The sequence below is a fragment of the Triturus cristatus genome, chromosome 1_2 (assembly GCF_964204655.1).
Source record: "Triturus cristatus chromosome 1_2, aTriCri1.1, whole genome shotgun sequence".
NCBI classification, from domain to species: Eukaryota; Metazoa; Chordata; class Amphibia; order Caudata; family Salamandridae; genus Triturus; species Triturus cristatus.
The window spans coordinates 367,705,255-367,849,433 of NC_140580.1; positions in this window are offsets into that span (position 1 = coordinate 367,705,255).

Consider the following 144,179-nt stretch of genomic DNA (forward strand, 5'->3'; position numbering starts at 1 on the left):
TCGCATCGCTGTTTTCTCGCAGTGATACGTCTCTTTTCATAAATGAGGCCCATAGGTGGCAAAGGGCAGTTGAGAGTCAGAGAGAACGGAAGACCGGTTAGAGAGGGTGACAGTATGAGAGAAGTGATATAGATACAGAGAAGAAAGCGATAGCTGAGAGAGACAAAACAATTAGGGAGAGACAGGTGTGAGAAACTTAATAAAGGGGCAGTCTATGATAGGGAACTAAGAGGCAGGGGAAGGTAGGTGAGAATGGTAATATGGCTACAACTCAGATATGGACAGGTAAAACAAGTAAGAAAGAGGCAGCTGAGAGAGATTGGAGAGTAAGGTGTGAGAGGCGAGAAACTACTAAGATAGAGTCTGTTCAGAGGAAAGAGACTACTGAAAAAACAATAAGGTGATTGAAGGAATGCTTGAATTAATTTCAACCTCTGGTGATTGCTCCGGGCTGCATTCCAGACCATTGTGTTTTTGCCCACTGTGCCATTGAATGTAGGAACCTGCCTTATGCAAATCAGTGTTGGTCCTTCTCCAAAAGGAACGGTCCTTCCCAATCTGCCAAACCAGGTCACCTCCAGATGGGAACACAAGAAACCCCCCAGACTGTTTTCAACCTACTTAGGTAACATCAGTGAGTTATAGCCTGAATCCCGTGGCACAGTGAGCACAGGACACACATCTGGTCTAACCCATAGGACTTAAAGCATCTACTGCAAAATCAACAATGTGGTAGAAAGACAACCTGAATTAATCTCAACCACTGGTGATTGCTCTGGCTACATTCTAGGCCATCATCCACTGTGCTATTCTAGACAGAGACCGCCTTATGCAATTCTGTCTTGGGCTTGCTCCAATAAGAACAACCCCAGTTGAATTGCCATTCCAGATGGGAACGCATGCAACCCTAGACCGATTTCAACCTACTTAATAGTGAGCTTTTGTAGTTTGACACCCTAAGTGCGACGGGTATGCCCAGATATGGATCTCGGGGCAAAACTGGTTTTGGGTTGCTTGTGTTACGGTTCGAAGAAGACCTGGATTCGCAGTTCCGGATCAACTGTTCCTACTGGAGCAGGATGAAGGCTGATTTGCATATGGCTGGTTCTAATCGGAGGTTGTAGGGAGGGCAAAAATATGATGAACTGGGATGTGGCACTGATTCATTAACAGTGGTTGGGATTAATTCAAGCATCCAATCTCTCTCTTTTTATTTACTTCCATAGAGAAGGAGAGGCAGAGGGTGGGGAGGCTGTTGAAAGAGTTAATGGAGGCAATGATGAGAGAGACAGCTAATAGAGAAGGGAAGGATGGTGTGAGAGATGGGAGTGCTTTTGAGACACTTTTTAAAGACAGATAATAGAATTGGGGAGGGGGACAGATGAGATGGTGGCAGCTGAAAGAAGGGAGAACATTGAGAGAGTGCTGATAAAGTAACAGAGGTTAGTGGGAAATAGAGTGGTTATATAGTTTGGAGAGCAACACAGAGGCAGGTCAGAAAAACAGGTGATGGAGAGGTGTGGAGCAGGAAAGGTGAGAAATATGGAGGTGATATTGAGACAGAGACAGGTGAGAAAGAGACTGATAAGAAAGTAAGACAGGTGGGAGACAGGTGAAAGAAGAATGAAAAAGGAACAGGTGAGATAGTCAGATATGAGGTATTATAAGGAGATCAGTGGGGAAGACACAGTTCACATAGCTCCAGGATACATAGATACAGGAATCATAAGGAAGAGACAGCAGGTGAGAAAGCCAGGTAAATGAGAAGTAATAAAAAAGACACACAATGAGAAGCAGACAGCTGAGGGGAGGATGACTGCGGGTCAAAGGTCATATGGCATCACTTTCTGTGATATCATTTGGGGCAAAGGGTATGTGCTTCAGCTTCTATTACCCCTGCCATTTTGATGAATTGACGTCCATGGAGAGGAGTGTTAGTGAGCGAGAGAAGGAATGGATGGAAAGAGAGATATTGCACAAGAAGAGGAAAGGAGTTGGGCTGCTTTCAGCATTTTATCCAGGGCTGCTTTAGCTTCCTCAGTCCAGCCCTGTTCATATGCATACACTTTCACTTTGAAGGGAAACTCCAGGTATAAAAGTGTCATTTTAAAAGTAATATGCAACTGGTGAACTGTCATTGCAGGTTTTGTCTACTGGCCAAAACGGAGACAAAGCTTTTTGTTTACTTTCTCACCCTTGCCTAGCTGACATATTTAGAGAGTCTAAAATATATAATTTATAGAAACTATACCCTCTGTTTTCTAGTAAGCCACTCTTAGGAGAACTCAGTATTAAATGAATGTATGTGATTCTGTGACAGAATGACATACCGAGAAGTTTGTTTCTATGGGTACTTTGGTACCAGGGGCCTGATTATCCTGGTGGTACAGACAACGTGGTCACCCTATAAAGCGCCCAGTGGGGCTGACTAAACCTGAAGGCGTTCTTATGGAGGAAATGGATTTCCCCCAAGACTAGTAAGTATACATGGATTTCTTATCGATTCTGAGGTCCCTCGACATCTGATTGCTTGTGATATGAGATAACAGAAAGTGAATAGTGATTAGTAAGCATCACAAGGTTAATGAGTGTATGACTGGCTCTTAACTTTGTTGTGTTCTTGGAAGGGACTGTCTGTTTACTGGACTGTGCTTCTAAATGTGTCAGTGGAGAGTGTGTGTTACATTTGACATGGAATGTTATAGCCAGTCCTGTTGTGGCCAGAGCTTTAAAGTGGTCAGTACTGTAAGGTACTGAGTACCTGCACTTGTTTATTTTGAGCGGGAGAGTGTCTGCACTTATCAGCAGAGGCACAATACTTTTAAATGGAGAGTACGGGCACTTCTCTGAAGCAAGTAGGTACTCTGGAATATGATTTCTGCACTTTTATTTTTTCATTTCAAGCACTGGTTGTGGCTGAAGCAGTGCTAAATTTGAGCCAGTGGTTGCAGATCGGGCCCAGTGGTTCTCATTTTTGGGAACTTACTTTTCATCACATGTCTTTCACCCAGAGCAAGAGAGAGGAAAAAACACAAACGGGGGAAGGAAAGAGAAAGAGTGAAAAACAGTGTCAAAGAAAGAAAGCAAGAACTGAAAAGAACCTGGAAGTGTGAGATAAAGGGGCATGGAGTGTATGCTGGTGGATGAGAAAGGCATGAGGTGGAATCTGAACTGCACTGGCTAGATATTTTACACCCCTGACATTCGATAGCTCCAGCCTCTAGGTTCTGAACAAAAGTTTGTGCACTAGCACTTATTTTTTTATTAGACACTGGCTTAAGTTTTAAAAGAGGTGGGGTTTGAAGCAGAACAGAAGATATGTTCATCCTGAGACAGATTAGAAAAGAACAGCTCTGTGAAACAGTCCTTTGGACTGCAGAGGCAAGAGGGACCTAAGAAGTAAATGTCCTGGCAGGCTTTTCAGTGTCCACATTCCAGAAGACCTTAAACCTGGAAAGGTATATCCCCCAAGGAGCTTCTGGCAAGTTGGGCTGGTGCAGTGTTGGAGAAGCACAAGGGCTGTTTTTTGTACTAGAGACTGGTAGCTGAAGTACGGAGCTTTCAATCTTGAGAGTGCATAACATTGGCCGTGGAAACAGCCTCTCAAATTTCCCTTGATAAATATCCACCAAGGGACAGATTGTGTGGCATTAAGAAATTCTCATCATGCAAACCTTCCCCTCAAAAGGGCTTCTAAAGAAGGTTTTCCGTCTTGGAGATTAAACATGTTTTTAAATGTCCATATAAATGTAATCACCACATGGAATAAAGATGGCTAATTAGCATTTCGAACAGGTTGTGGTGTTCACCAAATCAGAACAGTAAAACACACAACAGCTGACCAAGGTCAAGCACCTCAATTCCAAAAATTGCATATATCAAAGGTCGAGTGCAACAACTCCCCGCATCCGCTGTTGAGAGATGCCAATCAATAAATCAGTCCAAGAAAGAATGGAGGGTGCACTCTAATGAGAGTCGAACTGGAAACACATTTGAAGTTCAAATCAATTCTTCTTTTATTCAAAGTTGTGTTGTTAAAAAGGGGCACACGGCCAACGCGTTTCATTCCCCAGTGCCACGGGAACTTCGACAGGGCTGTAACAATTATAAAAACATTTTTTTCACATAAATATACATATATATACATTGAAAAATACAATAGGCAAAACCATTCGACAATACAATACATTAGAAAAATAATAATACAGAAATCATGAACACATATATAAAACCACAAAAAGAAACTAAAGAATGGACAACCCAGAACCAAAATGAGACTTATGTTGACAGTAACAAAATATTGTACTTATTAACCAAAACTATAAAGTTCGAACTCGCAGAAAAACAACATGTTATCATATTTATTAGTCAAAAACTAGTGCGCAAGGAATAATGCAGATGAGAATTAGAAAAAAGAAGAAAGGAAAAATGAAGATATGAAGGGAAATTACATGCCACATACATCATAATGCCGTTCAGATATGAACCGACACAAGTGCCAAGATAAAAATACACAACCAAAAAATGAACTGTAAAAAATATATAAGGACAGAAAAAGAAAAGGAAAAAGAAATTTTAGGTAAAGGAAAGCAACCAGAGAAATCAAAAACCCAAAAACTAACCAGAAAGAATAATAAAGCCAATCTCAAGACAGAGAAAAAGGTCTAAAAGCATTTGAAAAGATATTGGAATGAAACCTGAATATTAGACAGAGTCAGAAAATTCTGAAAAGATAGGAAAGGTGATCTCACGGATAATTCAATTCAATCAATCCGTATGTTTCTAAAAAGTTTTATAACAAAAAAATCATGTCATCAATAGAAATCAATATGAAAAAACTAAAACACCAAGAACACGAAAGAGGATCTATAGATAACATATGGTCCTGATGAGAAACATCAATGACCCCTATATGAAGTGCCTCTCCTGCAGCGTAAACCAATGATAAGGAAAATTTGACACGTATCTCGTAACAATTACTAATAATAAAGGAAGGCAGATGTATATCAGGCCTAAGGAGATCCCTAAGCATTTTTAAATTGCATGATTATAAAAAAATATTTTACAAAAAGGTTTTTGATATGCAATGTAGACAGAACACTAGTTTCAGACAGAGAATAAACAAAGATCGAAGAGCAAGAGAAAAGAAAAAATAATAATGAAAATAAAACAACAAAACCTCACCTTAATAAAGGGAGAATTAGATAGAAATAAATCACCAAGGTAGGAGCAGTAATTTCACGCATGTAGTATTAAACGAGAATCATTAGATCCCGTTATCAGTATTCTGAAAATAAAATAAAACCAATTATTAAACCCTAATTATTCTTATTAAATCACTCATCAAGGGCAAAGGCATAAAGTCAGGCACACTGTCAAGAGTTCCTAGTTGCACATTATGACAGCGACAGTGGAAATATCACCAAATAATCCTGTTTTATGACCACTGTTTCACTAAATAAAGGTGCACATCTTTAAACACGAACGACAATTATATTACTAGCAGGTGCAATATACGCGATCAGTATCTGCTATGAGAACGAGTAGTTATGAAGGAAGAGAAATTTAAACTGTGACCATCATAGTGCAAAGTGAAGAAAATGGTCAATTACACAAAATTAGGGTATAAAATTGTGGGCGGGGAAAACGCCCGTTTCCAAATTTAACACGCAAAGATACAGGATGAAATGGCATATAAAATGCGGATTTGTAAAGAGCAATGGTAAAATTAGATAGAAAGTTTTAAAGGGGCAAAGAGACAGGAAGTCAAAAAAGGCGCGTATAGCTAACCTTAAACGGGGTGAGGGACAACCGAATGATAAGTTGCTTACCTCGTGAGCAGTAAAGGGAATCAACAGCCTGGTAACTGTAGACGGCGCAAGTAGGTATAGAAACGCTGCAACTTTTCTTCCTGTTTTTAAAAGACGCGGTATCACGATTCATGACGTAAATGCGCTGTGCATAAAGTCGACATAAGCGAAGGACCAAAATTGATAAAAGGAAATGTCCATGGCATGGCAGCCATATTGTAATGCCTAAATCTTGTATTATCACTAACGCCAACAATTTGAAAGACTACAAATCTAGATGGCCAGTGTACCACTAAAGGAACATCGTTCTGGTTTGTAAGTAATTAAGAAGAGGTGTACTAGTAGATATTCGATAATTATACCCATGTTGTAAAAATCAATATGTAGCGAGAGGACATGATACGACGACAATCAGCGGGAAGATGAAAATTCGTATCCAAAGGCGGCCATCTTAGAGTGTATAAATGTTATGTTAAGGTGAATATAAAGAAATTTATACTAAACTATAACATGAAGTAGAAACCTAGCGCATTTCGGATAAGTATGCACAAATTGAATAGATGGACAACAGCCATCCTCCATCTCATTATTGAAATAATAATGTACACTGTATAGATGTTTCAAAAGTATGTGATTAAAAATGTAAAAGGATGTCAGTTGTGGAATAAAACATCAGTAACAATATCAAAAAAATAAATAAATAAATAAATAAATAAAATAAAATGGCTGTAATGTTGAACTTAGTAGGTCTGTTTCACCATATCGATAAGAAGAAGTATAATTACTCAATATATCATCCCGCAGTAGAAGAATAGGAATACGATAAAGAAAAAAGGCTAAAAACCAGAATAGAAAAAGAAAAGGAAAGGGAAACAGCCAAAATTCAGTACTATTTATGTACTTCAAGAAGTGATACTTGGGCTAGAATATTCAATTCTCTACATTCCTTTCTATATTTCTAACCAAGGAAATAGTGAAATTCCGTATCGGTATTATGACTCATTTGGGTCGCTTTCAAACGGCAAATCCATTTAGCCTCCCTCTGTCTGACTTGTAGCTCTCGGTTACCACCCCTGGCTCCCAGGGGTACATGGTCAATGGCATGGAACCAAAAGGAGTTATCGTTGGGATGAACTCCCATGTAATGTTCGCTTACAGGTTAACGGCTGTCTCCATTGAGTATTGCCCTGCGGTGTTCCTGAATTCGAATCTTTAGTGGACGTACTGTGCTGCCAACATAGATAATATTGCAATTGCATCCCAACACATATATTACATGCGTTGTGTTGCAGTTGATGAAATGCGCAATATTATATGTTTTAGTAGTATTGTAAATAAAATTAGTAATTGTATTCCTCCCAAATGGACATACAATACAGGACCCACAGGTAAAGAAGCCCATAGGCTTTGGAGGTAACCAGGTGTTTTTTTGATTGGTCACATAGCTAGGGCACAGCACATCACGTAAAGATCTACCTTTACGGTAGGTGATGGATGGTCTATTGGACAGGCATTCATTGCAACTAAGAATGTCTTTCAGGAGGCTCCAATTCTTTTTTAATACCTTATAAATGTTACTACTGTTGGTATTGTATTGAGTAATAAACCTAACTGTCTTATCCTTATTAGTAGTGATATTTGTTATAGGTTTGTCACGCAAAATGTCTTCCCTTTTGAGTTGTCGTGCCTTTTCAATTGCCCTATCCAGTACTTTTGGATTGTAGCCTCTTTTAAGAAATCGCCTTTTCGAGTCAAGCATATTCTGATGGTAAGTTCAAATGCTTTTAGACCTTTTTCTCTGTCTTGAGATTGGCTTTATTATTCTTTCTGGTTCGTTTTTGGGTTTTTGATTTCTCTCGTTGCTTTCCTTTACCTAAAATTTATTTTTCCTTTTCTTTTTCTGTCCTAATATATTTTTTACAGTTCATTTTTTGGTTGTGTATTTTTATCTTGGCACTTGGGTCGGTTCATATCTGAACGGCATTATGATGTATGTGGCATGTAATTTCCCTTAATATCTTCATTTTTCCTTTCTTCTTTTTTCTAATTCTCATCTGCATTATTCCTTGCGCACTAGTTTTTGACTAATAAATATGATAACATGTTTTTTTTGCGAGTTCGAACTTTATAGTTTTGGTTAATATGTACAATATTTTGTTACTGTCAACATAAGTCTCATTTTGGTTCTGGGTTGTCCATTCTTTAGTTTCTTTTTGTGGTTTTATATATGTGTTCATGATTTCTGTATTATTATTTTTCTAATGTATTGTATTGTCGAATGGTTTTGTCTATTGTATTTTTCAATGTATATATATGTATATTTATGTGAAAAAAATGTTTTTATGATTGTTACAGCCCTGACGAAGTTCCCGTGGCACTGGGGAACGAAACGAGTTGGCTGTGTGCCCCTTTTTAACAACACAACTTTGAATAAAAGAAGAATTGATTTGAACTTCAAATGTGTTTCCAGTTCGACTCTCATTAGAGTGCACCTTCCATTCTTTCTTGGACTGTTCACCAAATCATCCAAACTTCCTTCCTTTTAGAGGATTTCTGCAAAAAAAAGAGTGGGGTTTTGCAAATTTCTATTGCTACCCTATTTTAAGTTAAGATTATCTCCAGCTGTTTGAATTGTTTAAAGATTTTAAAAACTTTCCTCCTAAGTTAACAAAAATAAAATTGCAGATCTGTACAAAAAAACTTCTTGAAGATTCTGAGGAATGTCCCGCACAGTGTCACACACCCCTATTTATCACCAAAATACAAACTGCAAATGAAGCACTCTATGGCTGTCAAATGGTAGTGGGCTCTATCTCTTGCAAGTGGAACTTTAACACAGATCTAAAAGCATTATTTTTTATTAGAAGTAATTTTTAGGTCCCGCCTAGGCAGCGCTTGCTATTCACTTCTATGGGCTTTGAACACGCCCAGAGCTTTCCATTGGTTCGTTCATCTGCCTTTACAAACTCCTTTGTTTTCATTGGTTAATACTATACATTTGTCCCACCTTTTGGATGTTTTATTCCGACCTGAAGACTAACCCTGCTACATGGATCTTTTAACTATTGGCCATATGTTTTAGTTTCTGTGCACTACCATTAATTTCTACTCTCTCGTCACTGGTTGCTGCTGCACGGCGCTACTCTGAGTTCACTTAATCTCCCCGAGTTGTTCCCACAATGCCACCTCCTGCCCCTCACAGCCTGTATTTTTTGCAGTTTTCTTTCCTTGCAAAACGTTTGGGTGTTTATAATCTTTTTGTGTGCTGTTATTAATTGTTTACTGCTTGTGTCTTAGTGCGTGTTCAGAGTCGCTACTTGCCATGCTAAATGCCGTCCCCCTGCCCCCAGTTGGTGCTTTCATGACAACGTGGCGAGGAGCTGGCAACTTTTGTTTTTCAACTCCATTTCTGTTGTACACATACCTTTCTTTTTTCTGCACACGCCTGCTTGTTACTTTTTGCTTAAGATCAGCACGGTGCCCACCTCACGGGTGCCGCGCTTCATCATTAATCATGGCAGCTGTCTCCAGGGCCGCGTAACTTTCTTTTGTTCTGCCCGGTGCCACACTACCTTCTTCTGGGCTTAGCATGGCTACAGAGGACGCAGCAGTCTAAAAAAAATACCACAAGATATTGAGAGCAGCGGAGGACATTCTGTGGAACGAACAAGAGCAAAGTATCACTGTTAAGCACTCCTTTTATGTTCATTGGTCTATTTTGAGCACATGTTCTGTTTGAATGGCTGCTAGTTAAGCTGCATCAGGTGAGAGGTTCATCATGTGTTGTACACTTTCTGAGAGGTCGGGTCGATGTCTGCTACTTCTGCTGTGTTTTTTAGGCACAGGGAGATGAAGTGATGTGCCCACAATCCCCTCCACCTCGTCCTGTCACATGTTCTCCTCCACTTTCCTTTCCGTTGTTTTTGTCCACTTTCCTCACCTTCCTCTCCACTCTTTCTCTTCGATTTGGCTCCACATTATCTCTCTCCTTACCCTCCACCCCATCCCGCCCCTTAACTTCCACCCTGTCCCTTATTTTGGATGCTGCCTTGTGACTTCCCTTGCCCTCCATCCCTTCTACCTGCTTGTTTTCTATCCGGACCTCCCCTTTCTGCCCACCATGGCCTTCCCTTGGTCTCCACCTCATCCCTCCTACTGGTCTACAAGTGATTCCAACATATGCACCTGTTCTCCACTTCACCCCTCCAGTAGTCTGTCCCCCTTCCGCTGGCCACTGACGCCCTGTGGCCCCTATCAAGGAAGTGTGCATTTGACATTACTAGGCTCCTGTCCTTCCACGTTCAGCGCCTTGCCTAGGGAACGCTTCCTGCCAGCAGATCCCTGGCAAGCACTCTGAACACGAGCGCTTCTGGTTCAGGACCTCCTGCAGGATGTGCACATGCATGGCTCTGGAGGGGAGGGAGGGAGGGAGCAGCCCACTGCCAGAGGAGATGAATTCTCATGGCTGCTTGCCTATAAAACCCAAGGACTTAGACTCGAATCCTCACTTCTATGTGTCCCCAAACTGTGTGACTCTGAGCAAATCGCCTAATGCATCCTAATGGTGTCACCAGTGTCTGTTCATAGGGTATATGCTAAGTCACTTGAGTTAAATCGCCTTACTCCACTCCTCACAGCATATAGGGTATAACAAAAGAAGAAGAAGGGTCGAAAAATGACATGTTTTTAAGGTCTGCCGTGTTTATTTATGTGTGTAAAAAATATGAAACGTAGCATGTTCTTTTTAGAAACTACTGATTTCTTAAGATTCATTTTGCAAGAAGGAAATGTTTACATGCCAAAAAGCCCCTTCCACACCACACATATCCACGTCACACAATTACACAAATAATATTTCAAATCCAACCCACATACTACCACTCAAACCACATACATCCACTCCATAACACAAGGGATAAAAGACATTGCCATTTACAACACCAGTAGCTCTAACTCAAAAAAATGCTAGACTTATTGCATTTCTAATGCTTGTTACAGTTGGCGAATGGCATATTTGGTAGAAAGCGAGTCATGATGAGAGACATGATGCTCCTAATCCCCATCAAAACATGCGCTGAATGAGCTCAAGAAAAGTTTTTTGTGCCTGAGAAAAACAAATATGAATTTAATGAGGAAAGTCAGCAAGTTTCCTGGTCTCCTCCTAAGTCACTTGTTTTGTGTATCTGAAAACAAAAGTATTTTCTTATTAGCTCTTCTGTCATTACGACTTAAAGCCATTCTCCAGAAAACTAGGCTACCTGTAAGAAGCATAAGAGCATGTTTCCTCACATTTCATTGATGGAAATGTCAGCAATTTGCCGGGATCTGAAAATTCCTACCACCCAGCATTCCCGCATTCCTCCTAATAAAAAATGGTACCCTGCTTGTGTGGCTCGACCTAGCACCTGTGACACAAAAGGTCTCAAAACACCAAGTGAAGACATCCACATTTGCCGTAAAAAAAAATGAACTGTTTTTGCCATCGGGGTAGCTGCGGTATTAGGTTGCAGGCTGGGCCGTCACCCAGGGAAACCTACCAAACTCAGACATTTTTTAATGCTAGATACCCAGGGGAGTCTGGGGTGATGTGTATTGCCTCGATTCCACAACATTTTCTCACCAAGAATGTTTTGTGTATCTCAAACTTTGCCTAAATTCAGACATGTTTCTCACATTTCTGTGAGGGAAACTTATGGAATCTGCATTCATCTACACATTTCCTATCACCCAGTATTCAAACGCTTCGTCCAATAAAAATGATACCCCACTTGTGTGAGTGGGCATATGGCATGCAACAGAAACAGATCAAGCCAGGGGCCATGTAAGTCATTTGCAGGAGGAAATACACCCACTTTTTCAAAACTACACACACAAGAATCAAAATGTCTTCTCGCTTGCCTTGGAGATGGGGATGTCCTGAGGTGGACAGGAAGACTGTTGGGGCTTTAGAGGTGCGGGAAAGGACCAAAGATAGGATTGCCCACCCACATCCCATGTATTGTTTCCTAAAATTAGAAAAAATATCCATGGTGTCTTGTGGGATTTTTGCCCCACTGAGGGAAGAATTATGGTAAACACTCTAAGCAGCCCCCAGTGGTTCCAGACGGACTGTTTTGCCTGCTCTGCGGTGTGGGCACTACCCAATGCCTGAGTAGGCCATTCTACTACTTCCTTTTTTAGGGCCATTTCCCCTGACATCTAGTGGGATTTCTGTACCTGCTCGAAGCAAATTGGATGTAAACTCCTTCTATCTGTCAGGGCAGAAAACGTTTTGGGCCAACACTTGGGCAAGCAACCCATACCTTTTTCTTGGCTTTTTTCAATAGTGTCTAGTGGGCTTTCTACCCCCTCTCTGAGATGGATGGCTAAACCACCCATATTTGCTCCCGGGGGACAGAGTGACTGCTATGGCCAGGGGTAGGGGCAGCCCAAGATCATGGCTAGGAAGAGTGCTCCCTCCAACAGTAGATAAAGATACTCCTTGGTGGTCTAGTGGTACTTCTGCCCCCAGGGTGGCAGACTGTGGATAAACATCCACTATTAGAGCACAAACCAATGCCCAAGGGGCCACTCCCGCCATTCAAAACAGTGAATCTAAAATTTTCTTTGATGGTCCGGTGGTCTTTCTGCCCCCTGAGTGGGGAGATTGGAAGTAAACACCCACTATTCACCTCCCAGGAGGGCAGAAAGTCTGTCATGGCCAGGGGCAGGGATAGTATGAGCCATGCCTGGGGAGGGCTCTAGCCCCCCAAACATGGCCATGGTGTGCCATGGTGTGGATTCCTTCTTGGCGATCGTAAGCCGAGTATGATCGCCAAGCAGGAATCCACTAGTGAGAGTCAATGGTGGAAAGGAGACATTGTCCCTTTTCCCAAGTTGTCTCTCCCATGTTGATCGGTCCTCGGTTATACACACGACAACGATCAGAAGTGAAAGCTGACTTCGCTATTAGCATGATCTGTTTTCACTTTAGTTTCGTTGTGACGTATGTGCTGGCCGTCACAGCAAAACATGATAAATCATACCTGGGATTAAATGGTAGTTCTTCCATTGCAATCCAACTTTGATGTCAGAAAAAAAATGTTTCCTGGGCTTTCAATATTTTCAGAATCAGTAGTTAATGTTATAAATGTTGTCTCCACAAAAAGGACATAGACCATCGTCCCACGTTCTTCAAGAGCTTGCAGAAAAACTTTAATGCAGTGCATGCTTATTACATCAATATTGCAGGACATGTACAGTTTCATGTTAGACATTACAGGAGGCATACACTTTGAGAAGGATTGTTGGGTGGAATTTTAATTGACTACTTTAGTCTATGCAAATGTTTGCCTTGGGAATGTACTACACTCCTACAAGTCAAATTGTTGTAGTACACCCTGCAATACTTCTTGAGGGACTCGAGACTCGTCCTTGCCCTTCGTTCCTCCCAGTGAACACCTTAATCGTGAGAAAGCCTCTCAACATTGGTGCTGGAGACCAGCAGAGCTAGGACTCTCAAAACACAAATTGCCAACTCAGGTTACTGTTGTCATTTTCAAGTCAATAAACCATGTACCCGGAGCGGACTATTCTTAGGTACTGACTTTCACAACAGTCATAAAAATGATCAGAAATGAAGTGATAATTTTCAAAATCTGAATAAAGTTCTCCTTTGTGAAAGAGGGTCAAAGAACTTGCACCGACTACAATAAAGATGCTTTATTGACATCAAATGACATTCTCATGTGGATATTGCAATATACCATTGCCATTTATCATGCATTTTTGCATAAAATGTATGGAACATACATTCTATCACTCTTTGGCTCCTAGTGGCAAACACTGGAGCAGTGAGCATGTTGCAGTACCACAGTCGTTGAAAGCATCCCGCTGCCTTGTCTCAAAGAGAAGCTTTACTTCCCCATCAATTATATTATGCACTTGGTGAATGTACTTTTTTCTACTTCCAAATCTTTCATGGTGTCAACTACTGTAGTCATGTTCTCTTGTTAGAAGAAAAGAGTGCAGTAGACTGTACTTTTTAACTTAATTGTGTGTCCTAAGGTGTTCAAATGTTTACCTGTTGCATCAGCACTCAGCAGAAAGCCTATGAGCAGTTGCCACATGGAAGGAATGATATTTACTTCCCCAAGGACAGAAATTCACCTGCTGAAGGACAGTGGTGTGATCACTTTCTCTCTCATGCCATAGAAGTTGCAGAGGGAGACATCTTTTCTTATGCGGTCATGTGCACTTTTAAACAGTCTCCTTCACCAGTTTTGAAGATTTTAAGCAGCTTTTAACAGAAGCGGCTGCTACCAGGGAGTAGTTTGGGGCAGGGAGGGGAGGTGGTAAAAAAAGGGGGGGGGGCAGAAACAAAAATCACTTACCTTCCCTGCAGCCGGCTCTCCTCCGTCCTCTTTGTCCACGACTCATGAATAAGAAGCACCCAGGCTCCCAGACTACCCTAGCCAATCACAATGCTGCCTTACAGCAGTGTTTTGATTGGTCTGAGTGCCGTAGGTCAGCGCTCAGATGGGGACTGCGACCCTGGGCATATTCCCTACCAAGCTGTGTATTACAGCCTGGTGGGGACCATGCAAAGTAAAAAAATAACAATATATCCTTTGGTTGTCAAATACTTACTCATTCACTCACCTAAATTCCACACATTCAATCATGGGGGATACAGTACTAATTGAAAAAGCAGTGTGCCAGTACACAAGAAAAATATTGGAAATGTTATGTATGATTAACTGTTTTTTAATTTGCTACAACTGTTTTATATGCTTTTAATAAATTGATACATAACATTTCCAATATTTTTCTTGTATACTGACTGGCACACTACTTTTTCAATTGGTACTGTATCCCCATGATTGAATGTGTGTGATTTAAGTGAGTGAATGAGTAAGAGTTCTCTCAGTATGTGCCAACTAAAGGATATATTGTTATTTTTCTAGATTGAACCCTGGTCCTTTCGTGCACAAAGGGTCCCTCTCATGTTTTTTTAAAGGAACATACAAAGTATGAATGCCCGTTTGGCCAGCCCAAGACAGCATGCCAAACCATCATGTGCACTTTAAAGAGAGTGCCCACCATTCCGCCCCCTGCTCTGTGGCCAGCACAGCCCGCCTGAACTTTACGGCGTCACCCAATAGTGAAAAATAAATTGATAATAACATTGTTATTATCATTTTGTTTTTTCTGTGGGGCGGCACTCCTCTGCCTCAGCAGAGGAGAGGCCACTGGATTTAAGACATTGCTTAGTTAATGGCATGGATCTCTGATTAGGAAGGCTTTGAGCGAAGTCCTTCCCTGTGATAGATCATCACAAAATATTCTCTTGTAACTGACAGAATCGCTGCAGATGCAACATTATTCCATTTCTTACCAAACATTTTAATCACGTTTCGTAGCAATGCTGTAACTAAAACTGCATTGACGCTTTCCAAAGCATCCAGATCGGCCATTATAGTATGGCGGCCTCACCCATTTTATTATATTGTAATTGCATTTATATAGCGCTTACTACCCCTGATGAGGCAACAAAGGGTTTTTCCGGCGAGAAACACGCTACTCGGGAACCCATAAAGGATTAGTTTTAAATTAATATAGTGAGATATGATAGTAATTTGAGTGGTGGATAGCTAAGTCAGTTATTTGGATTGAGAAGGATAGCGGAGGGATAGATGAGGGGAAAAGGGTTGCATTTATATAGCACTTGCTACCCTTGATGGGGTGTTGAAGCGCTTTTTCGGCGAGTAGCACGCTACTCCGGAACCCATAAAGGATTAGTGGTGAATTAGTATAGTGAAATATGCAAGTAATTTAACTGGTGGATATTAGTCAGTTATTTGGATTCAGAAGGAAAGCGGAGGGATAGAGAAGGGAAAAAGGTTTGCATTTATATATGTTATGCATCACAAAACGTGATAAGTACTGCTACTGCCTGATGTTTCATCCACAGTCCTAGAAATCTTTACATCCCCATGAAATAATGCTATAATATGTTCTATGGTAGTCTGAAATGCTTCAGGGGGGTATTACACAAACACTTGTTTGAATCTTGGGAGGGTCTTGGAAGCTGTTGCAAGTTTCTTAAACAGATCCCCACTGTTGCATCAAGCTGGTGCCAGACTGAACTCAAGCATGAGCAAACCCACGAGCAGCATCCTTTTCCTCCTCATGTTTCTTTTTGAAGCAAGACTGTCCTGGAGGGAAACATCCCAAAAACTTGGAGGTTCTTGGAAAGGATGTGGCTTAATGGCTAGAGTGATGGACCTTGAAGCTGGGGAAGGGGGTTCGAGTCTCAGCTGGGACATTCAACATCCTGTGATTCTGGGAAAATTGCTTTATCTTCCCGTGCCTAACAAAATGAATGTGTCCATCTATAACGCAACTGGTGCTCATGTAAAGCGCTATGACATCTTTGGGTCGAATTCACGTATTATAAAACTAAAAAAAAATCTCAAATCTAGGAGCCTCCTTAATCTTCAAATGGGCTGTGGATGCAAAATGTTATTCAATGTAACTTGCTGTATTTTGACGTACTATGGGGTTGTTCCCTCTGCAAAACTTGCAGATTAGGTCAGTGTTTGTTATTCAGCTCTGGCACCTCTCCACTGTAGCGCCTGTTTTGCACAGCATACGCCTCTGTTTCCCCTCCCTAAAATAACTGACTGACCTCATAATGACTCCGAGGAGGTGGTGTAAATTACAGCGCTCTCTATCTGCATACAGTGGTAGTCTGCCAGGATCTCAAGCTCTACAAGCATAATTATCCTCAAGGGGTGTGCGGGCTTGATAGAGTGCTCCCATATTCCCTACAATACTGACCTGCTGGGGCCCCAACCCTGGCAAGCAGTGATGCTCCTCTCAAGCCCCGCCTATTGCTCTTACAATGACCACAAGCCCGACAGCCTTGGCACCCTCAATGGGGTTGCGGGAGCTTGATACAGTGCTCCTCCGCCCCATACAATACTAGTCTGCTGGGACCCCAATGCCAGCAGGCAGGAGGCAGCTCCAACCCAGCCCCACCATAAGGCTCCTGCTGAGACCACTACCTTGGCAGGTATAATGACCCCCAAGTGTGCGGGAGCTTGATACAGTGCTCCTCCACCCCAACAATACTGACCCGCCTGGACCTCAAACCCAGCAGGCAATGTTGATACCAACCCAGCCCCAGCTAAAACATTCCTGCTAAGACCCCCAGCCAACAGGAATATTTATTCCAGTGCGAGGGTGGGGGAGCTTGATAAAGTGCTCCATTAACCTGTGCGATACTGGCCTGCCGGGACCACAAACACAGCAAACATCTCCCCATGGGTCTCTCCTCTCCTCTGCCATAAGGTGCCGTCTAGGACCACAACCACAGCAGGCTGTGATATCTCTCCCAGCCCCACACAGCCCAGTGTTGCTCCACTCCACTCCACACCTTAGCCCCACTGTAGGGCTCCCGCTAGGACCCCAAGACTGGCAGGCTTAATGACCTCCATGGGAGTGGGGGGCCATAATATAGGGGCCGCCCTCCCCATAGAATACTGGATCCTCAACCACAGGATCAGTGATGCTCCCCTCCAGTTCCAGCATCCTTTTGTGCACCCTCTAGGACCACGAGCCTATCAGACATAATGACCCCATGGTGATAAGGGAACTTGATACAGTGCCCCGACACAATCTACAAAACTGGCTAGGTGGTACCCCAACCCAGGGAGGCAGTGATGCTCCCCGCTGAGCTCTGCCGTAATGTGCCTGACGGGACCACAAGCCTGCAGGTATTATAATCATTGTGTAGACTTAATGTTACATGTCCGGATATATTGGGTTGTTGAATCTATTTATCATACATAGAGAACAATTTAATGAACATGATACCCTAATTATTGCAGGGGGTTTTAACACCACCTTTGAACCCCTTGACAGGAATGACTACCCCCTCACTGAGAGAAAAGATATTGAATGGGGAATTCTCTCCCTTGATGTAGAGCAGGTGAAACTGTGGTCTAGCGCACAGTACCAGCTGTTATCCGTCACCCTAAATTTTGGGCTTAGGGCTTGTAATGGTCATATGCCTTTGGGCCAATAAGCATCACATACATTTAACTGGCTTGGGCGATCTAGTAGGATCAATTATATCATGGTCTCATTATGATTTTGAAGTTTTGTAGAGCATATGAAGTTGACTCCCAGAAGCGATAGTGACCACAACGTGATCCACGGCACATTGGTGTTAGTCAACTGTAAAGTAGGGGCCGCACTTTGACTGTCAATCGACATTCACCCGTCTAAGAATAGACGTAGGATAAGATGGGCTGGAATAGGGGTCCAGTATATACTGAGGGTCAGGATTGAGTGTGGCATTGCAAGATGCAGTATCTGATTTAGATAATATGATGCCTTTGCAAGGTCATCACACCTTGATGACTTTAATTTATAAAAAGATTTAGTACATTAGGCTATTGTTTCCAGCTTAATTATACTGAGGGTAAAATGGTAGTCAAGCCTGCTTGCACATGGTACAACAAGGACTGCAGCCATGCCAAGAATGAGCTGTGCCAGGCTTGGGAGTGCAGATGACCCGACTTTATTAGAGTCAGAGGGAAACAATGTAGGCAGGTCCAGGCTACAGCGCATAATGACTGGGATTCCCAGATATAGGAAAACTTGTACAATACTATAATTTCCAAAGATACTAGGAAATGTTGGTGTGTGGTGGCCAATGGCAGCCAGAATGCCTCAAATTTTCTTTCAGACACCATCTATCCTGAGTCCTGGCACAAACATTTTTTGGAGCTTTACAGCTCTTCTGGGTTGGATGAGCCCCTAGGGTTTTTATCGAAAGTGGGATGCCTATCACCATTCCTGTATTATCAAGAGAGCGGAAGAAAACAGGAAATGCTATTATCTGCATTACAGCTGGTAAAGCCGCAAGACCTGATGGAGTGCCTGGGGCCCTTTTCTTGTCTGATATTGAGAATTGGGCCCTTTGATGAACAAGGTATCAAATGCCCTTCTTAGAGGAGCTGATAATCCATCTAGTTGGAAAGCACCTGAAATAGTTCCAGTGTACAAAAAAGGGTGGAAGGGATTCCCCCTTAACTACAGACAGATTAGTCTCCTAGATGCTGTTCAAAAGATTTTCTGCAGGCAGGTCCTGAATATATTGGAATATTGGATAGAGGAGCAACAGATTCTATCAAATCTGCAGGGCACTTTCAGAGACAGACAAACACAATCGACCACTTGCTCAGGTTTCTGACAATTTATTGGAAAGTGATTGTACTCCAAAAGTCCCATTTCTAATTCATTTTCATAGATCTGTAATCTGGCTTTTAATTGGCCTCCAAGGTCAAACTATGGAAGGCCTTAAAGCAGAACGGTATCCCCTGTGTATTTTAATGCATTTGCATCAGAACACATATGCCCAAGCTCGCTGGGGTAAAAACCCATTGAGATATACAAGGGTGTATGACAGGGTTGTGTCCTTGCCCCACTTTGTTTTCCCTCTACCTCAATGACATTGCTGCCCTACTTGAAGATTCACACTGCAATGCCCCAAAGATTGTTTGCCGGAAGACTCCTCTGCTTCTTTTTGCAGACGACAACTTGGTGTTGAAAACCCCTGCTGGCCTTCAATCATTGGTGGACAGATTTGTGGCATTTTGTGCCGCACAAGGACTGGTGATCAATCAAGCTAAAACAAAACTCATGACAATTAACCACCACAAAACATCCAGAGGTGTTATTAAGCTTGATGGTGTCACATTGGAGAGGGTTTCGGACATTGATTACCTTGGTATTAAATTAACAAGGAGCATGAGTTGGTCCTCGCAAATTGATAAGAGCACTCTGAACTTAACCCATCATGCCTCTGCTATATTAAGGCTTTAAAAGTCCACTAAAGTCAAGACTATTTCGCCAACCCTTAAGGTATATTGTTCAAAAGCAGAGGGAGGTACATTGTGTGGGTTTGAGTTGTGGGTGACACATGTCTGGCCCAATTAGGCACTGCAGAAAACAACTTTCTAAGATCCTTGGTGGGCTTACCCAAAACTACTCTACTATTGCCTCTACGCTGGGACATGGGCATCAAACTTGTAATGCACAAATCCCACTTAAGATCATTACTATATTGACATACACTCAAATATACCCCAGCTTTAGCGGAGTACTACAAAGGTTTCAAAGAAATAGTGGAACTTGATAAATGGCATAAGATCAAGTGAGCAGGGCTGGACTGGGACAGGAAACCAGCCCTGCCAAAGAGCTCTGGTGGACACGTGTGGTGGGGGAGATGGTGCTAGTGGAAAGCTTTGTGCCGCTTTTGTTGCAGGGGGGTGATATTGCAGCTATGCCGCAAAACCAGCCACCAGTAACAAAAACAGTCCCCCAGGAGTCTAAAAACTGCCCTCACCTGCAGTTTTTCGGTTGTCTCCTATGCCGATGACACGCAGGTGGTGGTATCAGTGTCAAATAATATTGAGGAGACAGCAGATCGTTTTAACATCTGCATGCCACAGATTAATATTTGGATGCAGAACAATTGCCTTAAATTAAATGGCGAAAAAACTGAGGTTTTGATACTACGGTCAAACACCGCCTTCTGGTCCCCAAGAAGGTGGCCGGCTGATTTGGGCGAATGCCCAACTCCTGTCACAAAGGTTATGAACCTAGGGGTAATATTTGATGAAAGACTGACATTTGAATGTCAAATCAATAAGCTGGTCTCTACCTTTTGGGGCATTTTAAAAATGATAAGGTAGATCCGTCTTTTCATCCCTTTGGATGCATTAAAGACGGTGGTCACTGCCCTGGCCCTATTACGGCTGGATTATGGCAATGCCTTATATGTGGGACTTCAGTCACAGCTCCAATGCAGAATGCAGCGGCAAGACTGATTCTATGTTGATAAAAAACAGCAAGTCGCGGATGTCTTTTAGAAGACTGCTGAAAACATGGTTATTTAAGAACTGAAAGGTCAGAAGTATATTTGAACCTGCAAAATTTCAGCATTCCTGTCATTCCTAGTGCCAAGACGTCCTTGGGCATACGTGTGCATTATAAGTCTGTAAATCAAATCAAATCAAATCACCCTGGTGGCTCACAGGGGAAACGCCCGGTACCCGCTACGGCCAGTCCATATGATACGTTAAGGAGGCATTGTAGAGCTTGGAGAGTATTGGCCGGATAATGAAAACTTGCAACAGTTGCCTAAGGATAAGGTAAAGTCTACTTTCTGAGCCAATAGGTGACGTCAGAATGTTCGTAACATGAACCATGGTATTTTAACTAACAAATTCTTTGACATTACATTAAAAATCGCGTTTGAACCAGTCCTTGACTATATAACTTCTCCTGCTGCCAGACTTCTATATCTTAAACTGCGGTACAGTTCTCTACCACTTCGATCTCACTGCTCCAAAGTGAAGTCCAATTCTGATCCGACTACTGTGTGTCCAGTCTCTTTATAAGAAGAAGAAGCACTGGTTCATTTTATCATTTTTCTCTGCCTGAATATGAGCGTCAGAGCACAAACAGGATTCTTCCCATATGTAGACAACTTGAATGTAGACATTGTTATCCTGCACTACTATTGTTGCGCACTGAAGCATGAGAGTCAGATGTGTGTTCAGTTTCCAAATACTTGCAATAGAGCTGAATTATTAGAATCAAAGCCCTCGGCTAATCAACTGATGGTACTTAGGGATCCCTTTTAACTTTGATCGATACAACGTTTTAAGAGGGTTTCTGTCTTCAGATTTGCACTTGTCACTTTAAAACACAATGGTGTGGCAATAATTTCTCCTGTTTACATGTCTGGGGCTGTATTACGTAAAGAGCCCTGGGTGCGGCACAGGCGTTTGCACACACTTTGCACATTTTGGTATAACAGAAGGGGCTGCAGATGCTTGTGCGGTCCCTTCTTTAATACCAATAGCGCTGGCGCACATAAAGCACTAGTTTCAAAGGGGCGTTCCCTCATTTCCATGGGGGCATGCTCCCTGCAAATGAGGGAATTCCTTTGCCTCGGCGCCTGCGCCGTTTTACCGACGAGGCAGCAGAGTCAGATAAGCGCTCAGGAGGCACACTGACGGTGCCCCACCTAAAAGATGGCCCACTGTCAGTGCGCCCCCTGATAGCAACCCCCTGGCGGGGGAAATGGGGTCTCATGGACCCCTCCAGGCATCCCCTTCAAAAGTGCCGGTGGGTTGCCACCTGCAATGTGAAAACACGAGCGGCTGTAAAGGTGTGCCCGGCGCAAACAATGAAAATACGCTTTATGTGTAATGTGGCCTCTGGTCTGATAGCACTATTTCATGGTCTCGTTTGTCAGGTAGTGCTTTCTTTTAACATATCATATATGCCTTTGATGGTTTTTATGCTTTTTAATTATCCTACAAATATGTTATTGTGGATGTGTTATTCTATGTGTATTTTTAAGGAATCAGCTGTATTTTTATTTTATCTGTCTGTACTGTTATGTGTACTTTTATGGGCGTATAACCCAAATAAAGTATTACGATGATGATGACGATTATAATCATAACATAGGTAGGAGGCAGGGCAGCTTACCTGCTGTCCTGCCTCTGGTCCTCCAATGCAGGGTCCTCAGTGGGGGCAGCAGCATCAGGGGGAGGTGGCAGCAGAAACCCTGCTTATAAGGGCTGGAAGCAACCCTTGACCCATCTCCTCACTTCCCACCACCTGTTTTACCTTCAGTGCTATACAATAGTGCAGGCAGCACTGGTGGGGGAGAGGAGGGGCCTTCAAGACTTTCCTCTCCCTGGACCAAACCTCCCAGCAGCAGCTGCTGTTTTTCGACTTCAACCATCAAGGGGAGACCTTTTGTTTACCGTGGAAAAAAAAGTGCAACTGACAGTCGGACTGTCTGGATAAATGTTAGTTTCAATGTTTGAAATGATAACAAGGGGCATATTTACAAGGGTATTATCGCCGCTTTAGCGGCACTTTTTGCCGCTAAAGCGGCGATAATTTCATCGCCCTATTAACAAGGCGGCGCTAACATGCATTAGCGCATGTTAGCTGCCGTTTTTGTAACGCCACGCATCTTAGCGATATACATCGCTAATGAGATGCACAGTAGGCGTACCTTACCGTAACACCATGACAAAAGGTCGCGAACAGGACATCACGTTATTTACAACGTGGCCCCGGAACCACGAAGCGATGATGAAAGCCGTGCTAACCGCGGTTTACGCCGGATCCTTACGCCTGGTCAAAACTTGACTTAGGCATGTTTTGAATGGGAGGTGGATTCTTTGGTTACGTCCACACTCCCCTATTATCAAGCTTTTCATTAGTGTGTGAAATCATCGCTTGATTTCACACGCTAATGATGAATATCGCCGTTTATCACAGGTTTGTACATCGCCGGTGAGCAAGGCATTGTAAATATGCCGCTAACACGACGATGTAAACCAGCAATAGGCGGCGATATTCCAAATCGCGCTAAGCGTGATTTGCGATGTGTAACGCGAAGCGTTGTTAATATCCCCCCCAAGTTCTTTATAATCACCTAGTAGTGATGTCAGTAAGAAACTAGACAGGGAGCAAAGCTCGGATTGGTGTGTGCACTCCCCAGAGTCACACCCCACAACCATCAGAGAAGCCCCCGCATGCATCAACTCACTGACAGTCACACCTTCCAAAAATAAGGCAGCATTTCTGAACAGTGGAACATGTCCCTGCCTTGAGGGTGCGTTTGAACTTACTGGTTCATGAGAAAAATTCCCATTGCTGTTATTTATACCGAACTGCATAAAATCCATGCCATCTGTGTCTCTATACATTTCTAGGCAGGTGGCTGCTGCCTTGCGTGGCACTTGGCTCGTCAGTGACTTATATTTGCCTTATATAGTACAGTGAGAGGTTCATTATTGGGTATATTATTCTAATGTAGGCATCCGCTGGCAACAAGGATCCGCAATACAGAGACTGAAACCCCTGCCCACGAGGAGTGCCTCGGGAGTGACTGCTCTGCCTTTTGACTGCTGATGAGACGTGTCACACGTGTTTCGAGGGTTCCCTGGGAGTGCTTGGAGTGTGTGTGAGTGACTGGCTGCCATGATCAAGAACTGATTAATTATATTCACCACTTATCCTTTCCTACTGATTTCTGTAGCAGCAGCGCTGCCCCCCTCTCCTTCCCTCTTCCTGTCGCGCTCAGTCTCTGAATGCAAATTTCTAATTTCTATCCATCCACAAAAAAAATGTCTATTCCATTTGCCTGAAAAACGCAACCTTTGGTGGAATCAACCTTTCTGCATTCCCTCTGGATTCTGAATGTGTTGTGTTCTAATTTTTCACCAGCATCCATTGCCTTGATGATAGTGCCCTGGCGTGATGGAACAGCGCATTCATGCCGTTTCACCAAAATTTGGCATAGGCGGAAATGTCCTTATTCTGATTATGGCTACTGATGACATCTCACAATCCGCCCTCTCCCCCCAGCCTTAGTCGGCCAATCTTTCTTGTTTGCATTGAGATGTTAGTGGAAGGCAGGAAGTGCAGGGTACAGAAAGTAAACAGGTCTATAGTAGTCCTTCTGCCCAAATGGGTAGCAAGGACAGAGACAGTGACCCGCCGGCAGGCCAGGTTTGGATTTAAAAATTGTGTAGGAGCCAGGGGATAGGTTGATAGGTCTTGTCACATATAGGAGAATGTCATCTGCGTATAGCGAGATTCTATCCTCCCAATCGTTTTCCACCCTTTTCCCCAAATCAGTGGGTCATCCCGTATCCAGCATGTCAGTGGCTCCAACAACAGTGCAAATAACATTGGAGACAGCGGGTAACCCTGCCTTGTGCCTCTCTGTAGCCGGAAGGGTTCCAATAGATCACCATTTATTTCAACACTCGCTATTGGTTGACTATAGAGGAGCTTTATCGATCGCCAGAAACAAGGGCCTATACCCACTCTTTCCAACACTCCATGCATGGCATTTAATTGATCAGCCTGTGGCAGCATGAGTCAGCCATGCTTGGATTCAAACGTGTGCCTGTTGAGCACCACTGTGTTGCAATGATGAATGTTTGGCTCATTGAGCCATCACCTCAGGAGTTGTATGATCAAAATGGTGCTGGGATCACAGCAATTGGCACAATGACAAAGCACAAAGTGATGGCCTCCCCTGCAGAATGTGATGAGTCTCCCATATCTCACAGATATTCACTGGCCTTGAGTTGAAGGGGGATCCTTAAAGTATTGGGAGTCTCAGGACGGGTTGAGGGCAGCCCTACACAGAAGGGGCTACACAGGCGTGCATTACACCCCTAAGTCAGCACTCATTTTTGCACTTACATATCGTTCCTATGTTTCAAAAGGGGCCAGAGCCCTATGCGCACCTTTGTCTGCAATCGCTATTGAATGGGTGCAATTGTAAACCCCATGCAATGGCAAGTAGGTTATCTCCACTGAGCATGGGGGAATTGACACCGTCCTTTTCGGGGGGGATACAAGCAAAAAATTACAGAAGCACGTGCATGGACAAAATGACCTTTAGAGGCATGCTTATCGTTCCCTTTAAAGGCGGTGGTCCATGTTTAACCTGTACTCTGTGTGTCTTTTTGAAAGGGACATGGAGACAGCAGAGACAGCACCACCCACCCCTTGAAGACATCATCGGTCCTCTTCCAAATGCAAGCAGTTGTGCCCCTGTGTAAATGCAAAGAGTGGGGCAGGAGCTGTTGAGTCAGTACAGTCATAGGGGCTCCATACACTCATACCATCGAGGGGGCCTTAAAGGTTCCCTTAAGAGAGTAGCTTCAGAGTCCCGCTCAAGAGCTGGTATGTCAACCAGCAAACAAACATGAAGCAGTGGGAAACTATGGCTTCCATATTCCTATGCCATTGTCAGGTTGAAAGGGTTCTTGGAGCCTCGAGATGTTGTTTTCCTTGGTCAGACCTGGCAGATGGAGAAAGCAGTGTGAGCTGGGTGGGGGCGGAGGCAAGACAGGAGCGCTCCATCTCTGTATATTGCAAGATGTCTTTTTTGCAATCGACCTGGAGTAAGAATGAGTACCATATATAAAGGATGCTGCGAGGAGTCATAGACCCATAAGGATGCATCCGTAACCATACAGCGCATTATTACCTAAGCATTATCAATTACAGGCAGGACATTTGTTTGACTCATTGAGAAACAGCCTCTTTTCAATGCACTGACTAAACTTACTTTCATTTTTAAAATCTTGTGACTGAGTTATTTAATTGGTAAACTACCGCACATATCTGGGTAATATACCTGTGATTTACGACAGGTACTACAAATTCTAGATTGACTACATTAGTTGTTTTTATAGCACTAGAGCAATCAATATGCTGCTACTAAAAATATAACATGATTGAAAACCTCTGAGACTAGAGTATGTAAAACTGCACTTATATACCAGGGTACCCCTTTTATCATGTATCATAAGTAAGTGCATTTGAAATGATACGCCATCATTGATAATCACCTGCTGACAGGGCACAAGTCCTAAAAAAAGATGTGTGGGGACTAACCTAGTTAATCAGTATGCAAGTGACATCACAGCGTGTGACATCGTGGCGCGTGAGGCACGTGACATCACAGCGCATGACATCACAGGAAGTGGCATCGCAAGAAGTAACATCAGATCTTAAGCCCTCACATATATGTTTAGAAGGTGTATCATGAGTACATTTCGAGTATACTTGCAACCCTTTCCTGATTTTGGCAGAAGATTCACACTTTTGTATGCCACACATAAAACAATGTTGCCTTTTATCAGCGTAAAGCTTCCTCTAGCAATTGTGCTTTAAAAGAAAAAATAATGATATTTAAATGATTACAATGCCTCCTCAGGGGTAGTAAGCGCTATATAAATGCTATTTATTTTGTGCAACTACTGGGAAAGATAAACACATCTGAAGTTCTAACAGTGCATGCATATCTCCTAAACAGAGCCTGAACAAAGTGAAAAGCTGCCTCTCTTAAGTATGTGTGAAGTGCTAACAAGATGTGAGCCTTTGTTTCCCCTCTGCTGCATTTGCTTCTATGTGTGAGGCTCCTGACTTCTCCCAGCCTGGAGACTAGAACAAAAGGAGGCAAGATGACTCCTCAGATTCGGCTTTTGTTATGGGCCCAGCAGGAGTCAGAAATAAGAGAGCCCCATCTTGTCCCCGCCTGCACATTGTTGAGATCGAAAGCAGACAACGTGCAGGCGCTGCTGAAAAGTTACCCGGTGTTTGGAAATTACACCGAGACGAATTCAGCATCTTTTTCAGTGGAGCCCAACTTCTTGTCAGGGTGGACAGCATCCACCCTGTGAAAAAAGTGGGTGGACGCCGTCCACTCGTGTGTATCCCCGACGCTCTGCATCACGCATAAGATACTGACAGGAAGCGCCCCTGACATTCTAGGCGATCTATGCACTCTGTTCACCCCACCGCGTGCACTGCGTTCGGCGAACCAGTGTCTTGCACGTATCCCTCGCATACGCAGAACTAGATCTGGCGGCCGCTCCTTTAGACGTCTGGCCCCCGCTCTTTGGAATTCTCTCCCCCTACACATTTGCAGTAACCCTGACCATCAGGCCTTCAGACGTCTTGTGAAGACCTGGCTCTTTTCTCAGGTCTAACCCCTTGGTCTTGTCCCCTGCCTAGTCTTGCTCCAGCGCTGGGACGCCTCCTTGCCGGGGCAGCCATGCGCTTTACAAATATTATAATCTAATCTAATCTAATCTCGTAGCAGTGTCATGCTTCCCATAGCAAACTTTGTATTCTCTTATGTTTCACTTCATGTCAGGAATCATTAAATGATTATAGATGCATGCATCATTTTTTAATGTATGCTTAGTAGTGCCTCAAACATTTACTGCTAGGCAATGACAGGCCGATGAACATGAGCATGAAAAACATATATTATACATGTATTTTCATGCCTATTTGATTGCACTGCAGTTTGTACCTCAGCTACAACTGCACATGGTGGTATGATATGGTTCAGACAAACCTTTCAATGAAGAAATGTTATGTTATGTTAATATGATTTTTAAAGCACGCGAATGCCCTAAGGTGTCTTGGCGCTGAACCTGACCATAAACCCTGAGTGAAATGGGGGAGGGGAGAAGAATTCCATTAAAAATAACCACGTTTTCAGTTATTTTATGAAAGAGATGAGAGAGTTGGCATCTCTCATATTTGCCCGGAGTGTATTACATAATTTGGACGCACAGTAGCCTATACTTCGACCTCCCCAGCTCGAGGTTCGAATCCTTGGTACCAACATTAACCTGGCATTAGTAGACCTTAGCTGTCTGCCTGGGTGGTACCAGGAAAAGAGGCTTTTCAGAGATGCAGGTCCTATATCATTCAATGCTTTGTAAGCTAGGCAAAGTGCCTTAAACTTAATACGGTGTGCCACCGGCAACCAGTGAATTTTCTGGATCTCCTCTTTGATTGATTGATACTTAGGGACGTTCAGTAAAAGCCTGGCTGCGGCATTCTGCACCATTTGAAGTTTTTTCAGTTGTTGTTTCTGTAACTCAAGGTAAAGGCCATTACAACAGTCTAATTTTGATAGCACTAAAGTAGTTACCACCGTTCTCCTGAGGTCTGGGGGCATATGAAAATGAAAATATTGTTTGTTAACTAGAGCACTACCTATTTTTCTAGCACTTTTTTCCTGTTTTTAGGATCATGGGTGTGGGGCTTGGTGGCTGGTGAATACGAAATTAATAAACAAGTGACTTATCAATAGTCTTAGAGTCTGAAACATATGCTTATTGACTGGTCATGAATCAGTGCTGAATTTGAGCCGGTGGTTTCCGGTGCTCGGCACCTCCACTTGGTTCACAACACTGTCCCATTTTACAGTTTGCCACATGGTGGCACTGTTTATCTAATTTAGAGATGAGCACAACAACGTTTGTTCATTTTTTTTAAAGAAAAGGCTAATACCTGCCACTCAAGCCATTCTTATAGCTTTGGGGGGCAAGAATAGTCTGAATTGTCACACTCGTCGGAGTGTGATGCTAAGTAGTTGTGTTTGTAGTGTCATTGGCAGTGCTAGCAGGAGCAATGTGTGATGTAATCTGCAGTGGCCTCAGGACGAGGCCCTGGCACTTATGATTTAGACAAATTAAGCACTGTAATGAACCGCGGGGCACATGAGTGTGAGTATCCTGATGGTCACACGCTGCAATTGGCCTGCCCGTATGACTGGGGGCTTGCCCTAGCAATATTTTGGGGAACCTGGCCCCAATGTACTGTCTTCAGAGTTAGCCCATGCACAGGATACAGTGCTTTTAGTTTGTTAATGTTTGTTACACACAGTGGTGTAACATAGACCCCTGCAGTCCCCATGGTGCAGTGAGGGGGGGCAAGCCCCAGGGGCGCCGCTCACCACAGTACCTTGGCCTGAGAGCTCCTGACTCCGGAGGGGAGGCCCTCCATGTCATTCGCAGGGTGGCCCCTCACGTTTTGTTATGCCACTGAGCACAGGGCCTGGCCCGCCCCATGCTCAGACCTTGCGTCAAATTGATATGAAACAGGCACAAACAGTGCTGCATGCACCTGAAAGGGATACAACTACTGCATAATATTTGACGTTGATTAATCCTCACAATCCCTCAAGGAGATGCAACTACTTATGAAAATAGATGTTATCATCTCATTTAAATGGAAACAAGAGCACATACCAATTCCAAAGTGAAGACTTATTTATTTAAGAGTTTTTGAGAGCTTTGCCTCAAATTGCATTGCAAAAAAGGAGGGAGGGGTCAATTGAAGAAGGTTACTTTACAAGCCCGAAGTCTGTTGTGAAAGTTAACGTATATTATGCAGTGAATGGAAGACTGCAATCTCAGTGAACATGCTGAACTGATAGAATGGTAACACACTTACTATACAAAACCAAATGGTTTTGTATATTGGAAGGGCCAAGAGGAACAAGAGGAAGTACACACTCCTGATTTTGAATCAATTACCAATTAAAGTACTTCACCTCATGATTTTGGAGATAAGTCGCGGTGGGTCCTAGGACCATAATAGTCTATGCGACCCTTCTGTCTGTAATTCTAACGTTCCTGTTGTACCCAAGAATAAAGGGAAACTGGGGTCCAACAGCGAATTTTTAATCTTTATCCCCTGGCCTACTATACTACTATATGATTTAAGTGCTCCCTGGAACATTGGTTGAGCCCACCGCGACTTATAGGAGTCGCGGTGTCCCGATGATAAAGCATGACACCACTAGGGTGTGTGAGGGAAAATAAATAAAAACATAGGTTTTTCACGTGTTATTTTCTACTAATAATAGCTTTGCATCTGAATGTTGTAATATCTATCTCCAAAATCATGAGGTGAAGTACTTTAATTGGTAATTGAACTGATAGAATGTCCTGGTTGTAAGACAGTCCATGAATTCACTGGGGCAACTGATGGAGAGAATCTGACTGAGAAAGACCAGTAAGGGGGTCAGAATTATAGATGAACCAAAGATACATTCCTGTATAGATCAGCCAGCGGAGGTGTCATGCTACGTACATGTTCGTATTTACTTATGTAGGGGATGCAAGCGTTGGATGTTAAATCCTATCCACATCTTCATATGATATCCTTCAACTCTGTGTGGATACGGCGTTGCGCTTTGAACATGCATGGATCTTCCTCCACATTTTCTGTACTTTCTTCTTAGAGTAGGTTCAAGGTTGCCAAACACAGGCATATGGGCAGGCATGGAGCTACAAATAGTGGAGAGGAAGCATAGAAGACATCCGGTGGCACTTTATGCGTTAGGTCTTGAATGACAATTTCTGTAACAGGAACCAATGTCAATCCTTTCGCATAGTTGTAATGCGACGTATGCAATTCCATTAGAAAATTAGCTAGTCGAAAAGATTCTGTATTATTTTGTGGTTGGAGAGATCCTCATAGAACAGCTGGTGTAAAAGACATTGCTGTAGTGAGATGTGAAGTGACTACAGTGATCAAAGATTTGTTTCGTGGTGAGGGTGGTGGAGCATTCATCACAGCTGCTGGGGATTACGAAATAATTACTGGAGGGTTGGAGAAGGAAAATTACCTATTGGATAAACATGTTGCTGTGTAACAAGTATTTGGGGTGCCCAAGGTAAAACAGCATTTTGCTGTATTGTTGCCCCGAGAAACAGGGCTATACTTGAGGCCCTAATTGTTATCTGATACCTCCTTCTGGTACTTCCTTAGAGTAGCTGCCTACTACTGCCGTAATTTAGCACTATACTCGTATACACTTCAGGTTGCGGCCTTTCTATGCTACCATTGAAGAGTCCCGTGCAAGAGAATCTGAGAGGCGATAATTGGTCTACATAGCCCATGAGCAGATTCTTAGTCTTCTGGATGTTGATGCAGCGAAGAGTGCTAGACTTCTTTCAGGCAGGTAGCTTCTTGGTGAAATTCCCTTGATCCATCTTCCCCTTTGAGGCAGATCTGCATAGCGTTCTTATTCAAGACCTACCATGCATATAGTCATTGGGTGGGGGCGAAATTCCACAAAGGGCCCTGCCCATGTGCAAACCCACAGCCACAGACGCTTGACCAAAAGCTAAGAGACCAGGTTTGTGGTGAACTTGCACTATTGTAAACTGTGTTAATTTACATTGTATCTGAATGTCAATGTTGTGGTTCCCAGGATGATGGCAAATGGTGGCACTGCAAATAGTGAACAGACTCAGTGTGAGACAGGACTCAATTGTGCATAGTCAAGAGGGTGTGACCAACAAGAGGCCCAGTTTGACTTGTTGAGTCTCGTTTTTTAATACAAAGGCTGACCCGTGCAGGCTGTATATTAATCACAGGTGCCTCATAATTCGTTACGGTCAATTCTATTAAATAATGTGCACAGTCCTTGTAATATACAGAGAAAAGGCCTGGCCGTTATTTCGGGGAAAATTGAGTTCTTTCCTATTTTAATTAGTGCAGTTCCTGTCTCGGTGAGAGAGGCAGAACCCCTGACTGAGGAATCTCTATATGTGGACAGTTGGGTAGTCACTCCAATACTCAGTGTATTTAAAGCGGACTCTCTGAGTAAGAGAGGGAATCAAGATTAGTGTTTCCCTATTTCTTATGTAGTAAAGTAACTCAGTGCATGTTGCATTCAAGAAGGAACTCTGCAGTGGATAAGCAGTGTTAATGGGCCTGGTTGACATGAGTCAATAGCACAGAGGTCTAGATGCAGGAGCACTCCATTGCCAATGTCCAACAAGCACAAAAATTGGCAAAAGGGTTGCCTGTCCAAGGTGGTGCAATATATTTTAGTTTTTATTGCAATAATATAGTATAAAAAAAATAGGAAGGAGAAAAAAAATGTGAGGAAAACGTTTCATTAGCAGAACTGTAACTTGCTTCAGCCATCTTTTTTTTTCTCCTGCTAGCATTGTTCACAGGAGGAGTCTATGACATCAATTTGTATTCGGGTCTTGGACCTGTATGCGAGAAATGAAGACTGCCTTGCTTAGCCAAAAAAAAAAAACATTTTTACTATTTGAAGGTCATTTTGCTTGTTCTCAGACTGGAGACCCGCTTGCATTTTTTTATGTATTGATCACATGACCCTATTAGAAATCTACATGCAATAGTGTATACATTTGTGCTCCATTCGGTCGCACAGGGGAGAAGTCTAGCTTATTGATTCTGTGATTTACAGACTACATTTTGTTTCGTGAATTACCCCTTTCCTACTTCGATTAGCCTGTCAGATTTTCTTTGACACATGCTGCTGCCTAAGCATAGAGGCCATATGCTTGCAATAAAATAATTTAACATCAAAATAAATTAGCCATTGCATATAATTTTAATAGAACGCAACAGGTGCTTCCTACCATGCAGGTGTCCTTAGAACCCTTTTCACTTTTGATTCGCATCACAGGAAAATACCACAAAGAAATTGTTGTTTTGAGTTTGAATCACTGTAATCTGAAAACATAATTGAAACACACACAGAGGTCCTGAAAAAAATAAAGAAAAAGAATAGGAAAAAATCTGATAAGTTAAAGTATTGGCCCTGATAATAAAGTGTACTTCTTTTTAGACGGATGTGCACCAGTGAGCAGGTCAATTGACATCAGTATCCCGGCCCTTTTCTTACCATTGGTTGACTTTATTGTCACTCTCCTTTGCTTGCTTCTTATTTAAAATTCGTTTGCGAAGTCCATCTTCTGTTTGTCCGACCCCCTGGGTCGTACCCTCTTTACTTGGTTCCTTCCACTGCTCACTTTTAGGGATCTACTTTTTTCTTTCTGCTTAAGCACTCCACAAAAAAGTATGTGTTTTCAGTTGCCTCTCTGGTGTGCTTCTCTCCCCCTCATGTACTGGGTTGCTCTCTCTTGCCCATCTGCTTGTCTCCCCTTCCCATCTTTTTGCTTGAACACTTCACAATTGCCTTTTTTCCTGCAGTCTTCCCTGTGTGCTTTTCTCCCTACTGTTGCCCCATGTTGGTTTCTCTCATCCGTGTGCTTGTCTTACCCTGCACTGCTCTCTGTTTTCCATGCACCTTTTTCCCCCAAAACCCCTGCTCCATGTTGCAGTCTCACGCCTGTGTGATTTTACAGTGTCCTCTCCCTCTTCGCTTGTCCCCCGCACCATCAGTCACGGCCCCTGCAGGTAAGAGTGGTTGGGCCAGGTTTGGGGGCGATTTGACAGACAACCCGAGGGGGGGGGGGATTAAATAAATAATTAATTTTCTCTCGTCATCATCTGACGAAATCCCGGGATTTGCTCAAAGGGACTTTCGCGAGACCTCTGTGGTATCTATCTTTCCCTACGAATGTAAAGTGGAACATTCCTATGAAGAGAATGTTGCTGGTGAAGACATTCTATGTTTCAAAGGAGAGACGGTTGGTAATCCTGTTGTTGGGGTACTTTTAATAAACTGGACTGTTTAATCTGCAAAATCGATTCATCTGTTCGTTATACACTGCCCTTCCTTTTTATATGGCTGAGTTTGTAGGAGAACAAATTGTTATCCTTCCGCCTTTTCTTTGTCTGAATTCAGTTTGTAGATGAACCAGCCAACAAAGCGCTTTTGTGCCCTTAGCCTGTCTTTTTTGGTTCATAGACTTTGATCAAGGACATCATGGGAATTTTCATACCATTTTTCTTAAATCTTTTTTTTTTAAGTTTGTGTTAATTTTTTTCTAAGTCTTCACTACCTCGAAAATCACACTTCTCTGCAGTGGTGGTGCAATGGAGATAGATGACCTTTAGCGATACTTGCCAATTACTGTGGTGCCTTTGACTCAAGAGATGAGTAGGCAAAGCCTGACATGTAACTGACACTGCCAGCCAGCATCTCTGCTGCAAGGGTTTTCAAGCCATCAGCAAAATTACTTTATGCTGTTTGCGTGCTCCCCTATCATAGAAGCAAATTCACATTCAAACATTTTGTTGGAATCTGATGAGTTCTAGAGACCTATATGATGCCAAAAGATGTTTGCCAAAAGTAGCCTTAATGCACCGTTGCAACCCACTAGAATGCTAAATAATTACCTTGTGCACCAGGATTCAGTCTCCAACCCTCTCCACAAAGAAAATTCAGGAGAGTGTACTTTTAAAAGAGACTCCAAACATTTCAGTCCAAACATATCTGACAGCTCTTGATGTACTTAGCGTTTCTATTACTTTCAAGAAATTCAGACCAAAGCCACTATGCTGTTAACATCAAAAAAAGAAAACAGAGCCCTCGGAGACTTCATTTTCTTCTCCTGATATTATAGTTTGAAAAAAATATAGATGAAAAGGGACGATTGTGCTGTTGAGATGTTCTGAGCTGATCAGTTCTGAAAAGATATCATTGCTAAATCCGAGAAGCGGCTGGGGAAAGAGGTGGGTGTGAGGAATTGACTTCTAAGAGTCAGATTGGGTTTATTTTTTCTAAATTCACCTGGCTGTCCATTCTGGAGGCAGCAGATTCTGTCAGGAAAAATTGTTTTAGCTTTAGGATAATTGAAGAGTTGTATGTCACAATATCAAGGGCAAGAAGATCGTCCTACACACATCCGTTACACATATACCACCAAGGTAAGAGTACACAACGAAGTGTCAATTTACTATTCTTAACTCCATACCTACTTACCATGGCAATGTGTTGGTCAAATGCAGTTCAGGTTAATATTTAAACTTCTTAAATTTAAATGTTGTGGTAGAATTCAATTGGAGGAGTGTTTACGAGGATCTTAATTCCATTTGGAACTTTTATGGTGCACTTGAAGATGTTGGCAGATCTGTCCATGTAGTCTGTCAATGCAGCTAGCCATGCACCAAATACCAGTTTGGTATTCCACCAAACTCCAAGGTATACAAGGCAAAATGTGTAATTAAGGCTCCCTGTTCTCTGTTTTTACTGATTTTTACAGACAGAAAACCATTTATTTTCTTGTCTGTATATATGTTTAAATGTGGATAAAAACGGAAATTGGGCACTTTTTGAGTGATTCTAAATACACTTTGCCATGAGTGCCAGGCCAAGAACTGTGTGGATTGATAGGTAAGGGGGTAAAAAAGAAAGAGATTTTATAAAGAGGCTTAAGCAGCAGTAGAGATGCACAAGACTGATACTGAAATGTGCATATTTTCCTATAAGTGCATTGATTTATCTTCTACGGGTGTTCGTATCACTGAAACCTGGCAGGCGTTCAAGCATGACTGCATATTTATTGGTTAAATTCATGTGGATGTATATATCACTTTCAGCTTTATTTTTTTCACAAAACCCATAAAACAAATATGAATAAATACAGATAAAGTTGACACAAAATAAATATGGATACTTACAGACGGAATGTCAAAAAAAAAATACTGTAAAACCGGGAGCCCTACTTATAATGGATATTAACTCTGGCAGATTCTTTACTTGACACAAAATGCCACTTTTGACTCCAGGTCGTGCCACACAATGCCAGTGATAAAGAATTGCTCGGAAAGTATTGCTATGAAAAAGGTTCTGGATTCAGTCTGGCGCCTAAAAATGATTCCAGGAAGGCATGCGTGGTAGCCATCATATCTATTAGAAAGAAAACTACAGAAGGTAAGAAGGTTATTCTTCCAAATCCCAATAAACGAGGATTGATGATTACTGATTCAAATACATTTGAAAAGTAGATTTCATGGGGGACTAATAATGGGAAGATTTAAGAACAGTTGAATGCAGTGGGCGTGAATAATATGCCAACTACAATCAGCAGCCCAGATTCCTTTGCAGACTTCACAAACTAAGTATGATAGTCCATGCTACTGTAGGGATTAGGGAATCCTTGGAAGATGGTCAAGTTGATGAAAGATGTTTGAGGTGGATAAGTGTAAAGAGGTTAGATTAAACTCACACACTGGCCTAGGAAAAAGCAAATGGAACTCAAGAAGAGCTCTTAGATAAACCTGAAAATGAGTGTATAAAGCATACTGCAGTTTTCACACCATATATTATGAATATGGCTAGATATGTCAGTTCACCTCTGAAGAAGGTGAGACTTCTTTTTCCATCACTAGACGTTGACTCAGAGTGAGAGGGAGTACAGCAGAAAATGAAGATTGAAGAAAACAGTGAAATATGGAGAAAGCAGGAACGAAGCCAAGCATGTACATCTCTGGCCACTGAATTGCACTTTTTTTTTCTTGTGTTGGGTGGATAACATGGACAACAGGAGGGTGGGAAATGGGAGAGGGGAAAAGCATCTCAGGCAAGGGGTGGTTGCAGGTGGAAAAAGCAACATGAACATTGGAGGTGTGAACACGGGAAGAAGCAACATGGACAACAGGGCGTGGGGGTGGAAGGAAAAGATGTAACATGGACCATGGGGTGGGTGTGGGAGGAGACGAAGCAACACGAACAACACAGAGGTGGTGGGGAAGAAGCACTATAGACAAAAGTGGGTGGGTGGGAGGTGAAAGAACCAATATGGACATGTGGGTGGGAGGGAAAGAAGCAACATGGAAGTGAGAGAAAAAAAGCAACACGGAAAAGGATGAAAGGGGGAAGAATAAAAAATGAGAATAGTACCTCAATCACAGTGCGATCAGTGGAAGGACATCAATCAACCTTCATGCAATCAATACTTGGTCCATGCTCTAGCCAAAAGAAGAGGAAATGAAGCTGGCACTCGTTGGTCAATTAGAAGGCAGTAAATAGGAGGGACAATGAAGCCAATAAATGGTAAGCAAAGGGAGGGCGGCAAGCCCTTTGTTGTTTACAATACCTTTCACGTGTGAGAGCGCATGCAATACATGCGTTGTCATTTTGAGATCTAAGGAACCTTCTACAGTGAGATAAAGCAAGGGGAAGTGTCTGTGGGGGGTAGAAAATTAGGCACAATGTGAAATCAAGAATAGGCAGCCTTGGTATTTGGCAACCCGTTTTTAGCAGCAAAACAGGTGGGTTTCAAAGGAAAAACCTTGGACTACCGCACTTATAGTCTTTGACAACAAAAGTACAAAATATTATTGAATTGGTAACCATCCAAAGAGAGGCCATCAAATAACTGAAAGGAACAAAAGGCCTGTGTTGTGTTGCCCAACTAATTGTGATTGAATAAAGGAAGCTGTGGGTGGATATGTTAGATGGGCCAATCTCAGAATGGACAGGAATGCTCTTCAGTTGCAAAACAGAAGAGTGACTGCAAGGTCACGCAGCACAAATAAAATGAAATAGGAGAGGATTTTTCAAACTGTAAACAGCTCTAAAATGGAATAGGCTTGCTTCAGGTGTGGTGTGTGTAGCCTCCCTGAACGACTCTATGGGGGTAATTTAGAGTTATTTGTGAGTGCGGCATTTGTTAAAAAATGGCAGAAGCCATATCCGCCTAATTTGTAGTTATCTTTTCCCATTTAAAGATACTCTAAACTGCCAGTTTTCCGCCAGAGGAGCATGAGCTGGCACCACCAGTGAAAACCTGTGACCGATAGCCTGTCTGACTCAGTGCCATTGGCCAATGTACATCAGAACATCCACCCTACTTAGAATGGTGACTCCCACATGCAATTTTCCTGTTCCGAACCTAAGAAAAAGCCTCACAGTCCTGATCAGGAAACAAAGGAAATGACCCCACACGCTGGGAGAAAATTCCATCCCATTAGATACTTGTTCAGTAACAGAATCCCACTTTGGGAGTTTGTTAATAAAAAACATAAAATGTTGCCTGTTCGGCAAAGTTTCACTGCCTTCCATTGAGCCATTGATCTGCTGCAAGGAGAAGCCATTCTGCCTCACGGGGATCTATCAATATGGAGGGCAATGTTCCACCGGTGGAGAGGTGGCCATAGTCACCACTGAACTGGCGGGCTGGTAGGCTGTCTGACACACTCTAAAAGATGACCTAAGTCTGGGTTGGATGTGTTTCTGCAGATTCATGGAGTTGCTGGCCACAAATGTGTCACTCAACATATTAGTATGTTTTGGTAAGGCATTTTCCAGCAAACAATATACTCAAGAAGAAATTGATGTGTCCCTCTTTAGGAAGAAATTGCTTAAACTTGCCCTTTTTGTTTGCTTTTCCAATGGGTTACTGTTAGAAATGGGATTTCAGGTTGGCTAGGGCTTGCGCCAAAGCCAGGCAGAAACCACCACTCTAGTCAGGGCTGGGGAGGTACACGCCAAAGATAACCCCTGCTCACCCCCTTGGTAGCTTGGCACGAGCAGTCAGGCTTATCCCGGAGGCAATGTGTAAAGCATTTGCGCGCGCACCCAGCAACAACACCCAAGGCCCACCACAAGGGAAACTCCACACAAGGTTATATATAAAAATAGCCTTTGTATTATACCAAAACACATTAGATAATATTCACACAATTTACACTGTGCCAACTGGCACGGGCAGAATTTTACAAGGGATTATATGTACAGGGGACAGGGCCACATGGACCACTGTCAGGAATTAGCACTTTTAGAATTTAGCACTTAGAACATAGGATATAAAATTACTGTAGCACGAAATAACACATGTAGCACACAACCAGTAACTACTGGTAACAGGTAAGTACCACCTACGCAACCCTAACCACCTTAGGAAAATATTACGCAGGGAATCATGAACACATCAGCATAACCTGTACTAGGCAAAACCCTCTCCTACGTATAGGCACAGCTAGAAATAAACACAGCACAAAGGCATTGCGCAGGCGCAAAAGTACATATGTAAAAAGCACCAGGTACCCTAGGTGAGGGCACAACACAGCAAAACTGTCCCCCAGGCCAACCTGGCCTTTCAGGGACTCTAACACCCTTCGTCCACAAAGTCAGGGCTGGACTGCGCAGGCTGCGCAAGCCAATGCGCGCAGGGGCACAACCTAAACGTGGCAGCTGCCCACTAAGTGCTGGGCAGCTGTAGGGACTGGGGCCTGGGCACCTCTGGGCTCTTAGAACAATTATGGCCTACGTTGGAGCCTCTCTGGGCTCTGAGAAAACAATGCCCCCGTAACGTTGGAGCGTGCAAGCTCTACCAGAATAATGCCCCCTTCGTTGGAGCCTCTCAGGGGCTCGAGAAAATAATGCCGCGACGTTGGAGCCTCTCAGGGGCTCAAGAACACTGCCCCCGACCTTGGAGCTCTCTAGGCTCTGCAATACTAATGCCCCAGACGTTGGAGTCTGTCTGGCTCTGAAGACTAATGCCCCCAAAAGGTTGGAGTCCCACTCGGGGGACTCTTGAATAGCAATGCCCCCATTGGAGCGGTCCGCAATTGCGGCGCCGCTGTGGGGGACAGGGGCAGAGACTACAACCACACGGAGTCCCGCTTACCTAGGACTCCCGCGTGGTCTTACGCTCCGTCCTTTTCTCTGGCGCCGGCTTTCCCTGCAAGGTCGGGCAGCCGCGTCGCGCTGCCTCGCTCTCTTTGCTGGCGGCTTGTGGGGCGTCTGCCAGAGCGGGGTAGGCTCCCGCCTGGCTTCTTTGGGGCTGCGGGACTTTTCCTTTTTTCGCCGGGGATCCGGGAGCCGGGACTTCCTGCTTCCGCTCAGCGTCGGGATGACGTGGCGGTTGGAGTCCCGGTTGCCGGGCAACCCCCTGGCTTCCCTCGGGTCCGGCGTCACTTCTCTTTCCTGCGGCTCGGGCCGCGGCGGTGGTTCCTTCGCGGGGTGGGCACCCGCTAGTAAATACGCAAAGGGGGGGTGCAACCAGAACGGCAAAGTCCCTGGCGGGGTGGGTACCCGCTAGGGATATTATTTCTCCAATAAAGCGGTGTAGGCTCCCGCTCGGGCACCCGCTTTGAATATGGCAAGAGCGGGGGAATCCCTACGTCGGGGTTCCCTCGCAGACCGTCGTAGCGCCGCGCCGCTGGTCACACTGCAGGCGCTTCTCAGAAAATAGGCACAGCGCTCCCCAGGCACCTTGAGCAAGTCCAGCACAACAAAGTCCTGGCAAAGTTTGGGAAGGTAGGCAGGGGGGGCAAGGCTGGGCCCAGAGCCAGCTCACTGGGCCTCCAGGCAGGGAGGTAGTCCAAGTGGCGGTCCTCTGGCCCAGCAACAGCAACAGCCCCCTCAGGCAGGATCCTGGAAGAGAACATTATACATGGGGTCACAGCCCCTTCTTATACACAGGCTCACCTTTGTCTTTGCCCAGGGTGAGGGGAAAAAACCAGTCGCAGGTGGTTGGGGAGCACCCTTGATGTGCTCAGCCCCTCACTCTATTCACTGGCAGGGCTAGGGTCATCAGTCGCACCACAGGGGGCGGAGCCAGCATTGTGTGGGGAAATCCCAGCCTTATTCAGGTCCCAGGTGCACTCCTCCCCAGCCATCAGCATGCTAATCTCACACTTACCACTGGGGCAGACCCACCCAGCCTCCTGGAGCCAGGCTCACCAGCCAGCTCCAGCCAATCACACGCCAGACACATTTTACACTAATATGCCAACTCCTAGAAGTGGCACTTCCGCACATGACATAATCACGCATTATACATCATTGCGAAGCATTCAATCACACGAGTCCGCACATACCAAACTTGAGCCTGCACACCCCACGCATCAGGAACTACCAGGGACACATACATTCCCATGCATTCCTATGGGAGGGCAGGCCTATCTCACCACATGCACTCAGAGTGCGCACGCACTTTACTCTGGGACACAGGGAAAGTGCGCAGAAACCAAAAATCACTACCACCAGGTCACCAGTAAAAGCAAAAAAGTTCAGGGGTGAACCTGCCAGAAGGGCCAAGTCCAACACAACCCCCTTCCAGCCAAAACGCAGGGCAGACCAATCACCACCGTGATGGACTTCCCTGCTTGGGGCGATAGAACACGGACGTGGGCCCGCAACTGCAGGGACACCCTCCTGTTCTACGCCACGGTGAACCAATGGGATTCCTTCTAAAACCACTGTCCGGACCAACTGGGCTACCCCACTGGTACTCCCAAGCTGTCCGCGGCCAAGACCAGGCCCTAGGCCACCCAGGTGCCACCGGTCCTTGCCTAATCACAGAGTGGGGGGTAGTAACCCCTGGCACATAGCGGCCATTCTCCACTCTTCCTGTCTGCAAGACAGGACTAGACTGCCACTGGTTCTCCAGCCTAGGGTCTACAACCTCAGGCGGACCAGGAGTCTCAGGGAAGGCTCTCCTCCCCCTACCTCTTCTCCTAGGGTTCCTCCTCCTCTGGCGAGGGGTACACCTAGAACGCCATTCCAACCCAGGGTTTAACCCCTCAGGTTGCACCGGGGTCAGAGGTGGGCTCTCCCACCCTCTGCACCCCCTTCCAGAGCCCTGCTCCCTACCAGCTGGGGCGGTACCTCTGGAAGAAGAACCGGTCGGGACGCTGGTTCCAGACGTCCGACCCTTCAGGTCAGGCTGATCCTGAACCTGGCCTTCCAACCTCCGGTCTAGAACCTTTGGTGGAATAATCGCCTGGCACTCCAGGACTTTTGGGGATTTACACTCCATCCCCCTGAGGCTAACAAACGACACATATGTCGTGTGACTGTCTGTCTGGCGTGGATCTCCTGTCCCCTGTCCACCTGACAGTGTGCAGAGATCCCCCAGAACAGAAGTGGTGTCACCATGGTCACTACACGGGATCCTGGCCCAACTGGGTAGTCCCTGACACACTGGTTCTTCCACCGGGGAACTCATCCCCCAATCACTCCTCACGCTGGACTCCTGTACCCTCCTTACCGGAGCTGTACTGCCAGACTCTAGAACCACAGGAGCCCTGTTTACAGGTGCTCTAGGTCCTCTACTCACTAAGAGATCTTCAAGTGGAGTAACAGGACAGCCTAGGTCCCCAACTTGGTGTTCCCTCATGAAACCATCCAAGTCCTGAGGCAGGGCTTCGTGCGTCTGGGGACCCTCGGTCACCCTCTCACTCCTGCTCCACTGAACCAGGCCGTGAGCCCCTACACCCTCCTCACTATCCTGGGACCTAGCTGGGCTACACTGAGCCTCTTCCACCACGCTGGGCTGGAAGATACCTGAACCACTACTTTTGGAGTCACTCCCAAATGACTCTAGAGAACCTCTAGCACTTTCCTAGCGCTCTGCTTCCTCTGCAAGTTCCCAAGGACAAAAAGAGCCATACCTCAACAGGTGTTGGCGCAACCCTGGAGAACAACTACTGAGCATCTGCTCTTTGATAACCAGATCATACATGGCGGAATAACTGCGTTCCGGGCTAAGATCCACCCAACCGTCCAGTGCATCATCACATTCATCCGCAAACTCCTTCCAAGTCTGGTAAGACAGCTTCCTACTGCCCCTGAATTTCAACCTTAACTCCTCCTCCTGGGAAACAGGTACCAGACTGGAGGAACTGGGACTGGGATTTCCTACACTGAAATCTATATAGCTGCCACCACTGGACTCTACCCTCCCTGGGGAGCCCAGAAAATTAAAACTGCGCGCATGGGATAGTCTGCCCTCCAGAGCTACTTTGCCTCTGGTGGAGGCCCTCTCAGCCTCCTCTATCCTCTCCTGCACCAAGACCCTCTCAGTCTCTAGCTGTTGCTTCTTGACCTCCAGCTGCGCCATAGCCTGGGCATGCTCTAACCTGAGATTTTCTAACGCCAGCTGGTGCTCCCTTTCTTTCCTCCTATCTTCCCACTCCTCTGGGGACAGGGAAAGGGATGAGGCGCTGCCTCCTACGCTGGACCCAGCAAGGGACTCCTGTCCTATGGGGTCTTCACTCTCTACTGGCGTCCAGGTACTGTCATCTTCTTCCTCCTCTTCTGAATCTTCAGGGCTCCCCACAGACCCACCACCCTCCAGGTGTGAGGCCCGGGCCCTTTCCCTACTGTGCTCAAGATCCCTTTGATCCTTAACCCACTGGATCAGGTGGTCCCTAAGTTCGTACAGAGTGTCTGACCCTCTCACCCCTATGTCTCTCTCTCTACAGAACCTTTCCAACTCCTGCATACTGTACCAAACTAGATCACTGAGATCAAAAGCAGACTCCATTCTGGTGGACGTTCTGGTGAAAGATTACACAGGGAACCTAGGGGTCTGAGCTTAACAGGAGCACACAATTCACCAAAAGGGTTCAGCAAGCTCTCTCTCCCCGAGAACTCACACTCACTTGCCTAGTGCCACACACCATTCATCCACACACAACCCTCCCCTCGGACTGGTAAGGCAGTTTCTACCACCCCTGATTCCTCAACCTGACCACAAGTGACACAGGTACCAACTCTGGGCGCAGGGCGGGGAACAAATGTACTGGACACTATTATGCTGCCACCACTGGATCCCACTTTCTGGTGAATCCAGAAAACACACTGCACTTAGGGGGATGATCTACCCTCCCGAGCTAGGGACACCTAACTCACAGTGCACAAGAAACACATTTCCAAAGAAATGACATTTAGCAAACTTAAAACAATAATCCCCAAAATGTGATTATCTAAAATGTAGAGTTTTGTGGTGCGGCCAGTTGCTGCTGCGGTACAGCGCAAACGCAAGTCCAAATCCCACCGCTAATCACCAATGTTAGAAATTGGATTTCTGGTTGGCTAGGGCTTGCGCCAAAGCCAGGCAGAAACCACCACTCTAGTCAGGGCTGGGGAGGTACACGCCAAAGATAACCCCTGCTCACCCCCTTGGTAGCTTGGCACGTGCAGTTAGGCTTATCCCGGAGGCAATGTGTTAAGCGTTTGCGCGCGCACCCAGCAACAACACCCAAGGCCCACCACAAAGGAAACTCCACACAAGGTTATATATAAAAATAGCTTTTGTATTATACCAAAACATTAGATAATATTCACACAATTTACACTGTGCCAACTGGCACGGTCAGAATTTTACAAGGGATTATATGTACAGGGGACAGGGCCACATGGACCACTGTCAGGAATTAGCACTTTTAGAATTTAGCACTTAGAACATAGGATATAAAATTACTGTAGCACGAAATAACACATGTAGCACACAACCAGTAACTACTGGTAACAGGTAAGTACCACCTACGCAACCCTAACCACCTTAGGAAAATATTACGCAGGGAATCATGAACACATCAGCATAACCTGTACTAGGAAAAACCCTCTCCTACGTATAGGCACAGCTAGAAATAAACACAGCACAAAGGCATTGCGCAGGCGCAAAAGTACATATGTAAAAAGCACCAGGTACCCTAGGTGAGGGCACAACACAGCAAAACTGTCCCCCAGGCCAACCTGGGCTTTCAGGGGCTCTAACGCCCTTCGTCCACAAAGTCAGGGGGACTGCGCAGGCTGCGCAAGCCAATGCGTGCAGGAGCACAACCTAAACGTGGCAGCTGCCCACTAAGTGCTGGGCAGCTGTAGGGACTGGGGCCTGGGCACCTCTGGGCCCTTAGAACAATTATGGCCTACGTTGGAGCCTCGCTAGGCTCTGAGAAAACAATGCCCCCGTAACGTTGGAGCGTGCAAGCTCTACCAGAATAATGCCCACTTCGTTGGAGCCTCTTAGGGGCTCGAGAAAATAATGCCGCGATGTTGGAGCCTCTCAGGGGCTCAAGAACACTGCCCCGACGTTGGAGCTCTCTAGGCTCTGCAATATTAATGCCCCCGACGTTGGAGCCTGTCTGGCTCTGAAGACTAATGCCCCCAAAAGGTTGGAGTCCCACTCGGGGGACTCTTGAATAGCAATGCCCCCGTTGGAGCGGTCCGCAACTGCGGCGCCGCTGTGGGGGACAGGGGCAGAGACTACAACCACACGGAGTCCCGCTTACCTAGGACTCCCGCGTGGTCTTACGCTCCGTCCTTTTCTCTGGCGCCGGCTTTCCCTGCAAGTTCGGGCAGCCGCGTCGCGCTGCCTCGCTCTCTTTGCTGGCGGCTTGTGGGGCGTCTGCCAGAGCGGGGTAGGCTCCCGCCTGGCTTCTTTTTCCTTCATCGCCGGGGATCCGGGAGCCGGGACTTCCTGCTTCCGCTCAGCGTCGGGATGACGTGGCGGTTGGAGTCCCGGTTGCCGGGCAACCCCCTGGCTTCCCTCGGGTCCGGCATCACTTCTCTTTCCTGCGGCTCGGGCCGCGGCGGTGGTTCCTTCGTGGGGTGGGAACCCGCTAGTAAATACGCAAAGGGGGGGTGCAACCAGAACGGCAAAGTCCCTGGCGGGGTGGGCACCCGCTAGGGATATTACTTCTCCAATAAAGCGGTGTAGGCTCCCACTCGGGCACCACAATGCGGGGTGGGCACCCACTTTGAATATGGCAAGAGCGGGGGAATCCCTACGTCGGGGTTCCCTCGCAGACCGTCGTAGCGCCGCACCGCTGGTCACACTGCAGGCGCTTCTCAGAAAATAGGCACAGCGCTCCCCTTGAGCAAGTCCAGCACAACAAAGTCCTGGCAAAGTTTTGGAAGGTAGGCAGGGGGGGGGCAAGGCTGGGCCCAGAGCCAGCTCACTGGGCCTCCAGGCAGGGAGGTAGTCCAAGTGGCGGTCCTCTGGCCCAGCAACAGCAACAGCCCCCTCAGGCAGGATCCTGGAAGAGAACATTTTACATGGGGTCTCAGCCCCTTCTTATACACAGGCTCACCTTTGTCTTTGCCCAGGGTGAGGGGAAAAAAACCAGTTGCAGCTGGTTGGGGAGCACCCTTGATGTGCTCAGCCCCTCACTCTATTCACTGGCAGGGCTAGGGTCATCAGTCGCACCACAGGGGGCGGAGCCAGCATTGTGTGGGGAAATCCCAGCCTTATCCCCCAGGTCCCAGGTGCACTCCCCAGCCATCAGCATGCTAATCTCACACTCACCACTGGGGCAGACCCACCCAGCCTCCTGGAGCCAGGCTCACCAGCCAGCTCCAGCCAATCACACGCCAGACACATTTTACACTAATATGCCAACTCCTAGAAGTGGCACTTCCGCACATGAAATAATCACGCATTATACATCATTGCGAAGCATTCAATCACACGAGTCCGCACATACCAAACTTGAGCCTGCACACCCCACGCATCAGGAACTACCAGGGACACATACATTCCCATGCATTCCTATGGGAGGGCAGGCCTATCTCACCACATGCACTCAGAGTGCGCACGCACTTTACTCTGGGACACAGGGAAAGTGCGCAGAAACCAAAAATCACTACCACCAGGTCACCAGTAAAAGCAAAAAAGTTCAGGGGTGAACCTGCCAGAAGGGCCAAGTCCAACAGTTACCACCTTAATAATTTGTTAATGGCAACCCATTTGAAATCTGTTTACCTCAACGGATTATGTGTCTTCCTAACACCAAGTTACCTTTCTCGTTAGGTACCTATAGCTAAATATTTAGAATGTACCTAAACCAACATTTTTTCTTTGGCACTCACCAATCGAGTAGTCAAAAGTTGCTTCAATTCCCTTTACAGGGAACACAAATATTGTGATTCAAGTTATTGCTTAAAGTATTTTCAAGGACTCTGGGTTGATTGGAAGAATAATGTAAATTTGACAGTGAACCTTTTGAATCTTTCTACACAGACCTACAGAGATCCCCAGAGCTGGATTTCATGACCACAGGTTTTCTGATGTTAGATTTCAAGATACGTCGTAGATTCCACATCTCTCCCAGCTGTTTATCTTGCAAGGGTCTTACACACTTCTGGTATTAGGTTTTAAACTACTCCTTACAACATTTTTTTAAGATTTGTGTCTGTATGGAGTGAATCCCCACAACACACTGGACCCTGGGCTATGAGTGTGACATTTTGTGTGCTAAAATTTCCTGCATGAACAGATTGGAGCCAATGATAAAGGGCAATAATCGTGAGACTCTTTGCAGGACGTTATCTTCCATTTTTCTGCCCTACACATGGTTTTTCTGCCCATCTGTTTGTTTGGGATGCTATGTTGCCATAGTGCCATCCTCGACATGTGCATAGAGATTAATGTATTTTGGCACTTATTAATTCTTCTGCAGCCCTGCCCCTGTGCCACCTAGCGATATCCAGACATTTTATTCCACCAGGCACTTTCCCAGTGGGCCGGAGCCTTTAAAGGCGGGTTTTGAGATCCCAGAGCTACACCGGGTGCCTCTATCCCTTCCCTCAGCTCCTAAGGATAACTGAAGCAGGAATGGGGAGGGAGGGAGGGAGATAGAGAGAGAGAAGAGAGAGAGAAGAGAGAGAGAGGTTGCGATCGAGGTTGAGCCATTGCCTGAGTTTGAGGTACAAGCTAGGAAGGTATGCTGGGAATTGGATATGTCAGTGTCGTAGAGGGTCTCACCTTCTTTTTAACCCAAGATAATATTATTTCTTGCTTCACAGCACCACTCGGCACTCTAGATAGCATATAAACAATGGAACTGAGAAATGGAATGTAGCTCCCTCAGCGTTCCTCCTTTGGTAGCTGAAAGAAGCCAACAGTACCATGTGCACTGGTGGTTCCCTCGTTTGTGACTTTTCTACATCACCAGCAAATAACAATGGATAAGGGGCTGCAGTCTGTGCTCTAGTCCTTGGCATAGGTGCTCTCTCTCTCTCTCTCTCTCTCTCTCTCTCTCTCTCTATCTCTATCTCTATCTCTATCCCTCTCTCTTCTTTGGCACTCTTTCAGCCTTCCTCTCTGCTCTTTGATAGACATCCTGAAGACCCAACCTCTTAGCTTCTTCCACAAAGGCCCCACTTGCCACATAAGTGAAGTTTTGTATTTGAGACATCAACAAATTCACTACTGAAGGAGTAACACCAGAGTGAAAGCTGTTTGGGCTGTCTCAGGAGAGAATTCATCCCTTTGGTCTAAAAAGGTCCCTCTACTACACAAAATATGAAGTTTCTTGTAGAGCTGGGCTCGACCAGCTACTGAATAGTAGAAAGGAATGAGGCTTTCCCATAAATAATATGTTTGCAGCCTATTTGCATACAACGAATTTTAGTGCAAATGATGTGCATGTTTACTGATCATTTTGAAAAGACATCGGAAAATACAACTAGATTTCACGGTGGTTGGACAGGTCCAGCCCTAGTTTCCTGTAAGATATATTACTTTAAAAATGGAACCCATATGAAACACATTCGAGCTAGTTCAATAGCGCTGGCAAAAGGAGTGATGGAAAAATGATGATACTCAGATGTGCTTTTTTACTTTTTTTATTTATACAGCTAATACGTCGCTGTGAGAATGTTGCAAGCACCTCAGATGGCGGGTCTATACAGGAATGCGGTCAAATGACAAAGAGCCAATTAGGCATGGACAGGAAGTTACAGAGGTTTGAAGGCAATAGGAAAACGAGCATTGGCATAGCCAATAGGTCTCGCCTTTGGGACCTTATAAATGTTTAGCCATGCAACAGTTGCATAACTAAATACTTATAAGGTCCCAAAAGCGAGACCTATTGGCTATGCCAAGCGGACCTGCGGCCGCGAAAGTGAAAGTAATCGCGGTAAAGCGCGGCGCGTGCGCCCGCGCACATGCACTGTAGCTTCAGGCTGGTCTGGTAGCACTTTTTGGAGCCCTCTCAATAAATCTCACCAGACCAGCGCATGCGCTTGGTCAGGCGAGACCTAAAAAAACGTTAGGTTTGGAAACTTTCCTGAGCTTCAAGTCATCTGGTTTCAGCCAGAAAGGAAGCAAAAAGGAGTGAAATCGTAGTTGTACATTTCACTCCTTTTCACTTGCTGGTGCCCTGATAAAATAACCCTCACCTTGAGTGTTCGAGATTGGACCAAAGTCCAGTGGCATGTAGGCATTCTGCCACCGGGTCCAAGCATGCTTACCAAGGTAGATAAAAAAAATGCCCTGCAGTCCAAGTGCTAGTTTACATTTACATCTAACACGCAATAATATGTATAATTCCACTGAACGTATGTGTCATTTTGTGGGTGTTAGACCTGGCACCTTGGCGTGAGTCTCCCTTCCACGTTTTGTCGCTGTGCCTCATGTGTTTTGCTGGTGTTAGCTGCTCAGAGCACTGTGCCACTGCCAACCAGTTCCACAGTGAGAGTGCTCCCTATTTAAAATGTATATGTTGGTTGGATTCCATGATTGGCTTATTTGGTTTACTGTCAGACCCCAGTAAAGTGCACCAGGAGTGCCCAGGGTTTGTATATACAAATGCTGCTGGTGGGCTTGCAGCACTGGTTGTGCCACCCACAGAAGCGGCCTAGTAAAATGTGTCTAAGGTCTGCCATTGCAGAACCTGCGTGCAGTCTGGTACAGTCATGCTGACTGGGCAACTGCACCCACTTCCCAGTCCCTAAACCTTCCCTTAACTTCATATTAGTCACCCCTATGGTAGGCCCAAGGGCAGGGTGCATTATAAGCATAAGGTAGGACAATCCCTGATGTGTGTGGCATGTCCTAATAGTGAATTACAGCCATTTTCGTTTTTCACTATTGTAAGGCTACCTGTTCTCCATAGGCCAGAATGGGCTGTTAGAATTGTTACATCCTATGATCCTAACAGACCCAGGGAACATGGTAGAAATTCGAGTTTAGTATGCCTGAACTCAGAATAATAAAAGACATATTTTAGTAAAGTTTATTTTAATATTCTGTGTTTGCAAATACCACTTTTAGAAAGTTGGTATTTGCTTGCCTAACCATTTCAGCCCACCTCTGCTATGATGTGTATCTGCCTGTCTGGTTTGTGTGAGTGACAGGCCTGGGGAAACCCAGAGGGGCAGGGCTAGGTTACCTGATGGTGAATGGAGAGATTGACATCCAGATGGGTGGGAGGAGTGCACCTGGACTCTGAATAGGGCTGTGCTCTGCCCCCACAATGCTGGCTCCACCTCCTGTGGAGCGGCTGATGTCTCTGCCCTGCACCCTGAATAGAAAGGCAGAGTCATGTCAACAAAGTGCTCAAGAACTGGTTTGGACTGGGCAAAGGCCCCTCTACCCCAGAGGAACAAAGGAATTAGGGGTATAAGTATAGGGACCCTGCTCCCAAGAAATTAGATCCTGCTTGACAAGAAGAACCTCTGCCTGAGGAGAAGGAACTGGGAAAGCTGTAAGGAGGAGTACTGTCCCTGACCTGGGGGATTGGCCTGCAGTGGTTGCCTTGCTGCTGGAAGGAGAGGAGAAAGACTACAAAGACTTTATTTCAACTTGTGCTTAAAAGATCTCGAAGGGCTTGTGCTGAGCTTGCCCCCTGAACGAAGTCCCAGGACCAGTGTACTTCACCCCCCAGCTCCCCAGAGTCTTTTGGAAGTGCCTGCTGCTGTTTTTGGGCCTTCTGAGGGACTGCGTGTCGCAAGGAGCTGGAAGCGCGACTCAAGAAGGAGAAGCGCGCTGCCGTCGGAGCTGTTGTCGTCGCATCTCGCAAAGGGTGTCGCCGCTGCAGCATCGCATCGAGCGGAAGCGTCTCGCATCATTCCGGAAGTGTCTCGCAATGCCGAAGAAGTGTGTCGCCATCGAAGCCATCGTAGCTGACGCATTGCACCGCATCAAGAGAAGAGTCTCGCATCGAGGAAGAAGCGTGTCGCCATCGCAGCCATCGTAGTTGTCGCATTGCACCGCATCAAGAAAAGTGCCTCGCATCCACGGAGAAGCGTGCCGCCATTGGAACTGCTGTCGTCGCATCGCGTAAAGGGGTGATGCCGCTGTAGCTGACGCATCGAGTCGAGTCTTCTTGCAACATCGGAAAAGCGTAACGCATCTGGAAGATCTTCACGTCTTTATTTCTTTGCACCAAAAACTTCATTGCATCAGCATCGTTGCAACACTTTTGTTGCCCTGCGTGTTGCATCTAAGGTACATTGACTTAAAGTGTCGCATTTAAGAACTAAAGAGAACTAAGCAAACTTCTACCATCTTAAAGTAACAGTATTGTGTATTTTTGTCGTTTAATGGTCTTGTGGTAACTCTATATAAAGAATCCTTATTTTTAATATAAAAACCTGTGTGGTGTCCATCTGTAGTGTTGTCACTTGGTTACTGTATGTGTTCACAAATGCTTAACCTATAACGCTCTGAGATAAGCCTTGTCTGCTCGCGCCAAGCTACCTAGATGGTGAGCAGGGGTTATTTTAGGAGTGTAACCCCTTACCCTGACTAGAGGAAAGGTTCCCTGCTTGTCACAAGTACCTACCTGTGCCAACCAGAGAACCCGGATTCTAACAGTGGGTATTAAGCATCTGTATTTCAGAACTTAAGAAGTTTTGTGGGACCCTTTCATGGGTGTGAGTTACCCAATATTAGTTCTACCACCACCCCTAAGCTTAAATTCATCTTTTCCCCGTCCTCTCTCAAAGGCACATTTTTGAGTGTCCGGAGACAGTAGTTCGACTCACTCTGTTGCATGTTGTGTATCTGAATTTGGAAAATTAAAAGAAAATCATCTTGTTGGGGATCAAACCTGGCTCTCCCTAACCACATAATACCTTGAGAGGATACAGTTTTGGGAGTTATCCCATATAGGCATTTCATCACTAAAGTGTTTGGCAGATGGCCTCGATGTACACCACTTATTTAACAAGAGTGTCCCCTAATAATGTTTCGCGAGGCCCTCGTGTTCAGTGGTTTCAAGCAGTACAATAACGTGAGGTAATTACTGGAGGCACTTTGGCAGCCAAAGCCAGAATGAGAGGCCTGCAACATTAATGGAGTACCTGCACAAATTAGTGTCAGAGTCAGTGGTTCTCTGAGGTCTGCTCCAACAGCCAGTGCTTAATTTGAGCTGGTGGTTTCTGGTGCTCGGCACCGGCACTTAACTGTCGTCAACAGGACTTAATTTTCAACACCTGTACTTATGACAGCTGCTCCATAGTGGCGCCGTTTGTGTAATTTAGTGATGAGCAGACCAACAATTATTCAGCATGCTTCGGGGAGCTGAAATAGTCTGAATCCTCACACTTATAGCAGTGTGCTGGTCAGTAGTTGTGCAGGTATTGTCATTGGTAACGCTGGCAGGAGCAATGGGTGGTGCAAGCTGCAGCGGCCTCCTGACGAGAACCCCGGCACTTCTTTATTTTTACAAATTAAGCACTGCCAACAGCTCCAGTTTGCAGAACTGTGCACATGTTGGCGGGTTGTACAATGGTCCAGTGCCTTCTTTTAAAGTCTTTCTTTGGTTTCCACAGACTGGCTCACATTTCCAGGGTGGAAATGGTTATGCTACAGCGAAGAGCAGCATCAATTTGAATCGGAAAGCGGACTGCTCGTTCCGAGAGGCTATGTTCCATCATACCCAGTACAGCCTTCTAGAGATCTCTGAAGCTCTAGTGTACATATGTATTACATTTTCCAGTGCCCCAGATTACAATGGGCAAAGTCTAGGAGTTCCTACTGGCATTGGTGGTGGTTCTACAGAGAGCTAGGGATGGTGAATGTTCATCTCCTCGCACACAGTTGGCTTTAAGTTTGCATGCTGCCGTCTGAACCAACCACATGAAAAGATGTGCTTGTTTACCTCTGGGTCTTTGACTGGAACACATCTGTTCTGGGCTGGCAATGCTACCGGGAGAACCATAAGATCACCACTGTGGCTGGCGGCACCTTGTGTCCAACCGTGTGCCTGATGACCTCCCTCACTCATTCATTTGTGGAATCAGCTGTTTGGACTTGGTGGCAAGGTACCATTACTTAAGGATGAAGACAACAAGATTGGAGGGGCAGACACCGGGCTGCTGTTGTAATCTGGAGTCGAGGTACAGTGCTGCCACTCCGAGGATCTACTACTGGGATCACACTGGATTCAGGGAGAAGTTAGGATCTAAACCTTTGAACTTGTGCTTGTAAGTTCAAGCTTATCTGCAAGCTTAATAAACTTAGGTTAGCTTGCATCCCACCTTCTGCAGGCAGCTTCAGGGCCGGCCTTGCTCAGATAGTGCCATGACAGAAACCACACTTGGCCGCTTCTTGGCCCTTTTCGCCATTTATCTACAGGTTGCTACTGCTGATGATCTTAGTGTGGAACCTTTTTGGTTTCATAGGTCAGGTCTCAGAAGATTACGAAAGACCATCACCTGCATGTGAGCATACATTTCCACCCCACCCACTGGTCTTCTCAATCTCCTCTGTCATACCCAAACTCCTTTCCATCATGGCCAAATTGAAGGTGAGGAGAGCGGGTTAAGATGAGAGGGGAAAAGGAAGGGGGTTGTGGAGAAAGGGAAATAGACAGAAGGAAGAAGATTTATGGAGACCGGGGAAAGAATCAACAGTTGGCAGTGGCCTGGAACAAATAAAAGGATTAAAGCAGTTCACTAGGTCTGCTCCATATGTGCCCCTGTGAATCTAGGGTCTAGGTGCCCTGGGCCCATCTCGCTAAAGCCTATGGCCAGCCCTGGACAGTTTCAGCTGCAGCTTAATGAGCACAACCTGTGCTTAATTTGATCTGGTGGCAGGTGAGGACCACCAGCACTCAGTTTTGGGTACCAGGGCTTATTTTTAACCATCAGTCTTTCACCCAAAAGAAAAGTGAGAAAGGCAGTAGAAGGGAAGAGGAAGAATAAGAACATTTTGGAAAAAAATGAAAATGAGGGGCAGCAGAGATTAAACAGAACCCGCAAGGAAGAGATGAGGGAGCCAGGGCTGGACTGGCTGTAGCGGGCACCGGGAGTTTTCCAGGTGGATTGGAACGGTGAGCGTTTTTATGCTGAGGGCCGGTTTTGCAGCTGCACTTCAATATCGGCCCACTGTCACAGGGCAGCAGCAGTGCAGCAGTGTTTCCAGCAAGACCCAGCCCCCCAGACCACCCCCCCTCCCCCCCAAATCCCCCCTTCGGGACGAGATAATTGCTGGGGCTGGTTTGCGTTACCAGTCCGGCCATGGAAGGAGCCGGAAGAGCATAGTTGTGAATAAAGGAGGCATGCAGTGAATCAAGAGAAGAAAGCGTTGTGTATTTGGCAACCCTGACATTCAGCAGTGTCACTTGGGAAAAACTTGCCCACCAGCGCTTATTCTTTCACAAATTAAGCACTGAGCACAACCTCCCCGCAGAGCCCTTCCCCTGATGTCAGGATGGTAAGCTGCGGGCAGACTGATTGAAGTACAGGGCGGCTCTTCGCTCTTGCTAACATCGATCCGGATATTAATTTATGTTCTCTCCGCGAGAAATTCACTGCAAACACGGTAGGAGCTCCCGGGAGCAGAAATATGGCCGGGCAGATCACACGCTGTCAATCACTCTGCGGTGCAAGCCGTAATTTCCTCAGCAGTGTCTCTGCTGCAGTCCATGAGCACTGCCTGGTCAGCATTCGCCTGACCCCGCTGCGTCCTAAGGGCAAAGGTCACATTCACGGTCGTGGCAGCCATCGTCTTCCTGAACACGAATGTGTCCCATTGGACTTCAGTCTTGTCAATCAAGGCTGACAGAAAATCTCAGTAGAATACTCCTGTTTGTATTTATTGAGCAAGTACAGCATTTCAACAACGTTGCACACAGCGACAATATAACGTTACATAAATCAATTTTAAGGATGAGTGGGTGCAACAGTTCAAATATTCCTTGGAATGAATGAGGATGCCCAAGATGAATCTACAATGTATACTCTGTAAACAACCTATCACAGAGCTCGATAGTAGAAACAAATATTAAACATAAGAAATGTGTCATTGGATAAAATTATCTAGGTAAACAGACAGCCTTCATTCCTCCTCTTGAGCACCCCAACAGCAGTCCTCAAATGTTTTGATGCTGGATTTCACACTTTTGCAATGAGAAAACAAAATAGGTTCAACAACCACTTCTATATTTTTGCCTCCACGTGAAGTGCGATTTGTGACCCGTCTGTGGTCTTCTGTGGCCCACAAAGTGCCAGTTACCATGTTCTAAATACATTTTCTATACATTTAAGAAAGAACCAGCTAAAACGAAGGGGCATATTTATAAGCCCCTAACACCATCAGGGCGTCACTTTTCTTGATGCTCCGGTGGTGTTACGCCATTCCCCATATTTACAGGGTATCTCTAAGCCACTTAACATGGCTTAACGCCACCTTGCAGTGGCAGCTAATAGGGAATGGGGCAAGAGGGCGCTGGGACATGGTGGGGGTGCCATTTTTTTTTTTAAAAGAAAGAAAATGTACCTGCAGTCGCGTCACAGCCACTGCCTCTCCTCTGTCTCAGGAAGCACAGGGCTCTCCTAAGCCAATCAATGCTGCAATTGGTTCCCGTAAGCCAATCACAACGCTGCAATGCAGCATTGTGATTGGTCTGAGCTCCGTGGTGCGGCGCTCAGATGGGGACAGGGAGCCTGTGTATGTTCCTCACCAGGCTGTGCATTACAGCCTGGTGGGGAAGATGCAAAGTGTGCATGACTGTTTTGTCGGCACAAGAGGGCCGGACAAACAGTCATGCACACTTTGGGAGTGAAAACCACTCCTCCCCCGGCCCCTGCTCTGGCCAGCCCTGCCCTCCATTCACCTAGGAACGGAAAAATAAAATGATAATAGTGGAGGTGCCGCCACTGCCACCTTGTAAATATAGGATGAGAACGTGGGGAAGCCCAATATACCCTTGGAGGCTTGGGCAGTTAAGTCAACAATGAGTAAGAGGTGCCTACAAGGGATTTTGTTTAGAAATTATTACTTTTAGTGTACTATACACATAATTACTTGGTGGTTCAGCCCAATTAGGTCCTGAGCCTTTGAACAATCAGAACATACGTCAAATTTAAGAAAATGTGAACACTCAATGAATAGAAAAATAATATTAAAAATCAAGGGAATATCTTATTTCAAAAAGTACAAAATTGTATATAAATAAAATTCGATAGGGTACAGTCAAGGAAATTAATTCAGCAAAACATCATGAAAGAGGATGGACACATGCAGTCGGAGCCAAAGTCCTTATACTTGTATGTCAGAGCAGCTGATGCACTGATGGACCTGTTTGGGTGGAGCTAAAGTCCTAATAGACATGTGGGTGGAACAAAAATACCTATAAATGTGCAGAAGTCGTTGGAGTCCCATTATGTACATGTTGGATCTTCGTAAGCATCAATAAGCCTATGTCTATAGAGCTGAGACCCAAACAAAATATGAGCCCTTGGTACATTGTTGTTTCACACCTGATAATGTATATATAATAGCGCTAATAAATGGGGTGCCCTAATTCCCTGTCAAAAAGCAGCATTAGGGCAAGTAAGTTGAAGGGTTGCTTGTTTGCATTTACCTAGGAATTGTTAGACAGCAAATCACTGCTCGTCACTTGACATATCCTAAATCTTAATACAGACTGGGGGATTGTCATGTAAAAATCAGAGAGGAGAAATGGCACAATTGATTGGAGTAATCTGTGAGATAGGCTGGGTCTTGGCTGCAATGCTATACAGAGTGGGAAGTTGAACCAGGAAAAACTAACTATGGTCAGAAGCTGAGCATTCAGTAACTGACCCCTGGCGCAACCAAACCTGCTAAGGCTGAATGTGGGCGGGGATTGGCTTGTAGTGACATATTGCGAGTGTTCATGTCAGCAACAACAGCTAGCTCCTGAGTGCTCCCAGGAAACTGAAGGCATTCCGTTTAAAGGGATGCATCTGCAAGCGCTACAGAGGTACTGCTGAAGATTTACCTTGTTTGTAAGCTGAGATGAGCTAGAGGATTGTTAGCCCTTCAACTCCTTGGAAGCAGGAGTTAAAGTCAAAAGAAGCCCAACTTGACACGGCCACACCTTTGTCTCCTGGTGTGGAACCGCATCAGGGTAACAAAACTGCACCCAGCCATGTCACTGCACAAATTAGTCAAGAGAGAAACTAGGAAATGAAAGCGGATTCGATACGATAACGATAAATACAATGTTTATTTAGACCTTGGTCTTTAAACAGTAATAACCAGTTAAAAGTGACAGTTCAACAGCACAATTTTATACCTTCTCAACGTTAAAAAATTAATAAAATTTCGGTGTTGGGTGCAATAATAACTTTTCTTATGCAAATCAACTGGACCATTTATAAAAATTATACATAGTTTAAAACTCAATTTAGAATAATATGCAATTCATCTATTTTTAAAAAGGTTTATATTAACCATTTTTAGGATTTAAAACAGTTTAAAAATTTCTGGAGTTTACGGCTAAATCTCTTTTAGATAACTTTTAATTACCTTCATATAGTTCCCTAATGCAATCGCGATCTCGAGGTTAGGCATTTCTGTGATTAGCTCCACCGCCTATGTCCGTAGCTTTATACCATATTTTAAAAGCATTGTGGGCGGAGACATAATTTACGCTGCTCTAGTAATGTTGCACAATCTAACAGAATATGTAATATGTCACCTTTTGTTCCCAAAGTACATTTACAGTAACCTTCATGATCTAACATTTTTATTTTTAATTCTTCATTTATCAACCAGGGATTTATACCGATTCTCAGTTTTAGGATTTCCTGTCTATACCAATGATTTGGCAAAATGTCCAGGTAAGGGAACCAATTTTTATTTAACCATGAATCTCTCATAAATTGCACAGATTTTTTCTTTGCCAGATATTCCATATCTGCACATCGAGAGACTTCTTGTCCAGACTTACTAAGATCACTTTTAATAAATTCTACATACAGGGATTCTTTACAAATTTTCACCTTTAAGTTCTTACAAGCCAATAGTATTTTCTTCCTGTTCTCTTTAGCCCAATTTAGGTTACTATTTAGAATTTCTTTTCCACACCATTGGGATACTTTCTGGCCTATCTCTATATCCAGGCGTTTCCAGAATCTAATTAAAGCCATTTGTGCCTGTACTCTCCAAGCAGTTGTACCTAACTTGGTTCTTACTGCTTGGATCATCGCCAAATGTGACATTAATGTTTTCAGGCATTTCCCTTCCTCTAGATCCCAATCACATTTACCACTCAAGTGGAGAACTTCTGCTCCATAGAGTACTTGTGGGGGTATCATTGTGCTGAAGGCCTTTAACAGCGGTCTGTGCGACATACTGCCATAGTCACGGTTAATTTTTTTCAGGCCACAGATCGATGTAAAGGCCTTCGTCTTCTGGGCATCTATATGAGTGTGCCACTTTAGAGACCTGTCAAACCACATCCCGTGGTAGCGATATTCATTCACTGTTTCTAGTTTCAGATTTCCTAATAACCAATTAAATCGAATATCTTTTTTCCCAAAACTTACATTTTTTGTCTTTTCCATATTTACCGTTAAAAATGTCCTTTCGCAGTATTCACTAAAGGCATTTAGCTTTCTTTGGAGACCTATTTCAGTCTGGTCCAAAATTACCAGATCATCTGCATACAGTGAACAGGACACTTTATTTCCATCCAATCTCGGGCTTGCACTTCTTTCAACCTCTAGGGTTGCTGGTAGATCTGCTAAAAATATGGCGAATAGCATAGGAGCCAGCACACAGCCCTGTCTAAGGCCATTCTTGATTGCTATTTTTGGCGTCAGTGACCCTTCGGTGTCTCTAATTACTTGTGCCCAATTTCCGCTATGTAGCTCTTTTATTATCGCAAGTAAGCTTTTAGGAATATTTTTATTTACAAGGGTTTCCCAGAGGTCAACTGAGTCAAATGCTGCTCGAAAATCAACAAAACAGCAGCACAGCTTACTATTTTGTTCTATTAACTTGCGTGCTACTGCCCACAAGGCAAAGCAGTGATCAACCGTGGAGTGGCCTTCTTTGAATCCCCCCTGTTCAACTGGTACAATTGAAAACTCATCTACCCAGTCCTTTAGTCTATTCAGTATTATTTTTTAAAGGACTTTTTCTCCTATATCTAGCAGATTAATCAACCTATAATTTTGTGGTGCATTCATATTGCCTTTTTTATGGATTGGCCTTATTACTGCTCCCTTCCAATTCTTTGGTATTTTTCCTACCGCTAAAATTTCCAGGAACATATGAGAAAAAAAGTCTCGCCCACCACTTCATCTGTGACTTTATTATTATTGCTGGAAGGTTTCCTGGGCCTGCTGCTCTTGTTAATTTTAATTTCATTATTGTATTTTCTACATTCTGTTCTGTAAAATCTGGTTTTAGTTCTTCCGTTAAATTATGCCATGACTGGGGCTCTTCCACTTCTATCTCTCTGCGAAAGCCATACAATTCCTTCAGGTACTTCTCCCATACAGCCTCGACTATCACACAATTCATTACCCCCGCTGGGTGATCGGCAGCTGCTTTCACCAGGTTCCAAAACTGTCTTATATTTTTTGATTCAATAGATTCCAGTAAATTTTCTCAGCATTTGTCTTTATACACCTTTTTTGCATTTGTAATTAACTTTTTATACTCTCTTTTTAATTTATTAAGATGACTTTGTCTCTTCAGATCATGCTTCTTTCTAATACTTCTTTTTACTTTCCTTATCTCTCTTTTTTTCTTTAGGCAGTCTGCAGAGAACCATTTAGGTTGTCTAACAGAAATTAACTGCTGATTTGTTTTATCTTTTGCTAATTCAGTTCGTAGGCATTGCACCACTTGATCTATTTTTCCCTCATACCAATCCAAATGTTGACCCCCTATATCTCCCAATGCAACCTTTTGTTGAAATGATTTTAATTTTTCGATATACTCTTCCGTTAATCTAGTTGTTACTCTCTTTGGGTATTCAATTTGTTGTGAGATCACTTTATCTCGGGCTTTCGGGGCTCCTCCTTGGATCTTCAGCTGCAGGGGATTGTGATCACTGCCTTCTTTCTGAGATATCTTAAATTCCCTTATAAGAGAGAAGTTCCAGGCGAACATAAAGGCATAGTCTATTGGGCAATTTTGTGTGCCTATTTTGAATGTTTTCTTTGCTGGGCAATCTGTTTCAAATCTGCCATTCAGGCAGAAAAGGCCCCTCGCCCCTAGATAGTTTCCCAAATCTTTATCTTGTCTTAAAATTTCACAAGCTGGAAAAATTGCTTGTTTTACTTCATATGCGTCCAGTATATCCCTATGCCAAAGGTCTACCTCCTTTGGGTATAGTTTATGATTAAAATCCCCCAGAATAAAAAAAATGTCAGAGTCATACTTTTCACATAAAGAATCTATATCATCTTTAAAATATACCAGCTCAGTTCCGTACTCAGTAGCATCCTTCCATTGCATGTACACATTTATAATAATTATATTTTCATATTTTTTGTCTACAATCAACAGAGATAATCTACAGGCCAGGAACCATTTACATTTTACTTTTAGCGGGATCACGTTATTTGTTACTTTTGTAGACAATAAAGTCATGATCCCCCCTGCCGGGCGCCCAAACCTTTTTTTCTTGGCCGGTCGGTGGAGTTGGAGGAAACCATCGAAAGTTGGGGTTTCGTCGCATAGCCAAGTTTCTTGCAGGCAAACAATTTCCACTTTATTTGCTAGCTTATTTATACATTCCTGTTTTATTATATCTCCAAGGCCATTTATATTCCACGATAAGAAATTAAGGCTATGCGACCCCTCTTCATCCTATTCCACCTCACTTAGTCCTCCATCTTCATCCATTACATCCTTATATATCTGAGAGGGTCCTGCAGGGCTACGTCTTTGGCTCCAATTATCCCAGGAGTTATCAATTACTGAATTATTGACTACTACATTCATAATACATCCCGACCTTATTTTCCTCTAGTAACCTCACCTGTCTCTTTCCTAGTCCTGCATGACATTTTAGAAAGCTACTTCCTAATTGACCATTTCCCTTTAGTTCTTTCTCTGGGATTAGCCGTATACCTTCCTGGTGTATCTCACTCGCCGCTTTCCAGATTGCCATTTTTACTAGGTCGGAGTAAACTAGTACTCTTGTAATCTCCTTTCCACTTATATTTTCTATGAAACCCACCTGTCTCAAATCTTTTGTTCCTATTCCCCTCAGGCTAGGGCATTTAGAGAATGAGAATAGGATTTGGGACCTATTTAGAGGTATAATCATCCTTATTTTCTTTCCCTTTTTTTTATTTTGCTCAGGTTCAAAGTACAACCATTTGTCACTTCTCACCTCTGCCCCTATCTTGGGGGCTTCTATATCTACCTGCTCAGTGTTGTCCCTCATTTTACCCTTTGCTTCTAATTTACCTCGTTGTGGGACAGCTTTTTCTTGATTTTGGTTCTTCTGATGATTTATATTATGTCTCACATAGTTTGAGTTTACTATGGGTTTTGTTTTTGTGGGATTAGTTTTTAATTGCTCATTTCTAGGGCTCTCACTACTCTGTTTCTTTACATGATTTTTGGGGCCCTTCCTCTTGCCCTCAACATTTGGGGTCTTGACAGATAACACTTCCAGTGTGGGAATATTTATTTTTACCTCTTTCTCCTTTTCCTTTATTTTTCCCATTGTTTCTACATTTGTTTCCCTCTTTCTACGTAACTTTCTTTTGTGATGACCCCTAACGTTCATGGAGCTGTATCTTGGGATTTCCCATCTTCTTTTTATCAACATCAGCCACTTAGATATGTATACATTATGTAGTGTTCCTGCTGTTTCTATACTTTCTTTCTGTTCTATGGGCTGGGCATCTACTACTGGTCTCATCTTGTATGGCATTTGACCTCTAATTACTTTTACTTTTTCAAATAACGCTTTTGCGTTTTCAAAACCCCATTATTCAACATTGTAACTTCCAACAACCCCTGCAGGGTTTTTTGAAGCATCAGTAGTAAGTCCATCATTGAAGAGGGGGGGGGGTCGTGGAAATGTCTAGGTCTTGTAAGCTAGTTCTCTCGGGATCGACTGTTCTTTCAGTTCTCGATGTTTCCCACTGGGTTTGGTTTCTTATCTCTTTTGAATGTGATATCGATATATTTGGTGAGCCCACCAAATCAGTTCTTGACCTTTGGCTGTTGTTCTCCATTTAGTCTGAGGTCTCTGATTCTTGTACTTGCATCGAGAGAAGTTTAGGAGATGATGACAGACGCGGTGCTATAACTAGATCGTTTTGGCTCAGAAGGGAGTGATTTATTAGGAATGATGCCACCAAGGATTCTTCAGGAGATTCTACCATGCCATTCCCATTGAGTTGCTCTGCATCCACTTCTATCGACTTTGTAGATAAGTCTAATCTTTTGTAATGTTTACCTAAAAAGTCCTTTATAGATTTAGTTGCTGGCATACTTCCATTAATTTCTTGCAAGGTCTTCTTAATGGCTTTTTTATTTTTCCTCTTTTGAGGCGCCCCCTTAGTTCCTTTTCTGGGGCTGGTCTGACTCTCCTGACTCTCTTCTTGGGTCCTTACCTCCCCAAAGAGCTCTCCCCTCCCGGGGCTTTCCTCCATAGGCTCCTTTCGGGTTTTTTGCTTCCTTTTTGGTGCCATTGTCCCTTAGATTTAGCGGGTCTATTTTATTGCGCTCTTGTATACTCCAACTCTTACTATGCATTATAGCTTTTTTTTTCTCTCTTTTTTTTTCTTCTCTTCCTTTTCCCCTTCTTCCCCTTTTCTTTTCCCCTCTTTCCTTCTCCTTTTTTCCTTCCTCTTTCCCTTCTTTCTTCCTTTTTTCCCCCCTTTTTTCCTCTCTCCTTCCTTTAAAGGAAAGAGAAAAAATATATATATATCACTTGCACTTTCTTCGCTTTCCCCTTCCCTCGGCTTTTAATCAGCCAAATCTACCGCGATGACAGCATCTCTTCTTCACAAGTTTTCAATAAAGGATTTCACTATTACTGTGTGGTTTTCCAGCTGATTCCCAGCATATTCAGGTAGATCAGGCTGCTGCCGGAAAGTGCGGCACGGCGGAGCCGGTAATCTGGTAGTCCTAAGCCCGTTGGGGGGTCCGGCCAGGTCCGTCAGGGTCAAGCTCTGGTCCTCATAGCCCCCTGTCGCCGGTGTTTGACTCTGGCTGAACTGCTCGCTTCTACACTGCTGCCCCTGCACCTCCGCTAGGGCTAGCCGCACTGCTCTGCTCTCCTCAAATATCCACGAGCCGGAAATGGCGGCTGCCCGCAACTGGCAGCGGCAGCAGCAAGGCAAGGATCACGGGCAAGGATCGCGGACACAGCAGTGTAATGGTTCTAAGGTCTTAGAACACATGGCAGCGCGAGCGCGCTAAAGAATACACAGGAGCCGGTACCGTTACGTTACTCACGCGGCTCCCGACTAACTCGCCGAGGCCACGCCCCTTTATTATTCACTCGCTAGCGTCTGACGTCACGCGTCAGCGCTAGCGCACCTCGGCAGCGCGGAAGGCTAGAACGCCTCGCGCGTGCCGAACATTACACTCCTTCCAACCTTTATAAACATTAAGCAAAACATTAAAGCAAAACGATGGATCTGTTACCAGTCCTCCAGTCCTTACGGGTCACACCATATAGTCCGCCAGCTGGGATGACGGTGCCGGGTTCTTCCTCAGGTTGTAGCGGGACGGGCCGCCTCTGGAAGGGACCACCTCGGGGGTTCTGCGCCTTGGGGTGTTCGGCTCTACCCGGGCTGGGGAGCTGCCAGGCGGGTTACCCACTGGGGTGGCTGGGACGGGCTGGGAGCCCTCATCCTCGCTCCGACCGTCCTCCGCTTCCTGGTCTCCTCTCGGCTGGTCGGGATCCGGCCCCTCGGGCTCGGCCCCGGGACGTGGTGGTGTTCCTGGGTGAACTTTTTTAAAGAAGGACACATCTCGCGTGACTGTTTCCGCACCTCTTTGAGCAGTCACCATCGTGCCTGTCCGGCGGGTGACCACCCATGGGTGAGGTTCAAAAGGAAGTCTGAACTTGCTGCCTGGGTAGCGGTCCCTCACATACACTCGATCCTGCTGTTGTATCCTGGACTCCTTCGCTCCTCTTCGCAGGCTGGCGTGGTCGTTCGAGCGCCTCCGGTTGGCTAATGTCTTTTCGTTGGTGGCTTGTGCCGGAACCCAAGTATGGTGGTGTGGGATCGTGTCACTTACGATTCTCCCCATGGTGGCTGTTCCTGGCGCTGCCTCGGTCGTGACATGGGGGGTCAAACGGTATTCGCGCAGGAAACTGTAGATCGCTCTCTCCAGTGGAGATCCCTCAGCCATGGCGATGCGAATGGTTTTATTAAGTGTCCTCATAAACCTCTCTACCTCTCCATTGGCCTGGGGCCACCGTGGTGTTATCTTGCGGTGAGTGATCCCCCAGCTCTTGAGATACTCTGCGAACTCCTGTCCTTGGAAAGGCGGTCCGTTGTCGGTCTTGACCACCCCGAATATGCCGTGAGTGGCGATGGTTTTTTCGAATTTCGCAATCACCTCCGTGGCTGTCTGGCTCCCCACGATTTCGACCTCTGGGTATTTGGTGAAGTCGTCAATGATGACCAACGCATACCGCCCATCGGGGAGATGTCCGAAGTCGGCACTCACGCACTCCCAAGGTCGCTGAGGATTGTCTTCGGTCGCCACTGGGTGCGGGCGCTCCGGCGGTCCTGCGGCTTGGCACCACGTGCAGGTTCTCACCGTCTGTTCCACCATCGCATCCATGCCTGGGAACCATACTTTGGCTCGGAGCCTACCCTTTGTCTTTACTACTCCTTGGTGTCCCCGGTGGGCGAGGTCCACCGCTTGTTGAGCGAGATTGGCCGGCATGATTAGTCTTGGACCCCGCAGGAGACATCCTTGAGCGTCAACGGACAGCTCACTTTTCACCTTTAGGAACGACTCTAGTGTCAGCTTGGCTTGGGGTGTCCGTCTGTTGAGCGAGGCTTGAATTGCCCTCCAATCCCCCGATCTGACGGCCTCCGCTGCTGCTCTCACGCATTCATCGCCTTCTGAAGCTTCTATTATTGCGGCCAGGCTCATTGGAAGGGGTCGTGACCGCTCCGTCACATACCGGACATACTCCTCCGTATCCTCGGCTTCCTCCTTCTCCTCTGACGTGGCTTTCCGCGGGTGTCGTGACAGGTAGTCCGCTGGGTTCGTGGCCCCTGGTTTGTACTCCACCCGGTAGTCGTACCCTTGCAGTTGGAGTATCCATTTTTCAATCCGGGGCGGCGGCTTCGAGGACGACCCTTGGAACAGAGGAATGAGCGGCTTGTGGTCGGTTGTCACCGTGAAATGATGTCCATACACGTACACATGAAAATACCGGCATGCCCAGTGGATGGCGATGGCTTCTCGCTCGATTTGAGAGTACCGCTGCTCTGTTTCGGTCAGGGACCGGCTGGCGTAGGCGATGGGGGCCCATTCCTCATTGTCCTGGCGTTGTGTCAGGACCGCTCCCAGCCCGAACGGGCTCGCGTCGACTGCCACGTTGGTGGGCTTTGCCGGGTCGAAGTATGACAGGGTAGTGTCCGCGGATAGGGCTGCCTTCGTCGCTTGGAACGCCTGTTCCTGTTCCAGGCCCCACTGCCACATGGTGGACGACTTGGTCAGCTCCCGGAGGGGTTTGGTGAGGTTGGAGAGGTCCGGAATGAAGCGGCCGCAGAAGTTGACCATGCCCAGGAAACTCCGGGCCTCCGATATGTTCGTCGGAGCTGGGGCATCTTGGACATCCTTCACCTTCTCCGGGTCTGGGGCCACCCCTTGGTCCGAGAAGGTATATCCGAAGAAACTGATCTTATTCTGCAGGAATTGACACTTTTCCCGGTGCAGGGTCAGGCCTGACTCCTGAATCCTCTTATGGACCCCTCTCAATCGCTGGTGGTGCTCCTCTATGGTTGACGCGTATATGAGCAGGTCGTCACTCACGTTGAGCACACCGGGGAGCCCACTGAGCACCTCTCTGATGGTATTTTGGAATACCTCGGCGGCACTCGAAATGCCGAAGTTTAGGCGCCGATATCGTCTGAGGCCCACATGGGTGGAAAAAGTAGTGATGTACCTCGAGTCCGGATGAAGTGGTAGCTGGTGGTAGCCTGACCGTAGGTCCATCTTTGAAAACCATCTGGCCCCGTTCAGCTCTCCCAGGATGTCATCAATAGTGGGCGTCAGGTGTCGCTCTCGCTTGACCGCAGCATTGGGGAGGCGCATGTCCACACAGATGCGGACTTGTCCTGGCTGCTTCGGCTTCCTGGCGATGACGATCGGGGATACCCACAGGGTTGGCCCACTGACCTTTTCGATGATGCCTTGTCTCTCCAGGGCCTCTAGCTCCTCCTCCACCTTCTGCCGCAGGTGGAAAGCAATCCGCCGGTGCCTCAGCGCCACTGGCTGGACCGACGGGTCGATGTGTAAGGATACTTCCTTTCCTTTCAGGCATCCGATGCCTTTGAAGACTTCTCCAAACTCTTCCAGGATGGTGTCCAGTTCTTCCTCCAGAACCGCCATGGCAAACGATATTAAACTCAACTCTTCGGCCGATTGCCCGCTCAGCAGCATCCCGCTGCCCTCTTCCGTGACATAGACGGTGGTTTTGATGCTCCTCTCGCCATGTTGAAGCTCTGTTTGGAAGCACCCGATGAGGGGAATGGGCGTCTTCTGGCCGTATGCGAACACCCTAATCTTCGCCTCTCTCAGCGGGGGTTTGGCTCGCAGTTGGTGGTAGACGTTGGCGGCCATCAGCTCGATGGAGGCCCCAGTGTCGATTGTCGCCTTTACCTCTTGTTGTTGGACTAGTATGCGACATTTCGGAAGTCTGCGCTTCTTCGTCCGTGGTTGGTGGATTGCAAACACATAATGGACCGGGTACTCCCCGGTGTCGTCGTCCATGTCTTCACTGTCTGCCTCTTCGCGTACCGCATGGGCCGCCTCCTTCTTGGCTCTGGTGGACCGGCACACCGCCGCAAAGTGGTTCAGCCACCCACAGGTGCCGCACTTTTTCCCTCTGGCCGGGCAGTCTTGCATGCGGTGGGGTTGCCCGCCACAGTACCCACAGTCTTTCTTCTTTGCCTCCGGCTGTCGTTTTCCTCCGGCTTGCCTCCCTTTTGGCCGCACTACGTTCACCGTTTCCGCCACTTGCACTTGTTCCGTCTTCACAGGGCGATGTAGGGCTGCCTCCATGTGCGAGGCTCTCGCTTGCGATAGCTCCTTCGACCGCCCGAGGGTGAGGATGTCCGCCAGGGGCTTTCCTTCTTCCTGGAGGACCGTGACGCGAAGCTTAGACGAGTAACACCCCTGTATGATCTGCCCTCGGATCTCTTCCTGTTCGTCGCGGAACCCACACGTGCTGGCTAGCTCCTTCAGCCGGCCATGGAACGCATCCAGAGATTCGTCTGCCTCTTGTTTGGCCTGACGGAAGATGAACCTTTCATAGTCCCTGTTCGCCATGGGCTCAAAGTGGGCGTTGAGCGCGTTCAGCAGTGTGTGGTACGTTTTCGGCGTGGCTTCCACGAGAGTTTTGTAGATGCGGTGGATGTCTTTGCCTCCTAGGTGGAGCAGCAGTGCTCTGCGCCTTTCCCTCGCGATGCCAGCCCCTTCGAAGTAAAATTGCAGGCGGTCTGTCCAATCCTTCCAGCGCGGGGCGAGGGATGACGGGGCACCATCGACGACAAACGGCTCAATGGCGGGGATCGACGCCATCTTGGCACGTGCGCAGCACGCGGTGGAGGCTAGCTTCCTCTCTTCTGCGTCGACGCCACCAGGCGTGCACTCCCTCCGAGCGTTGCGTGTTGGCCCTCCTCGCGCTGCTGCACCAACTGGTGGGCGCGCCTACCTCCAAGCGTCGTACGCGGGATCCTCAGGCGCTTCTGGTTCGAGGCGATCACCCCTGGCATGGGCCTGGATCAGGAGGAGGACGCGGCCGTCGTCAAACACCTCGTGGGGGCAGGTGCGGCATCACCTGGGCGAGACATACCCCTTCCAGGCTGTGGATTGGGGCACCAGGGCACACCCAGCGTCACCTCCGAAGTCAGGATGGATCCTCCGGGCATCTGCAGTGTCCCCCACCAGGCCTCACAGTAGGCTCAGGCAGGGCACCATGAGGGGAGCAGCATACATAGGCTCAGGCACCATGGGATGACAAGGTGTGCAATGTGGGGCACCCAAAATAGCACAACAGGGCTCAATTGACCCCTCGTCGCCAGTGTAATGGTTCTAAGGTCTTAGAACACATGGCAGCGCGAGCGCGCTAAAGAATACACAGGAGCCGGTACCGTTACGTTACTCACGCGGCTCCCGACTAACTCGCCGAGGCCACGCCCCTTTATTATTCACTCGCTAGCGTCTGACGTCACGCGTCAGCGCTAGCGCACCTCGGCAGCGCGGAAGGCTAGAACGCCTCGCGCGTGCCGAACATTACAAGCAGGACACCGCGGGAGCCGCGGAAAGCCCCAGCAAAGTCCAAGCGGCTCTCGGCAGCTCCCCGTGGGCAGAACTGAATGAAGGAAAGAGCAGAGAGCACAGCGTTCTCCCAGTGCTCCCGCTCGAACTCGCCGCACAGCGTCCGGCAATCCGCAAAAAAACGGATTCACTGACAGAGAGATGTAAACGGAAAAAAGATTTACAAATGTAAACTGAAGAAAACTGTGATCATATTCGTATAGGGATGAGAGACAGCAAGATTTGCTTGGTTCTCTACTCAAGATGGCCTGGAGAAAATAGCATGTCTGTTAAGCACTCATTATATGGGATGTGTTGGATTGAAGTAGACTGGTGTGTGCCCCTGTATATATCACACAGTAGAAACTAAATTGCTTTTTGGTATGTAATAATTGATGTTAATTAGAACTATCTCAACGGTCCTCATGTTATAAGCTTAGAAGAGCAGAAGAAAAAATTAAACCATGCAAAATTTCAGTTACCTTCTAAGTAACAGCTGGTGTATAACACACTAAACTATCTTACTAACTTTGAAACATTTCACCTACAGGTTTCTAAAGGATGTCTGCAGCAAGTGCATTATCCCACCTAGCAAATCGTAACAGGATAAAAACATGCGTAGAGGTGGTTCACTCGTTAGGACTTTCTGGTAGTGCTCATCTGAATTATTCCAGAACATTCCAATGTCTGTAACTGTGTAACAAATACCTAGGAGTAAAAATGTAAAACTGGTATTTCAGGACAAAATGTTGCTTTTAATTAAGTATATAAGCTTTTCTTCTCCGAACCTGAGTTTATTATTCCAAATTTTAAAAACGTGTATTTAACAGTGGAATATATATATTTTCATAAACTGGTAGGCTGGAGTTTGAGGCCAAAATGATTGATTTTCCGAATATATATTTAATACTGATGTTTTACTGATAATCACTATTGCTGTATGAAACCCTAACATGTTTGATTGGTGCAACCTGTCTGCATTGAGAACATGTAATGTTTCAGTAATCACAGTGATATGACTGTTTTAAGAGCCTCTAAAATCGTTCTATCTCTACAGTCTACAACTTGAGATTGTGAGATTGGGTAACGAGGGTTAACCCACTAGATGGTGGCAGGTACTGACATGTAGATCCAGCCTGACGTTTTTTTCTGATGACTCGCAAAAACTGAAATGCCTGGTCTTTTAACCTCTGACGTTTTAGGCATTTTTTGCCATCAAATTCACAAACATTTCTTTGGGCAGATGAACCCCCCCATCCTTATGCAAAAACAGTCCTTAATTTGAGGCAGTGGTTGCCGGTTGTGGCCACCAGCACTTATTTTTGGGGATCGTCAATTATTTTTCCACATCAGATATTTGCAAAGAGCAAGAAAGGGGAAAAACACACAAATCGGAAAGACTGAAGAAGAGTAAGGTGGAAAACATCACAACGGGAGAAAGGAGGGACCTGCAAAAGAGAGATCAAGTTTCAAGGAGTGTCTGGTAGAGGATTAAAGAGGCATGAGGCAGATTTAAGACTACCAGCCTTTGTATTTGGTGTTAGGACTTTAATTGCACTGTCATCTGAACAGAGTTTCCGCCACTGGTACTGTTTCTTTTACAAATTAAGCACTGTGAAAAGGCCAGGCTTGTTGGGCGTACCAGGAAAGTAGTGGCCAATTTCATGAATGTGCCTTCAAAGCCAGTGTTATTTTAGTAAGGTTATGTGACATATGTGCATTAAATTCCCAATTTGACCTATATTTTTCAAAAACGTTTACAGGAGAAGAACTCCTGCAAACCACCCTAGAGGTAGTTGGGCTCCCTCGGGCAATTAGGACTGCGTGTAAATACCCATAACTGTCAACAATAACCAGCAAGCACTTCTTGGGTTACAAGCAGTGCTCCCCAGCAGAGGCATTACACTTCTATGTTGTTTTATGATAATTCAAAGTTGATGTCACAGACACACATACACACACACACACACAGAAATATAACTGTGGAGTAAGAGCATTTCCCATCTCCACTCCCTCACCAGTACTACACCCTGTCATTTGGAGTGCACGATCAGCTGTCAAATAATGGTAATCAGGTCTAACAAACATATTGGTATCACTTCGAAATGCTCATCTGCCCACATCCCTAAACATCTGTATCTATATGTTGCATGCGAACCATGATGCCTCCCATGAAGCAGTTGCTCTTCAAAATAATGAGAGCGGCCACTGACTAGGGTCTAGCTAAAACACAATACTGCACTGTGGCTTCCGGTAAATCCCCAGTAACTGCAGATGGATATCCTTTTTAGGCCTGGATGCTGACGGTACGTAGAACTGGATGAGGGACTATTTTACAGCCATAGACATTTCTGCCCACTCCTCTTGGCTCCCTTTGATCATCGGTGAGCCACACTCTTAGGGGCGTAGCACAGGGCCCCGCATCCCCCGCAGTGCGGGGGGGCCAAGCTCCAGGGGGCCCCCTCAGCACTGCACTTTGGCCGGAGAGCTCTTGATAGAGTCTGGAGGGGGCCCCTCCACATACCTTGCAGGGGGGCCCCCTCAATTATTGTTACGCCACTGCTCGCTCTAATATGCTAATAGTGCATCCGTTGGCACAATAAACCCGGACCGCATTGCTTTGCCAATGCTTGTTTCAAAAACTGATATTGAGCAGTGCTACCGACACATCATAGTTGAACAACTACAAACCGTTTCTACTGAAATTAATTGTAGCACATGGGGTTTGACGTTTGACCAGGTATAGGAAGGGCACAGCTACCAGTAATGCAACAGGTGCAGTAACACATGATTGGCAGTAGAGACAATAAGCCGGTCTTTCACTAATCAACCACAAGGCCAAATTCCTTGCTTATCTTGTTCACTGTTGACCCACCAAGAACCTCCAGCAGACAAACCAAGAAACATGCTGCTAGTAAAGTACAAATAGCATCTAATGCTAGTATGCACCATCTGACACTGTCATACAGTTTCCAATGTGCAACAGAATCCAGCTAGAACTTTCCACATAGCTGTTCAGTCCAAAAATGATAGCAATCTGGCCCTCTTGGTATCTCCATAGGAATACAGCCACAGCACCCAGCTGCAAATGGTAAACACCTGCCATTTCATAAATGCCCTCCAATTTCAGACATTTTGCCTGCGGGGGGCAGAAAAGATCGAACAGTTGGAGTATTCCTCCAATAATCACTGGAACGCGACCATAAACGGCGGAGGAGAGGGCGACGACAAACACCTCTCGTTTATTGTGACACAAACTACTGCGCACCACTGATTATCCGTTAAATACAATCGATGCACGTGTGTGGAGCTGAGGCCCGCGGCGCGGTAGCAGTTAGCGCCGCTCCAAATGGGCTCAGACAGCTCAGGCAGCAGCAGCCCCTGGCCGAGCCCGAGTCATGCTGACTCAGAGCTACAGACGGAGCTCGGCGCAGGCCGCTGCTTGCGCGGGGTTGTCATGGCGACGGCGGGCCCGCACTAGCACCACAAGCCTCCTCGTGCCTCCGCGCCCACCCCCACGGCGCCATCATCCTCCGAGCTTGATGGCAGTTGTCAGATGCGCTCTGACAGGCACTGCGTGCTAGGCAGAGTGAATAGCGGTAATCCATTGCAACCGTTCACTGTTCCTAAGTACACGCTAGGGTTCTCGGCCTACGCGTGCCATGAATACCGTATTCAAGACGCTGTGGAGAAACCAAAGCTCATGCACGGAAAATTATTCAGGTTTGAGGCTGCTGTGATTTCATGCTTAAGAATACTAACGAGCGTGTTAACGGGAGAGTGTGTGTAAACCAAACTTGATGTTAGTGACAGAGGGTTTTTCTTCAGGCTTCTTAGTAGTGTCACACTGACACATCTTTGGAATGACTGAAAAGATGTATGGGGCTTAATTCTCTCGTGGACAGGACCGAAGCTATCAATGGTGCAGTAGGTGCACTGGCACCGGAGCTCGACTGTCTGTGGGGCGCACTGCGCCCTACTATCCTTGATTTCTTTTACTTGCAAAACTACCAAGGGCTGGGGAGCTCACTTTCCTTAATCAGGGGCCATTGCTCATATAAATCTATTTTGAGAGTAACTAGGGAAACACACGACCCTCATACTAATGCTCCTTTCTACGACACAGTATGAGTAAGAGTGTAGACGTCCCACGATCTTTTTTTTTTTAACCAATATGCAAGGCTGGATGATGATAAAGAGTTCTTTTGAGCTCACTTATTACCACTGTTTCTACCACTTCCCAAAAATTTACCAATATTCAGTTTAATAGCCTCTGAATGAGGAAATGCTGAGCAGCTCTGACAGAATATGAGCTCCTGGTCGTTAAGTGGCATGTCGCTGTCAGCAACACTCAGCCATCTCCCTAGGATATATGAGTTGTGGAATGGGCATAAGAGATTCTCCCTTCAAATGGTTTCCCTGAAACCTGAGGAGAAATAAGAATTTCAATCCATTAGCAACAGTTGGTGCAGGTGAGGGCTAGCATGCTGTAAGCCAGTGATGTCTCAGGATAACTTCTATGTCTTCACCTGAATCTCGGTGTCCTAGAGCACTTAATGTGTTCAAATAAGAAATAAAGACTCATTCTCTGCTAGCTGGGTACTAGACCCATCTTTTAGGAGGTCCGGACTTTGACAGTGCAGCTGTCAATCAGATCTATTGTTTACTATACACATAGAGATGGCTCTGGGTCCACCTCTTTCAAGCATTAACTTCCTTTGACCTGCTTCTTTTAACTCTTATTTTGAGACTTTGTTGGTGACACCTTGGTTCAGTCCATTGAAGTATTCATTGCACAGTTATTGTTTTTGGCTGCTTGGCTCTATATTGCCGCTTCTGTTTCAGTACTTGCATTGAACTACTTGAGAGACTGCGTTACAAATATAATCATCGGTATTTGCTTCTACTGTCTCCCTCAATCAGTTGCGGCCCGTGCAGGTAAGAGCGGTGGGGGAGGGTGATTTCAACAGATAACGACGAGGGAAAATTAATAATTTATTTAATTTTCCATCGTCAGTTGAAATTCACCTCCCACCCGGCCCCACCGCCCACCACTCTTACCTGCACGGCTCACGGCTGCCTGCTATGTGTCTCCTCTCTGTTACAGATAATTTTTAAAAACGAGTTTTCTGAATCTAATATGTATTCTTGCGTTGATACACCACTATTTACATTTATCTAGTCTTCCTCTTTTGTGCTGCTTGTAACATCTTTGATGCTAGTTTATACACTATTGCTAATTTCAAGTACCTGGTACCAGCAATTTTACAATATATTCAGGGAAAGCGAACATAATGACACTAAGAATTTTAATTTTACGTTCTCTGCTTATTCCCACCATCCAGTATCCTCTCATATCTCACTCCCACTCCTGCCTTCATCCCTGCAATCCATGTTCCCTCCACCCACCACCCTTTAGTATCACCCTCTTGACTCTCCTTTCCCTTCATGTTCCTTCTTCCCCTGCCCACACTCATCCCTCCTGGTGGTTTCTCTTAAGTGCTGACAGGACCAGGATTTAAAAAAAAAAACATTCATAGAACTGAATGGTGGACTAGACTAAAAGGAAGGCTCCCATGCCTTCAATGCAAACTTATTTTTGTTTCTATGTCAAAAGTAGGTAAGCGGCAAGGGAGCCACTTTCTCTCTCTATATCATACAAAACTAAGGAAGGAATACAATGAATGCTCCATTACCATCCGCCCAATCAACTATCTGGATCCACTCTGATCCTTTTTAGGAAAAGCAAACACCAACCTGATTTTTCTGTTAGAGAAGTGCCTCTATATTTTTGTTTGGCATCTTTTATAATATGCCAATTTGCTTCCAAAGGTTCTTTAGAGTGCATGTTTGCAACGATAGCCTTCATTATAAGGTCCTCATTATCTCGACAGGGAGATATCAAGCCCAAATTAACTAATCCAGCTGCTACCACCCCATGAGATAAGGGGGGTCAGAGTCACCAGAATAAGGACTAACCGTTTGGGCCCAGAACTACCAGATCCCTTTGCACAAGTGTAAGAACTGCAAACCTCAAGGAATAATCATAACTCTTGTCCGGATGATCCCTAAAAGTCATCAAATTATTCTGTGCTCAACCCCCCGACCCCCGCCACCCCCTCACCTTCCCAAGCAGACAGGCTTAGTTTAGGCAAATGTGTAAAGTATTTATGATGTACCAAAACAGTAATACAGTCAAAACACCAAACAATATAAATCCCAAACCATATTAGGAAAATAGAGAAACATTTAATGAGCAAGATGATACCAAAATGACAAATATCAAATAAGAGAAACCAAAAATATGATGTTTTAAAAATGTAAGTAATAATCACCAAAATCAGTACAGCACCAATGTAAGACAACGGTTGCAGAAAACAAGGACCTCCAGGACCTCGGGAGGAGGGGGGGGGGGCACAAAGAGACTCACAGGGTGCCAGAAAGAGGCCACCAGCAAAGTCAAGTCTAAGTTCCAGTTGCCACTGGTCAGATGGTAATTGCAGGGAAAGGGACTATTGACGTTTTTGTGTCCCTGTAGCCACAAAGAAAGTAAGTCAACTGACCATTGGAGTCCACTTCTTTGTCTTGGTACAAGGGGCCACAGGTACAGTCCTTCAGAGCTCCTAATAGATCAAAGACTGCAGGTCCAGTCCTCTTCTGCTCGTCTGCAAGTTCAGAAACTGTAGTGAGTAGAGGTCAAAAGTTATTGAATAAAGTGTATGATCTATACTTTGATTTTCCAAGTCCCAATTACATTCTGACCAATGAAAATGTTGTTTTGCACCTAATCACTGTGGAAAAAGCAATTTGTAATGTCACATATGTTCCACTCTTAAATAATATGCACTGTACCTTGTGGCCAGCAAGGTGAGCTCAGGGGTGACTTTTTTCACATTTAAAATCAGGGTTTCCTCCCTGTCAGAGTGATTTTGACAGGCCTTGGCAGCACGGCTCAAGCTGCTGCTGTCAGGCTACACGGGTAAGCCTGCAGCTATGTTTTCACTGCCACTATAGTGGAAGGCACAATATGTGCTGCAGACCGCTAGAGGTATTTAACTTTCCAGACTATTTGTGTATCTCTGCACCATACACTATAGCCTCATAGTTAAATGTGTCAATCAGTGTTAAGCCAATTCAACCTTTTATAATTATGTTTAAAGGTGGAGTACAGGCACCTTACTCCTGTTTAGTAGGGGGTAATGTACACAGAGTTCTAACACAAGTAAAGCAGATAGGGCATAACATTTGAGGGGACATTACACAAAAGACGGTCATTTCCTACTATTGGTTTTCCTTAATTCCATGATGATTAACTCAGAAATGTATCACCTGCTCTAAGCAGGTAGGACATTTATTTGGGGGGGGGGCTAGTGTGGGATGAAGATGATGACTTACCAGTGTGAGTAGGCTGTAGGCTCTATGGGTGAGCACTGTCTGCTATTCATTTTGTGCCTGAGGGCATGGGAGGGTGCCTCAGCCCTGCTGTAACTGCACCTGTTTTTATAGATCCACACCAGGTTAGCAGATCCACACCAGTTAAAACTGGATTTGTGTGTTCAGACTAGGGAAATTGCGGGTACAGAAACACAGTCCCACTCGAAGTTGCCCAGAGCAGTATTCACGCTTATGAAAACCACCCCGGGCTACATTGCTTCAGGGAAACTTGTAATGGGGCCAGGGTGGGATCTACCAGATACGTGAGACTTAAATTCCAGTCTCCATTAAGGAATGAATACTTTTTGGGAGATTGATTTTTAACAGTGGACTGAACTTCGCAGTATTATTATCTGAATGTTGTAAATATTAGGTCTAGGAATCAATAAGAGACTCCTGGCCTGCTGATCAATGTTAAATCCCTGGAGTAATTAGTTTCACTACTAAGTTGAAGAGTCATGATGCATCACCCTAGAGATTGTAAACAAAAAGGGGGTTCTCGTTTTTGGACCATCTCTGTGGTGAGACACTACATCTCTACCCTCTTACGAATACCTCAGGATCGACATCACCGTTAACATCTCAAATTGCTCTCTCCATGCCTTTAACCACCCACACGGAGATAACCACACGTTCATCGAACAGATCATAGAGATTATCGCCTCCAACAATGAAGAGAATGACAACCAGATTTTCCTAGGCAACTTCAATATCCATTGAAACAATTCCAATGACTCCCTCATGAATAGTTTCAAATCCTTCCTCCAAGACCTCAACCTTATCCAAGCCTGCAACAGCCCTACCTATAATAAAGGAGCCACCCTAGACTTAATCATTGCAAAAGAAAACACCATACTAATTGACTCTATTCTCCCTTGTGATTGGATTGACCACCACTGCATCACCTTTTTCCTAAAAGAAAAGGCAACCACCTCCAAGGGCATACAAAAAAGCCAAACACTTGATCCAAGACACTCGCAACATAAACTCAGACACTAAGGGGCAGATTCCGATCCGGGTCGGAAGGGCACCGAACGCGATCCGGTCGGAAAAACTACGAACCATATGTGTGTTTTCCGCCCGACTCATACAGCTGCACGAGCGGGCAAGTACGATGCGAACTACGTGAAATTCACCGACCGAGTCGTTACCGGATCCGAACCGCTCCGTACGTCTCAGCCGTAAGCTAACCGTGGTGTGCAATGGATGTGATTTACGACCGAGCCAGTACGATGCACGTGTCGGACAGCTGGTGCGAGCCGGAGTGTCCGGATCGCAAAACGTCTGGGAAGTTGCCTTTGGGGGTCCCCGTTGGACCCCCTGTCACCCGCAGCCCTACGACTCGGACACAGGGGGAGACCCAATGGTCCCACCAACACAGGCATGTACGGTGCGGATGGCACCAATGCGTACCCACTGTAGGGGGCGCCCTTGTGCGAGACGTACTCATTCAGTCAATGGGAGCCCATGTACGCGTCATACGACCGGCTCCCATTGACTTCTATGGGAGTCCGACTGAACCGAGTCCGGCAGCATACGGCCGCATCATACTCGCTCGGTCGGACTGCAGGACTCCGGCTTGGTCGGAAAACACTCCGGATCCGGCTCTGTCGGAGAGCTTTCCGACCCGGATCAGAATCGGCACCTATATCTACACTTAGTAACAAAATCCTGCTCCCACCTTCATCCGTGAATGATACCCAGGACCTCGCTGATCACTACATCAACTACATGCCCAAAATCTTAGACACTGTTGCCCCCCATAAAAACTAAAAAGTATCCAGTCAAAAAAATCCAACCCCTGGTTCAACTCTTATTGAAGAACATTGACATCTCAGACACACAGTAAGAGCATGGACACATTCCCCATGTCTGGCCAACTTCACACTCCTACATAAAAGACGCCGCGCCTACAATAGGCACATCAGACCCTCCAAAGCAACATTCTTCCGAAATCAACTAGACACTGCTACTAACTGACCAAAAATTGTTTGGAATTATCAAGAAAGCAAAAGACCTGTAAAAATTATCCCACTGCTGACAACAAATCATTCTCTAACTGCAAAACTGTTGACTCCTTTTTTGCTGATAAAACCATGCAAATCAAAACCGATATCCAGAACGCTAGTAAACTACTTCCAAACGAACCCCCCAAACCTATCCTTACTTGTCCATAAATCATCTCCGAGATACCCCACCTTCACCTAAAATGAACGCCACCTGGTCCAGTTTCAAACCCACGATAAAAATGGCATTCTAAATCTATTAAACTCCCTGAAATTCTCCAACAACTTCAAAGATCTCCTCCCTTCCAAACTCCTAAATGATCCCATTCACCTCCTGCTTCTACTATGGACTAAGATAATCAATGCCTTACTCACTCAAAGCTCCATGCTCGAATGCCTCAAAAGTAGCCAGGTTACTCAATACTAACCAAACAGCTGACCAATCCGACTGCAACGATTACCTCACTATCTCCAACATCCCCACTTTGGCCAAACTGTTAGGAAAAATGTGTGTACCTGTAGCTTCACAATCACAGTGAGCAATTCCAATTTCTCCACCATTGTCAATCTGACTTCCGATCGGGTCATAGCACCAAAACTGCCATGGTCCACATTGTCGATGATGCCCTACGCTCAATCGACCAAAACAAATACTGCCTCCTAATCCTACTAGATCTGTCAGCAGCCTTTGACACCATCAACCATGCTATCCTTCTAAACCTTCTAGAACACAGAATGGGCCTCTCCGTCACCTTGCTGAAATGGCTCTCCTCCTTTCTACACAACAGATCTCAGCGCATCCTAATCAATCACACCCTTTCCGATCAATCTTAACTGTTGCTGTGAGTACCCCAAGTGTAACTGCAACAAATGATGGACAGAATGCTGAATGATTCAAACATTCTCCCCCAGTCAAGAGATCTGGGTTAAATCCATCGTTCTTTTGCCCACTACGTCACCCCAGTTTGGACCAGCCATATGCAAATCAGTCTCGACCCTGTGCCTCATGGGAACAGTCCAGACCGAACTGCCAAGCCAGGTCCTCCCTGGACCGGAAACAAGCATCCTGGGACCGGTTTCATGGTATGTCACCCTTCTTCAGCCAGGCTAGCTTGAATATAGGGGCACAGTGAGCAAGGGACCCATGTCTCGGCATACCCATCCCACTTAGGGCGAAAAGTGTAACTGCAACAAATAATGGGCGGAATGCTGAATGATTCAAACATTCTCCCACCAGTCAAGAGATCTGGGTTAAATCCATCGTTCTTTTGCCCACTACGCCACCCCAGTTTGGACCCAGCCATATGCAAATCATTCTCAACCCTGTGCCTCATGGGAACAGTCCAGACTGGACTGCCAAGCCAGGTCCTCCCTGGACCAGAAACAAGCATCCTGGGACCGGTTTCAGGGTAGGTCACCCTTCTTCAGCCAGGCTAGCTTGAATCCAGTGGCACAGTGAGCAAGCGACCCACGTCTGGGCATACCCATCCCACTTAGGGCGAAAAGTGTAACTGCAACAGATGATGGACAGAATGCTGAATGATTCAAACATTCTCCCCCAAGACTCTATTCTTTCCCCGACACTGTTTATTATATATATATGGAACCTCTAACTGAAATCCTTAAACACTCTCATGTTTCCTACCACATGTATGCTGACAGCACCCAAGTCTACATGAAAATCACCTCCCCTGAGGACATCTATATCCTCAACAACACCTTGTCAAAAACCCAACATTGGCTGACTCGTAACCACCTCAAACTCAATGCCCCTAAAACTGAATTCCTACTCATCGCACTGCTCACCAACACCTTTAAAGCCAAAGCCTGGCTTCCTCTTCTCACTGCCTTAAATTGCACCCCGCACATCATAAACTCTGCCAAATCCCTAAGTATAACCCTGGACAAAGACCTCTCTATGTAAAAATACATCAGTGCCATCACTAGAGGAGCTAACCGTCAGTTACATATTCTTACAAAACTAAAACCTTTCCTCCCCACAGCAGAATCAAAACTTCAGCATATGCACTTGTGTTATCGAAATTAGACTACGGTTTTACCACCCTGATGGGCCTCCCAAAAACCTAATTTGCACTGTTGAAGTCTACACTGAATGCAGCAGCTAGGCTCATCACTGGTTAAAAAAATGAAATGGCTATCCTATGAGGCCAGGATTCATCTAAAAATTGCATGGATGACTCACCAAGCACTACACCAGAACACCCCCTCATACCTGACCTAGAAACTGACCCTATCAGGTAGGAACAGATCTTCCAGAAGTATTAGCTCTTTATTCCTTAAGCCACAAAAATTCAAGAAAAGAAAAACCTACAGCCGATTGTTTCAAATATTTGGAACTCTCTCCCCACCGAGATCAGATGCAACCCATCCACATCTATCTTCAAGAAGGAAGTAAAACTTTTACTTTCCAACAAATTCCTCACACACCGGGAACATCTCCCTTGATAGAGTCCTTCTGCCTATTTGTTCAGTACTTCTTTTGACACCGGTTTAGATTTAGGCATGGACATATGCTAGACTTTGTACTCCTATCTCTCTGTTTTCCAGGCATGCCTATTTATATACTTGCATCTAATGTAATGTAATCTTGTACCATTCCTTGTTTTTGCACACTTTCTGTAAAACGTACTTCCTATGTTATTGTAGGCTCTGTCAGCCGAAAGGGTCATGTTTCAATATATATAACTCAAATAAATAAAATTAAAATAAAGTTTCATTTTGACTTTGAGATCTGTGTCTTCTACCCATAATAGCCCTAGACATTGGTTATTTTGCAGAGCCTCATAGCTATCCATGGGGCAGAACTGTTATAGTATAACATAGGTTAATTGGCTTCTATGAAAGTTTTCGGCTGAACTGAATCATCGAAGAGTCACCCGAACAGGTCAAAGAAATGCTGATCTAGGCCCTGTCTGAAATATATATTGTTCAAAATCTCTTGAGCTGTTAGAGCTGGAGATTTGAGACTACCGCCATTCATCTCTGTTTTACTGTACTATAATATTAAACATGTTGTTAAAGTTTAATTACTTTCACGTAATAACCCTTACATTTTATTTTTGTCTGATTTATATTGTATTAGGCAGTTAGTGCATATGCTGGAAAAGATTATGAGCAAATTCCACTCGGTCTAACGAGAAAGTGATTCATTCATGAAAATGATATAACATTTGATCATGCTCAGTGTAACAGCATTATAAAAGGAAGAGTGGAAAGGAACCTCAGAAAAAACTGTAAAAAAAGGGGTGACAAGCAAAATTCCATCTGGCTTTGTCTCCCCATTCTTCCTTTGAATGCTTTTGCAATTATTTCCATTTAAATAAAGCCTGAAAACCTTTGGCTTTTCCTAGTTCTGGTAATACATATGCGCGTGTGACTGAAGATACCTCGAAGAGTTCAGAGTATGAGAAGGAAGGTAAACACAATAGCAGAATTGGAGATTGGAAGCTAGGCAATAACTAGGATGGGACATGAGTCAGAGATAAATACAGTGGTCAAATGGTAGGAAGACATTGACATTTGGGAATACTTCATGCGATCTAGAATGTGGATGGGCAGATGAATAGTGGAGATTACGCAATTGGTGCCCCAACTGAGATATTCATGGTTTCCCCCTCCCCTGATTTCAAAGGAAGACCTTGAAGTCCTAACCTGGGTACCCATGAGTACACTGGTTCCTCCGCATTATGTACACGGATGCTTATAGGTTAAGGGTCTTGAGCATCTCTGGAACAATATGACTACGGTGAGCAAGAAGTTGGCTGTGCTAAAAGTTCTTGAGGGGACAAACAGGCTACAACAAGAATTGCATTGGTTATTGAATCACCCTGTACTCTTTTGAACAACTGAACATGAACATGGACGAGAGGACTAAGCTTGTAAATACATGTATGAGAAATGTTAATATATTGTCTTTAGAGAGAAAAAAGGTAAAATGTAGAGTGCAACTGCATTGCTCAGGCCATGAATTATCAGCTATATTGGAAATCGGGGTCAGATGATGGCACCACGTGTTGTTGACACCAGCAGTGGGTGTAATGCTCAAGAAGGAGGGGATGGTTATTGTCAGACTCTAGGATCCTCCTAAAACCGATGCTACAAATACACCCTTGTTGTGGCAATCTACGTCACTAGGTACCTCACACCAAATCTTCAGAAGTACAACTGCCCCAGTCATTTCTTGGAGCTTGACTAGGGTCTTTTCCTGGGACAGTTTCTTCAAACTTTGATGAGAGGGCCACCTTCCTGCAAGAAGGAAATACCAGGCTATTGTCCAGTTAGCTACAAATTCTCCATATTGTGCCAGCCCCAGAACATTAGAATGTTAGAGGATTTCACAAAGAAGCAGTCACGGCCGGCAAAACTCGCAGAAGTTCGCACTGTGAGGGGGTGGTGTAGGCGGGAGTTTTAATTTGAATTTAACAAAAATTAGCCAGCCTACATGGAGAAAATGCAGAGTGTGTATGACTGGTTTGGTCGGCCCTGCGGCTGACCAAACTGTCAGCACACTCAGAGTGGGCAAGCCACTCCTCCCCTAAACCTACAGCAGGACCGCCAATCCACCCGTCCCCAACCAAACCCTTCTGCTTTCTCGCAGTGCGAGAAGCAGAAACACAAAATGGTATTTATAATACCATTTTATGTTTCTCCTTTTCGCACTGCAAGAAAGCAGTGGGGCAACGCTCCTCCACCCACATGGAGGAGCCATCCCTCTAGGAAGTTTGATAGCATGATGTGTGTTCTAGATTTGACCTTTATGAGGAAGTGAGGCATCCTCCTCCAATGTGTGTTTTCTTCTCTGCGGTGAAGTGCCAGAGAGTTGATTGGGATTTAGCTCATTAATGCTGCTGTGTGAGAAGTCTGTCTTGGGCCGCTATATTTCAAAGAAGATCGCTTATCTAAGGAACAAGGTAAAATTGAACCATCAGGCTCCCAATGAAATTGATTAAAAGATCAGAAGGACAACATTAGTTAAAACCAGGTTGGTTTATGCGTGCTCATGATGGAGCTGACCAAACCGCGTACTTTGGAACGCAAATGAAAGGTACCTTACATTATTCTGATCAAGATATTGAGTGTTCACTGATAGAATATAGATGGTAAAATCATTGAAGGTAAAAATATCGGAAGCAAATGTAGATAGTAAAGATATCGACTCTCTATACTTAAACAGGTAAGTACAAAAATATTGAATCAAAATATCAAAGTTAAAGATATCGATGAAAGAAATATCGATTAAAAAATATAAATAAAAGAAAAAAATATATATTAAATATATAAAATATGAATATTATCTTTAACAAAATGAATTACATTTAATATACATTTTAACTAAATATGAAAATTAAACTTGATTAGAAAAATATAAACACGCAAACATAATAATTTATACATATAAATATATTTACTTTAAAATAATTTAACTTTCCTCTTTATTTCGTTTTGAAACGTTTTCATTATATAAAAATAAATGTATACATGTATCAATAATTTAACATTTTAAATACATTCTATAATTAAGTAAAACTTTAAACTTAAAACAAAATTAAAACGTACATTTTGCAATACAATAAATACAACAGTAGGGAAAATATTGGATAGCAAAATAATTAAATTTACAATTCCAACTGCAATGAGTGCAACAGTAGGGAAAGTGTTGGATAGCAGAGGGGTAAAATTACTATTCCCACTCCAGTGAGTGCAACAATAGGGAACGTATTGGATAGCATAGGGGTAAAAATTACTATTCCCTTTCCAATGAATGCAACAGTAGGAAAACTATTGGATAGCAGAGAAACCAAAATTACTATTAACATTTAAACAATTGATTATTTTTAATAATCTTAAAGATAAGTAAATAATATTTTAAAAATATATTAAAATATACAATTAAATATATTAAACATATAAAAAGAACACTTATTATAATATTAATTACATATAACAAAAAGGTACAAGTATAAAAAAAATACATTTATAAACAATATCTATTTAAAAGGAGCAAATATTCACAAACAAACAAATTATTTAAAACATAAATGTATTTATTTTATTTCCCACCACACCAATAAAGAAAACATTAACGTTTTTATTTAAAAATTATTTCCATAAAAATAACATAATTAATAATGAATTTAATATATATTATTAATACAAAAGATAATAAACATTCATTGAGTACACATTCTTTAACACTATACTATCCACAACACACACCTGCAATTAATTACACAATTACCATAATTAATTACTAATTATTAGTTTAAATGAATTAACAAATTATTAATAATTCATCAATAAAATATAAATTACTTGACCACGATATTTTGTCTGACAATATTTCTGACCCACAAAATTTTTACCTTTATATATGTGCAATTTGATATTTTTACATCGATATTCTTACTCTGCACCATATTTAGAATAGCAATTATTTAATTGGCCCTGGAGCCGTATAATAATCCTGCATTTTCACATGATTCAGTTTATGCCATGCTATTGTCATACTTATATAGCTATATGTCTTTTAGCCTCAGAGAAGTGAGTTGAAGTAAACAGACCTCTCTCTGATCTGTTTCAAGGAGCTGAGAAGGATGTCTCAAAGGAGGGAGTGCAGCTCCACCCGACATTGACAAAATAAGTGAATTCAAAGCCATGCTAAAGCCATTCCTCTCAGAGCTGTTGTTCTAGTCTGGTGCCAAAACATTGTTGTCAGAATATCCCCTCACACAAATATTGTGTCCTGAACATTGTTTACAAAAATATCCATTGGAGGTACTAACAGAAAATCTACACGCACTGGTATGCTATTTTTTAAAGCAATATTTTTAGGGACTTCGGTGCCATCTGACTAGGTGACATTGATGTGCTAAGAAACACGTGAGAATATGTCTTTATTCAATCCACAAAGATGTTGCAGGCAGTGAAAAGGGCACCTATTTTTCCACACATTTCAAGATGGTTCCTAACCTAAATAGTAACCCAGTCACCATCTCCAATTGAGCAGTAAGCAGAGTTGGCCTACGTCGCTTCAATCCACTTTGTGAAGTTATTTTAGAAATTTGTGATATTGACTAATTTGTAATTTTTTTTTTTAGAAACATGGATGAAATAAATGCAAACTGTGATTTTTTTAGGGGTGTAGAAGAAAGCCCCAACAAAATGACCTTTCAGTAGAAGATGTTTCTTATGAACAAAATGTCTCTGAAAAAATCTAGCATAAAAAATGAAACTTTAGTTTTCAAGAAATGTCAGCCTCCATCAAACTGCGGCAAAATCCACAAAGTTCTGAACTTTGCACAGTTCTTTTGGTGGAAAAAAATATCTGGATACAATTATTTTCTCCCCTGTAGAACTCTAAACTGTTGCTGTGGCAAGGGAACCCAAAACCTATCTCACTGCAATACACTTTCGAATAAATATCCTCTTACCTTCTTTACTGCAATGCCTCAGATTGACAGTAAAATCATATTTGATTGTTCAGCATCTCTGTATCATCATGAGTGGTTCTACTGCTCCCATTTAAAGTTCAGGAGCCTACTGAAAGTATTCTGTGAATGTGGGCTTCAGGTATTCCCATGTAAGCACGTCTGTGCTCGCGTCTGTGTGAGATAAAATAGTGGATGAGAGTCTGCCATTAAAAAAAGCAGTCAGTCCACATCACCTTCATTGTCCTTCCTGCTTGCTGTCTGAATGAAAATGAGACATCTTCACACTCGGACAGCCTCCCAGCAATGGAAACATTGAAATTGTTCAGCAGCACTTGGCCGCGGCAACTCAGAGAGCATCAGAGAGCATCCTTGGACCAGAGCAAGCCTTTTCTGTTCAGCAACAGAATAACAGCACTCCAGAGATCTGTATCATGACTCTGGAATACAGTGATATGTTAGAAAATCGAGAACCAAAATGCCAACCTACCAAAATTTTGTGGCCAAAATACTGACTACTTGAATATCATGAAGGAACGTTTATAAAGGTAAGTATTGATTTACTATGTATATATCCTAAAAGTACATATATGTAGGGTTAATTGTAGTAAATATGAACTAGGATATATACTTAGCTTCAAGATATTTTGGGAGGATATTTAAATCTCCTATTTTGGAAGTAAGTCCTGGACTAAACATCTGGACTTTCCAGGGTGTGCAAACGTCTGTGAAGATTAAGCCAATATCATGGCTTGCGTAAAAACTTTAAATTCTGAAATCAATCTAATTCATAGTGGGATTCTGGATCAACTGCCTTAAATCAAGGATAGACGCCCAAGCTGCAATTCGAAGAGCAACACTGAATTGGGCTTGCAAGCGCTTTCATGGAGTTGCTTGTTGCATAAGACTTGGTCAAGCCTAAAGTTCTGATCATGAGCCTTTCTTCAGTCTGCCCCTCTTTTGCTCGAAAGTGTTGCCCAAGAGAACCACCCACTAGTCAACCCAATAGCCACACAGAGCACCTGATTGTTCTGCAGTGGTCCATCACCGGAATGACTAGAAAGCCTCAGTCGCCAAAAATAAAATGCAAGTGAGCTTACCCCAATCAATCAATAAATCAATCAATCAGGGGATTGTAAGCACGCTACTCACCCGTGAGGGTCTCAAGGTGCTGGGGGGGGGGATGACAGGGTGGGGGGTTAGCAGCTCCGTTCAGCCGAAGAGCCAGGTCTTGAGAGCCTTCCTAAAGGTGTTCAGAGAGGGGGCGTGTCTGATGTCAGCCGGAAGCTCGTTCCAGGTTTTGGCTGCAATGTGGGAGAATGATCTTCTGCCTGCTCTGGCTCTGTGGATGCGCGGTTTTGGCCAGTGCAAGGTTGGAGGATATCGGAGGTTTCTTTTGGGTAGGTGGACATTTATTCTGTCGTTGAGGTATATGGGTCCATTGCTGTGTAGGCATTTGTAGGTGTAAGTGAGGATTTTGAAGGTGACTCTCTTTTCCATGGGGAACCAGTGGAGTTTCTGTAGGTGTTGGCTGATGTGTTTGTGTTGGGGGATGCCGAGGACGAGTCTGGCTGCAGTGTTCTGTATGGTTTGGAGTTTCCGGAGTAGGGATTTGTTGATGCCTGCGTAGAGAGTGTTGCCATAGTCCAGTCTGCTGGTGATGAGTGCGTGGGTATCTGTCATCCTTGACTCAGCGGGATCGATTTGAAGGTCTTGCGGAGGATGCGGAGGGTGTTGAAGCAGGGATGCTCACCTGCACCACTGAATGACCATTTAAGACCATGAGGAGGGGACCCTCACGTGTTCCGTCTCCAGACCCAATGTCCTTCATTCTGTACAGTGTGAGAATCGACCCTCTTCAACCTAGGACCTGTGTTAAGAAGGAGTGTCCGTGTGCTACACCAATATACATCTCCTTTTTAGACTTCTGCGCTGTGCAACAGCAAAGCAATCGGTAGGACCACATGCCTTGGATTCCCACCTCATAACGATGTATTACACATGGCTTAGATCAAATCATTTAGGGATAGCCATTTTAAAATTTTACTCCTAACAGTATCAAGGAGACAGGCAGACAGGCAGGTCTCAATGCACCACATCTACATTGGAATGGGTCTAAAATAAACGGTTCCAAAGATAAACCTTTTTTAGGTCGAGCCTGGGCACACATGTGCTGCTCTGCGAGGCATTCTCTAGTCAGGTATGGACTTGAAACTCTGTCCACTCTCCGCCCACATTTTTCATTGGCTTGCGTCATTGTCCACTGTAAATTGTGGCTTTTCATTTGTTGATAGGCTTAGTAGTCCCTCCTTAGTACCACTTGTCTCAATTTGTAACCTCCCACGAGGACACCCCCTGTTATTTGTGTTGTTCCTTGGTAGGCTTTAATTACGGCCTCCGAGCATTATTTTCTCAAATAGCTTTGTCCTGCCTGCGACACGCTCTCTCCTAACGCTTTTATTTGTAATTTATCTTTATAGCACCAGCGCCGAACGCATTTGCAATGCAATCTGTCTCGCATTTGCCAGAGTTTAAGCTATTAGCAATGTGAATGACAATGCCTTTTAATTATCTGTTTTTAAAAACAACACATAAATAAAAGGCATTGTCATTTACAATGCCAATAGCTCAAACTCTCGTAAATGCTTGATAAATTTGAGGTCAACTTTGTCTAAATGGACACTAACCGCTTTTCAGGTACCACAAAGGCACTACATTTTTTACTTAGACCAGTAAAACAAGAGATATTGGGATGTTAGGAAGTGCAAGGAATATTGTGGCATGGGTTAACTTATGATATAGATGTGACGTCAGCTGTGCTTTTATTGTGATACAAAGGGTAACTGAGTTAAGAAACAATAGGGCATATTATCTAGGAAGTGGCGGTGAGAGGCATTAGCCTCCTTGGCTTAACGCCTCTCATCGCCACTTCGGAAACGCCAGGCTGCACCATATGTGTGCTGCTTTATGCAGCACACATGTAAGTTACAAAATGGCATTTAAAAAAAAGGACCTTGGCACTTTGCTTTTTCCATGTGTGCTGCACAAGGCAGCACACATGGAAAAAGCAAGAACGAGGAGAAATGAAGCATTTCTCCTCGTTTCGCCACCTTAAGACCAGGATTTTCCTGGTCTTAAGTTCGGCGCTGCCACCTATTATTACCTCTCTTGATAATAGGTGGCAGCGTCGAAGTGAATGGGTGTTGCGGTGGAACAACCACCGCAACACCCACTGCACACCCCTTTCACGCTAAGTTTAGCATGAAAGGGGCACTATTATCAAGGCAGCGTTAAGCCACTTAACGTGGCCACGTTATGATTTAACGCTGCCTTGGTGATAGGGCGCTGACCCTATCGCCACCACAACGTCACAAAAAGTGCTGTTGTGGTGGCGATAGGGGCTTGGTAATATGCCCCAATAATTTTAATGCAGTATAATAAAGACGTGGTCCTGATTTACAGCATGACTCTTTAGGTATTTTGTCATATTTTTAAATTTGTATATTATATTTCTAAATGGTGAAACATTCCTCGTCTTGGCTTCTGCTCTGGCTATTGGAGCCAGAGCAGACATTGGCTGGCTCTTATCTGACAATAAACTTCCTGTCTTCCTTTCTTGGGAGCCTTACCCTGCATTGCAACTCACTTACCACGCAGCGCAACATTCACGGTCTTATTCCCAAACAACAGTAGCTGACTTTTCGAACAGATCCTTGTCTGGTCCTCACTACAAGCCGCTCCAGCTGCATTACGCGAGTACGGGAAAGAGGCGCGTCTGACGTAGCACTCCTGTGATCATGAGTCAGACTCCAAAATGAGTGCGGTGTGAATTAGTAACCGCGGTTCCGAAGCTCCGGGGGTGGGACAGACCTCACTATTGGGTACGCAGCGTGCTTTTTCGTGTGGTCCGCCCGTAGTAAACAAGTTGTCATCTTATGACTGTGCACGAGGACATGAAAACAACAGGGCGGCTGCAATGGAGTGCAGAGAGATTATTTCACGTCGCTGATTGGACTAAGAGCACACGTTGTTTCTTGCAGGGACAGAACACACAAGTTCTTCTGATTTGATCACTTGATCAAATTGTGTAATCCTGCCCCCATCACAGTTATACCTCTTATTCAACTCACTTAATGGGTACCCGAATGTTCCAAGTCAGCCTGGCGCCATGTTGGTGGTACTCAGCTTTCCTGTTGCAAGTTATTGTTTACTGGTCCTTTAGTTCTAATATTTTAATGAGTGAACATTGATAACTCGGACAATATTTTAGTTCATCAAATGAAAGTCCAAGATTGGAAACACAGCGTTTTGCTAACATAGAGTGACCGGTAACCCCCATGTCCTGTACTGTTTGAAATTGGGATGAGTATTAGCAGCCTTACCAACACCAGTACCTTGTGTACTCAAAATGTAAAAGAAAGAATTGTTATTGTTTTTATCCCTCTTTGGTATATGCAGTGTGCTGACCTATAGTGCGGACTATCCATATTCCTGTATCCAATAGCAATACTCATCTGTGGGAGCAAAACCATACTCTAATACTCAAGAGTCCCCAAAATTCAGGAACCCCAAATTTTTACCTCATACGGTTCTACCACTGGAAATAATTGTGCAAAAAGGCACCATCCCGGACATAAGTTTAGCAGAGTAGCAAGAACAGGTAACTGTAACAGGTAAGTCTACAGCGACTTCTTCTCTCCCAGTCATTAGTCATTTATTGACTACGATGTCATAGTTTCGGCTTAATTATTTAACCCACCTTCATGGGGACAACTGATATATATCATAGTTGAAGATGGATAATGAATGGAAGATTAGGAGCCACTGAAGACCATACAGTTTCCACAGAGGGTGAATAAGAAACTACTGGATTCTAATTTTGACTCCCTATTTTCATTTACTTCCATTTTCTTATGTTTTCATTCGCTTATGTAACATCAGTCCATTCGTTTATATTTGATGTTATGAAAAAACATTAATTTGATGATATGTGTTTTTTACTTTGGGATGGTTGCTGTGGGGATCAGATGTGAGAAATCTCTATATGAATTTCTATATATTATTTTTTAAAGACTTTATTTAACCATTTTTTAGAGCTACAATACAAGAAAAGAGCAGGAGACGGGGTTCAAGACATCAAAGCATTTGTGTATGAACATATCTCGACAGGAACATAAATTGTAATAGCATTACATCACTACAGGAAAACAGGAAAAGACAGTAGTGGCCCAGAATAAGAGGATAGCGGGGGTGCTGAGGGAGGAAGATGATGCAAGAGTAGGTGATGAATCATGCAGTAGTATCTTGGCTAATGTGACCTGAGGACAGGGCGGGTGTGGGTGCTAATGGTGTAGACTCTGGGGAGTTTCAGTCCAGGGTAAGTAGGTATGAACAGAGAGACTGCCATATGTCCTACGGTTGGGCAGAGGGAGGTTGTTTTGTGGCATAAACCTCGCTAGTTAGATCGCAATATGTCATACTTCGCAACCAGGCCTTGACCATAGGGGATGCAGCATTGCCCCAATGGATTACGATCTCTCATTTTGTTAAAAGTAAAGCAATGGCGCTAAAGCGGCGACATGTTACAGAGTTGGATGAAACATTGCCCAGCATTGCCAAGGAAGCCTAGGGGTCCAGCATTAGGGAAATCATTCAAGAATGGAAACTGAACACTTCAGACCAGTACATGGCAATGGCTGGCCAGACAGATCCAAGTCAGGTGCAAAAAGTCTGCCTCAGGGAATCGGCACTTAGGATAAAGAGATGATCTGGAGTAGTTAATCTTGGCAAGTCCAACCAGAGTGGAATAGGATCTGTATAGAAATCGGAAGTGCAGCAGTTTATAGCGGTGATTGGGAGATACTGATATAATCTGTGTGTGAGAAGTTGGCCTGGTATATGCTGCTCACTAATTCTAGTGATCACCTTGTACCATGCCAAACAACCCTTATGGTGGTGGTTGAAGTCAACCTTGATAGACCAGCTATCCTAGTGGTAGCGTAGACAGTGCAGTCTGCAGGCTAAACTCTTGAGGGCATGTGAAGCCAGCTGTTTTACCATATGTAACCTCCTTAAATACCAAATGAAAGGACACCACACAGATATATATTCAAAATATATATGTATTTATTTACTAAAAGTATCCCCTATACTCTTTATGAGCACAGAAGCACATTCGTTTAAAACAAGGCAGTGTTTAAATATACAAAAGTTGCACAATTATGGATGGGCCAGGTGGCCAGCTAAACCATATACTAAAATAGTGGAATAAGAACCACGAATAGAAAGGAAAGAAGGCCTGGGGCCTTGGGAATCGCTGGGACGACAAGGAGCTAACTGTAGTTAGTGACCAGGAGGCCCACAGGATGCGTGTGCAGTGTTAAAAGGTACACGCGTACACCTATTGATTTCAATGGGTGCGTAAAAGTCACAAAGTTAAAGGAAAAGGAGTCTTCCGGATGGACCAGAACCTAACAACTTGAAACCTAGACACTAGAGATGTTTCTCTACCCAGGAGCACCGGAGTGCCAGCGTTACCTCACCCACAGGAAGCGGGTGCATAGGGGTCAAAGTGCGTCGGGTTTCGTCGTGCAGGTCTATGGAGCCTGAGGATGAAGATGCTGCAGGCGGCCAGGCAGGAAGAGTGCTGGTGGATCCAAGGATGGATCTGAAGAGTAGACGACCTGCAAGCAGAGGGGACAATGTTCAAAGTCACTAGCCAGTGACCGGTGTGGCACCAGGAAGGAACCAGGCGTTGTCGGGTGCCAACAGGTGAAGAAAGGAAGCTTGTCTCCGCAGCCACGTGAAAGTGAAGAGGTCGACAATGTCCAGGAGTCACTCACAAGCTGCCCCACAAAGGCTCTAGCTGATGGCGGTGTCGGCTTCTTGATCAGAGCAAACAGGCCTTGGCTAATGAAAGCCACGCAGGAATCGAGGAAAGCTTGGTGCTCTGGCCAGCAAGGTCAGAGGGGCTGCTCCTTTTCACAGGAGCAAGGGCCAGTCTGGAGCAACCAGACCAGCAGTGTTAGTTGTAGTTTTCGTCGCCAAGATGGCCACTAGCCAACGGGCCAGTAACTGGGATGACGCGTCGAGTGGCAAAAAGCAAAAGGGCCCCACGCAGATCTCGTGGATGCTGGAGGGCTGGTCTTTGGTGCCAATGCTGCACGGTGTTGGGGCTTCTCAGGGCCCGAAGCACAGCGTTGAGGATGCCTCAGGTGCTGCGCAGTCAGCTTGTCATGGACGTTCCAAGATGGCCGGTCCCACGTCTCTCGGTGCCTCCACGGGTCTCTTCTTTGCAGGGACTGTGGATCTGGCTCAGAGATGTCTGGGAGTCTGGGTCTTGTCAGGCTCTGGGCTCGGTCTCCGGCGGGAGGCGGCGGCAAAGCAGTCGTTGAGTTGCTGGATGGTGCCTGTATTCACAGGGTGGTCACTCCTTGGCCACAAGGGAGATTCTCTTCAGTCTTCTGTGCAGCAGAACATCGAAGTCCAGTAGTTCTTCTCATTAAAGTCGAGTTTTAGGATGATCTGAAGTCTTGGGACACAGCTCCTACTCTTATTCCAAATCTAGGGGCCGGATTACCTGCTAGGTCCCTCCTCTGGGTGGGACCAGGAAGGGGGGTGGTTACACCCCCTTTCGTTTGTCCAGTTTCGCGCCAGGACTGGGGCTGGAGAGCCCCAGCTCCGGTTTGAACTGGCATATGCACAGGGACACCTTGTGTGCCCCAGGCATGTCTCAATCTATTCAGCCCTCCCTAACCCACTACACAAAATCCTGTCTGGGGTGGTGCAAGCACCTCCCCTGACAGGAAACCCTTTGTCCACACCTCCCAAGCTGGAAGGACTCCCAGCAGCAGGAGGGCAGACTTGTGTCTGTGGTGGCAGCATCCATTTTGTGATGCTGAGGCTCTGTTTAACTTTACCCGGGGTTCAGGTTAGGTACATGTCGTGTCCCTCTAGAAGGGTGGAATGCTACCCCAGTCGCCAGAACTGGTCAGAAGGTAGTATTCCAAATCGTATGACACCTTACTCGACATGTTTTGATAAAGCCAAACCAAAGTTAGCATTTGACCGCGAGGTACATAATGAACTTAAGAGTATATGGTATGGCAATATCATGAAACAGCTAAAGGACGTTGTTCCGAAAGCTGCAGACAGGCTCAGCTCATGCCAGAGCACCATCTCACATGAAACCAAGCACTCTGCCTCCAGGATTGTTAAGGCCTGCCATAGGAGTGACTGATAGGTTACCATGTGTCCATATATGTTAGATATAGGTATACTATATCTCAGTAAGAGGTGATTACACCAATTTACCCCAGCTGAGTGATCAGCCAGTTGTGTCAAATAGTGAGGCCAGGCCAGGGGTGGCATAATACATGCTGCAGCCCCTGGTAGGCCTTGGAGACACCTATGCCCTGGGTACCTGGGGTTCACTGTTACAGGGTCCAATAAGGTGAACCAGTTCCAATTGGTAATGCACCTAGTGTGCATTGGCATTAATTTAGGGAGAGAGCAGCAGGGCTGTGGGTCTGATTAGCAGGCCCACAGCCACACTAAGTCATAAAACCAGTGAAGCGAAAGCAAAAATTTGGGGTGACCATAGGATAGCAGACCCTACTCTCCTACACAACCCCCCCCCCAAACGCAGGGACATTAGACTAGGCTTGACCAGTTGTGTCTTCATGTTCTAAGTGGAAGTACCGGGAGAGACCATCTGCATTACCATGGTCAGTCCCTGGGCGGTGCTCCACTGTAAAGTCCATCCCCTGTAGGGAAATGGACCACCTGAGTAGTTTGGGGTTTTCACCCTTCATCTGATTTAGCCATAAGAGGGGCTTATGGTCGGTCTGAATCTTGAAGTGAGTTCCAAACAAGTATGGTCTCAACTTCTTCAGGGCCCACACCACAGCAAAGGCCTCCCTCTCAATAGCTGACCAACTTTTCTCTCTAGGGGTCAGTCTTCTGCTAATAAAAGCAATGGGCTGGTCTTGACCATCTACATTAAGTTGTGAAAGCACAGCTCCCACCCCCAACTCAGAAGCATCTGTTTGGACAATAAACTCTTTGGAGTAGTCAGGACTCTTCAGGATAGGTGCAGAGCACATGGCCTTCTTCAGGTCATCAAATGCCTTTTGACAGTTTACTGTCCACTGAACCTTTTTGGGCATCTTCTTGGATGTCAGATCATTAAGAGGAGTCACTATGGACCCATAGTTCTTAACAAACTTCCTCTAGTACCCAGTCAGGCCCAAGAAAGCTCTGACCTGAGTCTGGGTAGTTGGAGGGGACCAGTCCATGGCACTTAGTAGCCTTGATAGTGAGGCCTGCCTTTTGCAGGGCCTCTAGTACTTTTGTTAGGTGGATCAGGTGATCCTCCCAGGTGGAGCTAAAGACAGCAATATCATCTAGATATGCTGCACAGAAGTCATCCAACCCAGTAAGGACTTGGTTCACCAACCTTTGAAAAGTAGCAGGTGCATTCTTCAGACCAAAGGGCATCACCACAAATTGGTAATGACCTCCTGGGGTTGAGAATGCTGTTTTGGCCTTAGACTCCTCAGCTAACCTGATTTGCCAATAGCCAGCTGTCAAATCAAATGTGCTCAAAAACTTGGCAGAAGCCAGTCTATCTATGAGCTCATCTGCCCTAGGAATTGGGTGTGCATCTGTCCTGGTGACAGCATTGAGTCCTCTGTAATCCACACAGAACCTCATTTCTCTCTTTCCATCTTGTGTGTGAGGTTTGGGGACCAGAACCACTGGGCTAGCCCAGGGGCTCTCTGAAGGCTCAATGACACCTAACTCAAGCATTTTCTGCACCTCAGTCTTTATACAGTCCCTGACATGGTCAGGTTGCCTGTAAATCTTGCTTTTCACAGGAAGACTGTCACCAGTGTCCACCACATGGGTACACCAGTTAGTCTGACTGCGTGTCAAGGAGAACATATGTCTATATGACTGTAAAACTTGTCTGCAGTCATGTTGCTGATGTTCAGTGAGGCTGCCACCTAAGGCCACACCATCAACTGAGCCATCTTCAGGGTTCTGAGACAACAGGTCTGGGAGAGGGTCACTCTCTTCCTCCTGCCCCTCATCTGTAGCCATGAGCAAGCCCATGTCTGCCCTGTCAACATATGCCTTGAGTCTGTTGACATGGAGCACCCTGTGGGGGCTCCTGGGAGTTCCTAGGTCCACCAAGTAGGTAACCTCTCCCTTCTTTTCAACAATTGTATGGGGTCCAGACCATTTGTCTTGGAGTGCTGCTGGGGCCACTGGCTCCAACACCCATACCTTCTGTCCTGGCTGGTACTCAGTCAAAACAGCCTTTTGGTCATGCCAAGCTTTCTGTAATTCTTGGCTTGCCTCCAGGTTTTTGGATGCCTTCTCCATGTACTCAGCCATCCGGGAGCGGAGACCAAGTATATAGTCCACGATGTCTTGCTTAGGCTTTTTGAGAGGTAACTCCCATCCTTCCCTCACCAGACATAGGGGTCCTCTTACAGGGTGCCCAAATAACAATTCAAAGGGGCTGTAGCCAACTCCTTTTTGTGGGACCTCTCTGTAAGCAAACAGAAGGCAGGGTAGAAGGATGTCCCATCTTCGCCTGAGCTTTTCAGGTAATCCTTTGATCATACCCTTTAGAGTCTTGTTGAATCTCTCAACAAGCCCATTGCATTGTGGGTGATAAGGAGTGGTGAACTTGTAGTTGACACCACATTCCTTCCACATAGCTGTCAAGTATCCTGACATGAAGTTGGCACCTCTGTCAGATACTACCTCCTTAGGAAATCCTACTCTGGAGAAAACTCCCAGTAAGGCCCTGGCCACAACAGGAGCTGTTGTGGTCCTAAGGGGAATTGCCTCTGGATACCTGGTGGCATGATCCACTACCACCAGTATAAATCTGTGCCCAGATGCAGTGGGGGGATCCATGGGACCCACAATATCAATCCCCACTCTTTCAAAGGGAACCCCCACCACAGGTAGTGGTATTAGGGGGACCTTTGTTGTGCCACCTGATTTGCCACTGGCTTGGCAGGTTACACAGGAGCGACAAAACTCCTTGGTATCTTCATTCATGTGAGGCCAGTGAAAGTGAGGGACAAGCCTGTCCCAAGTCTTGTTCTGGCCTAAGTGTCCTGCTAGAGGAATATCATGGTCCAAGGTAACAAGGAAGCCCCTAAATTGCACAGGTATAACCAACCTCCTGGTTGCACCAGGTTTTGGGCCTCTAGCCTCTGACTAAAGGAGCCCATCATCCCAATATACTTTATGGGTACCTTGAGCATTCCCAGCAGCCTCTGCAGCAGCCTGCTGTCTGAGGGGTTCAAGGGAAGGACAGTCTAACTGAGCCTGCCTTAAGTCAGCCCTAGAAGGCCCCCCTGCCCCCAGAAACTCAACCTGGTCAGGTTCAAGCTCTTCAGGGACAGTTCCTTCAGGGGTCTCAAAATCAGTTTCCCGAGAAGACTGATCTTCACTTTCAGGCAGGAGGGAAGGCACAGCCTTGACCCTTCTGTTCTTCCTCTTGGTAGGTGCTTGGTCCATTGTTCCAGGCTCCAAGACCTGAGGTTCAGTGAGGCACTTTTTGGCCTGTAACCTGGTCACAGCAAGGACATGTGATGAAATCCCTAACATCTCTGCATGAGTCCTGTACTCCACTTCTGACCATAGAGAGGATTCTAGGTCATTACCCAACAGACATTCAACTGGGAGGTCTGCACTTACCACAACCTTTTTGAAGGCAGTTACCCCTCCCCAGGAGAAATTAAAAATTGCCACACTATGTGAAGTAGAGACATTGCTGGCGTTGGTCACTAGGTAATTATCACCTAGTATTATCTGTCCAGGGTCCACAAAGCCAGGTGTCACCATGGTGACACTGGCACAAGTGTCCCTGTATGCTTGAGCTACTTTATTGTTTATTAGAGGTGTCTGTCTGTACTTGCCTAGATTACTAGGACTCACAGTAGTGGACAAATCCATGTCCACCTCACAAATCAGAACAGCCTGTGTAGGAGTTCTGACAGGCCAGAATCTCCTTCAGTACCCAAGGTTAACCCCACTACTCTCTTAGCCTGAGGACCAACACTGCCAACTGTACTAGGGGGTGCAGGTGCCTTAGGGGCTGCAGTGTTGGGGGCTCCAGTTTTCTTACAATCACTGGTCCAGTGAGAGGTGTTTTTACAGACATTACACCATGGCTTTTTCTGACCTTCTTTCTTCTTCTTCTTGGAAGTTTGGGACCCACCCTCATTATTCTGTTGGGGGCCTGGTGAAGACTTCTGGTCTTTGGGTTTCTGTTCCCCACCCTTTTGGTCTGCCTTCTTCTGGTCACCACCCTGGTTCTGGTTCTGGTTCTTTTGCTTAACCCTGGTTCTAACCCATTTGTCTGCCTTCTTTCCCAATTCTTGGGGAGAGGTCAGATCTGAGTCAATCAGGTGTTGATGCAACTGCTGGTTCTGACAATTATTTAAGATTTGCTCTCTCATAATTAGATTATACAATCCTGTGTAATCTGCAACCTTACTTCCCAGCAACCAGCCCTCCAGAGCCTTAGTGGCACACTAAACAAATTCAGACCAGTCGTGAGTCTGTGTCTTCTGGGTGTCTCTGAACATTAACCTGTATTGTTCAGCGGTTAAGCCTAACCCATCAATCAGAACACTCTTCAGGACCAGGTAATTTCTAGCATCCTCATCACTAACTGTGAGGAGTTTGTCTCTGCCTCTACCTTCAAAGGAGAGCCACAAGATTGCTGCCCACTGCTCCTGAGGGACCTGCTGTACTCTGCAGGCCCTCTCAAGGGCAGTTATCCACTTGTGGATGTCATCCCCAGTTTTGTAGGTGTGCACAATCTTACTCAGGTTTCTATGATCATAGGACCTGTCTTTATCCTTAGGGATATTGCTGCCACCAGTGGAATCTTATCCACTCTCTCTAGACTGTCTTGCTCTAGCAAGTTTCTTCTTAACTAAGGCAACTTCTAGTTCTTGCCTTTGAATCCTAAGTTCAGCCTCTCTCATCTTGGCTTCATGCTCTCTTCTATGAGGGGAAGTCATCCTCCTCTGAGCAGGGGCACTGGGGCCTTTAGGGCCAGTGGAATGGTCAGACCCACTCGAACTTGATCTTCAATCCCTCTGTCTCTGGTTAAGCCTGCTTGGGGGTCTGTAGGGAGGTATCCCATTTCCAGTCCCATGTAAGCTTAAGTTAGCCTGGCTAAGTCTCCTGACTGGCACCTGGCTATTTCTATCATCTGAATCTGCCTCCTCCTCATCTGCATCATCTCCCTCTGGAGTGATAGGGACATTAGTATTATCATCTTCAGATGGGTGACCTCCATCTCCAGACCCTGTAGGGACTGAGTCAGGGGGACATAGAGTATCAGAGTGATCTAATAGCTCTAGGAGTTGGGCTATAGTAGGGTTTTGACCCTGCTTAAGACCTCTGGTGTTACACAGCTGTCTTAACTCCTGATAGTTTAACATAGAATATTTGGATGGTGCCTTTTGAGGGTCACTCTCAACAACTGGGAGCCCAGTGGCTCCTGCTGCTCCAGCCATTCTCTTAGTGAGGTGGATGTGTTGCAATCTACCTACACTGGTGTTTTCCTACTGTACCTTTTCTAGTTAGTTGTAGTCAGGGTGTGCTACTCCCTTTGCTTTACAACAACTAAGTTCAGTAGAACTTATGTATACTAGTCTTGTTTTTATATGTACCTAAAGGTACCTGTGTGATCTTTCAAATGATATTTTCAAAGATTACAATTGGTAAAACACAGCAAGCTCAAATCCCAACCGCTGCTCACCAATGTGAGAAGTTGGCCTGGTATATGCTGCTCACTAATTCTAGTGATCACCTTGTACCATGCCAAACAACCCTTATGGTGGTGGTTGAAGTCAACCTTGATAGATCAGCTATCCTAGTGGTAGCGTAGACAGTGCAGTCTGCAGGCTAAACTCTTGAGGGCATGTGAAGCCAGCTGTTTTACCATATGTAACCTCCTTAAATACCAAATGAAAGGACACCACACAGATATATATTCAAAATATATATGTATTTATTTACTAAAAGTATCTCCTATACTCTTTATGAGCACAGAAGCACATTCGTTTAAAACAAGGCAGTGTTTAAATATACAAAAGTTGCACAATTATGGATGGGCCAGGTGGCCAGCTAAACCATATACTAAAATAGTGGAATAAGAACCACGAATAGAAAGGAAAGAAGGCCTGGGGCCTTGGGAATCGCTGGGACGACAAGGAGCTAACTGTAGTTAGTGACCAGGAGGCCCACAGGATGCGTGTGCAGTGTTAAAAGGTACACGCGTACACCTATTGATTTCAATGGGTGCGTAAAAGTCACAAAGTTAAAGGAAAAGGAGTCTTCCGGATGGACCAGACCCTAACAACTTGAAACCTAGACACTAGAGATGTTTCTCTACCCAGGAGTGCCAGCGTTACCTCACCCACAGGAAGCGGGTGCATAGGGGTCAAAGTGCGTCGGGTTTCGTCGTGCAGGTCTATGGAGCCTGAGGATGAAGATGCTGCAGGCGGCCAGGCAGGAAGAGTTCCGGTGGATCCAAGGATGGATCTGAAGAGTAGACGACCTGCAAGCAGAGGGGACAATGTTCAAAGTCACTAGCCAGTGACCGGCGTGGCACCAGGAAGGAACCAGGCGATTTCGGGTGCCAACAGGTGAAGAAAGGAAGCTTGTCTCTGCAGCCACGTGAAAGTGAAGAGGTCGACGACATCCAGGAGTCACTCACAAGCTGTCCTACAAAGGCTCTAGCTGATGGAGGTGTCAGCTTCTTGATTGGAGCAAACAGGCCTTGGCTAATGCAAGCCACGCAGGAATCGAGGAAAGCTTGGTGCTCTGGCCAGCAAGGTCAGAGGGGCTGCTCCTTTTCACAGAAGCAAGGGCCAGTCTGGAGCAACCAGACCAGTAGTGTTAGTTGTAGTTTTCGTTGCCAAGATGGCCACTAGCCAACGGGCCAGTAACCGGGATGACGCGTCGAGTGGCAAAAAGCAAAAGGGCCCCACGCAGATCTCGTGGATGCTGGAGGGCTGGTCTTTGGTGCCAATGCTGCTCGGTGCTGGGGCTTCTCAGGGCTCGAAGCACAGCGCTGACGATGCCTCAGGTGCTGCGCAGTCAGCTTGTCGTGGACATTCCAAGATGGCCGGTCCCACATCTCTCGGTGCCTCCATTGGTCTCTTCTTTGCAGGGACTCTGGATCTGGCTCAGAGATGTCTGGGAGTCTGGGTCTTGTCAGGCTCTGGGCTCGGTCTCCGGCGGGAGGCGGCGGCAAAGCAGTCGTTGAGTTGCTGGATGGTGCCTGTATTCACAGGGTGGTCACTACTTGGCCACAAGGGAGATTCTCTTCAGTCTTCTGTGCAGCAGAACGTTGAAGTCCAGTAGTTCTTCTTATTAAAGTCGAGTTTCAGGATGATCTGAAGTCTTGGGACACAGCTCCTACTCTTATTCCAAATCTAGGGGCCGGATTACCTGCTAGGTCCCTCCTCTGGGTGGGACCAGGAAGGGGGGTGGTTACACCCCCTTTCCTTTGTCCAGTTTCACACCAGGACTGGGGCGGGAGAGCCCCAGCTCCGGTTTGAACTGGCATATTTACAGGGACACCTTGTGTGCCCCAGGCATGTCTCAATCTATTCAGCCCTCCCTAACCCACTACACAAAATCCTGTCTGGGGTGGTGCAAGCACCTCCCCTGACAGGAAACCCTTTGTCCACACCTTCCAAGCTGGAAGGACTCCCAGCAGCAGGAGGGCAGACTTGTGTCTGTGGTGGCAGCATCCATTTTGTGATGCTGAGGCTCTGTTTAACTTTACCCGGGTTTCAGGTTAGGTACATGTCGTGTCCCTCTAGAAGGGTGGAATGCTACCCCCGTCGCCAGAACTGGTGAGGGGGTAGTATTCCAAATCATATGACACCTTACTCGACATGTTTTGATAAAGCCAAACCAAAGTTAGCATTTGACCGCGAGGTACATAATGCACTTAAGAGTATATGGTATGGCAATATCATGAAACAGCTAAAGGACGTTGTTCCGAAAGCTGCAGACAGGCTCAGCTCATGCCAGAGCACCATCTCACATGAAACCAAGCACTCTGCCTCCAGGATTGTTAAGGCCTGCCATAGGAGTGACTGATAGGTTACCAAGTGTCCATATATGTTAGATATAGGTATACTATATCTCAGTAAGAGGTGATTACACCAGCTTACCCCAGCTGAGTGATCAGCCAGTTGTGTCAAATAGTGAGGCCAGGCCAGGGGTGGCATAATACATGCTGCAGCCCTTTGTAGGCCTTGGATACACCTATGCCCTGGGTACCTGGGGTACACTGTTACAGGGTCCAATAAGGTGAACCATTTCCAATTGGTAATGCACCTAGTGTGCATTGGCATTAGTTTAGGGAGAGAGCAGCAGGGCTGTGGGTCTGATTAGCAGGCCCACAGCCACACTAAGTCATAAAACCAGTGAAGCAAAAGCAAAAATTTAGGGTGACCATAGGATAGCAGACCCTACTCTCCTACACTGTGCACTACTGAAATCCCAGCCTTTATCAGTAATTGGGTGGCCAAGGTCTTCCTCCCAGGATCGTCGCACCCCCCCCCCCCCCATCATTTTTGTGTTTGAGGGCCATGCACACAAGGTATGGTTTGAAGATAAAATGTGTTCTATCCGCGTCCTTAATCAAGAGAGTGAGAGGGGGAAAGTCAACCGGCACAAGGAGGTAGGAAGGGTGCATGATCCTGATGTACCGCAAATGTGATGGCCGTATGCGTAGTATCAAAGGTGTGCCCATCGGGGAAAAGATCCCCAAACCTGTTAATGGTAGCCAAGGGTTTGGAAGAATGGGGAGTTCAGGAGAGTATAGAAAGTCGAAGCCCAACACACCACTAAGGTTACGCCACACCCAGCAGGTAGTGTACAGAGTTTTGATGTCTGTGGGGTCTAGCTTAAGACCCTGTGGCAATAGGGTATTGAGGGGTAAACAGTCAGAATATCGAGTTTTTAATGTCAACTTGAACTAATATTGAGTGCAAAATATTGTGATACAAAAATATCGACTGTCAGAATATCTTGTTCAAGAATATCGAGTCTAAGGTAAGTAATATCGTTTTTAACAATATCGAAGTCATTAATATCGTTTGCAAAAATATAATTGTTAACAAGATTTTTTTTTAGTTAGTGTCATGTATTTTAGTGTGTATTTCAAATGTATGTGTTCTAGTTTTTTTGTTTAAGTATTGCATTTAGTTTTTAATACGTGTTAAATTTTTAGAAGCTACAAATGTTATTTTAAGTAAATTTTGTGTTTTAGTTCCATAGTGGGTTGTTGGTTTATAGGGGAATAGGGTGGGAAGTAATTTAATTATAATACATTATTAAATAATTTTTAAAAATTAATATTTATGTATTTAATATTTTCTATTGTTAATTGTGGTAAATAATGTATTATTATTATTTATGAATTGGTTGTTAATTATTAATAATTAATTGGTAATTATGTTAAATGTGTCATTTTTTTAGAAGCTGGTTGTGGATTAATAGGGGAGTAGGGTGGGAAGTAATTTAATTATAAATATATATTTTTTATTTTTATTAATTAATATTTATGCATTTACTATTTTTTATTGTTAATTTTGGTAATTTATTTATTATGAATTATTTATTAATTGGTTGTTAATTAATATTAGTTAATTAGTAATTATGTTAATTGTGTCATTTTTTTAGGAGCGGGTTGTGGGTTGATGTGGGAGTAGGGTGGAAAGTAATTTAATTTTAATACATTTTTTAATATTTTTATATAATATATATTTAGTGTTATTTTATAGTGTTGTGTGAATTAATTTATTATTAATTGTTTTAGTTTTGCGCCTTAATTGTTATTAATTAATTAATTGTCAATTCATTATGTTAATTGTGTCATGTTTTACAACATTGGTGGTGTCATTTAAAGGGGAATATGGTGGTAGGTAAATTATTTATAATTAATTAATTAATTGGTAATTAATGCTAATTAATTAATTACATAATAAATAAGCTAATTGTGGTATAATTTTGATGTGTGAGTTGTGGGGTTTATAGTTGTAAATATTGGGAAGATATTTTCTTTTTTAATTAATTAATGATTTGTTGTTAATTGTTATTAATTTATTAATGTAAAACTAGTTATGGAAATTGTGTAAATATTTTTAGGTGTGTGTTTTGGTGTTTATTGGGATAGAGGGTGGCAAATAATTTAGTTTAAATAAATTAATCATTAGTTAATCATTAATATTCATTTATTAATTGATAAATATTTTGGGTAATTGTTTTCTTTTTATTTTATTTGGTGATTTAGGTTCAATAGCTGTAATCTTTGGTGTTATCCCCGCCACTATCCAACACTTTCCCTACTGTTGCACTCATTGGAGTGGGAATAGTAATTTATTCCCCTCCGTTATCCAACACTTTCCCTACTGTTGCACTCGCTGGAGTGGAAATAGTAATTTTTATCCCTCCGCTATCCAACACTTTTCCTGCTGTTGCGCTTGCAGGAGTGGGAATAGTAAATTATTCCTCTCTGCTATCCAACACTTTCTCTGCTGTTTCACTTGCTGGAGTGGGAATAGTCATTTTCACCCCTCCGCTATCCAACATTTTCCCTACTGTTGCATTCATTGGAGTGGGAATAGTAAATTATTCCCCTCCGCTATCCAACACTTTCCCTACTGTTGCACTCGCTGGAGTGAGAATGGTAAATTATTCCCCTCCGCTGTCCAACACTTTCCCTACTCTTGCACTCGCTGGAGTGGGAATAGTAATTTTTTCACCTCCGCTATCCAACACTTTCCCTACTGTTGCACTTAGGGGCCGATTCCGATTCCGGCCGCAAAACGAACCGACCGACACGGACCCGGACTGAATACCGACCGACACGGACCAGCACCGTACGACCCGTGCAGTACGATGCAACGCGAGTGAATTACAACCGACACGTACGGAATACAAGCCGTACGACCGAGCCGGAGAGAAAATAGTGATCCGGCCGGGAAACCGACATGATTTTCACCAACCGACACGAACCCGGAATCAACCCGACCGACCCGTACCCGCGATGTATGATTAGCGCAGTACGATGCAATGCGTGTAAAACCAGACCGACTCGCACGGAGACCAAGCCGCACGACCGACACGCACAGACAACCCGGCACACAAGCAATAGAGACCGCCGCGAACGACGCGTACCAAACACAGAAGACAGGCAGCGTGAACAAGGCGGAGAAGCCCGCACGAGACAACAGCAGCGTCCGTTTCCATCACATGAACGTCTCCTTCATGCCCACAAAACACAAAGGAAAAAACTCAAAAAAAGGACCAAACAAGCAATGACTAAGCCAATAAATACCCCTAAAAAAATAATTGGACAAAGACACACCCAAAACTCCAACTATATAAAGGACTACAATCACTACCATCATCCCTTGCAAGCAGGAGACACAGCCAGCAGCAAACACCAGTACACAGCAACCACAGACACACTCACAACTCACACATCACACAAATCACACACCATCAGCACCTCATACAAAACCACACACACATACACACAGCAAAACCAACACCAAACCAACATCACTTACACCCTAACACACACATCCCTCACCACCACCACCCATCACCATGCCTCCAAAGAAGAATCCAAAGTTCACAGATAGTGAGTTAGAAGTGCTGGTAGACGAGATCATCAGAGTAGAGCCACATTTGTTTGGTACATTGGTTCAAAGGACCCCCATCTCACAGAAAACCAAGATGTGGGCGAGGACAGTGGACAAGGTGAACACACAAGCACCAACGTTGCGCACAAAGGACGATATCCAGAACCGGTGGTATGATGTGCGCAGGAGGGTCAAGAAACTCATCGAGAAAGATCACACCTTGTGTCAGCGCACCGGCAGTGGCCCTCCTGCCAAACCAGTCTACTTCAGGACCTGGGAGGAGAAGGTGCGGGACATCCTACCACCAGAGAGCGTCCATGGGCTAACAGACATCCCAGAGACTGGTGAGTACACAAACAACATACCCAAGATTGTGTGGCAAGGGGACAGTGAAACCATGCACTCCAAGCAAACCTACACTAACCAATAAATAATCAACCCAAGATGTGTATGCCAGTCACACAAACACAATACCTGCCATCTCATAGTGACTGGGGACTGTGTCATGACATGCACCAACCTACAAACAAATAGAGCAAGCTACTGGCACTAAGCCAAATACATCCAGCCAGACAGTTTGCCACCACAAACACACCACCTCACAGTGCAGCTGAGTGTCAGGAAGGAATAGTGGGGATGCAGGTGAAGTGAGTGTAGACAAAAGTATGATGGGGCCTGTAGTCACAGATAATGCTCCCCCTCCTGATTGGCCCATCAAGACCCCTCTGAAACATGCCCACATCAAAGGGAGTGGAAAATGACTGACAAGATGGCTGACACTGGCTCCTGCTGTGGGGAGCACAAAGCCCTGCTAGGGCTTGTGTGCAAATCATAAATAGGACACCACTGACTGACATCCTGAAAAACAACTTGCACGCCCTAAAATGGAAGCACGTTTCATGATGGGAAGGAGGACTGACAGCCCTGACCATACTAATCAGCATGGGGAGACACCCCCCCAACACAAACTCCATACAACTCACCGGGTACAATGCATTGACACACACCTCATTGAAATATCAGCAAAAGATACCCCGTACTGGGTGCTGCTGTGTGAAGCACAGGGGCTCACTTGGGACTTGTAGCCAAACAAACACCAGGATTTCACAGTCAGCCATCTTGCCATTGATGTCACACCCCCTCACAGGGAAGCAGAGTCAAGAGGAAGGAAGCATGGGTATGCTGGGAAGGGGGTGTAGCCAAGAGTATGATGAGACTCGCAGTCACAGACAACCTACATCCACCCACATGGCACAGAAAGATCAAACTGAACCATTCTCGCCTCACAGGGAGTGGGAAGGGACTGACAAGATGTCTGACACTGGGCTCTGTTGTGGGGAGCACAAGGCCATGCTGGCAAATGGCCAAAAACAAGATCAAACTCTGTCTGTGACAAGCTGGGAAAAAGCAGTGTTCAGGCAGGCATCTGTTTGAAAAGTAGAAAATATCATGTTTGTGAACCAACGATGCATGTAGAAACATAAATCACATTGTGTGTCTCTTCCAAACACAGGTCGTGCTGGGCACCCAGCGCCAAATGACGAGGATACCCAGTCCCAGACTCTGGTGGACACTGAGCTCTCTGGTCTGACTCTCTCACTGTCCTCTTCGGATGACGACGACCAACCTGGCCCCTCCGGTGTGAGCCATCATGTAGCACCAGCAGCAGCAACATCTGCCCCCCCCTGTACCCATGCCTCCAGCATCTGGACACCGACAGGACACCCCCGCCAACACGGACAGACCAAGGACAATCAACACCCACAGCACAGGGACACAGGACCCCCCGGAATCTACAGCCAACACCACCAGCAACACAACCCAAGGGGTCCCAGTGTCACCTGTGCGTACCGCCGCTGGTCCTGCCCGTGTGGAGAGGGGTGGGAGGCAGAGGGCACGCCTTGGAGAGGGGTCTGGACTGCATGAGGACCCCCAACTGGCACGCATCTTAGATGCGTACCAGGATAGCACCGGAGGATTTGGCCAGGTAGTGGGGATCCTCAAGGACATGCAACATGAGCAGGTCGCCCACCATGCCTGCATGGAGGCAAAGTGGGATGCCCTTACTGCGGTGCATTGGGACATACTACAATGCCTCTGCCAGATCAACTCCAACCTGTCCCCACCCCCCTGTGTGCCCACAACATCTATCGCAAAACCATCTGCCATCGTCACAGGGAGGGAGGAGGACTCTGGCGGAGAGTCCTCTGCACCGCAGAGGCCTGCACATGAGGATCCCCCCCCCCCGGAAGAAGCGGGGTCGTCCGAAGAAGGACATGTGAGAGGCAGATGTCCCAGCACATCCCCCAGTGCCTCTAAACCTGTTCTGGACAATGTTCTTTGTGCGCAACCCGTTCACCTTGTCCAATCGCACACAACTCGCCCACATGACATGGAGGGTTCATGTTGGGTCAATGTAGCAGACGACTGTGGACTTTACTCTGGACATTTCATCTACCAGCACTTCCAACTCCAATGTGAACTTTGGATTCCCAAACCACTGTACAGCACCCACCATCCTGTGCACTTCACTCACACATGTTTGTAAATAAACTCACCAGTACACCATACTTGCCTCTGTTGTGATTCCAACTTGTCATTTTCAGGGTGAAGTCGATCTGCTACACAACACAGTGCATGCCAAATACTGCAACAATGTGACCAACGTAAGGTGAGTCATGGGGATGTGACACATGTGAGGGAGACACACCACTATGGCAACACAACACGTACTCACCATGGCCATGTTACTCATCACACACAATGATGTTGACCTGAAACACATGCACAGACACAACACCAAGCACAGTCAGTGGTAACAACTCCACAGGTGAGGTAAGCAGATGTCACTCAGATGTGGGAAGACAGACAACACACATAACAAAGCGTAGCACAGGTTCATTACACATCAGCAACACGTTTATTCCACACAAGTTGCACGGTAATTCTACGTAACAGTGGACACATGCTCACAATATGTTGGAGAATGGAAGTCCAGGGATGTGTGGTACATCAGTTGATGGGAATTCTCAACCTCCACACGGGTATTGGCTTCTGGGTGTTGGGGGTCAGTGTTGACCACACAACAGGCAAAGTACCCTGGGAAGGACAGACAAGATACAGCCAAAAGCACAGACGAACAGGAGAGAAATGCAATACACATGCACAAAACATGTAGCAAAACACCTACACAAACACTAGTTAGCAGTACTAACCTAGTGTGGAGTAAACTCCACCTGAATGGACACATCACAGCACACATCCAGTCAAGTGGCACACAGACACACTCAGACAGCAACAGAGCTGGCTCAACACATTCCAGGCTACCTCCATACATTCACATAACAACACTGGAAACTCACATTCAGGTGAAGAAGTTGTTGATGAGCTGGGAGCGGACGTCACCATCATCTTCATCATCACTGGCATTTTGGCCCAGGCCGGGATCCTCCACAGGTGTCGGACGTTGGTCGTCGTCATCCTCATCCTGGATGAGAGGCACCTCCTTCCGCACCGCCATGTTGTGTAGCATGCAGCAGACCAGTATTATTTTGCACACCTTTGCAGGCTCATATGGGAGGGCCCCTCCGGTCCTGTCCAGGCACCGAAAGTGTCTTTTCAGGAGGCCGAATGTCCGCTCAATCACCCTTCTGCTATGACCATGTGCCTCATTGTAGCGCAGCTCGGCTGGTGTCACAGGGTTCCTGAGGGGTGTCAGCAACCACGGCATGTTGGGGTATCCAGAGTCACCCACATACACAAAAATGAACAAGTAACTGAGTTATGTAGGAGTGCGGAATACAACACTGACAAACACACACAATGAGAAACAGTCAGTACACACCGACAAGCCAGGCACGCTGAGCTGGCATCTGTGACATCAGCGTTGCAATGTGACTACTCCTCATAATGTAAGCATCGTGCGCCGAACCAGGGAACCGTGCACACATGTGTGATCAACATGTCAGCAAGACAGACCACCAGAGCATTGATCGAATGGTAGTGCTTCCTGTTCCGGTATGCCTGCGCATGTGCCTGTGGTGGTATCAGGGCAACATGTGTCCCGTCAATGGATCCAATGACGTTTGGCATCCTCCCCAGTGTATAAAAGGCATCCTTAATTTCAGGGAGTTCATCTTGGCTCGGGAACTTGATATACAGGTCAAGGAATTGCAACATCCCCTCCAAGACATCGCGTAGCACCCGACTAAACATCGTTTGCGACATACCACCAGCAGTAGCCACAGTGTACTGTAAGGTACCGGTAGCAAAGAAGTGCAGGGCTGCCATCACCTTCACCTCTGGGGTCAGTGCTGTAGGGTATGTCCGGCCAGGTAGCAGATGTGGCGCCAACTGCTCCGCCAACTCCTCAATCAGTGGCCTGGTGAAGCGGTACCGTCTGATGCTGTCGCGTTCCTGCATGGTTGCAAGGTCTGGGAACGGCCGATGGACAACTGGTGCCCTGCAGTACAGAGATGCACAAAGGAAGATTGTCAGTACATCCACCCATGTGGCCATGACCACGATCACTATCACATGCAAGTTCATGACATTACACAATTTACTGAGGTGTGTGCTGTTAGGCATGGACACATATGTCACCTACAAGACCACCACCTCACATCTCAATTCCACATGTCCACATGAGTGCCATGTAGTGCAATGGGCTAATCATCTGGCTGTGTCACCCAACCTATGTGCTGCTACAATGTTAAAAAAAAACACCCCAGTGACAAATGAGGACTCATGTCTCCCAGGCATCACAGATCTTTGCCATGCAGAAACCCAGGGTCCCTGTATTGCCACATCAACACAGCAATGGACATGGCGTAGCACGTACAGGCCACAAGGCAAGCGTAAGTCCCACAGGTAGTGGCCACTGTTGTTCATGCCGGCCCTACATGTACGTCTCTTAGACACACACCCCATCAAGGTTGTTGCATATACCACATGGATGTGGAGACTGTCACCCATTGGTAACATGTGATCAGATACATCTGAGACACAACATGCACACAGACTGTGGGTGCACATCAGTATTGGGGTTACAGGTCTCACTGTGACATGCATGCCATCACCCCCAGGACTCAGGGTGTATGTGACATGTCTTAAACATATCCAACCTGACACTGTGGCCTTCACTCATGCCCATTACTGTCCAATTGCACATCACAGTGCAAATGTGCACAACACACAAAGGACTCTGCCCCCATGTACAAGATAACAGCCTGGGAGTGGCTGCACAAAGTGCCAGAAAAAACCCAGATGTGGCCCCGTCAAACACCCAGGGAATGCAGCCTCACATGCCATGGGACACTGTGTGGCCAATGCTATAGTGTGGCAGGAGTGTGCACGTGTCCATGGCCAGTATATGTGTGTTGCATCCGTATAATAGTCACACTAATGAGGTCCGACGCGGGTGACAATGCGTACGCATTGCACGGGTCATGACCGAGCCGTGCGTACGCCTTGTCATTGAATGCGATGAGATCCAACGCGGGTGACAGTGCGTACGCATTGCACGGGTCATGACCGAGCCGTGCGTACGCCTTGTCATTGAATGCAATGAGGTCCGACGCAGGTGACAATGCATACGCACTGCACGGGTCATGACCGAGCCGTGCGTACGCCTTGTCATTGAATGCAATGAGGTCCGACGCGGGTGACAATGAGTACGCATTGCACGGGTCATGACCGAGCCGTGCGTACGCCTTGTCAGTGAATGCAATGAGGTCCGACGTGGGTGACAATCATGCATACACGTCGGACAGGCATGGTCCGAGACAGGCGTATGCCTTGGCCAGTGAATCGTATGGAGACAGGTGCATGTGTATATTCAAAATACGCGTTGTACACTCAGTTGAACGAGCTGGGCGCACCCATTGGCTCAGGACTGTCATGGAGACGGATGCGGATTCAAAACTTGTACGAGTTGTGCACTGGAAATTCAGTTGGATGCCTACAACAATGTTGCAATTTCAAGTGTTCCATGAAGGTGAAGATTTGAACGATGCGGAAGGCGTGTACGAGTCGTACTTTTGAATGGATTGGCCAGATTCATAGGATGCAACCGTGTTGGACCTATCACTTGGGACACATGGCACAGAGTCTGCCTCTGCAGCACAGATGTAAGGCTGGCTGGCCCCCAGGGAGCTCACTTGCCTGCACTACATGCTACTGGACCACATCCCTGCTACCACTGCTGCTGTCTATGCATCCTCTGGCTCCTGCTCTGGCACGTACACTGGAGAGGGCCCCAGCCTTCACTGAGGAGGAGAACCAGGCCCTGCTGGACGGGCTCCTTCCAGAGTACAGAAAGCTCTATGGGACACCAGGGGAGCAGGTGAGTGTGCTGTCCACTGCCTTCCTAATTATGCATGTTGTCTGACTAGCAGTACTAGCAGTGTGTACACCAGTGGCAAGCATTCTCACTGACTACTTTCATCCACCAAAGTGTGTAGGTACATGTAATGAATAGTTTTCTTGCTGCTAAAGTGCATTATTGCAAGCTTAAACTATCCAGGAATTGTTAACATGTCAGACATGCATGTGAGTTTTCATTTCCCATGGTTGCACTACCTGTGTAATTTATTTCCCTTTGTGATGATGACGCGTATAACCAATTGTGTGCTGCACAAATCTGGGGCATGTGTGTTAATGTACTTTTCACTTTGTCATCCTCACAGGTTGATGCCCACCAGAAGCAGGAGATCTGGCTGACCATCGCCCAGGCTGTTCGTTCTGTGGGGGTCTACAAGCGCCGCATCCGCAACTGCCAGAAGAGGTGGCAAGACCTTCGGGGCTGGACCCGGAGGATAGCTAGAGTCCAGCTGAAGCTGTCACCTCCACGCAGGAGGGGCGGACACTGGACCCTGACTCCCCACATGCTCCGGATACTGGCGGTGGTCTTCCCGGACCTGGATAGGCAGCTGAAGGCCAGACAGCAGCATGTGTACTATGTCTGACATGCAAATAGCAGTCTTTTGTCCGGGTCACACTTCCACATTACGTAGGTCTGGTAGTCCCAAAATCAGGTCCCTCATCTGTGTGATGCACCCTCCTCATCTGTTCCACAGGTGTGGCCCCTACAGTCTGTTGCTTGTGTCACTAGGGCACTGTGTCCCTGCAGTCAGCTATGTTTCAGGTGCCAGTCAGCATCAGTTCCTGTGACTCTGTTGTGTGTTTCGGGCGCGGTTCAATTGTTTACACAATGCCTGAGATCTGACATGTGAACTGTGTGTGCCCTTGAGATGTGTACCAATTGCTGGTCTGACTCGCAACATGTTTCTGGGGTATTCAAAACAAAACCATGTAGCAGGGGCTTCCAATTTTTGGGTATCAGGAGTATGTATATCAAGTATGTCACAATTGCTTAGCCACCTGACTACTGTCCGGGCCAAAACACTGTTTCACTTAGTCCTGCCCAGTCCTGCCCCCTCAAGGGCATTCAGAAATACTCTGTAATCCCACTCCTGTGTATGAAATTGCAGGTTGTGCTTAGTGACATGTGCCCTCAGGTGTCTGTCTCTGTGTCATTAGTGTGTGGCTTGTTGCTACGTACAACTGGGGTGTCCATGATTCAGAGGGTCAGCATGACATCTGCAATGTGACTGTGGGAGATAAGACCTGTGTGACATATAGGTGTGTGATCATCTGACAGCGCACAATGGTGTATGCAACTGTATCCCTCATACAGCTGGGTTATATGCATGGCAGACTGTGATGTGTTAATGTACATGGATTTGTGTTTGCTGAGACTCATATGAATGATTTTCATGATGTGGGGTCTTCTGGGTCCTGGATATGTTGTTTGCATGGGATGGGCAAGTGCGCTGGTCATCTGCAGAGTCAGATTTACCCCTGAGCTAGGATTGTGAGTCAGTGCATATTGTTGTTGTCTGGATGCCCTGCCCCTGTGACAGGAGACAGTGTTGACTGACTTTCAGGGCATCCCAGTGCCATTGAACTTTGCTATGAATGAGCCTGCGTTGTGTTCAAGTGTGCACCATGTACCCCATTGTGACCTTGCCCATCAGGACATGAGTACATCATAGTGTGTGTTGCTGGCATGCATCCCAAACATGTGAAATGTGTCTCTGCCCATCCCTTCATCCGGACACCTGTACTGAGTCAGTCACAAGAGGTGTGCTGTGGGTCTAGTAACATACTCCTACATGTTCACTTGCATGTACAACTAATGTGTGGGTGGTGCATGTTGGCACATTGGTGTGTTAGCATCCAACATGCAACGGACATATGTGTGAAAGTCAAGGAGGGATATGTGTGCCATGGTTGATGTTGAGAATGACATTTGTCTCATCCTAAACAGTGTTGGCACTTTGAGCTGTGTTCAGCTGATGATGCCAGGGCTTGCCCTGTGATGTGATGTACTCACTGTGGTGTGTGCAGTTGGTGCAGGTGACTGATGTAGTTCTGTTACTTCCTATTCCTATCCAGATACATCCACGGCCACAGGAGGGGACAGCTCCACGGACCAGGAGGCGCCACAGAGCCTTCCAGGGACAGAAGGAGAGGAGTCAGGTGGACCCAGTGGCACGGAGGTCGAGTTGAGCCACACAGAGGAGTCGTCAGCACCATCCCCCCCAGCTGAAGGCCACAGCAGCTCTGAGGATGACTCCCCTGTGGAGGCGGGTGTCAGCAGCCACCAAACCCCAGCTAGTGAGGCTGTTTCCGACACCTCCACCATCACCACCACCACCCCCTCCCATCGGCTCCCATCCCAGAGGTCCCTGTGGGCTCCCGTGTTCGTGAGCATGTCTCCTTTGTGCCAGGCACCGTACCCCCTGCCCCTCTGTCCCCTGCTGCCCTGAGTGAGGAGTCTGTGGACTTACTTCAACAGATCCATGTAGGGCAGACGTCGATGCTGAAGGTCCTCCATGAACACACAGGTCTGTTGACACAACTGGTGTCATTCATGGAGGGCATTTCCTCGGGCATGTCTGCCCTACAGTGGACCAACCAGTCCGTGGCCTCCTCCCTGATGGCAGCAGTGTCCCTCCTCCAACAGTCCCACACCCCTCCTACCCCTGCACCACCCACGATTCCTAGCACACTACCTGTCCCAAGCACAGAAACCCCCAAACCAAGGGCTAGACGTGCACACAAGCAAGTGCAGGGGACTGATTCCACACTCACAGGGGCTGGTTTGCTGACACACACACAGTCTTCCACAACCACTCCACAGCCCTCCGAGACCTCTCCCTCCCAGCCCCCTTCCCTTGCCTCACCTGCAACCCCATACCCCCAGAAGCTCTTCCTCTGTGACCTTGGCCTCTTCCCCACCGACCCAGCAGATCCTGATTACAAGGGGAAGAGAAAGTCCCCACACACAGAAGGGAGTGCCCCTCACACCCAGACACCCTCCCCCAGGCGCAGTCAGACCGAGACGCCCACCCGCAAGTCCCCCCGGCGCAAGAAGAGCAAGACCCCCCCGCCAGCACGCAGCTCCAAGGCAAAGTCTCCATCCTCCATCCCCCAGGCCACCACTCCAGAGGTTCCCACGCCACTCCCTGCCCCGGGTTCCCCCACATACAGATACACCATCCCCAAAGTGCTAAGGCCATCCCCCCTTGCTTGATTCCGGTCCAGGGAAGACATGGCTTGGCAGTTCGGGCTGGACTGTTCCCATGAGGCACAGGGTCAAGACTGATTTGCATATGGCCATGTCTAAACTGGGGTGGCGTAGTGGGCAAAAGAACGATGTATTTAACCCAGATCTCTTGACTGGGGGAGAATGTCTGCATTGTCAGCATTCCGTCCATCATTTGTTTGTTGTAACGCTTTTCGCCCTAAGTGGGATGGGTATTCCCAGACGTGGGACCAGTGCTCACTGCGCCACTGGAGTCAAGCTATCCTGGCTGATGACGGCTGATAGCCAGAAACCGGTCCTAGGATGCTTGATTCCGGTCCAGGGAAGACATGGCTTGGCAGTTCGGGCTGGACTGTTCCCATGAGGCACAGGGTCAAGACTGATTTGCATATGGCCATGTCTAAACTGGGGTGGCGTAGTGGGCAAAAGAACAATGGATTTAACCCAGATCTCTTGACTGGGGGAGAATGTCTGCATTGTCAGCATTCCGTCCATCATTTGTTTGTTGTAACGCTTTTCGCCCTAAGTGGGATGGGTATTCCCAGACGTGGGACCCGTGCTCACTGCGCCACTGGAGTCAAGCTATCCTGGCTGATGACGGCTGATAGCCAGAAACCGGTCCTAGGATGCTTGATTCCGGTCCAGGGAAGACATGGCTTGGCAGTTCGGGCTGGACTGTTCCCATGAGGCACAGGGTCAAGACTGATTTGCATATGGCCATGTCTAAACTGGGGTGGCGTAGTGGGCAAAAGAACGATGGATTTAACCCAGATCTCTTGACTGGGGGAGAATGTCTGCATTGTCAGCATTCCGTCCATCATTTGTTTGTTGTAACGCTTTTCGCCCTAAGTGGGATGGGTATTCCCAGACGTGGGACCCGTGCTCACTGCGCCACTGGAGTCAAGCTATCCTGGCTGATGACGGCTGATAGCCAGAAACCGGTCCTAGGATGCTTGATTCCGGTCCAGGGAAGACATGGCTTGGCAGTTCGGGCTGGACTGTTCCCATGAGGCACAGGGTCAAGACTGATTTGCATATGGCCATGTCTAAACTGGGGTGCCGTAGTGGGCAAAAGAACGATGGATTTAACCCAGATCTCTTGACTGGGGGAGAATGTCTGCATTGTCAGCATTCCGTCCATCATTTGGTTGTTGTAACGCTTTTCGCCCTAAGTGGGATGGGTATTCCCAGACGTGGGACCCGTGCTCACTGCGCCACTGGAGTCAAGCTATCCTGGCTGATGACGGCTGATAGCCAGAAACCGGTCCTAGGATGCTTGATTCCGGTCCAGGGAAGACATGGCTTGGCAGTTCGGGCTGGACTGTTCCCATGAGGCACAGGGTCAAGACTGATTTGCATATGGCCATGTCTAAACTGGGGTGGCGTAGTGGGCAAAAGAACGATGGTTTTAACCCAGATATCTTGACTGGGGGAGAATGTCTGCATTGTCAGCATTCCATCCATCATTTGTTTGCTGTAAGGCCATCCCCCCCAGCACTTGTTCCTCCACACCTGGTCAGACAGGTGATGCCACTGATGTGGGGACCGTGTCCCCCCCCTGCCCTGCCAACCTCACCTGTCCCCTATTCCGCTCCCATGGATGTAGGCACGGCTTTGGAGTCCACGACCACCCCGTCTGACTTGGGCACTGCAGTGGTGAGCCAATCCACTCCATCTGACCTGCTCACTGGAGTTGTGCCGGCACCCACCCCATCTGACTTGTGCCCCACACTTGTGACAGCACCCACCACTTCAGTCAGCTCCACTGCAGTTGCAAGTGTCTCGCCTGCATCCCCCACTTTTTCACTGCCTCCTTCTGCTGCACCCTGATCCTGTCCCTGCGGTGCCTGGCCTGCCCCAATGTATGCCCCTCCGAGGGGATGACCCCAGTCCTTAGCAGGGCAGGCAAGCAAGGTGTGACAGTTGTCACTCTAGTTCACTCCTTGGCATTTTGACATGGACTGGCCATTGGCCTTTTGGTTGCACAGACGTTTAGCATTTCATATACTGAATTTATGACTCTAGTTAACTCCTTGCCATTTGGACATGGACTGGCCATTGGCCTTTTGTTGGAACAGACGTTTCACTTTTCATATGCTGAATAAAGCTTTTTACTTTGTCCCTGTGAACTTGATTTAGCTGTACATCATGCTGATGTTGTTTTACATGCCCTTTCACCTGTAATGCTTGGTTTACAATTTTGCATACTGATGTGTTGATATGAGGTACTCCCTGTGGTCCATGAGATATGTATCCTATTCTGGTGGGTATCCATGTCATCCTTTGCAGCTACCTGGGAGTGTCTGGATCAACTATTTATGTACATCTCTCTGTGAGCATTTCATTGGCATGGTCACATCTGTGGCTTGCACCCCTGCACATATGATGTGCTTACCATTGTCCAAATTGGCACTTCAACATACTTCATGCTCATCACTACTGGCCCTACAGGTGTGGGCATCATTGTATTAGGAGCAACTGGGTCCTCTGTGCAACTTTCTAGACATATGTTTTGGGTATGTGCAGCTGACTTAGGGGAGACTCCCGTACCCAGGCTGTTGTGACCAGAGCCTTCATTGTGTGGTAACTGATGGCTGACTGACCAAGTGTTCTGCAGACATGAGTAGGACTTGCGGTGAATATGTTTGGCACAGCTGGGCTCCCACAGGAGTTGTGTTCCCTCAAGTTAGTGGGTTGTCCAGTGACATGGCCTGGGCCCATGGTGTGTGTTGTATGTTCATGTGTGTGTGTCCACATTCCTGTTCATACACAGACAGGGTTCCCTTGATATGTTCCTGTTGTTGATGCTTGCTGAGTGGTACTGGGTTCATCCCACTACTTTTCCATTGGGCTACCAGATGTGTGGGTGCATGACACACTACTGTTAATTGGTGTATCATCATTGTGATTTGTCAGTTCTGATTGGTGATGATGTTGTCAGACACAGATGGGACACAGTCAGGGTTCCTCAAGGCACTTGTTTGTTCGCAATATCATGTAATTGTCCCTAGGTGGTAGTTTTCAGTGATTGAGACATTTGTATGTGTGTGTGACTGCTCCCACTTGTCGGGTTCATGGCAGCGATGCTGGCAGGTGTCAGCATGGGTGCCTTGTGTTCCTCCTTGGCATCTGCATAGTCCTGGGACTGTGGCAGGGATTCTGAAGGTTACATGACCTTTGAGGTCATGGCCATGTACCGCATACTGTGCAGTGTGTCTGTCATTCCCCAGGGTTGTAAACAGTCCTTGTGTGATGTGTGTGTGCACCTTAGTTCCTGGCAACATTCCTGTGTTTGTCATGGGTGCATGTGCAATGTCACCTGTCCATGTGGACTTCACAGATACACATTGTTGCAGTTCAGGTGTGTGGTGTTGATGGTGGACTGATGTGAATGTTTGCATGGATGGTCCCCTAGCTCCCGTTTGTCCATGGATGAGGGGCCATGCTGAGTGATTTGTGTTTGTGTATGTGTGATGTACGTTTGTTCCACAGGACACATGTCTGGGTTTCCCAGTTTGTACGACATCTGCCTTTGTCATCACAGTGGAGGTGTCATGCATGCTTGTGTCACCCCACTGTCTGTTCCCTGGGTGTAGTGGTTTTGTGTGTCAATCTCTTGCTGTATTAGTTTGTGTTCATTCCAGCTTGTGTCACATGTGTCTGTTGTGCTTCCTCTTATCTCCCAACGCCTGATTGCCCACTAAGGGTTGTCCCAATGATGGTTTACATTTGTATGGCACTGTGTCCATATCTGTGTCACTGTGGCTCAGCCCCTCTCATGTGTTGTGTAGTTGCCTCGGGATACTGTGACACACACACACACATGTTGTGTCCGATGTGCAGTGGGAGTTTGCCTGTTTGTGCATCTGCACCAGTTCATTGTTATTGCTGTTGTGGGCCTTGGTCTGGATGCTGTTTCTGTGATTTTCCCTGCTTTCCCTGTGAGTCATTTCACATCATTGTGCACATTCATCCTGGTTGTTGGGTGCCATTGCTAGCATGGAATGTGAGTTTGTGAGCTGACACCTACAGTCTACACATGTTGTTTTGATTGGTGTGTCTATTTTCGAGATGTGTGCATGCTTGGTGATGCTCACTTCTGCTGTTGTGTCATTGTACGCTGTGTGCATTGTCAGCCCCCATGTGTTGTGCTTGTCTGCACATGGCCGAGAGTGTTATGTATTCAGAGCACTGTTAGTCTCACCACAAGCACTAGTTTGCCCCAGAAGTGTTTGATGTGTTGGGAGCAGGGATCATACAAGCTGTTTGTTATTTGCAGCTTTGACCATGATGACACTTACCTTTTGGTCACTGTGTTGAGGGGGGTTTGGTCCCCATCACCACAATGCTCGACATCTGCTGCATTTTGTGAGCCCCCACTTAACTTCTGCTGTACACAGTGAGGGGGTGTTCTTTTTACATTGCCACAGTGCTGTGGTGATGCTTGCCTTGTGTATGTCACACTCATGTGTTGGTCACACATGTGCTGTTACTTACATTGTATGCTCGTAGCCATAATCACTGTTGTGGGCATTTGTCACAGACTACACACTGTTGTTATGATGTCATGGGGGATGTATTTTGCGGACATACCTGATGTTTGCGTATGCTGGATGTGTTGCGCATCACCCATCCTATGGCTGGGGGTGGCAGGGGTGATGGGCAACATAAGCACTATGGGTGGGGGTGGCAGGGGTGATGGGCAACATAGTCCCTATGGGTGGGGGTGGCAGGGGTGATGGGCAACAGGTTGCCTGTGAGTGGGGGTGGCAGGGGTGATGGGCAACATAGTCCCTGTGAGTGGGGGTGCCAGGGGTGATGGGCAACAGGTCCCCTGTGAGTGGGGGTGGCAGGGGTGATGGGCAACATAAGCCCTGTGAGTGGGGGTGGCAGGGGAGATGGGCAACATAAGCACTATGTGTGTGGGTGGCAGGGTGATGGGCAACATAAGCACTATGGGTGTGGGTGGCAGGGGTGATGGGCAACATAAGCCCTGTGAGTGGGGGTGGCAGGGGTGATGGGCAACAAGCACTATGGGTGTGGGTGGTAGGGGTGATGGGCAACATAAGCCCTGTGAGTGGGGGTGGCAGGGGTGATGGGCAACATAAGCACTATGGGTGTGGTTGGCAGGGGTGATGGGTAACATAAGCCCTGTGAGTGGGGGTGGCAGGGGTGATGGGCAACATAGTCTCTGTGAGTGGGTGTGGCAGGGGTGATGGGCAACAGGTCCCCTGTGAGTGGGGGTGGCAGGGGTGAGGGGCAACATAAGCCCTGTGAGTGGGGGTGGCAGGGGTGATGGGCGACATAAGCCCTGTGAGTGGGGGTGGCAGGGGTGATGGGCAACATAAGCACTATGGGTGTGGGTGTCAGGGGTGATGGGCAACATAAGCCCTGTGAGTGGGGGTGGCAGGGGTGATGGGCAACATAGTCCCTGTGAGTGGGGGTGGCAGGGGTGATGGGCAACAGGTCCCCTGTGAGTGGGGATGGCAGGGGTGATGGGAAACATAAGCCCTGTGAGGGGGGTGGCAGGGGTGATGGGCAACATAAGCACTATGGGTGTGGGTGGCAGGGGTGATGGGCAACATAAGCCCTGTGAGTGGGGGTGGCAGAGGTGATGGGCACCATAGTCCCTGTGAGTGGGGGTGGCAGGGGTGATGGGCAACAGGTTCCCTGTGAGTGGGGGTGGCAGGAGTGATGGGCAACATAAGCCCTGTGAGTGGGGGTGGCAGGGGTGATGGGCAACATAAGCACTATGGGTGGGGGTGGCAGGGGTGATGGGCAACATAGTCCCTATGGGTGGAGGTGGCAGTAGTGATGAGCAACAGGTCCCCTGTGAGTGGGGGTGGCAGGGGTGATGGGCAACATAGTCCCTGTGAGTGAGGGTGGAAGGGGTGATGGGCAACAGGTCCCCTGTGAGTGGGGGTGGCAGGGGTGATGAGCAACATAAGTCCTGTGAGTGGGGGTGGCAGGGGTGATGGACAACATATGCACTATGGGTGTGGGTGGCAGGGGTGATGGGCAACATAAGCCCGGTGAGTGGGGGTGGCAGGGGTGATAGGCAACATAATCCCTATGGGTGGGGGCGGCAGGGGTGCTGGCCATGCAACCCCCATGGTGGCATGTTGTTAGTGGCCAGGATATGGATCCCCTGTATGTGTGTGCCATTTTGCAGGTACGTCTCGTTTGTTTATGTGGTAGGTGTCTGACTTACTACCTGCACCGTCGGCGTCGGTCCCTGATCCGGTCATAGATGTAGAGTACTGGTATGACCTACGCGATGGGATTCATGTTGTGTTCGTGTCGTACACGCTGCTTGTTGCTCCGTCTCGTACCCGCTGCAAGCTGGTCCGTCTCGTAGCCGTGTATTGATTTGTGGCGCGAATCGTAGCTGATATGCTTGTTTTCTGGATGCTGTGACGTGCCGTGAGTGACGACCCGTCCGGCGCGTAGGAAATACGCATCGTACTTGTCATGCCGGAAACTGCTATGGATACTGCTTCCGGGCGACACGGTTCCTCTTTATGAGTTAGGGCTCGGACGGAGAATGGGGTTTGATTCACAGCCTACGTGTCGGTCGTGTTTTTCGCAGTTATGCCCATCGTACTTCCTATACAGGACGGACCGGCTCCGGGTACGTGTCGGTTGCACGGTAAGGCTACGGACAGCTGTCCGACCGGCCATTGGAATCGGCCCCACTATGTAGTGTAAAATGTAGTTTTAAAAATTAATAAGTATTTTAATATTTTGATTTATAATATAAATATTTCTATATTTGTATTTTTATGTTGGAGGTGTATGTATATATATATATATATATATATATATATATATATATATTATGATTTTTTATATATTTCTAACATTTTATAATGTATTAAAATAAATATTTATGAATTAATATTAAGTAAGTATATATATATATATTACATTTTATATATGTATGTTTAATTTCTTTTTAAATTACATTTATTACTTATAATCTTTAACATTTTCTAATAATTCTAAATATTTTTTTGAGTTATATGTATAATTTAATTAACGATATTTTGTTCTTCGATATTTTTAACTACGATGATTTTTTCTAGTTATTTTAGTACTTTCAATTATGAAGATAGGATGTCGATATTTTTGACATTGATATTTATGGCCCGATATTTTGGGAACACAATATTTTGTCACTCGATATTTTGTCAGTGATCCGTCTTTAAGGGTGTGGAAGTAGCAAGATCTTGTTCTGATTTGGCATAGGGCAGTCTGGCATCTGGGTGAAATCAATGATATGCAAAATGAGCTTGGGCAACTAAGAAATAGATATGGAAATCGGGGCAGTTAAGCCGCCATGCTCATATGGGAGGTGAGGGTGTCCCAAGCAACCCGGGGTCTGCGGCCCACCAAGACCAACTTCAAAAGTAGGCTGCGTAGAGCTAGAAAGCAATAGTTCATCAGAGGAATAGGGATATTCATAAATAAATACAAAAAGCGAGGGAGGACTGTTTTAATTATAGCAATACAGCCTGCCAGGAAAAGGGGAAGTTGTATCCATCAATCTGTTTGTGCCGAATGTTTGTCCATGGCAGGTACATCATTTAAACTGATTACATGTTCCCTGTCCCGATGTAGGACAATGCCCCGGTATTTAGCGTAGTCGGTGGACCATTTAAAAGGGTATTGGCACATGGGGGGAGTGGTAATATCGGTGAGGGGAAATAGTTCTGATTTTGCCCAATTGATGGAGAGGCGCGATAGGTCTGAGAACCTGATGATCTCCCGCACTATAGGGTCAGGTTGTCCGAGGGGTGCCGAATGAACAGTAGTATGTCAACGGCATACTTTGAAATAAGGAGGGACCCCGGTTTAATTTGAAGACCTCCGTGCATGTGGCGCTCCTGTAGGTGGCATATCAAGGGGTCATTGGCTATAATAAATAATAAAGATGAAAGCAGACAGCCATACCTGGTGTCCCCGGAGACAGCAAAAGGCTTCGAGATGGAGCCATTAATACGAATATGAGCTGTGGGGCTTGAATATAACAAGGAAATAGGGCAGTGAATCTGTTGGGGATGCCGAGCTTCCGTAATGTCGCATTGAAGGAAAGGGCAATCTAGGGAGTCAAATGCCTTCTCCACATACAAAAGGGTGACTACCACTGGAATTTCTGGGGACACCTTATTCAGAATCGACAAGAGGTTGCGAAGGTTGATTGAGGTGGGTTATAAAACCAGACTGCACCGGGAACAGCACTTGTTCAAGCAACAGCAATAGTCAATTAGCCATTGCTTTAGCAAGGATTTTATTGTCAAAATTGAGTAGTGAGAGTGGCATGTAGGATGAACAGCATGTGGAGCTTTTCCAGGTTTGAGCAGCAAGGGGATTGCTGCCTTTCACATCGTGGGAGGGAGTATCCCACTCTCTAGGGACTCTGTATAGACTACCATTAAATGGGGGATTGAGATGTTTTTGTACGCTTTGTAAAAGGCGCCTGTGGGGCCATCAAGAATGAGGGCCTTAGTATCATCCAGAGAGTCGTTCACCTGAGCTATTTCCTCAGCAGCGAACTGCTCATTCAGGAACTGCGATTGGCCTGTAGTGAGCCAGACCATGGCAATCTCCTCAAGGTAGGACTGGTGCTTTGTGGACCCAGACGATAGGCAGGAAGTATATAAAGACATATAATAGGAGATTATTTTGTGTATTACACTCTCGTTTTGTATAACTTGGGTGCCGTCATCAAGGACAAGCTCTGTAATGTGTCGAGTACCTCGAGGAAAGCGGAGAAGGCGAGCTAATGTTCAGCCGGGGCGTCTGCCCTCACCATAATGTCATGCTGCTGGGTATTTGCCAAGGAAGGAGACCTCCCTCTCAGCCAGATCGTAGAATTCTTTCAGCAGGACTGAGTGCTTATGAAGAGATGCCAGTGAGGGGCGCAGGTGTTTTCTCTATCAATGGCTGTGAACGCAGCTTGCACACGAGCCAGGCTGCAGCGATTATCACGTAGCACCCCTGTGTGTTTCAAAATGCAAATACCATGAATATATGCCATGAAGGCATCCCAGAGTGTGGCATAGTGGTTGACAGAGCCTGTGTTGATCTCAAAGTATTCAATTATGGCATCTTGTAGTTCAGAGCGGAAAACCTTATCTAGCAGCGTGGATGAGGGGAAGAACCAACAAAGTTCCCAGCCCCCACCATAGGGAAGGGTGAGTTGCACCCTAACTGGTGCATGGTCTGAGAGAGTGTGCGGCAGCACTTTTACATCCCAGATCCAGTGTGTGCCACCCGCCGAGAGAGGAACCAATAGTCCAGCATGTCCACACTGCATGTAGAGTAAAAGTTATAGCCCGGAATGGTAGGGCAGCGAAGGCGCCAAATGTCCTTAATAACATAAGTATGGATCATGTCTTGAAGGGTGCATAGAAAGCAGGGTTTGCTACTGGGGAAGGTGCTGGAAGAGTCCAGTACAGGGTGTTCAGATCGCCAGCCGTGACAGTGGCATCAGCCTTCTATTTGTCTAAAATAGTGAATACGTTCTGGTAGAAAAGGGAGTCATCAGTATTTGGGGCATATACATTTAGGAAAAGAAGCTTCCACCCTAGCATTGTCCCCGTAACCAAAATAGCGGCCATGATCAACTGCGATAGTAGTATGGTGCATAAATGGAAGTGTTGTATGTATAAGTATGCAAACCCTCTGAATAGCTGTCAGAAACGTTGTGGTCCCCAGGATGTGGCGAAAGTGGGTGATGACTCTGGAGGGAGGTGCGTCTTGTAGGAATGTGATTTTGACACTGTGTCTAGTGATCTATGATAGCACCATTTTGCCCTTCTGAGGGTTATTCAAGGCCTGGGTGGTGAACTCTGCTCCGTTTGTGGAGTTTTCTGCACTCCGCACTCTACTGATCTCACGGAGTGCAGAAAAAGTACCACTCAGGAAGAATTTCTACCCGAGCGGCAGGAAGATCAGCGCGAGCGGCAGTTCACGCCACACTCCACGGCTTGCGGGACTCGGCTGAGTTTTTATGTCCATTTTAGGGGAAGAGTGTCAGGTAAACAGAGCGTTTAGTGTCCCCCATCAAGATATCGAGATGTTGTGCATGTTATTTGTATTCTAATGCAATAGGTGGTACTTGGCCCCATCTCATAGGACACAAAAAGAGATGGAAAAAGAAAAAAATGAGTCAGAATGAAAAAAGTGATATAAAATCCCAAGGTGACCCACCCCTCACCCACACAAAGTACAATGGTCCCAGAGAACCCCAGTAAAACCCATCCCATACAGAAAGTCCCCAACAGGTCGAAGTGTGGAATCATCCTTGGGAGGCAGGTAATGCATCAGAACTCAGTGCCTTTTCTGAAATGCAAAGTTTAACCATAAAGTGAAGGGTAGCAGCCGGTGGGGTGTGGGGCGGGGTGAGGCATAGAGTAATACAATAACTATACCACATTGCGAAACATCAGCAACGGAGTGTCACAGTAAACACAGTGGCATCCAAAACTGTTCAGTGAGGTTGAAAAGTTCGGCACTGGCAGAGATGTTAACATCTTGCGAGGAGCTCTCCAGGGTGGTGTGGGTCTATGAGGGCTTGTCACGACCCAGTTGCTTGCAGAAAGTGAGGACATTGGCCGGGGATTCAAAGAAGCGTGGTTTGCCTTCCGTAACCACCCGGAGTTTAGCTGAATATAACATACTGTATTTCAGCATGTGTTTCCAAAGTTGCGCTTTTGTATCGGGGAATTTCCATCGTGCCTCATGCACAGCAAGTGTGAAGTCAGGATAAATCGAGATTACGGCTCCCTGGTACTGCAGAGGAGACTTCTTTCAGGCCGAAGATGACACTTTACCACACACGCGTTACAACGTGTGTCGTTACAACAAATTTTTTACATCGTAAAATCTATTACAACGCATGTTGTTAAAACGCATGTTGTTACAGCGCATAATCCATTACAACGCAATTACTATTCTAACTCCGTCGGAGCGGTACTTTGGGGAATGTGTTGTAATGGATTATGCGATGTAATGACATGCGTTGTAATGGATTTCGTGTTTTGGGACGGCATGAAGTCGGACAGTTTTCATCTTCCATATGGAGTCCCACAGGGGTCTGCCCTATCCCCGACCCTGTTTAATCTTTACGTCACCCCGTTGGCCAATCTTGTTAGTAGACATGGCTTTGCTCTGGTCTTGTACGCCGATGACTCTCAACTTGTCATTTCCATTACAAATCAGCCAGAGACCACAGCAGCCAGGTTCCATGTCTGTCTCACCGAGATCATGGCCTGGATGAGTCAGAGCTATCTGAAAATAAACACAGATAAGACAGAGGTGATGGAGTCGACCGAGGCCGGAGAATGTCCACGCCCAGGGGAGAAGGTCAGGAATTTAGGCATCATTTTTGATAACAAACTAAATTTCGGTGCCCAGGTAAACAGCCTCATTTCATCATGTTTCTTTCTCTTAAAAATCTTGAGAACATTTTTTCCTTTCATTCCTCAAGAGCTATAAAAAACAGTGATGGTAGCTCTTTTTCTATCAAAATTAGATTATTCCAACACATTGTTCCTGGGGAATTCCAATTGCAAAAACTGCCATCCCTACAAAACGCTGCAGCAAGACTTCTATTGGGCATACCTAGAGGACAGCCAACCTCAGCTGGAATTCAATCACTTCATTGGCTGCCCATTAAACAGCGTATAGAATTCAAATCTTTAACTCTTGTGCATAAGGCAATTTATGGGGGCAGCATTGAGGACTTTTCAAAAACTTTTTACACAGTATGTTCCTTCCCGCGTTCTTAGATCGGCTAGTCAAGGTTTCATTAAAACCACGAAGATAAGACGGGCAGGATGGGGGGGGGCCGAGCAATAACACACTGTGTGGTCAAGCTTTGGAACAAACTGCCTCTCCCCATGAAGCTTCAGCCTAACCTCCAGCTTTTCAGGACGAGTTTGAAAACCCGGCTGTTTACAGCCACATAGGCCTTCTTTTACAGTCTTATTCTCCCGTCCTCACACCCCAGCGCCAAGATGTCTCTGCATTTGAGCGCTATACAAGCACCAAAAACATAAAACATAAACATAAAACATTTGTTGTAATGACATGCGCTGTAGCCCGTGCGTTGTAAACAATGTTTCCCCGCTCGGGCCATTCAAAGTGCAGCATCTCTATAATTCAAGAGGCATGCCACAATAGGGTTAGGAGGCACTCATGGCATGGGACGTGGGCCTAGAGATCTTTGGGCTCATTCCACTATAAAGGTGGAGCAGAAGTGTTGGGCACCAAATAGTTTGATAAACAGTGATGCGCAAAGTGTTTAGGGGGCCCTTTATTGGTCGATTCTGCCAGGCCAACGATGCAGATATTGTTGTGGCGCAAGTGTGCCTCCAAATCCTTATTCTTAATGGCAACAGCTTTTAGAAGATGCGCTGTTTTCTCCAGCCTCTGAGTCATCAAAGCTGAGGTGTCCTCCAAAGTGTAAATCCGCTTCTCCGCGGCACCAATACGAGTGCTGTGCCGGGCCAGGCGCTCCCCCTTCGGTTTGAGTCGGTACATGAGAGTGTCAAAACGTGCTTCAATAGCACGAAAGCTGACCCGCAGTTCCACCAAGATGGCCGTCATACTATCAGGGGAAAAAGCATGATCCGTAGAGTCGGTGTCGTCCTCAACGTCCAATTAGGGACCAGGCCAGCCCATCCACTTAGGCCAATGAAACGTGAGCCACCGCTGTTTGGGTCTCAGCGCCCCATGACTAAAGAATATCTGGGGAGAGATCAGGGATTGTAGGTGAGGAGCTCCTGGTGGCAAACAGGAGTACGGTGAGGGGGGAGGAGGCCAGTAGTACTTCCGTAAAAAATACCCCTTGCTCAACAGAAGCCTGTGAAAGGGGGCCCACACAGGTGTAGGCCCCACTGGGTAGCATCAGCAAGCAGGTTGACAGTGCTGCTGATGAAGGAATTTAGGAGGCAGCCAAAGGGTAGCAGAGTTGTGGTGCTGGATGATGCCTCACACCCCTAGATACTATGAAGTGAGCAACCAGGTATGATGTAGTTAGGAGCAGGAGGAAGCGCTGCAGAAATGTACTCACTGTAGTAGATCAGACCAACTCTCCAGCCGTTAGCCGCTGATATCCCTGTGGTAGGAACGTGTTGGGCGGCGCCATCCTGATGTCAGGGAGGCGTTGGAGTCCGTGCGGTAGGCCACATCACGCCGAGGGAGGCCTGCCGCAGCAAACACAAAGGAATATTCAGTCAATTTAGGCCCCAGCAGGTAACGGGCAGTCAGGCGCGAGGCCCACCAGCAAACAAACTCCAGCCCACAGTCCAGCAGGTTAGCCCGGCAGGATGTCTCCAACACCACCTCTGGCTCACTCGCAGCCTCTGTCGCTGCGGGGCCTCTGAGTCAGGTTAGGATGGTCCCCCTGCCCGTTTTGCTGCTGCGAACTGCCCTGCAGGTCCTGTAGCGCTGGAAAGCGGCAGAGAGGGGCCCAGCGAGGCATCGTGGCCCCGGCCTCAGGCTCACCCGATGCCCCAGTCGCGGTAGGACCTCCGAGGCGGGGTGGGCCACGCTCTCTCCGTTGCAGTGTTAGGTGGCATGGGGGGGCGTTGGTCGGTAAGGGGATCGCTGCATTGCCTAGGCTGTGGGGGCAGATAATCTCCCCTTTGTTGGTTGGAGGAGGCTATGATGGATGCCACAACCCTCAGGATATGGGCTGTCGGTTTTGGAGCTTCATTGAGTGCAGCCATAACAGTCAACGGCTCGGCCACGTCCCATGAATTTTTATATATTAAATGACTCATTTATCAAAGTCAAGCTATAGTCCCAAGCCATGTCTTAATTTGATTTGAATAGTTTCCATACCATCATTGTTTTAATTGAGATAAAAATATTTCTACTCATTTTTATAGGCTTAGAGAATCGCTTCCACACATGTTAGAACCAAGGTTCCAGGCCAGCCCCAACAATACTTACCGACGTGTCCCAGTGTCGTGGGCCAACACCTGGACACATGAGTTTGGTTCAGGACCGGACTGGGGAACCAGAGAAGCAATCTCTCTCTCTTTTCATCCATCCATTCTCTCTCTCTTCTCCCTTTTTGAACACTTTCTCTTTAACTCCCCCCCCCTTTTCTCTAGAAGACTCCCCTGCCTCCTGCAATTTATCTTCAGGAGCAGGAGAAAGTGACAAAAAATCAACAGGAGGGGCCCCCAGGCCTCAAAAAATGGCTTTCTCGGGCTCTGACCCACGGGAAAATGCTCGGAAGAATAAAGGGCCAGAGCTGATCCCGTGCATATTCAGTCTGTGCTGTACTTTGCACAACAGCAGCAGCTTTCATAGAGCAGTGGGAGAGAGGGGGTACTCTGGTCCACTGCATGGCAGCACTTCAAGGACAATCCGTCATTCCTTTTGTCCGAGCTGTGATTTGGCAGGGAGTTTGTGTCTGAAGTCAAGACAGCACCGCTGGTCGCTCTACACCCGCAGGAAGCCCACGTCTGGAAAACCAAGATATGCTCTGAATTTCTTTACAATAAACTGAGATATGTATTCATTTAATTTCTACAAGTTCTTTGGGTATGAACCCTACATCACTCTATCTGGCACATGCATCAAGCTCGGATTTTGCGAGTCCTTAATTGCAAATATTAAGGATTCACAATTAAGGGCCCGCAAAATGTAGGAATCGCTATAATAATAGCGATTCCTACACATTCCTTATTTGCGACCCGCAAATTGAGAGTCGCAAATAAGGAATAGCTTCCCATTCATTCCTATGGGCCTACAGGCCCAAAGGAATGAATGGGAAATTGCAAGCGCAATTTGCGAGTACCAATAGGTACTCGCAAATTGTGCATGCAATTTCAGGATGCAAGGGTGTCAAAAGGACACCCTGTTGCACCACTGGAATTGACCTGTGCACATATTTTGCACACACACATGCCCATGTGTGTGTGCTACACGAAACTTTTGTAAAATGCACAAAAGTGCATTTTTCCAAGGTTTTGTAAATTACCATGAAGTTCAACTACATGGTAATTTGCAACCCCTATTAGCGAAATCTCATATTTTATTACTTTACTGCATTGCATTTAAGGAATCTCAATTTGCGATTCCTTAAATGCAATCGCAATTTAAGTAATTGCAATTTAGAGATTACTTAAATTGCGATTTTTGCATTTGGGATGATGCATCCCAAATGCAAAAATATCGATCGCAAAGGGGCAGATTCTGAAAATCTGACCGTTTGCGACCAGTTTTTCTTTTGATGCATGTGCCTGTATATGTATAATCACGCAAATAATGACCATTTCTAAAGTGCAGAATACAATCCGAATTGATTTTCGAGACTTAAGCTGTGCATCTATTTAATTCACCTCAACAGGGGACATTTAATCTCCGTTAGAATATCCAAATATTGGAGTGAAACTTGCAATGCTGGCTGGTACGAAAAGACCACTGGACTCAAAGCGCTTTACCCCCTCCCTTCACCACAATCTCACCACCAACACGCATCCCCTTTTACCCTCATGCCTTATTCCATAGACAGGACTGCAGCTTTGTGGGGGGTCTGTCACAGAGAATAACTGGGATGAAAATAATCTGGGCTAAAATTGGTTAAAACAGCGCGCGCCAGAAAAAAAAGATTTTTTTAATTGAGAGCTACATGTTCAATTTCTCCTCCTGCTGCAAGGTGTCCACACGAGGAGGAAGGCGGGGAGGATCCAGGTGGCTCACAATCTTCCAGGAAATAGACCCCATGGTGGGTGTTCTCCTTTGTGCAGAACAATGGGGCACATCAACAACAACCGGCGATAATTATCTTTTAGCGCACTTAGCGCTAGGATAATTATCGCCGGCTAGCCATGAATTTTTATCACTGAGATAGCGTGCTATTAGCAACGCTTATCTCAATAGCGATAAAAATCCTCACGCTAACATGAGATTATCGCTGGAAACCCAGCGATAATCTCACGTTACCTTGTTGATAGGGACAGGCAAACTTAGCCATGATATCCTCCTTCCATAGGACATCATGGCTAAGTCAGAAAAATACCAGACGTAAAAAAGCAGCGTTAACCGCGGTTAGCGCTGCTTTTTTTGTCTCTAACAGGGTTAGCGATATTCTTGATAATAGGAGAAATGTCGCTTAGCGACATTTCTCCTATTATTTTACTCTGGAACGCCCCCTTTGCATCTCATTAGAGATGCAAGGGGAAGCGTAGAGTAAAAGGGTGCTAACATGCAAATTTGCATGTTAGCACCCTGTTGTTGATAGGGCGCTAGTTTTATCTCTGCTTTTTTGGCTCTTAAAGCCAAAAAAGCAGAGATAAAGCCCTTGTTGATATGCCCCAATGTCTTTTTGCATTCCCTATTATTTTAACGGAGTGCCAGTGTTTTCCCACTGTGATGGTAGAGAGAGCATCTCCACTTTGAGGGCCAGGTCTGCCCTCTTGCCAACTTTACTGACACCCTTTGAAAATCACCAAACGAAGGCTTAAAAAGGCAAAAATAAAAATTCCTTTGCTTCTAGAACTACAAGTAGTAAATCAGTAAGTGGTATGTGCAATGGAGAAATAGAGCTACTTGATAGTTTAGGTTTAGAATTGTACAAAATTGTCCAGTTCATTTTTAAAATGTTGTCTCACAGACAACATCAAATGAAAAATCTTTACATATTTTGATTAGTTCGCTCTTTTATTAGAATCACATACACAAACACACCTTGACATTTATTTCAGCGTTCTTACAGGGGCAGCTTCTCCACTGGAGCAGAATACAATCCGCTGGAGCGGAGAAGCGTTGCCCCACTAAAAATACCCCCCAAAGCCCCAGAGAGGAAAAGTAAATTGCAGTTCTTTACCATTTTATTTTTCATCTCCCCCGAGCCGAGCGTCAGAACAGGGGGTGGCTGCCGCTGACTGACAGCAGCAGGGAGGAGGGTGGGTTGTCTCTAATGATTTGTTTAAAGTGCGCATGGCTTTTTGGCCGGCCGTTTTGCAATGGCCAGTCATGCATGCACAGTTTAAATCTTAAGTTAAGACAGCTGGGTTGAGAGTCAGTGCAGGCCTCCAGTGCGCTGTGGAGTGCCGAGCAAGGCCGCTCCCTCCAATCAGGGCACTGCTCACATACTGCATGTGAGCAGCACCAGGATTGGGCAAGGTAGTTCCACCATCCTATTCCAGTTCCTACAAAAAAGAGGTCCTGAGAGAGGAAGTTGGGTTGTTTTGGGTTATGACCATTGTATGACCACACAAGTGTGTGAAAGTACACTATCAGGCTAACCCTTCTTTTCATTTTTGTAAAGACATTTGGTGAAAAGACTATTGAAGTCATTCGGGTACACTGAATAGTACACTGTTTGGTCACTGCCCAGATCAAGGTTGTTCAGAAATTGTTTTTCTTAACGAAATTTGCAACCAACTTGGGCTTTCTTTTCTTCTTTTTTTCACTTTTTCAATTTTTCTTTCTGTTAGATTCACGTTTAGAGCTTGAGCTTGTTCACCTTTAAAATGTTGGATTTGTTGTCTATGTCATGTTTTGTGTTGTCCAATATTTCCTAAGTACAATATATGTAATATATGTAATGTATATAGTCAAAAAAGATGTGGTTTGTGTATCATTTGTTTAATGTTTTAGTGTAAATCATTGGAATTCTCAGAAATTGAGGTCTCATTTTGAAGCTTTTACTTAATGAAATGAAATAAATCAAACAAAGAAACCTTTCTTTGGTCACATTGAGTGTCACGGGTGATCGTATGGAATGAAGTGTGATTCGGCATCAGTATTGGCAAGTGTGTTGTTGTGAGCCACATGCTGCATGTGAGCAGCACCAGGATTGGGCAAGGGAATTCCAGCATCCATTTCCTGCAAAGAAGAGGTCCTGAGGGAGGAAGTTGGGTCAGGTAAATTAGATTTTTTTCTAATATTTTGCACATGTGTGCGTGCGCCAAGGACCCCCCCCCCCCATCCATAGATTAAAGCCGCCACAGCTTTGTATAGTGAAATGTTTTATTAGAAGCATCACTGAAACGGACCAGCAGCCCATTATGGCAATGACAGCTTTCCTAGTGCAAAAGTATGAACAGGAGAGGTGACATCAGCGGGAGAAAGAGCACAATGTGACACAAGCACAGAAAAGGTGTAAAACAGATGGCAATGGAGCAACTCAAGTTACGACTCAAGCAGTAGTGTAAATTTCTCTTTAGGTCTGGGTGAAATTTAGGTTACGTTGCCATAATTTGCATAATTTCAGGAATTTTGCCCAACACTTGTTACACAAAATTCCCAAATTATACCATTACTCCAGGTCATGCAATTACGCTGCTGTTAGTGGCACAATTATAGCTCTGGAGCATAGTAACAACAGAAACAACCAGAACATGCTTGTATAGTGAAATGTTTTATTAGAAGCATCACTGAAACGGACCAGCGGCCCATTATGGCAATGACAGCTTTCCTAGTGCAAAAATATGAACAGGAGAGGTGACATCAGCGGGAGAAAGAGCACAATGTGACACAAGCACAGAAAAGGTGTAAAACAGATGGCAATGGAGCAACTCAAGCTACGACTCAAGCAGTAGTGTAAATTTCTCTTTAGGTCTGGGTGAAATTTAGGTTACGTTGCCATAATTTGCATAATTTCAGGAATTTTGCCCAACACTTGTTACACAAAATTCCCAAATTATACCATTACTCCAGGTCATGCAATTACGCTGCTGTTAGTGGCACAATTATAGCTCTGGAGCATAGTAACAACAGAAACAACCAGAACATGAGAGGCTGTTGTTCGCAGTAATTGTCTTTTTTGCTAATATTTTTGTCCTCACGACCAAAACTGATGAGAAGATGCATTTCATGCTAAAATATAGTGCTAAATGATGGATTTGCATTTCACACAATTACACGTAATTTCACATAATTTTTCCAAAATTTTGTGTAATTTCATAAAGGAAATTACACATTTTTTTCACCTATACTTTTCTTTTTCTCACAGAACTGGTACAGGTGGGGAAGCAGCAGTACAAGCTTCCCTGCCTCATAGAAAAGATACAGCTGAAGCAGCAACAGTGCAAGCTTCCCTCTCTTTCAGAACAGGTTTGACTTATGCATTATTAATGTCAGCTTCACAGTGAGGTGGAAACCAACAGTGCAAGCTTTCTTTCCTCACAGAGCAGGTGCAGCTGGCCAGGAGAAAGACAGGTTCCTTCACCCGCAGAATGTAGTATCAGTTCAAGTCTCACTTGCCTTTAGAACAGGCACAGAATGGCAGCAGTATTGCAAGCTCTCATTGCTCATGGCACATTTACTTTTCAAACGTCAGTGACAAGAGGTTTGCAAGCAGGTCTATGGAGCAGATGCTAAATCCACTGAGATATGATAATGGTTAATGAGTGAGTGAAGAAATTTATGAGTGCAGCTGCCATTCTCACAGGGTGAGATTACCCATCAGTGCCCACTGTAGTGAGACTGTATAACATTCTCCCCTTAGGATGCTGTTGGCAATGCTTCTGTAATATCCTGAAACCTCTGTTGTTGTCATGATGTGTCCTGCTGTCACCACAAGCCCTATGTTTGTCATTTCCTTGAATCTTGCTGTTGTCACATTGCTTGTTGCCCCATTCCTCTTGCTCCATCCCTCCCCATTGTCTATTTAAATATAGCACAAACTCGGCCCAATGGCATTGTAACATTTTACACGATCAAAAGTTGCATTACACAAGATTGAGCTCATTTATTAGGCACAGGGATATTAATGATGTGGCCAGGATCACAGGATGTTGAGCCGACATCAAGGGGCCGATTCCGATCTTGGTTGGAAGGGCACCGAATCGGGTTCGGCCAGAAAAACTACGAGCCGTACGCGTGTTTTCCGGCCGACTCGTACAGCTGTACGAGCGAGCAAGTACGATGCGAGCTTCATGAAATTCACCGACCGAGTCGTTTCCGGGTCCGAACCGCTCCGTACGTCCCGGTCGGAAGCTAACCGTGGCGTGCAATGGATGCGATTTACAACCGAGCCAGTACGATGCACGCGTCGGACAGCCTGTGTGAGCCGGAGTGTCCGGCGCGCAAAAGCTCCCGGAGTCGGACTTTGGGGGACCACGTCGGACCCCCTGACACCCGCAGCCCTACGACTCGGACACAGGGGGAGACCTATGAGTCTCCCCAACACAGGCATGTACGGTGCGGGTGGCACCGACGCGTACCCACTGTAGGGGGCGCACTTGTTCAAGACGTACCCATTCAGTCAATGGGAGCCCATGTACGCGTCGTACGACCAGCTCCCATTGACTTCTATGGGAGTCCGACCGAACCGAGTCCGACAGCATACGTGCGCATCGTACTCGCTTGGTCGGACTGTAGGGGTCCGGCTCAGTCGGAGAACCCTCCGGATCCGACTCGGTCGAAGTGCTTTCCGACCCGGATCGGAATCGGCCCCCAAGTGTCAAAACAGGTTCCCCAGTCACAAAATCAGCAGCTCTGGCCCCAATGCCACATCCTTTGCTTACTATACCCTGCCTCTCCATTCCTCATCTGGTCCTTGTGCTTCTTCCCACCATATGCCTTGCTTTAAAACATCTCCGACCCACTTTTATTGTGAACTCGGCCTAAGGGTATTGAAACACTTTATGTGATCACCAGTTACATTACACAACATTGCATTAATTTATTAGGCATAGGGAGATTACAGGACTTTAAGTGGGCCGGTCCCGCCGGTGCGCAGCCCCAGTAGTTCGTAAAAGCAGGTGCTGAGATGGGTCTCTATCAGGCTCTCCATTTGTGCTCTCAGGGTGAAAAACAAATCTTAACTCTGCAGCAGTACCACCCTTCACTGCCAGTGGCGGCTCCTCCGCTAATGAGGAGCATCACCACACTGCTTTTCAGAGTGTAAAAAAAGGAAAAATAAAATGATAATAACTTGTTGTTATTATCACTTTATTTTTTACTGCTGCGGCATCTTGTAGGGGCGGGGCAGATCTACTCAGCTCTTAGAGCAGAGGGGAGGAGTGGTGGGCACCTTGTGAGTGTGCAATGACTTTGACCGGCCCTCTCGGGCTGGCCAAACCGTCATGTGTACTTTGCATGTTCCCCACCGAGGCTGCATTACAGTCTTGGTGGAGAACATGCCCAGGCTCCCATTCCCTGGCTGAGCGCAGAACTACTGTACTCAGAACAATCACATCTCTGAAATGCAGCGTTGTGTTTGGCTATGGGGAGCCTGGAAGCCCAGGTGCTTCTTGCTTCCTGTTTGCACAGAAGAACCCAGCTAGAGCATGGAGGAGAGGCTGTGGCCAGCTAGGCGACCGGCCTGCAGGTAAGTGAATTTTTTAACCCTATAAAATAATAATTTCAAATATTTTCACATTACTAAATTTGTGTATTATTTTAATTTTGTAACTTATTTTTTAATAAAACATCATTTTACACTTAATAGCATTAATGTCCATTTTGATTAATATTTGATTTTCTTTAAACCATTCAATTAACAAAATAAATGATACAATTAAAAAATATGAATTTTCCTATCATACATTTTTTTCCCATACATTTTACTATAAAACATACACTTTTAAAAACAATTCCACAATCTAATCCCCTAAAAACCCCACACCCTGCTACGAAAAAAAGTATAAAACCATTACTTATATCTGTAAACAAAATTGCTAATTTCAACAGTTGTATAACTAGTCATCTACTTTGCTAAAAACACAAATTAGAAAAATACCAAACATGTACACTTAAACACACTAAAACTAATTTCATACAAATTAACTCTTACAAATGATATTACATATGACATTTTCGACATCCATATTTTTTACAACGAAATTAAAAACAACACTAAAAATGATTTTTTTACCTTCGATATTCCTATCAAAGATATTTCTGTATTCCCAATATTCCTGACATAATATTTTTGTTTCACAATATTTTTTTCCAATATTTTGTATAAATATCGTATTCTTATGTCATGATTTTTTGAACTGCCTCTAATTCTAATTGCTTTTTTGTCCATTTTGTAAATGCTGTGAAATTGTGCTAAACATGTGATAAACAACTTTACCACCATATTGCCAATTTTTTGTTGCAGTGAGTGAACGGCAAATGTTCATGTAGGGAATAAGGCACACTAATATTGTATTGATATATGTCATGACTGCCCATTAAAAATCGATGCTTCATTGTAGTAGTCTCGAAAATAGCCCTTTTCTCCCTATGGGGAAAGTAAAGACAGCCATAATTGGGGTTTATAGACCCCTCACATCCAAGTGTGTTTAGCATTTACACCACACCACTTTCAAAGTTAACCAGCCACCAGAGTTTTCTGTTGGTGCTAAGACAAAAAAGGTAATATACTTATTTATTGACCTCAAAATAATTAAAATTCCTATTTACAAAGGAAACTGGTTCTTCAATGCATATATTGATATGTTTAATGAGTGTCGTCATCTAGGGCCTCCTGGAAATGCAATTATGCCACAGCAGCATTTTTCATGTAAATATGCATTTTCCATATAATTAGGGCTCCCGGTTTTATGGTATTTATTTTTTTGCCATTTCCGTCTGTATTTATCCATATTTATTTTTTGGGCATTTTATCTGTATTTATCCACATTTATTTTTGCCACAAGCAGAAGGCAACGCTGCAGCTAGTATTTTTCCACATTTATTTAAATTGACAATGCACACATGCATTTGGTTGTTCTTGGTCAACACAATACATTCATCTGAAAACTTTGCCATTCGCAGAATTTCCCAAATACGCTTAAAAGTGCTATCACAAGCCATTTGTCTCAGAGCCTTGCAGTTTCTGTCATCGGCAGAGAGTGCTACATCCTCTCCCCCACTAAACACCATACTGTCCCACTGAGATAAACTCACACTCCCTTCAGCTACAACCCAATTGTGCCCGCTATAAACACCTAGAAGCAACTCTATTCAAACTATGCACTAGACCAGAGTAATTTGCTGCCTGAAAAAAGTAACAGTATTCTGGAAAAATCAAACACTCATAGTGAATACAACTTAAAGCTTTTACACTCATTATTCAGAAAGCTAAGGACATGAAAAGAAAAGTAGCGCTAGACTGGCAAACTCTGTAAGGTGGCACTAATATGTTTGGGTGTGACTAAAACCAATCTGGCCACTTTGCGACTACTCTGTCTTGTTTTATTTAGTTATGTATTTAATGTTCGTATTTTAAAACCTTTTTTCTCCTCCTGAGGCCGCGTTTTGGAATAGAAACGTCAGAAAAAGTCTTTTGTAAGACAAGTGTCCTCTTTTTTTGGATCCATTTCACTGGGGAACGAATGACGGAAAGGAGAGGAAAGAACAGTTACGGTTTTCTGCAAGTGAGGAGGAGCGCGACTAAGAGAGGGAGGAAGAGGACGAAAGAGGGGGGCAGCAGAATTGGACATTGTCCTTGTTTTGTCCAGGCAAGAAGGAAGAGACCGCAATGGCTATGGGCAATGCAGTCCGGTCACAAACTGCAAAGACTCTGTTTCTGAGTCTCACTTACACCCTCTTCCCTGTATGTGTGTCTGACTGAGCCATGCCTTCCAGCGCAGCCCGGGCTGAAAATACAAGGATTTGGGTTTCTTCTCTCCGCTGCCTACTCCCCCCTGTCCACCCCAGGCGTGTCTGCGAGAGTGAGAGCTCAGCCCGAGCCAAGGGAGGGGGGCTGAGTGTGCTGTGTGTGAGAGTGATTCACTTCGCAGAGGTGGGGCGCTGAGAGCAATTCAGGCCTCCTGGCGCTAGCAGCCACAGATCATCCAGGAGCTCAGGGCACTGATCCTCCTGCCACGACCCCCCATTGTGCAGGCACTTACTGAGCGCGAAAACAATGTAGCAGACATTGTGAGGGTGAGACGGAGGGAGGGGGGCTGCACACAACACAATATGACGAGCTGAACGGGACAAACAGCAGCGCCAGAGTGAAATACTTAGAAATGACCCATGTGATTACACTCGAATCTATGTGCCTCGGGCTCAGCTCTATGCGCTACCTATTGCTACATAGAGAAGGGGGTGGTGCTGCATATATTACTGGACTTGTGTTGTTTCAGCTGGCCGATCAGTGTTGGGTCTGTAGGTTCTCAGGCCCTCTGTGTTCTGGGGCCCAGAAGTGAACCGGAATATAGGCGCCTGGGTAGTCTAAGACAGGCCGCTATGGCTGGGGCAGTGTCAGTCACCTTGGGTACATGTTGCAGGAACCAGCAGACCTCTCTGTTGTGGTCAGTGGCGTAAGGCTTTGCCGAGTTTGTGGTCTGACTGTTCTTGCAGCACACGTACCCAGTGTAAAGTGCTCTGCAGTCCGGCCACAAACACAATCACTACACTGACGTAGCTAGGCTGTGCAGTCCAACGGGGGATGGGGGGGAGACTGTGGGGGGGAGGGAGCTGGCATCCGATTCCTGCTTTTGCGGCCCCCAAAACTGCATATGCCACTGACTCGAGCCCCCCCCCCCACTTACCTTTCTTTTGAAATGGCTGGCCAGGCTCACTCGAGGGGCGGAGCAGAGCCCCGGACATGGCTGGGGCAGCTAACAAAAGGCAGACAGGAGAGCAAAATGACCCCTCATTGAAAGAAATTTCCAGCAAAACTGAAGCTGATGTTTCGTGTTACTTAAGGCAGCCACAGCCCTAGAATCAGCAAGAGGGCGTGGCGAGGCAACTCTGCTGGAGCACAGAAGCGCTGCAAAATGTGCTAGTATTTTCCCATTTTTACATATAAATACAGACAAAGGAAAACTTGTTTTCCGTCTGTATTTATATGTAAAAATCAGTTTAAACGGAAAACCGGGAGCCCTACACATAATCTAACATAATCTGCTGTAAAATTTGCAGAGTTTACTAAAATTATTGTTCCTAGGTTGAATGAATCAAATGTTATTAAAATTGCTTCTATATTAGGAACGTTCTGATAGTTAACTGCTCATAATTAACTATTTATTTCTGTATATAAGTTTTTAGAGTAGTGATGATGTTGACCGGACTGTTGTAAGACTTTATTTGTTGGGACCACAGCGCAGACAGGTGCTACTAGGCACACTGAATGAAAATGAGGTAATTTGCCACAGGAATGCTAGGTCCACCTACTATGGCTCTGCAAACTGGGCCAAGTACACACATTTACACTTCACTCTCAGAATAGCGAGGGTGAGCATTCAAAAGCTTCTTAGGGAGGTAGTATGCATTGCAAGAGCTTAGCATAATAAACAACAGACACAATACTGTGTCCATCCAAGTGTTTATGGTTTACATTAAAAAAAGCGCTTGAATCACACATCGGTCCAGAGGACCGCTTGCATAACTCTGTATTAATCTGTTCACCGTCATGCTAATCTTCAGAAACCATCAAAACATGTTCATGCAGTCTGTATTAATCTGTGCCTATTGAAAACTTTAAAAAAAAGATTTGAACACAAATTGCACAGCAAATAAAATACTACCCAGGGGCTTCCGCCTGGAGCTGCACACGGACCGAGTCATTAAGTTTGCCTCGGTGGGTCTACCGCTTCTCCTCGTATCTCTTGCCTTTGCCCGGGAACTGTCGACAGGTGTTCTAAGATGAGCTGTGGGAGGACAGAAACCTCTAGTGGAGCTGAAGCACAAAAGCTCACTGGATCTCAATTGTCAATACAATAGAAACCTTTTGAACAAACCTCGCCTGGTGGTTGTTCCCATCGGACCCTTCCACAGCTCTGTAAGCTGCGCTACATCTCGTCAGACCCGCTGCGTGGGTCCCGCTTCGAGGAGGAGACCAGTGGGTGCCCCGGACTTCGTGTTGACACCTGGAGGACTGCTGGGGCGTGCTGAGGGACACTAGCAGGGCTGCGAGAGTTGCAGGGACTCCATTTCCCAGGAGTCCCGGACTGGCCAACCTGCCACACCTGGCCCGCTCTCCCTGCTTGTCACGCCCCCGCACTCCCAGTGTGATTAAAGCTCTTCTGTTCCTTCCCCGGCGGGAAACCTTTTGAACGAACCTCGCCTGGTGGTTGTTCCCATCGGACCCTTCCGCAGCTCTGTAAGCTGCGCTACATCTCGCCGGACCCACTGCGCGGGTCCCTCTTCGAGGAGGAGACCAGTGGGTGCCCCGGACTTCGTGTTGACACCTGGAGGACTGCTGGGGCGTGCTGAGGGACTTTGCAGGGCTGCGAGCAGAGTTGCAGGGACTCCATTTCCCAGGAGTCCCGGCCTGGCCAACCTGCCACACCTGGCCCGCTCTCCCTGCTTGTCACGCCCCCGTGTGTATTTAGCAGTAATAGCCTGCCGCTGCGTGGGAGCGTCCCGGGAGAAGCCTGGGACAAGGGCGGGACCGTCTGTGGCCGTCCGTGGTCGGTTATGGTTGGGTTGGGCCACCCCCCCTGCTCTTTTATATTTTTTTGGTCATATTGTTGTGTCAACATCACCCTGTTGTGGTAACCATGCCTTTACATTCTGGAAAGGAACGCACTGTACAGCTGCAGACTACCAAGGGGGTAGTCTCTGGCCCCTTAGACGCCTTTATCACCAGGGCTACAGGTATTCTTGAAAAAGAGATAGCCATGGTCGAAAAACGGATCTCATTAGATCTGGTTAGCGGGAAACGCTCTTCATTAGGAAAATTGGCCACAATACCCAGCCCTTATGCACTAGCCCCGAGTACGAGCAACCACTTGGTCGAAGCCACGGTGGATGTGCACCGTGAGGTGGCGGGGGAAGGTCGATCTTTGACTTCTTCAGAGAGTGATTCAAACCCTGACGACATACAAGGCAGTAGGGATGAGGGCAGTGTGCTCCTGGCCAGTCAATCGCAGTCGGACTCATCCATGGATGAGGACTCTCTGAGAAATGTACCCCGCAAAAGGAAAAGATGCAAGGACAACCAGAGGGGGGGGTGTTACTAAGATCCAAAGACCCAATGCCCCAGCTCAGCCCACCATCATAATCCCCGAAGTCACCCCCACCTCACACCCTGTCTTGGTTTTAAATGATCCCCTGTGCCCTCCCCATATCCCCTTTGGGTCCTCGGACCCATGTCCTACCTGTTATAGTAGTGATGATAGCCTGCTGGCCAAAATGGAAGCTGTGTTTAAAACTCTTTTACTTCCCGTACTTGAAAGAACACGTTTGATGACCTTAAAATTGGACGCACTTGAGACTCTTGTAAACACCAATACTGGCTTTTTAAAAAAGATAGTTAACCCTCAAAATGCCCTGGGGAATCCCAGTTCTTCGAGTAATTCCAAAGGCCAGAGAAATGTAACCATAGGTAAACTTCCATCCTCAGCATCTGCTAGACCAGTATCCACTAAGCCTGATCTTAACAAAAACAAGGGCTCAGTGGTAGGGGGGAGCTCTGGGAATAATGATTGTATGCCTGTACCAGCCACTTTGCTACAGGTGCCAAAGAAGGCTTCTTTTAAACGTAACCAACAATGCCAGCTGAACATCCCTACACCTCCTGTGGCTACTCGGGTACAAGATAATGCGAGTGGTGTTCCGAGTACATCATCACAGCCCAAAATAAGTAATGGAGTAAAAGGGAGTAGATCCATCAACCCCCCTATTCCCCTTGTGAAAGCAAATAAACGGGCACCCCCCTGTACAGACCTACCCTCAGAAGCCACCCCATACACGATAGTTCTAACAGGTGTTGCCCCACTTAGGGAGGGTTTAAAAGAATCACATGGGGACCTCAGAAACAAAGTTGTATTCTGGCTAAATAAAAACCGCCCTCTTCCCCCCTCCTCCTCGACTGAAATATTGTTTGTGAGAAGAGTTGAATGGGTGGGCCTCTGTACCAAGGACCTAGAGGGGGACTGCATAATTATATCCTTTAAGGATCCCTGGGTGGTAGATTTCCTGCGTAGGGAAGCAAGGTTTGGGAGGTTGGGTGATATGCAGACCCTGGGCCTTGTTTTTTTTATCCCAAACGATCCTGCGAGTTCCCCTCTAGTCATACCTTCCCTAGAAGACCTGTTAGGAGATATCTTGTTGATAGAACACCTTACATCCCGCAGTACCCTTTATTGTCTAATCGCTACGAACCCCTCTCTGGCCTGGAGTGTATCGATTGACTTCACCCGGTAGCTGGCAGCGGGAGTGTTCTGGGTAACCAAGTGGATGGGGCTGACAGAGTCTGTACTGAGGTATCTATCCAGGGGGGTGCCATCATGGAGAAGGAGAAGGTGGTGGACTCTGCATATCATCATCAAGATGACAACATGGTGGTGGGTTCCCAATTTAATATATTTCATCTTTGGGAGTGGATCATTGTAGCATGCATAGCACAACAACACCCAGTCAGGTTGTGACACTCAAATTAGAATCGTGGAATGTAGCAGGGCTGAAGGGGCGTATGGCTTCAAAGGACTGGCTGGATTTTATTGATACTTTTGATATCCTACTGTTCCAGGAGAGCTGGGCCCCTGATCCAATTCATAGGGCCGGGTTCCTACATTTTTTTAAACCAGCAATAAGGGGCAATAAAGGTCGAGCATCGGGGGGGGTTAGTGATCTGGGTTAAACAGTCCATTGGCTACCGACCCATGGAAATTGTTCTGGATAACCCGGACCTCTTGGGAATTAGACTAAGTAAGGATAACTGCCAGGACATTGTAGTCATTAACATCTATGCACGCGGTCAACCTGGAGGGCGCTGTAGTATCCTAGATGTGTTAGACTCTTACCTTGAAGGGATAGGGAGAGACAAGTTACTCGTCCTAGCAGGGGACCTCAACTGCACCTTTGAGCCTCTTTATAATGCGGGGGAGGACCTGGGGTTTGAGGAGGACACTGTCTGGAATATCCCGATGCTGTCTTTGAATAATATTAAAAGAGGCTCCGAGGCAGCTTTACACTGGATGGGGTTGTGTCTGGACTGGGGTTTGAGGGCAACCAATGGTCGTACGGCCTCTGATAAGGATGGAAAACCGACTTTTGACAATGGGGTGAGGAAAGTAGAATAGATTACATCTTGTTAAAAATTGAATATTGGTCACTCTTGGATGATATGGAAGTTGTGTCTCGTCCTGAAAGTGACCACAACCCTTTGTCATTAAGCATAAGACTCCCAGGTGGATTCGGCAGGTCTATAACTGCTGTTCATCTAACAGGTGATGCTATCTTGACAAACGATAGAAGAAGGCTCAGATGGTCCAGGGTGGTGGAGGATCCGACCCTTTTAGATAGCATAATGAAGGTAGTCTCGTCGACTTTGAGCGACATTTCGATTCTTGCCTCCACCATGGATGTTAGTGATCAGATTTGTGATCTTCACGAACGGTGCTTTGCTAATCTTAAGGCCCTCTTAACCCTTCCACCCACACAAGGCATAGTAAAGGCATATGGATCCCGTGAGAAATGGTACAATAAAAACTGCAGGGAGGCACATAGTCGTTTAGTCATAGCAGTGAAATCTAGGATTTCCAGCGATATAAAAGAGGCACGTTCAATGTACAAAACAATTCAGTGGGAAGCGAAAAAGGAGTGGGATGACCTACATTTATTTATTTATTTATTTGAAAGTTTTATAGAGCGCGGACAAGACCCTTGCGGGTATCAGAGCGCTTAACAGTACATCAAGTATTATACATAAACCAAAGACAAATTGAAGCATCTATATGCAAAAACATGTTACAAAAGCAAGGTGATCAGGTACAATAGGACGCTATTCTCATGCGACAAACAACAGGAAGATGGGATGTCCAGATTGCTTAGTAGGTCCCTTGTCCTAGTCAGGGTAATGGCCACGCTGTATTAGTTCGTCACAGAACAATGGGCCTTAATCAGGTGAATTTGGCCATGAGAATTGATTTTACTTCCTTTTTGAATGAGACAATA